The 144,179-nt window shown below is 41.4% G+C and overlaps 3 protein-coding genes across 7 annotated transcripts; all 3 read right to left on the bottom strand.

Moving 5' to 3' along the window:
* Nucleotides 1-7,935: 7,935 nt before the first annotated feature.
* LOC143846273 (uncharacterized) lies at nt 7,936-8,904 on the bottom strand. Its single transcript, XM_077354710.1, has 3 exons — nt 8,788-8,904; nt 8,614-8,706; nt 7,936-8,187 (listed from the first exon to the last, which is right to left on the bottom strand). Exons 1-3 carry the CDS (start codon nt 8,902-8,904, stop codon nt 7,936-7,938), a joined length of 462 nt encoding a protein of 153 aa, XP_077210825.1.
* Nucleotides 8,905-52,823: 43,919 nt separating this feature from the next.
* On the bottom strand, nt 52,824-74,712 carry LOC143892355 (DEAD-box ATP-dependent RNA helicase 37-like). Of its 4 annotated transcripts, XM_077396908.1 has the most exons (7): nt 73,812-74,711; nt 73,624-73,707; nt 60,471-60,713; nt 59,782-59,970; nt 59,581-59,694; nt 53,291-53,802; nt 52,824-53,176 (listed from the first exon to the last, which is right to left on the bottom strand). In XM_077396908.1, exons 1-6 carry the CDS (start codon nt 74,478-74,480, stop codon nt 53,296-53,298), a joined length of 1,806 nt encoding a protein of 601 aa, XP_077253023.1. In that variant the 5' UTR covers nt 74,481-74,711; the 3' UTR covers nt 52,824-53,176; nt 53,291-53,295. The 4 variants fall into 4 exon arrangements, with proteins under 4 accessions (XP_077253023.1, XP_077253022.1, XP_077253024.1 ...); XM_077396907.1 differs by having other exon boundaries at nt 52,824-53,802; nt 73,812-74,710; XM_077396909.1 differs by having other exon boundaries at nt 52,824-53,802; nt 59,803-59,970; nt 73,812-74,705.
* A 5,348-nt stretch (nt 74,713-80,060) lies between these two features.
* LOC143845365 (adenine nucleotide transporter BT1, chloroplastic/mitochondrial-like) lies at nt 80,061-123,318 on the bottom strand. 2 transcript variants are annotated; one of them, XM_077353677.1, is made up of 4 exons: nt 122,410-123,318; nt 80,974-81,135; nt 80,403-80,870; nt 80,061-80,260 (listed from the first exon to the last, which is right to left on the bottom strand). In XM_077353677.1, the coding sequence occupies exons 1-4, from the start codon at nt 123,016-123,018 to the stop codon at nt 80,243-80,245; spliced, it is 1,257 nt and encodes a 418-aa protein (XP_077209792.1). In that variant the 5' UTR covers nt 123,019-123,318; the 3' UTR covers nt 80,061-80,242. The 2 variants fall into 2 exon arrangements, with proteins under 2 accessions (XP_077209792.1, XP_077209791.1); XM_077353676.1 differs by having other exon boundaries at nt 80,061-80,870; nt 122,410-123,317.
* Between the last annotated feature and the right edge of the window lie 20,861 nt (nt 123,319-144,179).

Genomic DNA, 144,179 nt, shown 5'->3' with positions numbered 1-144,179 from the left:
ATTCTTGAGCTGACAAATGTTTTAAATGGTGAAGGTTAACCACCCTTAGAGTGACTTGAATACCATGCTTAAAAGTGATTCATTCCCTGTTCGGTATTACCGTCATGGTCATTAAACCCTTTAGATTGCTTAGTCTTGAATGCTCCTAGTTTAAAGGAAGGTCAAAGCAAGTCATGCTGGCACTATTCAGACTTTGACGATGCCATTACTGGGTTACAAGTTTTGTCTGCCTCCAGCTGTTCAGCTTCATTAGAAATCACTACCACTGACCAAATCGTCCTTTCATGTTTTCAATCTGGCGGACCGTGTGGACCCCGATCCGAAAGAACTAGTGCTGAGGGACACGAGATCCCCTGCAATCCTCAAAGATCTCCACATGTGAAGGAGAGCCCTACCAAGGAACTCCCAATATAAGTGTCACCCTCACAGCATAGCACGAGTGGCAATACATAACAAATGAGATACATTTTGATCCGGAGCCAGGGCTCGAAACCAAGATGTACCTAAAAATAACCCAGAGTCGCCATCCTGTGGACCCTGATCCCGAGGACGGTGAGCAAGGGATACGAGATCCCACGTCGGTCCTCTAAGATCTCCACAATGTGAAGGAAAACTCTACCAAGGAACTCTCGAAATGGTGCCCCTCAAAGCATGGGTGGCGATATAAATGAGATACCTCTTGATTCAAGAACTAGCCCGTAACCAAGATGTACCTATAACAAAGAAGAGTCAACATCCAAGGAAGTAGGCCCTGGATCCCATGAAATACTCTGTTGCAACGGATAACCAGAGATATAAAAGTCCGTGCCTGATGACGAATGGGGAAGGTGTTAAGCACCCCCAATTCGCCTAAGTGCAAGCACCTGGTCTCTTATGACATTTTTAATTAATTTTGAAGAGTTTTGGGCTAAAATCATGTGAAATGGTAACGAGTATCCCCGAAAAAATGTCTATCTAAGCATGCATGACCCGGGGATGGGCAAAAGAAAATAAACATCCAAATCCTAACTCACTGCATCTAATCCTAACCCATCACATCTAGGAAAGCAGTAACATCCACACGCACAGCTACAGCAAGCAGATAATCAAGATAAGATGAATAAATGCTACAAATAAGCAGGTGAGAGGACAAATAAGCACAGCAGTAAACTACCAAAGCAATAGAATAAACACACTAGCATGCGAGCCTATGTAAGAGATAATGCTAAGAAAATAATAATCAATCTCATGCTAGGAAAGTAAGCAAGCTAACAGTAGCACATAAGAAGTCAAAGATAAACACACAATGAGCTAAAAGATACAGGGAAAGAAATGAATCGGAAAATCAACGGTACATGAGGACCGAGAATGCCAGGGAAAAGAAAAGGGAGCGTACGATAGGCCCAGGGAGCGATTCTAATGAATCAAGCTCAGCGATCCTGATCCGCTAAAGATCACATAAGTCTCACGATCGTCATAGCCTATCGTTGGGCTCAGCGAAGATAATTCCTGTGAAGGGGCCACGCTACGTCGTCGCCCGTCCCAAAACCCGATAAAACGTCAAAAAACCGATAAAACCGGAAAACCATGATCAAAATCGGAAATGAAATGAAGGGAAGGCTCCGAGTGACCTGGCAATCATCATCCTTGCCCATTTTGATTTTTGTTGTGAAAGGTTTGAAAGATTTTTTGGATGTTTGAATGATTTTTTGAATGGTTTAAATGATTTTATTGGAAAGTTTGACTAAACTTGGGACGAGAATCCCAAGCTGCCTACGTACCCTGTGGAAAGGGATCAAGCCAACGTAGTTCGAAACAGCTTTTCGAAAAACGCTTTTGTTGTTTCTGAATTTTTGCTGTTTTTGTTGTTTTTATGTGTTTTTATCCCTTTTGATTGAAAGGGGGTTTTGGCTCAAGAGGTTGCCGTCCGTCATCGCCAAAACCCGGCGAAGATGTGTTCCCATAATCAATGGAATCCCGAAAGTCGAAAAGGATCCCGAGGAACGTGCAAACAGTAATCCCGAATAAATGAAGTAGATCATGAATGATAGAGATGATTCAGAAAGTCCTAATGGACGACGAGTAAATTAAGATCACGAAAACCCTACAATGATCCCAAATGTCGAAGCAAAATCAATAGGAGAAACAAAAGAGAAGAGAATGAGGGGTTTGCCCTTTCGACCAACTTTTCCCTACGAAACGAGTCTGGGCTTGACCAAGATATATCAATCACTTCGACCGACTTGTTTCACGAGAGACTAAATTGATTTTGCCTTGGTAAAAGAGGTCAAGTTGTTCCATCTCAAACGAGGCCAACTCAATCAGCAAGCACAATCATTTCAACCTACTTGCCCCATGTGAAGCGAAGTCAGTTCGACCAAGGGAGAATGGAGGAGACCCCTTTTTTATCATGAAAAGGACAAGGATACATGACAGATGGAGATTCGAGCATTCATGAATGGACTTAACTTCAAATGAACACAAGACCATTTAGCCTATAGGAACAGATGAAGAATCAATTCTATGAATGGGGTAGAATATTAAATGCTCTCTAGAAAGGTCCCATCTAAAATCCTCTACCTTCACTTCGTCAAACGGTGGGCAAATGCCATGAGGGTCTAATTAAGGTACTAAATAGGTGCCGTAAAAGCCAAACATTCTTTTCCTTGTCTCATTTACAATCAAATGCTCATCGAAAACTCATGGACAATCAAAATAAAAATCTGATACGAATTCAAGCCCATTATCCAGAAAACACCCATTTTACTCATTTAAAATTGAAACCCACAACCGCCAACAATTAAACAAAGTCCAATTTAGAGGGATCTACTTGCTTCTGTCAGGTTTCTTCCAATACAAATCGAATGAAGACTGAAAGCAATAAGAAAATGCGAATCAACTCTTGCTATCAAAAGGCTCGAAACCATTGGAAATACATGAATCACTTAGGAAAATAGTAGATTAAGCAAGCATTTCATTCCTGAATTATAACTAAGGCATCTAGGATAAGAGTTGCACACTAAAAAGAAAGAAATGAATAAAAAATCACTCATAGAGAAGACGGACAAAGACCTGTGAAGCCCAACCCGAATTCTCAGCCACAACTGCTCGTTCAACTTGCGAAGTAAAGCTGCCCCTCTATCTCCTCTGTCCCATGGAGTAATGGAGGCGGAAAATGATAGAAGCAGAAGGGACTGATGGAGATGGGTTAATGGTGGAGATGAACTGGGAAGATGATGGAGGTGAGGTGATCAGAATCGGCGAGATGACCTGAGAAGGAGACCGGCGTATATGGGGGGATGTGATGGTCGAGCCCTCTCCTCTCTCTCTCTCTCTCTGCAAATTGCAACCCCACTCTCCCTTTGCCCCTTTATTCCCTTCTCTGAATGTAGCTAGGGTTTTCGAACAAAGATTAAAGGGAAATAGTGGTGGTGGCTGAAATAAGTTGGTGATGGGAGCTCCGAACCTCCTCTTTCTCAAACCCTCTTCTGATCTCTATTTGCTCCACCGAGACCCTAGCTTTTCCTTCTTACCAGCTTTCTCTCTCTAACCCTCTCTATTCTCTCTGCAATTTCTGCAAAGAAACCCCAAAATTAGAGACTCCCTTTTCCTCACATATCTGAAATTAATTGTGTGATGGGATATGATTAGGATTTGGTTACGGAGGTTAGTTTGAAAGCAATGGAGGAGAAGAAGGTAGGGATGATGGGGGAGATGGTGGCTGATGGAGGTGCAGAGTGGTGGTGGCGGTGGCGGTTTGGAAGGATTCGGCGTTTTTGAGAAGTGGGTTTAGGGTTATAAGAAAAAGCTGAAGATGGAGATGGTGGTAAAGACGATGGGGGGATGTGGGTGTGGTCGGTGGGGAAGTGGTGGCCGAGGGAGTGGTGGAGGTGGAGATCCTGGAGGTGGGACGAATTTACAGAGGTGGCTGAGGGTTGGAATGGGTTTATGAAGAAGAAGATGGGTTTGGATTTAGATGATGGTGGTTGTGAAGAAGTGGGAGTGGTGGAAATGGGTTTCGGTTTTGGAGGTGGTGGTTGGAGGCGGTGGGATTCCAGGCCGGAATCTCCCAATTTTTGCAGGTAGAAAAGGTGTTGGGGTTGAAGGAGATGAAGGTGGTGGAGATGGTGCTGGCCAAATTCCGGCCGGAGATGGGTATGGGTCGGAGAGGGGTATGGTGGAGGTAGTTGGTGGCCGTGGAATGGGTGGAGAAGGAGGTTGGAGTGAGGCCGGACAAGATGGCAGTTTGGATGAGCGGATGGGGCGAAGGTGGAGGGTGATGGCTGCCCAGCTCTCTGCTTTTCTCCCTCTCTCTTCTCTGCTACTCCTTTCTAGAAAAGGAAAAACCCTAATTCCTCTCCCTCCTGCCTAGAGCTCTCTTCCCTCTTTGCTTTTATAGCCCAAACATTTTCATCAGTATGATCTAAACCCTTCATTGCAAAACTCATTTACCTTGCCTAATCTCCACCCTTGATCTCTTCCATTTGGTTAGCTTAAAGGGAAGTGATATATTCATGCCCCCTCCTTGTTCCCTGGACAGCCCTTGATAGTGTATTTGTGACCACTCTTTTACACAACCAGGGGGTGGCTTAGGGTAGAGAAAATGATTTCTTCTTTTTTTTTCTTTGCAAATGAGCACTGTTACTAGCACTCCCTTTCAAGCTAATTCACCCCCTTTTTCTTGCCTAACTAGGGAAATGATATTGACACATCCATGCTTAATATTTGCTCAAACTCGACTTGTCTTTTCTTCATGATATCCTCTTACAGGGTACCTTGGGAACGGTGATGACCATTGACGATTTTTTTAAACACCGAGACGAGAAACAAGATGGGCTAGCGAAAATGCTATTTGGAGCTTAGTGGTACAAATGGGAGAGTGTTAATACCAAAACTCATGGGTAAGTTGTAACTCTTTCAAATTTTTGCGAAAATGAGATAGAGGATCAGGGCAATTGAACGGAGGATGCCAATGAGGTTCAGAGATCACCCATGCTTTCAAACGATTTCCAAAATATATGGAAATGGGCATTTTTAGGGTTTTCGGGTTTGATTTTTAGAAAATTTTGAGATTCGGTTCAGGGATTTTATTCGACTTCAAGGCTTTATTCGATTTTGAGGGCTCTAGGGTCCGGTCAAAATGGGGTGTCTACAGATTCCCCTCTGTGGCAGAGGGCGCTTGTCGCATGAATGCCAGAGCTGAAGAGACAACACATTTTGATCGGCCCGAAATTTCAAATGAAAAGATACACAAGGGATTGGATTTTTATTGAATGGCAATTTGGACTTTGAACAATCAAGCGGAACCCACACGCACTGAAAAAAGAATTTTTAGTTAGGCGGGACCTTCGCGCACTAACAAACGGGAGGTTTGGTTAGGTGGAACCTTCACACGCTAACCACAGGGAAGCTTTGTTATGCGGAACCTTCATGCAGTAACAAGAAGGGGAAATTTATTACGCGGAACTCTCATACAGTAACAGAAGGAGGAATTTTAATTAGGCGGAACCCTCACGCATTAATCGAAAGGAAAAGCTTAGTTATGTGGAACCCTCATACAGTAACAAAAAGGGGGAATTTTAATTAGGCAGAACCCTCACGCACTAATCAAAAGGGAAAGCTTTGTTATGCGGAACCTTCACGCAGTAACAAGCAATATAAATTTGTTATGTGGAACCCTCACACAGTAACAAAAGGTGGAATTTTAATTAGGCGGAACCCTCACGCACTAATCAAAAGGGAAAGCTTTGTTATGCGGAACCCTCACGCAGTAACAAGCAATGAAAATTTGTTATGTGGAACCCTCACACAGTAACAAAAGGTGGAATTTAATTAGGCGGAACCCTCAGCACTAATCAAAAGGGAAAGCTTTGTTATGCGGAACCCTCACGCAGTAACAAGCAATGGAAATTCGTTATGTGGAACCCTCACACAGTAACAAAAGGTGGAATTTAATTAGGCGGAACCCTCACGCACTAATCAAAAGGGAAAGCTTTGTTATGCGGAACCCTCACGCAGTAACAAGCAATGGAAATTTGTTGTGTGGAACCCTCACACAGTAACAAAAGGTGGAATTTAATTAGGCGAAACCCTCATGCACTAATCAAAAGGGAAAGCTTTGTTATGCGAAACCCTCACGCTGTAACAAGCAATGGAAATTTGATCGAGGAGTGAAACTCTTATGAAAAGATTGATACTCTCCCGCTTTTGATTGATTGATTGATTTGAATTGATTGATTTGGATTGATTTCTTTGGAGATTACTTTGTCTCTCCAAAGAAGCGGGAACTTTTTTTTTTTTTGATACGCTTGCTGGATTGATTGATTGATTTGGATCGATTGATTGATTCAGATTGATCCCCTTGAGAATTGCTTTGTCTCTTGCCGAGAAAATGGGAGTGCGAGTTCCTTGCTGAGGACCGGACTCTCATGATTTGCTGGGATTTTGGATATTGACCCTTTTTTAAAGAATTGGATTTTGCTGGGGATTGAATGCTTTGAGCAGTTGACAGCGGACTCTCTGGGAGGTAGATGTTAGACTCCCTTGGGGACTAGTTTTGCTGATGAGCTAACTATAGAGTAGCCTTAGCTGGGGAATTTGGAGGTTTGACTCGAGATGTGCTCGAGCTTCACTCATCCCAACTTGCTGGAGACATTGGTTTATTCTGATTGTCCTTGTGGATTTGACAGCTTTTATGACTTGGCGTGATTTGCCAAGTCATAAAAGATGCCCCTAGTGTATTTCATACTTCCATGACTAGAGTCTTAATAGAGCAATACAAATGCAGGGAAACAAATATTTCATTTCATGAATATTGGATTTACAAAGCTTTGCGTGTAGAGGAAACATGAGAACCATAAGATCAATTCTGCCTGAAAGGTCTCTTTCAAATCTGCCAGCTGACAAAATTTCAATAGGCCTGATAGCCTGCCACTCTTCTGAACCTTGTTCTGATTTATTCCGTCTTCCGGAGAAGCAACTTCTTGCTTTGGTGCCTGTCACCCCAGCTCTGGGAAAGGTACAGACCATACAAGACGTTCGAGATTTTGACTTGACACGCGATAGACTTCGACAAGTGACAAGTAAAAGACATTGACAAACACAGGACTTGGATTTCAAGAAATACTCAACTTGCTTCTTGACCTGACAAATATTTTAAATGGTGAAGGGTAACCACTCTTAGAGTGACCTGAATACCATGCTTAAAAGTGATTCATTCCCTGTTCGGAATTACCATCATGGTCATTAAACCCCTTCGATTGCTTAGTCTTAAATGACCCTAATTTAGAGGAAGATCAAAGCAAGTCATGCTGGCACTACTCAGACTTTGATGATGCCATTACTGGGTTACAAGCCTTGTCTGCCTCAGTTGTTCAACTTCTTTAGAAATCACTGCCATTGACCAGATTGCTTTTTCAGGATTTCAATTTAGCGGACCGCTTGCCTTAATTTTTGCCTGAATTGCCCTTGCGAGTTTTCAATCCAGCAGGCTCACACCTTGATTTTTTTGCCTAAGCCGCCCTTTCGGGTTTTCAGCTTAGCAGGTGAATGACCCTAACTTTTGCTTAGATCGCCCTTGCGGGTTTTCAATCTAATGGGTTTCCAGACTCCATATTTTTTTTATTTTTTTTAGCCACAAATCTTCGCCTATTGCACCAAAAGGACTTTTTAGGTAGGTTAGGGTTTGAAAGAACAGAGTTTTGATAAGTTTTCTAAGGTTTCGACCGAATCCGGACTAGCCAGACTGCCTACGTACCCCCAAAGGATGAGGATCAGGTCGTGCGTAGGTCAAGGCACAAATGCCCCTAGTTTATGGGTTTTGAAAATAGAATGGTTTTGATTTTGTGTAAGCTCAAAAGGGTTTTGCAAAGGATTCTTTTGATACGTTTTTTTTTTTTTTTAAGAAAGGATTTTTAGTTTGAAGCTCTGGTCGGCCAAGGAAGGCCTTCTGGTGCTTTAAGCATAGTATTTCTTGAGTTGGTCAAGGTTTGTTGGCTCTGTTAGCTTTTCTCCATTTTCATCGAGGAGTCTGACGGCTTTTTCAGGCAGGACTTCGTCAACAATGTATGGACCTGACCATTTCGGCTTGAATTTACCCCTGGGATCATATACCGGTGCCCGGAAGGATTTCAGAACAAGATCTCCTTTCTTGAGGTCTCGAACTCGAACTTTCTTGTTGAAGGCTCTCTCGACGCGGCGTTGATACCCCTGAACATGGTACAATGCTTTCAGCCTCTTTTCGTCAATCATTTGTAACTCCTAATATCTGGCTTGAGCCCAAACAGATTCTGGCAACCCAGCTTCCATCATCACTCTCAAGGAGGGAATTCGCAGTTCAACAGGCAAGACAGCTTCCATTCCGTACACCAGAGAATACGGAGTTGCACCTGTAGAGGATCTGATAGACATCCTATAGGCCCACAAAGCATACGGGAGCTTGTTCGACCAATCTTTGTAAGTATCGGTCATCTTGCTGATGATCACCTTGATGTTTTTGTTAGCGGCCTCAACAGCTCCGTTTGTTTGGGGTCTATAGGGTGACGACTTATGGTGCTTGATCTTAAACTCCTCACACAGGCGCACCACCTCCTTCTTGAAATGGGACCCATTGTCTGAAATTAGTTCATGTGGTACTCCATATCTGCAAATAATATTCGCTTTGATGAACCTTGCAACAGAAGCCGAGGTCAATGACGCATACGAAGCAGCTTCTATCCACTTTGTGACCTAATCAATGGCAACCAAGATATACTCATGCCCACTAGAAGACTTCGGACTTATCTTCCCGATGATATCTATTCCCCATACTGAGAATGGCCACGGTGAAGTAAGAGAATGTAACTGAGAAGGCGGCACATGGATGAGATTGGCATAGACCTGACATTTGTGACATTTCTTCACATAGGCGTAGCAATCTGCTTCCATTGTCGGCTAGTAATAACCAAGTCTGAGAATCTTCCTTAACAGCATCTTTCCGTTCATGTGAGGTCCACAGACTCCTTCGTATGTCTGCTCTATGAGTTCAGCGGCTTGATCCTCATCTATACACAAAAGTTGGATTCCATCAAACGACCTTCTGTACAACTCCTCACCACATATGATAAAGTTAGAGGCCAATTTCTGAAGAGACCTTCACTCTTTTCCTGAAGCTTCAGGCGGATGTCCTTTGCCTGAGATGAAGTTTTTGATATCTGTGTACCAAGGCTTGCAATCTGAACACCTCGCTGCTATTTCAATAGCGTTAACATATGATGGGGCCCATTGAAGCCGTACTTCTAATGGTTGAACCTCAATTGTTGCAGAAATATCAAGCATTGAAGCCAGAGTAGCTAATACATCAGCAAAATGATTCTTTGTTCTAGATAGGTGAGTGAAAGTGATATTTCTGACTTTCCTGACCAGAGACACTAGGTATGTATTGTAAGGAATCAACTTATCTTCTCTTGTTTTCCAGTTTCCGTTGATTTGACAGATGATTAGAATTGAATCTCCGAATACGTATAGGTCCTGAATGTGCAAGGCTATGGCTGCTTCCAAACCTGCGATACACGCCTCGTATTCTGCCATATTGTTTGTGCACTTAAATTGAAGCTTGATGGATATAGGGATATACTCTTTTCTTGGTGAAACCAACAGCGCCCCTACACCTTGGCCTCGATTGTTGATTGCTCCATCAAAGTACATCAACCACTTTGTGTCTGGAACTTCATCTTCCACAATCATTATCTCCTCATCTGGAAACTCTGCTTTCAAAAATTCATTATTTTCTGCTGGTGAATCGGCTAACTGTTCAGCTATCACGCGCCCCTTAATTGACTTCTGAGTGACATAAGTGATATCGAACTCAGACAATAACAACAACCACCTGGCGGTTCTTCCGGTGAGAGCTAGCTTCTCGAACAAATATTTCAATGGGTCCATCCGTGAGAGTAGAAGAACCCTATTCGAGAACAAATAATGCCTCAGCTTCTGAGTAGCCCAAACCAGTGCTAGACAAGTCTTCTCAAGAATGGTATGTTTCTGCTCGTACTCCAACATTTTCTTGCTGATGTAGTAAATGGCTCTTTCTCTCTTTGACTCCGGGTCTTGCTGCGCTAACATACACCCCATCGATGTGTCAGTAACAGACGAGTACAGCAACATCGGTTGTCTTGGTATGATTGGTGACAAAACTGGTGGTAAAGCCAAACACTGCTTGATTTTCTCGAAAGCTTCTTGAAACTCTTCGTTCCATTTCTTTGAAGCATTCTTCTTTAAGAGCTTGAAAACCGGTTCACAAGTCGTTGTCAATTGTGCAATGAACCTTCTCAAGTACTGGACCTTTCCTAAGAACTCACGAATCTGTTTCTCAGTCTTTGGCGGAGCCATTTCTTGGATAGCTTTGATCTTCTATGGATCTACTTCAATCCCTCTCTGGCTGACCAAGAATCCCAGCAGTTTTCCTGATGTAACCCCAAATACACACTTATTCGGGTTGAGACGGAGCTTGAACTTTTGGATTCGCTGGAAGAACTTTCTCAATGCCCCTGCATGCTCTTCCCTGCTTGTCGCTTTAACGATCATGTCATCAACATATACTTCGACCTCTTTGTGTATCATGTCATGCAGTAAAGTGGTGGCAGCCCTCTGATATGTTGCTCCAGCATTTTTGAGTCCAAATGGCATAACTCTGTAACAATATGTCCCCCATTGAGTGATGAAGGCCATCTTGGTCATGTCTTCAGGAGCCATCTTGATCTGGTTGTATCCTGAGAATCCATCCATAAATGAAAGGAGAGCATGGCCTGCTGTGTTGTCCACCAAGATGTCAATGTGTGGCAAAAGGAAAATCATCTTTCAGACTTGCTTTGTTCAGATCTCTGAAATCCACACACATTCTGACTTTTCCGTCCTTTTTGGGCACCGGTACTATGTTGGCTAGCCATTCAGGGTATTCAACAACTTGTATGAAGCCAACATCCAATTGTTTCTGAACTTCATCTCTGACTAGCAAGTCTCACTCTGGTTTCATTTTCGGAGTGTTTGCTTTTTCGGCCTGGCACCCGGGATTAGGGGAAGTCTATGTTGAACAATGTCTTCACTTAATCCCAGCATGTCATCATAGGACCAAGCGAAAACTTCTTTGAATTCCTTTAATAGGGCAATTAATTCCGCACGCTCTTCAGGAGTTAATTTTTGCTAATTTGAATTTCCTGAATTAGGGTTTCATCACCAATATTGATGGTCTCGATTTCCTCTTCGAATGGTTTTGCTCGACACTGCTCCTCCTGCCTAATCATGTGTTTGATTTCAGGGGGAGTTTCGTCGGCATCCTCATTAGAGGGGGAGTCTAGATTATTATTATTATCAATTTGATCAGATAAAGAAGCAGAAATTGAAGTAGAGACAGGCAAATAAAAAGAAAAGTCTTTTATTTCATTCAAAGAAATTGAAGTTACATCTGTTGACGTGCCCTCAATGGGCTCAGTATTGAAATCTTTAGAAATCTTTACAGACTCATCATCAGACTAGACTATCGTATGAACGGACTTGACAGACTCGGTAGACTCAACGGAAGATGCAATGGATTCTGCATCGGACTGAACAACAGCATCAGGAAACTCCACATCAACGGGCTCGATCACAACTGTACATGCATCAAAAGAAACATCAGATATAGCAAACTCTATTTTGGACTCTGAAATGGACATATAGCTAGAGACCACGAACTCTTTGATAGAAACAGGGCTGTACTGGATGACGACTTGGGGTATGACCTGGGAACTCCAGTTCGTGAGAGGTCCCTCGGCTGGGGTGATAAGGCTTTCAGGATCAAGGATCAGCGCATCTCCTCCAATCATGGCTACAATCGGTAACTCAACCTGGAACAGGGAATTCAGAAGACACGGCTCAAGGATATCAGCCCAATCAACCTCTGGTTCGATCTCATGAATCTGCAAACTCGTGTACTCATCTGGCAGCTCCATATCGAAAAATGTCTCAAACCCTGGCAGCTCTTGCCCTGTTAACTCATCAACCCACGGCTCTACGAACCCACAGAATGCAAAGTCATCTCCCTCTCTGCGGTACTTACCATTTCTGATCAGACTAAATGATTTCATCGGCAGCTCTAGACCCTGGCGACGGAGCTCGGACCATTTCCGCATGTAATTTCTCATTTCTCTAATCTCATCACGAGAAGGTTCATATCTGAGTCCAAACAACCCTTCATTCTTTCTCATGTCAGGCCATTCGACTATCCCCTGATGATTGCGACCCAGACCTGCACCGGGAATGTACCCCTGTCTACGCATCATTTTTACAACCTGGGGATTAGTGCTGGTGAGGAACAAAATCTCTTCATTCTTTGCTTTTTCAAATGATATGGCGGTGACTTCTACAGAGAACCCGGTCAGACTAACATCACCTTTCTTTTCTGAGGTACCCTCTTCTGAAATTTGGCCTATGAAATAGTCAAGAGGGGGGGTGAATTGAATTTAACTCAAAATTAGGCCTTTTGAAAATTACCTATGAACCCTAATTGGAATTTTCTTCACTTAATTAAATATTTGGTTAGTGCAAATATAATTGAAAAACAAAATGAAATGCCAAACCAAACAATAATGGAAATGCAAGAGTAAGAAATGACACACCGATATATAGTGGTTCGGCCAACGGCCTACTCCACTCTACTCAAGGTCGCATTTGAGGGATTCCACTATTGGAGACCTCCACGATGCCCGGCTCCGAGGCGGTTACAATTCCAAGGGATATTAAACAAGGATGCCCTTACACCTTTACAAAGACTCTCCTTCTCCGCCGAGTTCTAAGCGGTTGCTCTCTAGGGAATTAAAAACGGAATGCCCTAGCCACCTATACAAGATATGAAAGATTGATAGCTTGGCTTCTTCTTGAAAGCTTGATGCCCTTTGTAGTTCCTTGATTGATCTTCAACAAAGATTTGCAAGTGATAGCTCTAAAATATCCAAACTCAATAGATTCACAAGTGAAAGGCAAGTTTGGGAAAAACCAAAAATCTTAAGCTTGAAAGGGTTGCAAGTTAGCTTGAGTGCTTAAGAGGGTTTTTCAAAAATCAAGAGAGAAGAAATGAATCCTCTAGATATTGTATATATAGCCTCTCCAAAGAATATGACCGTTTGGGGGTGTAGATATCAATTTTCACAAATTAATTCAAATCCCAACGGCTATATTTTGAGCTGTCGCAAGGTTCTCGGAGTTCCGAGAACCATTCTCGGAGTTCCGAGAAATCTCGGAGTTCCGAGAAATATTCTCGGAGTTCCGAGAGAACGGCCAGAAAATGGAATTTTTCTACTGGACCATTTCTCGGAGTTCCGAGAAAATTTCTCGGAGTTCCGAGAAAATTTCTCGGAGTTCCGAGAAAATGTCCAGACGCTACTGGACCTTTTCTCGGAGTTCCGAGGGAACTCTCGGAGTTCCGAGCTCCGAGCTCCGAGAAAAATCTCGGAGTTCCGAGAAGCCTAAAAATCTGCAGTTTTTTATTTTTATTGCTTGTTTGATTTTTAGCTTTTGGAACTCAACTCCTATGATTATTTTGGAATGTTTATGAGGGTCCCAACATGTTGGTCCACCACATAACCATTCACTAATCCATTTTAAGTTCTTAAGTGTTCTTTGAAAAACAATTTGAAAACACTTTGAAAACGTTTTGCCTTGACTTGAAAATCTAAAGAGAAGGGATGTACAATTATACCTATGCAACCTTCAATTCCTCTTTAGCTTTGGTCTTCAATTGATCTTCCATCTTTGGATGCTTGCTTGAGTGATGATGTGAGCTCCACTTAGCTCCTTTGACTCTTGTTTGGTACATCTTCAAGCATGACAAAGTTGAGTGTTGGTTTATTCAATGATCAATCCTATCTTAAACACAACACTTCAAAGCAAATTGATTAGTATTCAAAAACACAATCAATTACGTTTAGAATCATCAAAACAAGATTGGAGAATAGACCCTTGGGCTTACAATCTCCCCCTTTTTGATGATGACAAACAAAATTGATTATGAGGTGTGTGGAGTGACATAATAGGCAAGTGAATGCTGGAACTCCCCCTCAATATATGCACATAGATAAATGATACAAATTATTTACATGTGGTGCATATGGTGAATTGAATAGATAATCAATTTAAAACCTTCTCCCCCTTTTGTCATCGACAGAAAAGGGTGTAAAAAAAATTTTAGGAGTAGATAACTCCCCCTAAATTAATGCCTATGGTATAGAAATATATAGCCAAGTAATGTACATATACCTATTCATGATCAAGATGTTGACAAATGTCAAATTGTTAGGTATTTTTAATTAAAGTGAAGATACCTCTCCAACTTAGAAAACTAAGAAGGCTAAGAGTATCAATTGAGTGATTTTTAAGATTAATATTTGACATCTCATTCATGCAGATACTACCAAACAGAGATGATATGTATAAATACTATATAGATAAGCTGGTGAAAGGCACAAAGTATTTATTTGGCAATTTCTTTGACTTGATCCGCACTCCAAATGTTTAAGGCACTTCGGATATAACAAATTCTATCATCACTAAGGGGTTTTGTAAAGATATCCGCTAATTGATCTTCAGTGTTGATATATTTTAAGCAAATATCCCCTTTTTGTGAGTGATCTCTGATGAAGTGGTGCCTAATCTCAATGTGTTTTTTTCTTGAGTGTTGTATGGGGTTCTTTGTTAAGCTTATAGCACTAGTATTGTCACATTGGATGAGAATATTTTCCATTTTGATTGCATAGTCCATCAATGTGCTTTTCATCCATAGGACTTGAGCACAGCAGGCTCCAGCTGCCACATATTCTGCTTCTGTTGTGGACAGAGCTACTGAATTTTGCTTCTTGCTAAACCAAGAAACAAGTGATTTACCCAAGAATTGGCAAGTCCCACTAGTGCTTTTCCTATCTACTCTACATCCAGCAAAGTCTGCATCTGAATATCCAATGAGAGTGAAGGAAGATGATCTTTCATACCACAGTCCTAGACTTTGGGTTCCTCTTAAGTACTTGAAGATCTTCTTAACTGCTGATAGGTGAGATTCTTTAGGATCCGATTGAAATCGAGCACAGAGACAGACAGTAAACATAATGTCTGGTCTGCTGGCTGTCATCATACCCCTATACAATTTCTGATCCACAGATTTGCCAAATTCATCTTTTTCTAGCTTAGCAGTAGTACTCATGGGAATTCTTGATGTCTTACTGTTATCCATGCCATACTTCTTTAATAACTCCTTTGTATATTTTTCTTGATTTAAAAATATTCCATTTTTGTATTGTTTAATTTGGAGTCCTAAGAAGTAGGTTAACTCTCCCATCATGCTCATTTCAAATTCATTTTTCATTAAGGTTGCAAATTCATCACACAATTTTTGATTAGTTGAGCCACAGATGGTATCATCCACATAGATTTGGACAAGGAGGAGATCATGATTTTCTCTTTTGATAAACAAGGTTTTATCCACCTTTCCCATCTCGAATCCTTTTTCAACTAAGAAAGTGCAAAGCCTCTCATACTAAGCTCTAGGAGCTTGCTTTAATCCATATAAGGCTTTATCAAGTCTGAAGACATGATTTGGATGTTTGAAGTCTTCAAAACCTGGAGGTTGCTCAACATACACTTCCTCTTGGATATAGCCATTTAGGAAGGCACTTTTGACATCCATTTGATATAGTTTAAATCCTTTATGAGATGCATATGCCAAAAGTATCCTAATAGCCTCCATACGGGCAACAGGAGCAAATGTCTCATCATAATCTATCCCTTCCTCCTGATTGTACCCTTGGGCTACAAGCCTAGCTTTATTCTTATTGATAATTCCATTTTCATCCAATTTATTTCTATACACCCATCTCGTGCCAATGACTGGATGATCACTAGGTCTAGGCACTAGCCTCCACACTTTGTTCCTTTCGAATTGACTTAGCTCTTCTTGCATGGCCATCAACCAATATTCATCCTTTTCAGCTTCCTTGATGGATTTTGGTTCTAATTCGGATAGGAACGCCAAATTGTTACTCACACTACGATAGTATGATCTAGTTCTTACTGGCAATGTGGCATCACCTAAAATTTGGGATTCAGGATGATCTACCAATGTTCTCCTATCCCTAGGCAATGAGTCATCATTTTCATTTTCTACTTCCTCACTAGGTAATGTATGACTTGTTGATGCATGAGGAGGAGCACTCAATTTTGGAAAAAGATGTTCAATGGGTTCATCCTCATCATGTGGCATTTCTTGAGGTGTTGGCTCTCTTTCATCAAATGTCACATGCATGGATTCTTCTACAACTAGGGTTCTTCGATTAAATACTCTATATGCCTTGCTATGTGATGAATACCCTAAGAATACTCCATCATCCGACTTCTTATCAAATTTGTGTAAATTTTCTTTAATGTTTAAAATGAAGCATTTACATCCAAACACTCTAAAATAGCTTATATTTGGTTTCAAGTTTTTCCAAAGCTCATAAGGTGTTTTCTTAGAAATTGGCCTTAAATATACCCTGTTTATAATATAGCAAGCGGTGCTAACCGCTTCCGCCCAAAAATATCTAGGGAGATCATTTTCATGCAACATAGTTCTAGCCATTTCTTGGAGAGTTCGATTCTTTCTTTCTACTACTCCATTTTGTTGAGGTGTTCTAGGTGCGGAAAAATTATGTTTTATGCCATGTTCATTACAATAAGTGTCAAAATGTACATTTTCAAATTCCGTTCCATGATCACTTCTAATGTGGGAGATGGCAATACCTTTTTCATTTTGAATTTGATTGCACAATGTAAGAAAGTTTTCATAAGTTTCATCTTTATGTCCTAGAAATATGACCCATGTGAATCGTGAGTAGTCATCCACAACTACAAACACGTACCTCTTTCCACCTAGGCTACTAGTCTTCATTGGTCCAAAAAGATCCATATGAAGTAGCTCCAAGGGGTAGGAAGTTGAAATCATATTTTTAGGTGCAAATGAGCTTTTCAATTATTTTCCTAATTGACAAGTTCTACAAATGTGATCTTTGATGAATTTTAACTTAGGCAAACCTCTAACACTTTCTTTTGAGGAGAGGGTCGAAATGAGATCCATTCCGGCATGACCCAACCTCCTATGCCATAGCCAAGAATCCTCACTAATGGCATTAAGACAAGTCACATTTTGAAGTCTAAGATCATCCAGTCCAATTGTGTAAATGTTATTGTCTCTAGAACCTGTGAATTTTACTTCTCCATTTATCTTATTTTTAACAATGCATTTATCAGGATTGAAGACAACTTCAAAACCATTATCACATAGTTGACTAATGCTAATAAGATTATGGGACAAGCCATCAACAAAGAGTACATCATGTATGGGAGAGGTAGAGTTACCTATGGTGCCTTCACCTTTGACTTTTCCTTTCTTATCATCTCCAAAGGTAACGTCTCCACCATCCTTGAGTAATAGGGATGCGAATTGAGTAAGGTCTCCGGTCATATGTCTAGAGCATCCACTATCAAGGTACCATGTGTTCTTCTTGTTATGGCTTTTAAGGCATACCTACATATGAATAGGCAAGTGAGATTCCTTAGGTACCCAAATCCCCCTAATCTTGCTATGTTCATTTGTTTTTACTTTAGAGTTCAATTTGATTTTATCTTGTTTAGCATGTAAGCAAGCAACCTTGTAATGACCTTCTAGACCACAATAAAAACAAATTTTGGTACCACTAGAAGAAGCCTTTTCAAGTTTGTTTTTATAGTTAGATATGCTAGTATTCCATTTGTGTCCAAGTCCACTTTTATCACTTGACATTCTTTGAATATTAACAAGCCTATCCAATTTTAATGAACTATTTTCAAATTTTTCAAAGAGTTTCTTGAGTTCATCATATTCAAAAGATAGTTTACCGTTTTCAGGCTTTAGTTTGTTATTTTCAACAGAAAGATTTTGTCGATTTTCATTCAAAGTCTTAATGGTAGCATTTAGCTCATGAATTTTTACTTTGCATTTTTCATTTTCATCATCTAAAAATTCATGATCTTTTTTAACCAACCAAATTCTTTTGTCATGTTAGCAAGAGAATTTTCAAGTGATGCAATTTTATCAAATTGAATTTCAAGTTCATCATTTGCATTTTGTAAGGAATCTAGAACTTCTTTTAAGACAATAACATCATTTAAAGTGTTTACCTCATTGTTGTCGTTTGTTGAGGCCATGAAGCATACGTTCCTTGCTATCAAGCAATCTTCGCCATCATTTTGTTCGCCTTCGCTATCAATTTCCTCATCCCATGTGGCGGTCATTCCTTTCTTGCCATCTCTTCTCTTGAAGCGGTTGTTTGAAGTTGGTTCATTGTTGAGTGGACAATCCGGGCGAATGTGTCCAAGCTTCTTGCAACCGTAACATCGTGGTTGAGAAGATCCATCACCGAGTTCTTCTTTCTTCTTGAATGGAGGGTTTGTCCTTCTATTTTTCATCCCTCCCATGTTCCTTTGCAAGAATTTGATCATTCTTGTTAGGAGGGCAACTTCATCTTCCATGTCTTCTTTTGCATCTTCATTTTCACCTACATTACAAGCAAAAGCAATTCCTTTTCCTTTTTCGATTTTAGTTTCGATTTCGGGTGCTTTTGTTTTGAAAATCATTTCATGGGTGATCAAGGACCCTATTAGTTCATCTAGGTTCAATGTGTTCATGTCCTTGGCTTCGGTGATTGCGGAGGTTTTGGATTCCCAAGACAAAGGTAGGGACCTAAGGATTTTAGTCACTAAATCTCTATTGGAAAATTATTTTCCAAGACCCCTTAATCCATTTACAAGATTGGTGAATCTAGTGTACATGTCGGCAATTGTTTCATCGGGTGTCATTTGAAAGAGTTCGTATTGCCGAAAAAGATGGTTCATTTTAGATTCTTTTACTTGATTGGTTCCCTCATGGGTGACTTCTAAAGTCTCACAAATTTCCTTAGCCGAATTCAAATTTGATACTCTATTGAATTCTCCGAGAGATAGAGCACAAATAAGAGAATTCATGGCTTTGGCATTATAATTCGAAGCTTGTTGTTCGGCTTCGGTCCAATCATTTAAATTTCTTGTGGGTAAGATGTATTCATTATTAATTGCTCTCCACATTTGATAGTCTTGGGTTAAAAAGATTTTCATTTTGGTTTTCCAAAAACCATAGTTTGTTCCATCAAAATAGGGTGGCCTAGTGTTTGAATAACCTTCATGGTGTTGAGGGTAGTTTGCCATTTTAGAATCTTTACTCTAGACCGGTTAGGGTTTTCTAAAAATTAGAGACGAGGCTCTGATACCAATTGAAATAGTCAAGAGGGGGGGTGAATTGAATTTAACTCAAAATTAGGCCTTTTGAAAATTACCTATGAACCCTAATTGGAATTTTCTTCACTTAATTAAATATTTGGTTAGTGCAAATATAATTGAAAAACAAAATGAAATGCCAAACCAAACAATAATGGAAATGCAAGAGTGAGAAATGACACACCGATATATAGTGGTTCGGCCAACGGCCTACTCCACTCTACTCAAGGTCGCACTTGAGGGATTCCACTATTGGAGACCTCCACGATGCCCAGCTCCGAGGCGGTTACAATTCCAAGGGATATTAAACAAGGATGCCCTTACACCTTTACAAAGACTCTCCTTCTCCGCCGAGTTCTAAGCGGTTGCTCTCTAGGGAATTAAAAACGGAATGCCCTAGCCACCTATACAAGATATGAAAGATTGATAGCTTGGCTTCTTCTTGAAAGCTTGATGCCCTTTGTAGTTCCTTGATTGCTCTTCAACAAAGATTTGCAAGTGATAGCTCTAAAATATCCAAACTCAATAGATTCACAAGTGAAAGGCAAGTTTGGGAAAAACCAAAAATCTTAAGCTTGAAAGGGTTGCAAGTTAGCTTGAGTGCTTAAGAGGGTTTTTCAAAAATCAAGAGAGAAGAAATGAATCCTCTAGATATTGTATATATAGCCTCTCCAAAGAATATGACCGTTTGGGGGTATAGATATCAATTTTCACAAATTAATTCAAATCCCAACGGCTATATTTTGAGCTGTCGCAAGGTTCTCGGAGTTCCGAGAACCATTCTCGGAGTTCCGAGAAATCTCGGAGTTCCGAGAGAACGGCCAGAAAATGGAATTTTTCTACTGGACCATTTCTCGGAGTTCCGAGAAAATGTCCAGACGCTACTGGACCTTTTCTCGGAGTTCCGAGGGAACTCTCGGAGTTCCGAGCTCGGAGCTCCGAGAAAAATCTCGGAGTTCCGAGAAGCCTAAAAATCTGCAGTTTTTTATTTTTATTGCTTGTTTGATTTTTAGCTTTTGGAACTCAACTCCTATGATTATTTTGGAATGTTTATGAGGGTCCCAACATGTTGGTCCACCACATAACCATTCACTAATCCATTTTAAGTTCTTAAGTGTTCTTTGAAAAATAATTTGAAAACACTTTGAAAACGTTTTGCCTTGACTTGAAAATCTAAAGAGAAGGGATGTACAATTATACCTATGCAACCTTCAATTCCTCTTTAGCTTTGGTCTTCAATTGATCTTCCATCTTTGGATGCTTGCTTGAGTGATGATGTGAGCTTCACTTAGCTACTTTGACTCTTGTTTGGTACATCTTCAAGCATGACCAAGTTGAGTGTTGGTTTCTTCAATGATCAATCCTATCTTAAACACAACACTTCAAAGCAAATTGATTAGTATTCAAAAACACAATCAATTACGTTTAGAATCATCAAAACAAGATTGGAGAATAGACCCTTGGGCTTACAGCCTACCTCTAAATCAGGATCACCCTTGACTGTTATCACCCTGTTGTTTCTGATGAACTTAAGTTTCTGGTGCAGTGAAGAAGGGATAACTCCAACCTTATGGTGCCAAGGTCGGCCAATCAAGAGAAGGAAAGACGCTTTGATATCGAGCACCTGGAACTCTACTTCAAAGATTTCTCCTCCTATCAGAATTTCGGTTGCTAGTGTTCCAATAACATCGCGTCTGGTACCGTCATACGCCAAAATTCCTTGTTCAGAAGGGATGAAGTCATTCGGCGCAAATCCCAGGACAGTAGCAGTGGCTAACGGACATACGTTCAGCGCGGACCCATTGTCAACTAATACATCTGGGACCTTCTTCTCATTACAGATAACTGTGATTTTCAGCGGACGTGTATGATTGCGACCTTCAGATATCAGATCTTCATCGGTGAAAGAAAGTGTCTCGGACACCCTAGCCATCACTACTAGACCAACGAGTTTATCGGGTGTAATATCTACAGATACCTGTGCAGCATTCAACTCTCTTAGTATAACTTGACGGTGCTTTGGGGAAGCCATAAGCAAACCCCAAATTAAAATATTAGCCTGGGTCTTTTTTAGTTGACGCAAAAGATTCTCATCTTCTTCTTCGCAACTCAGCTTGCTTTGTTTCTACGCTTCTGCTGCCCTTACAACTTCAGCTGGTTCTCGGCTCTCAACTCAACAGGCTTGAAGATTCGCCCATCACGAGTAACATGGCGGACTTCGTCACATTGATCATTCAAAAAATCAAAGTCATCATCATCAAAGCTAAGAACATATGGAGCAACATCTTGAACTTCCTCTTCATCACATTGAAGAATATAAGGACCGACAGAAGACTCGACATAGTCATCTTCATCTTCGCCCAGCACATAAGGTTTCTCTTCCTCTACTTCTTCAACTTCCTCGCCAAATGCCAAGACAGTCGGTGAATCGGAAGTGATAGCACAGATCAAGGAAGCGGGATCAAGAATAGGCTCTTCAGCAAAAACCGCCCCAATTGTAGGTGGAGGTCGCGCAGCATGAGCTGGTAATGGATTCCGGGTAGTGTTTGGCATAAATACAGCAATTTTTTTCGCTTCTATTATATCCTGAATTTTATGCCTCAAGGCCATACAGTTATCTGTTAGGTGCCCTGTTCCTTGATGATATGCACAATGCTGATCTTCACGCCAATATCTGGGGAGAATAGGTGGTGGAAGTCTCGGTTCTAAGAGAGTGATCTTTTTGTCTCTTAGTAACTTCTTGAGAGCGACAGATAAAGGGTAAGGTAGCGGATCAAAATGCCTTGGCACTTTCCTCGCTGGCTGCTCTGTCTCTGCTACAATTCTTCTCATAGGGCGTGAAGCAATCACATTGTTAACTTCGAGCTTTGAAGCTACCATTGGTTTCTTTCCATTCCTTGGATCAAAAGATGACTTCGCCAGAGAACCCTTCAGCAACGCATCTTCAGTTATGGTTCCTGTCTTGATCAAGTGATTGAAATCGGAATAATACTGCGTCGCCATGAAGTGGTAATACTGCGGAGACAAGTTCTTGACCACAATTTTGATCTTCTTCCAGAGGGCGATTAGTCATCTGGGCAGCTTTTCTTCTCCATCTTCTTACAAAAGAGGTAAACGTTTCCTAGGGTCCTTGCTTTATTGTTTTCAGATCCCTCTTCGTAACTTCTATTCCTTCTTCCATTGAAAATTGCTCAACAAACTTGTTAGCAATTTTGTCTAAAGTTCTGAGTTCTTCGGGTTTCAGATGAAGGAACCACTTCTTAGCTACTCCTGTTAGAGACATCGGAAACACCTTGGCGATCTGCTCTGGAGACAGCCCATACCCTTCTAAATTTGAAATGAACGACCTTAGATGACTCCACGGGCACCCCGTCCCATCATATTTATCAAAATCTGGCATTCTGAATTTTGGAGGAAGAGTGACACCAGGGAAGAGGGAAAAGTCAGACATATTGCTCTTCTTTGGGCCCTTAACTTGCATGCTTTCAACTTGCTGGATCAATTTTTTAACTTTATCGACCAATTCTTTCTCTTTGCTTGGCTTGACTGATTGCAGGAGACAGTTCTCCTCTACATACTGCTCGTCATAGAAATCATCTTCGCGAGAGATGACAGACCGAACAAAGCCTGGAATCACATTGGGAGGATTTTGGACAACAAGTTGTTTCGATGTAGTGGCTTTCTCACTTTTCAACTGAGTAACCTCTTCCTTTAGGGTAGATACCTCTCTTGTAAGGTTCCTCATCATGTCCCTCATTTCAGCTAACATCTCATTTAACTCGGCCATTTGGTTAAGACGAGGGGAGACAAGTGGAAATAAAGCTGGTGAGATAGGTGAAGAAGATCTACGACTTAGTCTCGACGTAGAAGATTGTCGGGACCAAGTAGGCTGCGAAATGGTAACTTTTTTCGGAGCAATGGCTTTTGCTTAACTCAGACTCCTGAAATGGAAGTAAAAACACTAATTTAAATTAAGATAATCAGAAAGAATGTTATGCACAAATTGAAACAAGAGATAATACAAACACTTCTCTCCTCTGGGTAAGAACCAGCAGTACAACAATTGTAAGAAGGGTCATGACGGCCCATCAAACCTAAAACACTCAGGGTGTTTCAGATAAAAATCCGACAACATAACGGCCTTACAAAAGGATCATGGCATGGTAAACTCATGGTTTATCACTAACAGTAAAGCATAGGGCCATACTCAGAAGGTTTTAAATAAAATCCGGCAGCATGACGGCCCCATAAAAGGATCATGGTAAGGTAAGTTCATGGTTCATCAATAGCCCTAAAGAATAGCGGTCACACTCAATATATTCTGGGTAATATCCGGCAGCATAACGACTGTACAAAGAGATGTGGTAAGGTAAGTACATGGTTTAGCAACAAGCCTAAAAAGATGATGACCACACTCAGGACATTTAGAGAAAATCCGGCAGCATGACAGCTGTACTAGGAGATATGGTACGGTAAGCACATGGTTTATCAATAACCCTAAAGGATAATGGTTACGCTTAAGGTTTTTGGAGAAAATCCGGCAGCATAACTACTGTACAAGGAGGGTCTCGGCAACCAAGCATAAAGAATATGCCGACAAGGTCAAGATGAAACAGGGCTCTCAGCAAGAACACACTCTGGTAGTGATAATGGCAAAGTAGACTCATAATTGGCATGCGGAGCGATCTGATCAAGATCGATCAAAGGATCAAGCTCAGGGAAGATAGATCATGGCTATAAAGATAATGATGTGAAACCAATGATCTGATCATAATCCAAAAGACGGATGGATGGGAAAAATGGATTAGATTAGGAAAGAAAACCTAACTATGAAGCAGGCCCTAATCTAATAATAAATATATATACATATATATATATATATATATACATATCCTAACCTGGGGCACCAACCCTAGTCTAATCTAGCAGAGCCAAGGAAGTCTTAACTCACGACAGACTGATGAGTGTACTAGGACCGCATTTGTAGCCATACGAGGTGAACTACCCTAGTCTGTAAATGGGTCAAGGCTCCTAACTCTAGGTTCCACATGTGTAAGCAACACATGTTCATCCCCATATGAATGCAATATATATATATATATAAACACGGGCACTTCCTAGTTGGATTTCACTAAGTCGATAAGTATATACATAATATATAAAACAAAGTAGGGTTCCGGACTCAATCTATCGGGTACCATGAGTATGAACCTTACTTAATATGTAAAACAAAAGTACGCCCAATGTTATACATAGTATGCTTCATTGCTCATCGGCTGCTGTAAACACAAAGTACGCCTAGTGTTTACGGCTGCAGCACTGGCGCATAGCTTGGAAATAGATTCAACGGCCCATAGGGTAATGACATCCCATCTGGTACGCGCCAAATCTATTCCGTGGAGCCAACAATAAAAAACAATGAAAGAAATAAAGAATATGATAATGCATGTTGTCCAGTGTGTGAATCCCTTGTTTTAATTTACGCACCTATTTGGTGCCCCTGGCTTCTAGCGAAAAAGGTTCTCATTTATAATGATTTTACCCCAAAATTTCTTCAAAATTAATAAAAATGGCATTTTTACAGAGTTATGCAATGTTCTAAGAAATTCCCTAGCAGAGTCGCCAGTCTGTGGACCCCAATCCCGAGGACGGTGAGCGAGGGATACGAGATCCCACGTCAGTCCTCTAAGATCTCCACAATGTAAAGGAGAGCTCTACCAAGGAACTCTCGAAATTGTGCCACTCAAAGCATGGGTGGCGATATAAATGAGATACCTCTCGATTCAAGGACTAGCCCGGAACCAAGATGTACCTATAACAAAGAAGAGTCGTCATCCAAGGAAGTAGGCCCTGGATCCCATGAAATACTCTGTTGCAACGGATAACCAGAGATACAAAAGTCCGTACCTGATGACGAATGGGGAAGCTGTTAAGCACCCCCAATTTGCCCAAGTGCAAGCACCTGGTCTCTTATGCCATTTTTAATTAATTTTGAAGATTTTTGGGCTAAAATCATGTGAAATGGGAACGAGTATCCCCGAGAAAACGTCTATCTAAGCATGCATGACCCGGGAATGGGCAAAAGAAAATAAACATCCAAATCCTAACTCACCGCATCTAATCCTAACCCATCACATCTAGGAAAGCAGTAACGTCAACACGCACAGCTACAGCTAAGCAGATAATCAAGATAAGCTGAATAAATGCTACAACTAAGCAAGTGAGAGGACAGATAAGCACAGCAGTAAACTACCAAAGCAATAGAATAAACACACTAGCATGCGAGCCTATGTAAGAGATAATGCTAAGAAAATAATAATCAATCTCATGCTAGGAAAGTAAGCAAGCTAACAGTAGCACATAAGAAGTCAAAGATAAACACACAATGAGCTAAAAGATACAGGGAAAGAAATGAATCGGAAAATCAACGGTACATGAGGACCAAGAATGACAGGGAAAAGAAAAGGGACCGTACGATAGCCTCAGGGAGCGACTCTAATGAATCAAGCTCAGCGATCCTGATCCGCTAAAGATCGGATAAGTCTCACGATCGTCAGAGCCTATCGTTGGGCTCAGCGAGGACAATCCCTGTGAAGGGGCCACGCTACGTCGTCGCCCGTCCCAAAACCCGATAAAACGTCGGAAAACCGATAAAACCGGAAAACCAGGATCAAAATCGGAAATGAAATGAAAGGAAGGCTCCAGTGACCTGGCAATCATCATCCTTGCCCATTTTGATTTTTGTTGTGAAAGGTTTGAAAGATTTTTTGGATGTTTGAATGATTTTTTATTGAAAAGTTTGACTGAACTTGGGACGAGAATCCTAAGCTGCCTATGTACCCTGTGGAAAGGGATCAAGCCAACGTAGTTCGAAACAGCTTTTCAAAAAACACTTTCGTTGTTTTTGAATTTTTGTTGTTTTTGTTGTTTTTATGTGTTTTTATCCCTTTTGATTGAAAGGGGGTTTTGGCTCAAGAGGTTGCCGTCCGTCATCGCCAAAACTCGATGAAGATGTGTTCCCATAATCAATGGAATCCCGAAAGTCGAAAAGAATCCCGAGGAACGTGCAAACAGTAATCCCGAATAAATGAAGTAGATCATGAATGATAGAGATGATTCAGAAAGTCCTAATGGACGACGAGTAAATTAAGATCACGAAAGCCTACAATGATCCCAAATGTCGAAGCAAAATCAATAGGAGAAACAAAAGAGAAGAGAATGAGGGGTTTGCCCTTTCGACCAACTTTTCCCTACGAAACGACACTGGGCTTGACCAAGATATATCAATCACTTCGACCGACTTGTTTCACAAGAGACTAAATTGATTCTGCCTTGGTAAAAGATGTCAAGTTGTTCCATCTCAAACGAGGCCAACTCAATCAGCAAGCACAATCATTTCAACCTACTTGTCCCATGTGAAGCGAAGTCAGTTCGACCAAGGGAGAAGGAGGAGACCCCTTTTTTATCATGAAAAGGACAAGGATACATGACAGATGGAGATTCGAGCCTTCATGAATGGACTTAACTTCAAATGAACACAAGACCATTTAGCCTATAGGAACAGATGAAGAATCAATTCTGCGAATAGGGTAGAATATTAAATGCTCTCTAGACATCCAAAATCCTCTACATTCACTTCGTCAAACGGTGGGTAAATGCCATGAGGATCTAATTAAGGTACTAAACAGGTGCCGTAAAAGCCAAACATTCTTTTCCTTGTCTCATTTACAATCAAATGCTCATCGAAAACTCAAGGACAATCAAAATAAAAATCTGATACGGATTCAAGCCCATTATCTAGATTACACCCATTTTACTCATTTAAAATTGAAACCCACAACCGCCAACAATTAAACAAAGCCCAATTTAGAGGGATCTACTGTCAGGTTTCTTCCAATACAAATCGAATGAAGACTGAAAGCAATAAGAAAATGCGAATCAACTCATGCGATCAAAACCCCTAGACATCGGCTCGAAACCATTGGAAATACATGAATCACTTAGGAAAAGAGTAGATTAAGCAAGCATTTCATTCCCGAATTATAACTAAGGCATCTAGGATAAGAGTTGCACACCAAAAAGAAAGAAATGAATAAAAAATCACTCACAGAGAAGACGGACAAAGACCTGTGAAGCCCAACCCGAATTCTCAGCCACAACTGCTCGTTCAACTTGCGAAGTAAAGCTGCCCCTCTATCTCCTCTGTCCCATGGAGTAATGGAGGCGGAAAATGATAGAAGCAGAAGGGACTGATGGAGATGGGTTAATGGTGGAGATGAACTGGGAAGATGATGGAGGTGAGGTGATCAGAATCGGCGAGATGACCGGAGAAGGAGACCGGCGTATATGGGGGGATGTGATGGTCGAGCCCTCTCCTCTCTCTCTCTCTCTCTCTCTCTCTCTCTCTCTCTCTCTCTCTCTCTCTCTCTCTCTCTCTCTCTCTCTCTCTCTCTCTCTCTCTCTCTCTCTCTCTCTGCAAATTGCAACCCCACTCTCCCTTTGCCCCTTTATTCCCTTCTCTTATTGTAGCTAGGGTTTTCGAACAAAGATTAAAGGGAAATAGTGGTGGTGGCTGAAAGAAGTCGGTGATGGGAGCTCTGAACCTCCTCTTTCTCAAACCCTCGTTATATCTCTATTTGGTCGACCGAGACCCTAGCTTTTCCTTCTTACCAGCTTTCTCTCTCTAACCCTCTCTATTCTCTCTGCAATTTCTGCAAAGAAACCCCAAAATTAGAGACTCCCTTTTCCTCACATATCTGAAATTAATTGTGTGGTGGGATATGATTAGGATTTGGTTACGGAGGTTAGTTTGAAAGCAATGGAGGAGAAGAAGGTAGAGATGATGGGGGAGATGGTGGCTGATGGAGGTGCAGAGTGGTGGCGGCGGTTTTGATAGATTCAGGGTTTTTGAGAAGTGGGTTTAGGGTTATAAGAAAAAGCTGAAGATGGAGATGGTGGTAGAGACGATGGGGGGATGTGGGTGTGGTCGGTGGGGAAGTGGTGGCCGAGGGAGTGGTGGAGGTGGAGATCCTGGAGGTGGGTCGAATTTACAGAGGTGGCTGAGGGTTGGAATGGGTTTATGAAGAAGAAGATGGGTTTGGATTTAGATGATGGTGGCTGTGAAGAAGAGGGAGTGGTGGAAATGGGTTTCGATTTTGGAGGTGGTGGTTGGAGGCGGTGGGATTCCAAGCCGGAATCTACCAATTTTTGCAGGTAGAAAAGGTGTTGGGGTTGAAGGAGATGAAGGTGGTGGAGATGGTCCTGGCCAAATTCCGACCGGAGATGGGTATGCGTCGGAGAGGGGTATGGTGGAGGTAGTTGGTGGCCGTGGAATGGGTGGAGAAGGAGGTTGGAGTGAGGCCGGAGAAGATGGCCGTTTGGATGAGAGGATGGGGCGAAGGTGGAGGGTGATGGCTACCCAACTCTCTGCTTTTCTCCCTCTCTCTTCTCTGCTACTCTTTTCTAGAAAAGGAAAAAAACCCTAATTCCTCTCCCTCCTGCCTCGAGCTCTCTTCCCTCTTTGCTTTTATAGCCCAAACATTTTCATCAGTATGATCTAAACCCTTCATTGCAAAACCCATTTACCTTGCCTAATCTCCACCCTTGATCTCTTCCATTTGGTTAGCTTAAAGGGAAGTGATATATTCATGCCCCCTCCTTGTTCCCTGGATAGCCCTTGATAGTGTATTTGTGACCACTCTTTTACACAACCAGGGGGTGGCTTAGGGTAGAGAAAATGATTTCTTCTTTTTTTTTCTTTGCAAATGAGAACTGTTACTAGCACTCCCTTTCTTGCTAATTCACCCCCTTTTTCTTGCCTAACTAGGGAAATGATATTGACACATCCATGCTTAATTTTTGCGCAAACTCAACTTGTCTTTTCTTCATGATATCCTCTTACAGGGCACCTTGGGAACGGTGATGACCATTGACGATTTTTTAAAATACCGAGACGAGAAACAAGATGGGCTAGCGAAAATGCTATTTGGAGCTTAGTGGTACAAATGGGAGAGTGTTAATATCAAAACTCACGGATATTTTGTAACTCTTTCAAATTTTTGCGAAAATGAGATAGAGGATCAGGGCAATTGAACGGAGGATGCCAATGGATTTCCAAAATATATGGAAATGGGCATTTTCAGGGTTTTCGGGTTTGATTTTTCAAAAATTTTGAGATTCGGTTCCGGGATTTTATTCGACTTCAAGGCTTTATTTGATTTTGAGGGCTCTATGGTCCGGTCAAAATGGGGTGTCTACACATCCATGGATACGCCATGTAACCAAAATAAATGCTCTGCCTGCAACGGATAAACAGAGATACAAAAGATCCGTGCTTGATTACGAATGAAGAAGGTCTGAAGAATACCCCAAATTCGTCCGAGTGCAAGCACTTGGTCTCTTATGCCATTTATTATTAACCTCGAAGAGTTTATGGCGAAAATCATGTAAAATAGGAACAAAATATTCCCGAGAAGACGTCTATCTAATCATGCATGACTCAGGGATGAAATAATAAGCACACATGAAAATAAATGAAAGAAGTGTACCTAAGCATTGCTAGGTTATGAGTGACATGCCTAATGGGTGTCTAAGTTTCGGTGGACAGACACATGCATACTACAGCTATAGGTACAAGGTCCACATAAGATGTATCAATTACAATAAACAAGATAAATGAGATACAACTAAAACATATGATCGAGGTAAACAACAGCTAATATTACAGCTAAACATGTAAGTAATCAAATAAATGAGCGTTCACTATCAAGATCTTATGCAAAAATCATCATCAAAATACAAACACAAACCCTAAAGTGCTAACAACAGATCCTAAGACTCTACTGCTTAAGCCCGAGACTTTAGATGATCTGATGTTCATCCAAAGAAGCCTACGTATCCCCGCCTCCACCAGAATCAAGGCAACGTAGTTCTTCGCACCTATTTTAAGCTATGATGCCTAAAACATCTAGACCTCTATCCTAGAGTCGACCTAAAAGACCGGACTAGTTATTAAAGCTTCTTGTGCGATTATTTAAATTCCAGTAGATCGTGAATTTTAGGACACCCTATACCTTAACTAAATGCAGGTTAGCCCTAAGCTAATGCAGGAGGTTCCTATAACCTATGTGTAACTAGGTTGTGCGTCATAAAGAAAATAATGGGATCACTAACGCATCTTAGACCTAGTCATCCGTCGGCGATATGAATCGCCCACTGACCGGACAGAGGCGTAACAAACTCCTAACTCTGACACAAACACAAACAAAACACACAGCACATCAAAGACAAACACCTAACTCTAAAACTCTCTAACTAGGACAAACTCCTAACTCTAGAGCAAGATCTTGTTGAAAACAAGTTATAAAAGATTTTTGTGCTTTTTAAAGAGCTCAAATGATTTATTTACAAAGCTTGGCTGGACCTGGGTTAATGATCCCAAGCTGCATTACGTACCTCGTGAAAGAGGATCAAGCCAATGTAGTTCGAAGAAACTTCCTAACTACGCTCATAAAAACTATAACTCTTTTATTTTTCCAAGCTCTTAACAAATTTCCAAATATTTTTTGTTGTTTTAAATTTCTGATGTTTTTGAGCTTTCAAATATTCCAATGCTTTTGGACCTTAAAATGCTCTCACTATTAAAGAGAACATGCAACCATAACCACAAACTAGGGCAAAGCCCTAAAGCTAAAAGGGGAAACCCCGAACAAGCAACTAGCGTCTCAAAGAGACAATCCACAACAAGCAAACAAGCGCCCCAAGACAATGAAAATGAGCTAAGATCCCAAGCAGGTAAGCTCTAATAAGACTGAGTTAGTCTCTAATGGAAAAACTCCTAACCAATAACACTAGAGAGGGAGCACAAATGAGTCAGAGACTCTCTAATAACAATACCAAAATGAGAGGAGTAAATAAGTTTAAAGACTTGCTAATAGAAGGAGAGAAGATAAAAGAGGGTGCTAATGAGACTTAGCAAGTCTACTAGACACATAGGCGGGCTCCAAGTAAAATTATCATCGTCCAGACCCAAAGAAAATGTTCCCATGATCGACGAAATCCTGAGGCTCGAAGAGGATCCCCAGGAACGCGAAGAGTGAACTCGAAAGAAGAAGAAACCCCTAATCCCGTACGAACCCTAAGACACAGAATGACACAAAGAAGGGCAAGGGTTACGCGAGGTATAATGTAAATAGGGGGGCAAGGGTTACGCGAGGTATGATGCAAATAGGGGGTTGCCAAAGATGACAAAAGCTCCCCATCTTAAACTTGTATCATTTGGAGTGACAAAAGCTGAACCAAGCTGAAGACGATGACTACACCTTATCAATTTTCCTAAGTGCACGGCAAGGGTCATGGATCAAGATAGAAATAGGACTTAGAAGAAATTCTGAATTAACCTTGCAAGGTCCAAGTGCCCACATTAAAGTTTTTTCGAGGCACACACTTGAGTAGGGTCCAGACCATACCTATATCTCCTCATCAATGCAGCTAATGAAAATGTTGACTCCTTTTAGGACAATTAAAACATGAAAGACTAATTGAATGATGAGGATGAGATAGGTTACTACAATTTTCGGAATCTGATAGTATTGATACCAAGAACCTAATAAGAGACACTCACATGAACACCACTTGATACTGATGACTACAGATGACCCATTTCATTTCTTATTATTCACACAACAGGTTTAGGACAATCATTAGAACATTATAGTATTGATATCAAGGACATGGTTAAAGACACTCATATGAACACCACTTTGTCTTGAAATCAAATGAGAACATATTCCGAAACAAAGAAAAAACTGACTCATTTCTAACCTTTGTGCGACACATACATCAAGTGCGAAGCATCAAATCAAATCCAAATGAGGCGATTAAACCCAATTTTTGTTCCCTTTGAAATAAATTAAAAAAATGACAAATCGTAAGCTGAAGAAACAAAGAAAACCGACATCTATCCTCTTCTTCAACAAACCTATCAATGACCTGAAATCAAAGCTAAAATAAATTTGGAAATCCAACGCTATTCCAATTTCTTTTTGGGTGCTAAAATAGAAGATCATGGTATGAAATATTTAACTAAGGCTTCGGATCTTATTTAAATCCAAATACTAAAATTAACACTTACCAAAATTATGGGAAACTCAGAGATGAAAACAGGAAAAGTACTAAAGGTTGTCACATATTAGGACCCTAAAATGCAGGCCAAAAGCCTCAGGAAAGAAAGTCTTCTTTGAACCAAGCATTGAGTAATTAACCTATCACATATTCTTGCTGGCTCTTTTTGAAATATCAACCAAAAAAATAAAGATCTTAAAGAAGCGGAACACAATAATTGGAGAAGAGAACATAAGATTCCAACAACTCATGCATGATATGAAATTTAAGGCATCATTATAAAAAGGAAATGAGCAGAGTATTACCTGAGGTTAGCAATTAAGCTAATGAGACCTTGCTCCTCTTTTCCCTTTTCTCCTACTTCAACACCTCCCTGGAGAAGTCTCAATTTCTTCTGACTTTCGCTCTCCGGATCCAAATGAAGCAAGGGTTTGTTTGAGAAATAGGATAGTAGGTCTGAGAAGAGGGTTTTGAGGGTGATGGTTGAGATGCTATGGAGATGAAATATGGCAGCTATGGAGATGATGGTGAGGGCAGAAATGGAGGTGGCTGAGATAGGGGTGAGGTTTAGATGGGATTACAAGGAAAATAGGCTAGGAAAATGGGATTTGTTGAGGGTTTATTGTGAAATGGAATAAAGCAAGTGGAGATAGAGATGGATCTGTTGGAGGTAGGTTCTAATGGCTGCTAATAGGAGAGAAATGAAATGAGTTTGGAATAGAGGTAAAAGGGGAAAGAAGATGATGGTGGTAGCGGCGGTGGGTGGAGCTCGGGGTCGATGGTAGGTGAAGAAAATGATGGTAGCTGGGGGTTGTGGTGGAAATGGAAGTGCAGAGATGGGATTTTGAAGATTATCTAATGGTGGATGAGGGAGGTGGGTTAGGGCATTTACAGAAGGTAGTTGAGAGAATAAGAAGAGGGTTTGGGTTTAATGGTTGTAGGGGATCGGATTCGATGGAGCTTCGCCGGATTCCGGCGGGTTTGCCGGAGAAGATGAGTAATTGGGGTTACAAAAAAAATGAAAATGGAGGTGGAGTTTGGCCTGATTCTATGGTGGTGGTGGTCGAGGAAGAGGGGATGGGGTTTAGGATAGTGAAAAGGGATTGAAGAGGGGGCGGTAAAGAGGTGGAAATGGGCAGTGATAACCGGAATCAATGGAAATCCGGCAAGATGGAGGTGGTTATGGTGGGTTCTGAAGGGAATAAAAAAAGGTTAGAGATGAGATTTGAGAAGATGGGGGTTGGGAGTGGAGGTGGTCGGTTGGAGCCGATTTGTCAGAGAAGATGATAATGGAAATGGGTTTGAGCATGGGGATGGAGGTAGAGGAAGGTGGTGGTGGTGGTGGGGATGACCGGCGAATAGGCTAGGGTGGCCGGATTCTCCCTTCTTCTTCTTCTCTCTCTCTCTCTCTCTCTCTCTCTCTCTCTGTGTTCTGCAAATGAGGTTTTTTTTTTTTCAAAACCCTAGTTCGTCGGGTATTTAAAAGGGAAATGACATATTCGGCCTCCCCCTACTTCTTCTTTGGACAGCCCTATAGTTTTATATTTTACCCCCCTTAGCCCTTAAAGATAAAAAGCATATAATTCACTTTCTTTTCCCAGGACCACTCTGTTTCGGGATAATTCACACCTCTTATTCACCTTTGGTCTATGTATATACATAAGAATGATAATCATGACCCCCTCATCTCGAATGGATAGCCCACTTCCAGTGCACTCATAGCTACTCTTTATACTACCAGGGGGTGCCCAAGTAATAGCAAAAGAAAAAAATTATGAAAAATATCTTCTCTTTCTTTGATCTTAACCCTTGAAATCACATTTTTTATTCAAGGGTTAAGATCAAAGAAATCTAAACCACCTAGGAAGCTTCCCAATAATTCCCTTCAACTAATCCTAGCTCCTAAACTTTCATTAATCCATATTATGTCTTAAACTTAACTTGAAAAGGAAGAAAAGAATCTTCCCTATTTACCAAATTGCCCTGTTCCCGGATAATACACCCCCTGATTATGCTACACATTAATCTGCACACCCGTATATCTCCTGGGATAGCCCCAACGCAGTAAATTTGAACTGGCTTTCCAGGCTCTAGCACACCTCCTTTTCTAGCTAAAACGCCACCCTTATTCCTACACTACACTACACTACAAACTTCGCTCGTTTGGTAGGCAAACCGCGACGGATTCGAATGAAAATTTACGGGAACCTAAATGAGACCCTAACTTATTCTAGGAACAAATTGGTGACACTAAAATACTAGTTTGATAGGGTTTCTATCCTAACGACACTATTAGGGTTCGGTCAAAATGGGGTGTCTACAGATGCCCCTCTTTGGCAGAGCGCGTGCAACTTGCGAATGCCGAAGCTGAACAGACAACACATTTTGGCTGCCCCGAAAGCAAAGCAAATTTTTAGGGGTTTGGGTTCTAAAATGGTATTCACAAAGGTAGAATAACAAAATAACACTACGAGACTGAAAGACCGCAAGCAAAAGAGAGATAACCTCTCACTGACCCCTAACTCGACAATCATGACATCTCAATGAGAGAGCCTCTCTCTAATACTCAGGACTTAACTATCTAAACCCATACGCAAAGACTCTATTAAAGTAAGCAGACACAAAACACAAACATACTCTTTTATCTCTAAAACAAAGCTTTATAAAAATGAACGCAATGAAATTACTCAAAGAATGTAAACCATGATTCACGCAAATATAAATCAATCACTCAAACAAATGTGAATCAACCACTCAAGGAGTCTGCAACACTCAAAGAGTCTCGAACCAATCACTCAAAGAGTCTGTAATACTCAGAGAGTCCAAAATAATCACTCAAAGAGTCTACAACACTCAGAGAGTCCAAAACAATAACTCAAAGAGTCTGTAACACTCAGAGCGTCCAAAATAATCACTCAAAGAGTCTGTAACACTCAGAGAGTTCAAAACAATCACTCAAGGAATCTGTAACACTCAGAGAGTCCAAAACGATCACTCAAAGAGTCTGTAACACTCGGAGAGTTCAAAATAATTACTCAAAGAGTCTGTAACACTCAGAGAGTTTTAAAATAATCACTCAAAAAGTCTGTAACACTCAGAGAGTCCAAAACAATCACTCAAAGAGTCTGTAACACTCAGAGAGTTCAAAACAATCACTCAAGGAGTCTGTAACACTCAGAGAGTCCAAAACGATCACTCAAAGAGTCTGTAACACTCAGAGAGTCCAAAACAATCACTCAAAGAGTCTGTAACACTCAGAGAGTTCAAAACAATCACTCAAAGAGTCTGTAACACTCAGAGAGTCCAAAATAATCACTCAAAGAGTCTGTAACACTCTGAGAGTCCAAAATAAGCACTCAAAGAGTCTAAAATAATCACTCAAAGAGTCTATAACACTCAGAGAGTCCAAAATAATCACTCAAGGAGTCTGTAACACTCAGAGAGTCTAAAATAATCTCTCAAAGAGTCTGTAACACTCAGAGAGTCCAAAACAATCACTCAAAGAGTCTGTAACACTAAGAGAGTCTCAAAACAATCACTCAAAAAATCTGTAACACTCAATGAGTCTCCAGCACTCCATGAGTCTGCAACACTTAAAGAGTTTCCTCTCTTCTTTTCTTTTAGAAATTGAAGCTTTACCAAAGCAACACTAACCAAATACTCAAAGAGTAAGAATCAAACAAGTACACTAATCAATCAAAACAAACTCCTCTCTTTTTTTCTTTTTTTTAGGGCAGAAGAAAGGGCTAGGCCATGAATCATGGAATCTAGCAAATTCTTCCTTTAATAAAAACAAATCAAAATGATTGACTGTAGACACCCCCATTTTGCTCCGCTTTAATCAACAAAGAAGTTAGTGTTTTGCTATCGGTTTTCTACCGTTTTCCATTTTCGTGCCTGTCTCTTACCTTTTCTCAATCTTTTCAATCATTTCTGCCGTGTTTCGTATTTTCCCGATAAATGTTGAGAGGGGTTGTTCGTAAGAATCTGAGCAAGGGAGAATTTGGACCCGTTTGGAGGGCCCACATTGAGCCTTTGTTTAGATTTGGATCAACGGGGGACCCGCATATTGTTTTAATGAAAAATGAGTTTTGAGCCTACTTCGATCTAATGCATAAAGATGTCCATCAAGGGAGCGGTCAAGATCTCAGAGAAGTCATTTTAACAACCAATTTACATGGTGGCCCACTAATTGGAAGGTTTGGATCATTCTATGAAAATGGTTTTGGGACGCTATCATATTACATTGTCGCTCATCAAATGAATGGTTAGGGTCATCCTATAAAGATGACTTATGGGAAACGATTAATTTGAGAAGTGACCTAATAAATGGACAGTTTTGGATCGTCTTTCAGCGGACAAGGGGGCCCACCATTTTCTTGATGATTTCCGTGCATTTTTGGCCAAGTTTGAAAGTGGGGCCCGTAAAATATTCAATATGCAATCACCCAGTGTTAGGAATGTATCCAAGTTGATGGGATTCGCCGAGGTTTAAAAGATCAAATTTCTTTAAGGAATATTTTCGGCCAAATATTGGGTCCCACTCATAAAAGATCAAATTGGTAGTGCAAGTTGGCAAGTTTGTTTTTAGCTTGTAAGGCGCAATCAAAGATGGAGAGGTTGAATCCCAGGACTAAAATCATCCACCTTGGTGGGACCCAGTTGCACTTATTTTTTGACATGGCATAAACATGCTATTTAATTATTATCCTCTTGCCATTGTTGCCTGCTCATTGTGGCTTATTTACTAGCTATAAAAGAGAATTGCAATAAAGGTCAATTGTATGAGCTAACAAAGAAAAGAAAGCACAGATCTATTATTGGCTGAAATTAGAAGCTCCAAGGCATGAGCCGAGCAACCTTCTCCCTCTTTCTTAAACGGCAAACAGCTTGTATGGAAAGAAAGGACTCTCTTTCTATTATTTCAAAAAACAAAAAAAGGCAATCGGAGGGCATTAGATATATATAGATTTTTTTTGCTCTCGGAAGAGGGAGGAAGGAGAGGAAGAGAAACAGAAAAGCTCTCGAGCTCTCGATCGCTCATTCTCTGCAACTTTCAACTTTTCTCCCTCTCCATCTCTCAAAGTTCTTCCTCACTCTAAACCTCTCTCTGCCTCAGCCCTTTCAACCCCTCCCTCTGTCAACATCCATCTCATCCCCTCTACACTTTCAAAACCAGAGATCTCTCTATGAAAAGAAAGGGACGAAAAAAAGAAAACAACAGGAGACAGAGTAGTGGAGCTTTTGGATTTTTTTTGGTGTGCAGAAGCTCCCTCGGATCTGCATCTCTGGGAGGTTTTTTTTTTTTTATCAACTCCCTCGTCTCTAGACCTCTCTGAAGGATCCCATAATCCTAAGTATTCATCTCTCAGAATAGAAGCCAGAGAGCGAGATTTCAAGAAAAGAAAAAAACAGAGTATTCCCATTTTATCGCTGTCCCGCACTCTCTATCACTCTCACACGCTCATCCATCCCTGTTTCTGTTTCCCATACTCCCTGTTTCTCGCTCATCGCCTCCCATCCCCTCTGCACCTTCCCAAATAAGAGCTCTGTATTAAAAAAAAAGAAAAAAAAAACATAAAAAAGAGTATCGTTTTTCACCTTCTCCCTCTCACCAGCCGAGTCTCTCCCTCTGTTTTTTTTTTATCATTCTCAACCTCACTTTCTCCATCACTCCCCCTCTCTGCTTATCTCCCCTTCTCCTCCTCTGTTACTCCCCCCCCTTCTTCCTCTCTGTTACCCACGTTTTCCATCTCCTCTCACTCTCTGCTTTTTTAACTCCCCTCTCACTCTCTGTTTTTTTTAACTCCCCTCTCACCCTCTGTTTTCACTCTCCCCCTCATCTCTCTATCTCTCTCTCTCAATCACTTTCACTCTCACACTCTCCCTCCCTATCTCTCTCTCCACAGTGAGAAAAACAAGAAAAAAAGAAAGAGAGAAAGCGGACATCGGATCGAGCATCGGCGAGATTTTTCGGATTTTTCGGCTCTTGGATTCGGCGAGGATCTCTATCACAGGTAGGTGCACAATTCTCAGATTTTTCCGGGATTATTTGGTATTTTTATATATATATTTTTGCATGATTTTTAACATTTAATTGAATTTAATTCAATATTATATGTGTGTGCACAAAATCATGATCTACGTGAGTGTTTCAATTCTGATTCGTCTCGAAATTTAATACACTGATCTATTTAAATAGACTAAAATAACCATCAGATCGGATCGGACATTGGATCAAAGGATTTCAAAATTTTGAGTGAAGAATGGAATTTCATTTAAACTAATGACTGAGAAATTACAAAATTTGAAAAAATAGCTATCTCAGGATGATCTATTTTTCGGAATTTCAAAATATTTTTGTGTTCATCACATCAGAACAAGGTTAAAGGACATTTTCCGAAGTCGTAATTTTCTCAAAAATCATGTTTTAAAAAATAGAAAACTCTTCAAAAATATCTTTTTGACAAACAAAAATAAAATATATACTAAATAGATTCCAAAATTAATGAAATTTTGTGCAAAAATAATATGGTGATGATACATTCTACCATGAATTTTTAAGGATTTTTGGAGTTTGTTTGGTATATTATTTGATGCTTTCTTTGAAAACAATCAGATTTTGTGAGATTTTTTACTGACATCAAATCACAATTAAAATTCTCAAAATTTTTACAGTAGTCTTATATTCCATATTTCATACTGCTGTAAAATTTTCAATTGATTTGGATCATGTTTCCTAAGGGATGTAGTATAAATTCATAATCTGGTCTTAAAATTCAAAAATCCGAGAAAAATACCTTCATCGGATTTAGCATCAAATTTGTGAAGATTGTCTTTAATGTTCAAGACATAACACTTACACTCAAACACCTTAAAGTATTTAATATTTGGTTTTCTAACATTCCAAAGCTCATAAGGTGTTTTGTGAGTGTGAGCTCTATTAATGACATAGCAAGCCCTGTTAACGGCTTCCGCCCAAAAGATTCTAAGCACATTCTTGTCATGAAGCATAGACCTAGCCATTTTTTGAATAACTCTATTTTTCCTTTCTACACCATTTTGTTGTGGGGCTCTAGGTGTTGAGAAGTTGTGATCAATTTATTTTCTTTACAGTATGAACTAAAGTGAATGTTTTCAAATTCAGTTTCATGATCACTCCTAATTTTTGAAATCTTGCAACCTTTTTGAACTTGCAATTTATTACATAAGGTACAAAATTTTTTAAAAGTTACATCTTTGGATGCAAGAAAAGAAATATCTTCTACCATTAAGACTACATATTTTCATGTGACCAAACAAATTTATATGCAACAATTGTAATGGTCCAGAGGTAGATATGATATGCTTGGGTTTAAAAGAATCTTTATGTTGTTTACCAAGTTAGCAACCTCTACAAACAAGATCATTTTTATATTTCAACTTGGGTAAACCTTTTACAATCCCCTTTGAAGCAAGCGTCGACATTAGATCCATATTCGCATGGCCTAGCTTTTTGTACCAAATCCATTAATTGTCTTCCACAAAGGAAAGACATTTCACGTCTTTGTCATCTAGCTCTTCTAGGACCAATGAATATAGACTTCCGTCTCTAGCCGCTACAAATTTGATTTTACTTTCATTTTCTTTCTTAACTATGCATTTATTATTTTTAAATAGAATTTCGCAATCCACATCGCATAGTTGGCTAATACTTAACAAGTATTGATGTAGGCCTTCAACAAGAAAAACATTCTTTATACTAAGGCCTTTAAATTTAATAGTACATTCCCCGATGATCTTCCCTTTGCCATTGTCTCCAAATGTGACATGTCCCTTGTCTCCATGACAATGCTTGAGAATGTGGTGGGGTCTCCCGTCATTGCCTTGAGCATCCGCTATCCAAGTACCATCTATCCGTTGTGGCTCTTAAGCTCAAGCATCCCTACAAAAAAAGGTTTAAGTCTTGGTCTTAAGTACCCAAGCTATGTTGGGTCCTCCGATGTTAGTATCAATAGACTTATCCTTTCTTACTCAAACAAGATTAGATAATTTTCTTAATCTACATGCACAATTATAATGTCCAAGTTTTTCACAATAATAACATATAGGAGAATAAGTATTAAAATTCTTGTAAGGGGTTTTGGACTTGACAAACTTGGTTTTGTAAGCAGCTTTCTTTTGGCGATCTTGGTAACCAAGATCATGTTTTCCAATAGAAACCTTGCTTGCCAAAATCTCATTAAGCTTGTCCTTTCCACATGCATGTCTAAGAACAAGTTTATCATTTTCACTAGTAAGTCTTTTGTTCTCATCATACAATTTTTCAATATCAACATATAATTTTTCATTTTCTTCTTTTAAATAATCAAACTTACACCTTAAATTTTCATATTTCCCTTTAAGCAAGGTGTTTTCCATGAAAAGTTTATCATTTAGAGAAGATTTTTTTATCAATCTCATTCTTCAAGTTTCCAAAATCCTTGGTTATCATTTCAAGGGATTTCTTCAATTTTTGACTTTTAGAAACTTTAAAAAGCAATGCTTTCTTGACTTCGTGACATGTGTCAATTAGTTCATTCATGGTAGGTTATTCATTTTCATTATCACTTTCACTACCACTACTACTATCACTATCAGTTTTATGAAGAAAAGAGTCTAGAATTTGACTTACATTGAGGTGAGATGGATCGCTTGCCATGTAGCATACAAAATTAGATTTCTCATCTCCACTTGAGTTGCTTGGCGATGTGCCACTCAACCCATCCCAATAAGCACTGAAGCTCTTCTTCTTCTTGTCATCTTTTCCTTTTCTTCAATCCGAGTCCTTCTTTGAGTAATGGGTACTTAGGACGGATGTGTCCCTCTTTGCCGCATTCATAATATCGGACCGGATCATCATCTTCTCTTCTTCTTCTATCTTTGTCTCTCTTTGGGGATTTGGTCCTTCTTGTGGATCTATTCTTCTGATTGAATCTCACAAATCGAGATATCCTTTTAGTGAGGAGAGCCATTTTCGAAGTTAAGTTCTTGATATGTAACTCTCTCTCACTATCTTCTTCCTCATTGCCAGCTTTGGCTTTGAAAGCCATATCCCTCTTCTTTGATTCTTCCTTCTTTCCTTTCCTTTTGCCTTCCCTCTTCTTCATCTTCATCTCATGGGTGATTAGATTCCCCATGAGATCATCAAGTCTTACAGTGTCCAAGTCTTTAGATTGCACTATAGTCGTGACCATTGGATCCCATGAATTCGGAAAGCATCTCAGGAGTCTTTGGACCAATTCATAATTTGTATAGGTCTTTCCTAAGGCATTCAACTCATTCACAATATTAGTAAACCTTGTGAACATGTTGGAGATAGACTCTCCTTCATGCATCTTAAAGGCCTCAAAATCACTAATAAGCATATTAACCTTAGATTTCTTCACTTGAGTCGTCCCTTCATGGGTTGTCTCAAGTGTGGTCCAAATTTCCCTAGCCGTCTTACAAGTTGAGACCCTATTGAATTTCTCAGGAGAAAGAGAGCACAGAATAGTAGTGTCACTCATTTGGCATCCAATGTAGCCTTTTTCTTGTCGGTGGCACTTCATTCCTTCTTATTCATTGTGGGTTCAATGTACCCATCTTGGACTAGCTCCCAAATTTCAAAGTCTACTGATTTTAAATAAATAGCCACTCTAATTTTCCAATATCCATAGTTTAGTCCATTGAAATATGGAGGTCTATTTGAGGCATGACTCTTAATGTACCCGGAGGGAGCTAGCGAAAGAGGATTGGATGAGGATGGAGGAGGATCAGTTGCCATGGATCTTTCTCTTGTAGATTTTTGGATCAAAAATCTCTATAAGAGCCTTAAGCTCTGATACCAAGTGAAATCCCAAAAGGCAACACACAAGAGGGGGTGAATTGGGTGTTTTAAAAATTTTCTAATCAAAAGTTAGGGCTTATGAAATTAACCTAGTTAGTTCTAACCCTTGTTCAAGATTATATTCAAATAGAAAATGGAAAGAGATTACCAATCACACCGCAAGAGATAGGAAAGTGAGCAAGGAGACTACACGGCGATTTTATAGTGGTTCGGTCACAACTTGACGTACTCCACTATCTAAATACTTGGTATATCCTTAGGATTTTCTCCACTACGGTGAGACTCCTCAACACCGCCTCACAAAAACGTTTACAAACGATCACCTCCTCCACAAGGGGACACAACACCGCTTTGAAGAAAGAAACTCCTTTTTGCAACTCCAATTACAATAAAGTACAGAAAATAGGGAATGAAAAGCTCTCAAGCCTCTTTAAGGCATATACAACTCTCAAGCTCACAATATTCTCCTAATGATTGAAACTAAATGCTTGGGGAGATCCTTTTGATTTCAAAGATTGAAGCTCTAGGGTTTGAAAGATAAATGCTCAAAAGGTGTAAAAGAAGGCCTTTGATGGGGTTTAAATAGCCCTAGTTCATTTGGGAACATTTAAGGGCAAAACTGTAATAAAACTGGGTAGTTGCACCCATGGTTTAAATTTCGACCGAAATCTGAAATTTCGGACCGAATTTCGAGTACTGGTAGGGACCGAAACTGGAATTTTTCGAAATTCCTGTTTTCGCCCTTTACCAAATTTCTGACCGAAATTTCGGATTTCGGTCCAAAATTTCGATCCGGAATTTGGAACCAAATTACCAAATTTCGAACCGAAATTTCGGTTTTTGATGGGTTCCGAAACGGTTACCGAAACCGAAATTTTAAACCTTGGAACTGCAGGCCCCAACGGCTCTTTCGAAAGACCGGCGCGGTCGACCGCCCTTATCGGGCGCCCTTTTTATTTTCAAAATTCAAACCGCCGCATTCGACTGGGGTCACCGCGGTCACCCGCTGAGGGCTACCTGTTTGATAAAAAATTTGGTTCAAAAACCTTCCACAGTCGACCAGCCCATGGTGGTCGTCCACCAAGACAAACCTGGATGTTTTCTGGATTTCTAGAAAACCAATCCGCGGTCGACAGGATTGTCTCGGTCGACCGGCCCGATAAATTTCTAGCTGTCCTGGAATTCTAGGTACCATCCCGCGGTCGCCCGGCCTAGCCCAGTCGACCGGCCCTGCTTTAAAAAACCCGTTTTAAAATAGTTTGTGCAAGGGTGTTTGGGCCATAGTCTTTGGGCTTTAAACATGTGTTTTCAAATACATTAGTGCACTTAGAAAAATAGTTTTAAATATGATTTAAAAACATCTAAACATGCAAACACTAAATGCCAAGAGGACTCCAATGCATTCTAAAAGTATTAACGTTGAGTCTTCTTGATCTTCAATCTTCTTGGGTGCTTGCATGAGCTTCTCCTTGTCTAGAGATAATCTTCAAATACATTCTTGCGCATGTGGATCCCTTGATTCTTCGATACACAATACGGCTTGAAGGATGACCACCAAGACTTGACTTTCTTCGTGACTAGCCCTTGTTCTTCTTGCTTCAAGTGTTGATATGAATATAACCTGTCTAAATCACAACACTAGAGAAGCCATTAGCAAACTACCATCAATTTGGGTTTATTAATCATCAAAACAAGAGAGGGATGTACCCTTGGGCTTACATCTGGCAAGTTCCATTTCTCTTTCCATAGAGAATGATTCTTCATTATTAACATATTTGTCTGCGACCGCCATTTCGGCCCTGAATTTCCCTATGAAAGAGCTTAAAGTTTCATCTTTTCCCTGTCGAAGGGAGAGGAGCGCGTCGATGAGTTTTCTCTGTGGTCAGCTATTGGAAAAATACGTAATGAATTCTCGACCGAGTTCACGAAATGATGATATGGAATTCGGCTTGAGACGACTATACCAGCTATTCGCGCCTCTCTTTAAGTAAGAGGAAAAATCTCTGCACATTATAGCATCATTGGCTCCTTTGAACTTCACCTCCCTCCAATAGTCCTGGAGGTACTCTAGAGGGTCGGGAGTTCCATCGTAGAGCTCCAACCGAGGTAAATCAAAGTTCGGGATGAGAGAGGCCTTTGCTATAGCCTCAACGAATGGAGATTGTATTTCATTCTTCCACTCAGTCAAGAGTTCGGGCTCTTACGTCTTTTAATGGGCCGCTGCATTTCTTTCACCTGGCATTGGAGCTCGGCAAAGACACTAGGATCTGGGGCGTTCATCTCGTCTCTGTGCAGAGTCTGATTGTGTGGGTGATGAAGCCCTTGATCCTGGTTTCCCACCTTGTTTGCTTCTTGAGGAACGTTGTCGTTTTGAACTACTGGCGGAGCGAACATTAGTTCTGGAGCGCGCCTATTAACCATCACATTGCCAGCACTGTGGTTAAGATTCGGTACTAGACTTGTGATTGAGGATGGTCGGGGGTCCGTTGGCCTTTTGTTGCGGAGGTTCCTCCCCTCAGGAGAATCGTCCTGATCTTCCACCAACGACGAGTTTCTGGCATCTGCAATCATTGGAGGAACGTTTGTGTTCTTAATTACTAGTGGGGGCGTCAGGCATTCCAACACCCTTGGAGTGCATTAGAAACACTTCCAACTTGGGTCACCAATTGATTAAACATGGTCATGGTGACCGGGCTTGTATCATCATTGGAGGGCACTTCCTCAGGGATGGAAGCACCTGTATTTGTAGTCTGCGCCTGACTTCTAGTCATCACTCCTTCACCTTGTCGATTAGGGACGACGGATTTCGAAGCTTTAGACCTCGAATTCGTCATTGTCCCACGGATGGCGCCAATCTGATGATGTCAAAATCTGTTCACACGATCTAGCGGTGGTAAAGATGGTCCTGTGAGAATACTGCACTCACTAAAAAAGCGTTAGTGGGCCCGGAGTTGTGGCTCTGGGCAGCCACTTCGACACTCAAGTCAGAAATCGGTAACACGGTAAAGGTGAAAGGAAAGAGATGAAACTAAGATGCGATACCAATGAGTGTGAATACCCTTGTTACGAGTATGGAGGTCCTTTTTATAGAGAGGAGTCCACAACTTGCTAGGAAACATACTGTTTTGGGAGTCTTACCTAATTGGTCGACTTTCCCGGGAGATAAGTTTCTATCATTTTCTTGATAGATATTGTATTTCCCTTAATAAGTAGGTTTCCTTTAATGAAGATCTGTTCCAGGGGAAAGTTGCCACCTCTCTCAAGGATTCTTCCTTAGGGATGGTTTCCCTTGTGGAGGTGATGCTATTTTTAAGGAATAGAGAAGGATCGCTCGAGATCTTTCCTCTTACCACAACTGAGTCGGTTTCTAATCATATGGAACACCATGTGTCACTCATCAATAGATGGTGCCGATTTTACCCCTAACACCCGATGCGCGTGATTTATGGGTGATTGAGGGCATCTGTAGGGAATAGTTGCGCCCTAGAAATTGGGGTGTGGGGATACCCTATGTCATAAAAAAAAGGTCTTCATACACTTGAAACCTTAGGTTTTAGGGCATTCTGAGTGACAGGATCACCTAGTGCAGAAAAATGGTGGCTCTAGAGTTTATCTCTTTAATAGGTAGTTTGTGATCATAGACAAATCCTAATTTAGGAATGGTAAATGGCTCACGCATGGGATTTACTATGAAACGGCCATTTTTGGTTTTTGAGTTGTTTGAAAGTGGATTCTGATTGATTATGCTATGGATTGCATTCAAGTTGCATTTCCAGATTGACCCAAGTTCCTTCACATGACTCCAACACTTCCACAAAGGGGCGGAGCCAGGAATCTGCAAGGGGGGGGCAAAAAAATTTTAACTAAAAAAAATACAATTACCCAAAACCTCGTGTATGCGATAAAATCCATTGAGCTGAACAAGAATCACAACTCTTGCCAAATTCTACTAACTATTAAGAACACGTTGATCGGATGATGCCCTTGATGCACCAAATCTCATTTAGGCTTATACAAAAGCTAAAACGTTAATTTTTATTTAGTCATTTATCTTATGCATAGGACTTACGTTCTGGATGGGACCAACACCATGTGGCTCACCTCATGATGTTCTACATTATCAACGGTCTTGATTTCACCTACATGTTCCTCAAAGGGACTTAAATTATCTTACCAATGATTGTAATAGTAACTTTCTTAATCAACCTATTTTGAAGAAAGTGGGGACTGCTAATATCAATACTAAGGAGTGCAAAAATCATTTTTCACAGGAAGAATTTTGTTGGCATATCCGTTTCATGAAAGGTATTTTTGTGATTTAGAGGCATCTCTGTCTAGTTTTTCAATTCAATTGAAATGGTGTGTAAAAAGGAAAATGAAGATAAAAAGAGAATCAAGGACACAAACAGTTCTAAAAATCCAAAACGACTGGAAAACTTTCTAGTTTGCTACTCCCAACTCCCAAGCAGTTTTCGAAATCTGAAAACAAACAAAGTTATACTCCCAAGTCCCAATCAGATTTTAAAATTAAAAAAAAAACAGGGTGAGGGATGATAAGAGATTGAGAGAGAGAGAGAGAGTACCTTTGTGCCTTTCCAAAATCGCAACTTCCGTTAAAGGGAGGAGGATGCTGAGATGGGGATTCAAAGACGTAGAGTCTAGAGAGGGAGGGAGAGCGGAACAGATGGAGATGGAGATGGAATACAAGAGAGAACCCTAAATCTTAAAACATGTTGGAGATTGAGAGAAATTCCTAAATTGTTGCTATTTACCCTAAAATGTTGCTATTTAGGAATTTAGGAAATACTTAGTCGGGATTTGGAGTAAAAGGGTAAAGATATTGACGGTAAAGGACTTTTGCCCCGTTTACATTTTTTGTGAAATAGAAGATGGGCAAAGGGTACTTTAGGAAAAATTTTGGCATACGAAAAAAAAAATTTCAGAATTTTCGCCCCCCCCCCCAACAAAATCCACCCTTGCTTACACAGGGTCATATCAATGCTATATATGCTGTTAGTTTTTTTCCATAGTCAAGACTCAATATGCTGTTGATTTTTTGTTTAATTTTAAAATGAAAGTCATCTAGAAATTCAAAATTTGAGTATTTATCTTAGGAAAAATGACAAAAAAAAGCTGTTTTTTGGACTATTCACAAAAAAACAGTGGGAAGTTCAAAAGGACCAAAAAGCAGTGCTTTTCACTGGTCATGTTTTTTTAGGACCCTTTTACCCTTCACCCTATTGAATAAAGAAATAGCTTTCTTTACTTCTACATTTAGTTTTGAAAGTGACGTTTCTCTCTCCCTTTGAAAGTGACGTTTCTCTCTCCTTTCATATTTTTTTATAAAGAAATAGTGGTTGAAACTCTACTTATTTTTTGAAATTATGTAAATAGTGGTTGAAATTATCAAAATAGTGGTCGAGCTCTGTACTTATTGTTTGAAATGGGCTTGAAATCTATAAAATTTTGGTTGAAATAGTGGTTGGAATCAGTTTATGTGGTTGAAATTGGTGGAAATAGTGGTTCAAATCTGTGAGTAGTGGTTGAAATTGGTAAAGATAGTGGTTGAACTTTGTTTTAACTGTTGAAATTGGTTAAAATAGTGGTTGAACTATGTACTTATTGTTTGAAATTATGTAAATAGTGGAGTGGTTGAACTCTGTACTTATTGAACCTACTCATCGGCCCATTCAAAATGTAGATATAACTGCATTTGAAGTGGTTGAACCTACTCATCGGCCCATTTTAAAAAACGGGTGATGTAACCAAATTTGAACTTGTCACTATAACTATGAAATTTAGTTAGTTCTAACTTCGTCTTATCTTACCTTCTTGTAGGTTTGAGTGTAGGCTATTTGTTATTAAGGAAATAGATTGCCTCAGCAGAGATGGAGCTTTGGACTTGGTGATATTACTGCTATGAGAAGAACTCTATTCAATGAATTCTTAGAGGATGTGTATGGGCATGTGAATGTATAAGACTTTGCCAACCTTGGGCTATTTGTTATTAAAGAACATGTGGTTCCATCTAGTCGAGAGTTTCTGTCATTGGATTGGATTTCATCTAATTTAATAGTGGTTTATGATTGTTGGAATAGTGGTTAAAACTGTGTAATTAGTGGTTGAAAGGGTATCAATAGTGGTTGCAACACTGACAATAGTGGTTAATATGCGTAAGGAGTTGTTCAAACTCTTCCTAAATTGGTTCATGGTTGTTCATATGTTGTTCATTGGATTGGATTTCATCTAGTCGAGGGTTTTTGTCATTAGATTGGATTTCATCTAATTTAATAGTGGTTTATGATTGTTGGAATAATGGTTAAAACTGTGTAATTAATGGTGGAAAGGGTATTAATAGTGGTTGCAACACTGTCAATAGTGGTTAATGTGTGTAAGGAGTTGTTCAAACTCTTCTCATACTGGTTCATGTTTGTTCAAAGGAACAACATTTCAAGGGGAACAAATTCTACTTCAAATTCTGTTCGGATTACATTACAACAAAGTGATTCGTTTACAATGTCAGTTACATTTCCTAATTATGATGCACTTGATATATATGAGAAGAAAACAGTGAACTTTACATTAAAAAACATAGATTAGTAGTTTAATTACATAAAAAATGAACAACATTTGAACAACCATGAACTAGTTTAAGAAGAGTTTGAACAACTCCTTACACACATTAACCACCATTGACAGTGTTCCAACTATTATTGATACCCTTTCAACCACTACTTACACAATTTTAACCACTATTCCAACACTCATCAACCACTATTAAAGTAGATGAAATCAAATCCAATGACACAAACACTTAACTAGATGGAATCCAATCCAATGAACAACATTTGAACAACAATAAACCAGTTTAGGAAGAGTTTGAACAACTCCTTACACACATTAACCACTATTGACAGTGCTACAACTACTATTGATACCTTTTTAACGACTACTTATATAGGTTTAAGCACTATTCTAATAATCATCAACCACTATTAAAGTAGATGAAATCCAATCCAATGAAAGAAACCCTTAATTAGATGAAATCCAATCTAATGAATGAACAATATTTGAACAACCATGAACCAGTTTGGGAAGAGTTTGAACAACTCCTTACACACATTAACCACTATTGACAGTGTTGCAACTACTATTTATACCCTTTCAACCACTACTTACACAGTTTTAACCACTATTCCAACAATCATCAACCACTATTAAAGTGGATGAAATCCAATCCAATGACACAAACACTTAACTAGATGGAATCCAATCCAATGAACAACATTTGAACAACCATAGGCCAGTTTAGGAAGAGTTTGAATAACTCCTTACACACATTAACCACTATTAACAGTGCTACAACTACTATTTATACCTTTTCAACCCCTACTTGCACAGTTTTAAGCACTATTCCAATAATCATCAACCATTATTAAAGTAGATGAACTCCAATCCAATGACACAAACCCTCAATTAAATGGAATCAAATCTAATGAACAACATTTGAAAAATCATGAACCAGTTTGAGAAGAGTTTGAACAACTTCTTACACCCATTAACCAATATTGACAGTGTTGCAACTACTATTGATACCCTTTCAACCACTAATTACATTGTTTTAACCACTATTCCAACAATCATAAACCACTATTAAATTAGATGAAATCAAATCAAATGACACAAACCCTCAACTAGATGGAATCCAATCCAATGAACAACATTTGAACAACCATGAACCAGTTTAGGAAGAGTTTGAACAACTCCTTACACACATTAACCAGTATTGACAGAGTTGCAACCATTATTGATACCCTTTCAACTACTAATTACACAGTTTTAACCATTATTCCAACAATCATCAACTACTATTAAAGTAGATGAAATCCAATCCAATGATAGAAACCCTCAACTAGATGGAATCCAATCCAATTAACAACATTTGAACAACCCTGAACCAGTGTTAGAAGAGTTTCAACAACTACTTACACACATTATTCACTATTGACAACTACATAGTGTCTGAACAACTTTTGACAACTACATAGAGTTTGAACAACTACATTGTGTTTCAGAACCACTAAACAAGGGTTTACCTCAACCAACCGGATTAAGCTCAACCACTATACAACAAAAACTGAAAAATTGAGCATGAGACAGAGATATATAGAGAAAGAGAGAGGGTACCCACCGTCAAGGTTTTAAATTTCGGCCAAAATCCAAAATTTCGGATTTCGCCCAAGACCAAAATCGAAATGGGCGAAATCCGAAATCGGTGAAATGTAACTTATTTCGGTCAAAATTCAAAACATTCGGCCGAAATTTAGGAAATTTCGGTAATTTCGTCGAAATTTTAATTTATTTATTTATTTCAATTAATTTAGTAAAGGATTTACAAATTAATTTTCAAAGGAGAGAGAAACGTCACTTTCGAAGGGAGAGAGAAACGTCACTTTCAAAACTAAAGGTAAAAATAAAAAAAAACTATTTCTTTATTCAATAGGGTGAATGGTAATAGGGTCCTCAAAAAACATGAACAGTGCTTTGCACTACTTTTTTGTCCTTTTGAACATCCCACTGCTTTTTCGTGAATAATCCTAAAAATAGCTTTTTTGTCATTTTCCCTTTATTTTATACAAAAGATCACATTTATTTTAAAAGGGAAGAGTTCTTCACATATGTTTTAAAAAGGAAGAGATGTGTCTCTTCATGTGTCTCTTCAAAATTCCTCTTCAATTCCTATAAATAAATTTACATGTCCTCTCCTTCCCTCTGATAAAGGTTGCATAAAGCGTGTTCGCTAGGCATCCGGGTAGCGTGAGTGCATACCTTCTGGAGCGGAATTGTTGTATCCTGAAGACTTATCCCGAAGTTCCCATATTGCACCACGATTCGTCATATGAGGGTGTGATACTTGTCTCATGGACAACGGATTTAGATCCGTGCCTCGACTCAAAAGATAAGTTCCTTCCTCCTTTCTTTTTATAGGTTGATTCCCTTTGCAGATTGGATTTCTTTTTACTTGCAGCAATTCAATTGGTATGATCTGATTACTTGCAATTTTTATATTCTCTACTGTTATTTTATAATCCAAAATTAGTTGAATCCTTTTTATCGGCCACTCTGGTTTTGAAATTCACAAGATACCTCGATTGAGGATCCATCCAAATCTCGACAGTGGAAAATGTGATCCAAATTATTTGTTTAGTGGCCCCATAGTGGGGTTAGCTATGCTCCAACAAAAGTACTTTGAGACGATTCTAACAATCGTACAAGCCTATGACTGAGTAAGAGTTTTGTCCTACCAAGAAATCAAACTCCTTTAACTCACCTGGGTTAATGAAAATTTGACTAGCCTGTTACTTTTTACTTTTTTTTACTTTGGTCGAGTTCTAAACCTAGTACTAGTTTTGAAACACCGCTGTTTGAGGTGTCAATTGACCCAAAATGTTAGATGGGTCTAAAGGGTCCGAACTTAACTAGACAAGATGGGCGCAACGGCTAGATCCGTAGATCAATATCTCATGGCCTGAAACCGTGGTAGATCGTGCCCAAACATAGCCACAGAATTCGTTGGAGCATCACAGATTCGAATAGAGGCTGTTAATGTACAAAAATACCATTCATGTTGTAAAAGTTTATGTACAAAAATACCATTCACATTGTAAAAGAGTATTTATGATGATCATTTGGGAAGTGATATTTACGCCCCTTTTCATTACCAGGGACACCTGGTGCCAGTATACCAATGACTAAAGGGAGCCTAATGTACTTGATGTCAGAAGAATCTAGTGGCCTTGATTGCCACGTACACTGGCGCTGGTGTCCCTGGTGATGAAAAGGGGCGAAAATATCACTTCCCTGGTCCATTTTCCCTCATTTCAAATGAACAAAGCCTCAAGTCGATTCTCTCTATCTCTCTACTATTCCCAAATAATAAGTCCTAACCAAATAAGCATTAACCTAACTCTGAAGCCTAGACGCTTCCATATAATTTAGATTAATTCTTTTTGTTTACATGCATTGTTTTACATATTTAAAAATTAATAGTTACATATAAGAGACTAATTCGACCCAATAAACTGTGTAAAAACACACTAATAACGTGGAGAAAACAGTAGCCTTTCCAAAATTCTGTGTACAACAAAAGTAAAGGACCTTGGCCACTCCATGGACAATCAGGTTCAAAATGGGTCTTGACCCAAACGCTGAAAGTCAGGATCCAGACAACACTTGGAATAGGATCCAACCGATAATGGATGCAAACAAACGGATTGTAACCCAGAGAGTCGGATCCGATTACAATAAGATCTGTTGAAATTCAACAATTAAAAGGAAAATGGCTAATTGCTATTTTAATAAAAGGCATGGACCTACCACATGAGCAGTTTAGCTCACCGTACATAATAGACTCCGAGCTTTAGCTGCAGTAACATATATCAATCCACACTTGAAGTTTGATGGTTTTAAGTATAGCAATCCACACTTGAAGTTTAATGGTTTTAAGTAGAGCAACCCTCGTACTTGAAGTCAGATGGTTTTAAGTATATATGCAAAGCCTTAACAAATTAGTGCTCACTATAAAGAACACTTCCTTACATTCCATAGAGTTTATAGGCCAATGTAAAACTGCAAATCCAGGGACTACGTAGAGATTTTGTACCAAGAGCTTTACAAATATTAAGACATTAAAAATAGCATTCCAAATGGAAATGAACAGAACTGCTGCATTGCCGAATCAAAAGGATTCAAAGTCCTTCGAATCTGTAAGTTGTGTACAACAGTTAGTATGTAAGGTATGGACAAAATGTGTCGCCTTCGATCAGGAGTCAAGTGTGGGGATTGGTAACTACTACTGCTATTGCTATTGAAGCCAATCCCCCAACATAAGATTGCAAAGCTCTGCAGGTGTAAGAAAATGTCTTATGTGGAAGTTAGTCTAGTAGGTGCTTGCATACTATACAACCTAAGAGTACTAAGAGTAAAAAGAAAAGCAAGTCAAGAGAAAGAGGTTACTTGGTTTAATTCCAGCCGCCGGCAACAATGGACCCACGCCCAAGACCATACCCTGGAGAAGGGTAAAGAACACTACGACCACTGCTGCCGCGGCCCCCACCACTATAAGAATTATAGTAATAGTTTCCTCCCCTCGAAGGGGGATCTCGCCTATAGTCATGGCCTCCGAACCTTCCACGACCAGACCTGTGGTGCCTTCCTCCACTGTAAGAAGAACGCTCAGCATAGAGATTAAGCCAGGGGGGAACCTCTTGGTTTGCTTCCCGCATGAGCTCAGACAATGGCTTTGCCAAAGGTTGGTTTCCTTCATTGAAGAACGCCGTAGCTAAGCCGGACTTGCCCGCTCGCCCTGTACGTCCTATACGGTGAACATAGTCATTGATGTCCTTGGGCAGGTCAAAATTGATAACGTGAGAAACATGCGGGATGTCCAGACCACGTGCAGCTACGTCTGTTGCCACCATGATTGGAGTTGTGCCACTCTTGAAGGATCTCAATGCTTGTTCTCGTTCCTTCAAATTAGACCGAGCAACTATCAATGGCAGTTCATGAAAAAGCATGAAAGAAATAATAACATTGCAAACAAGAGCCTACATAAATAGCAAAAGCACTCATCAAAAAAAAAAAAAAAAAACCAAAAGCATCTGACAAACAAATGCCTGATAATCAGATATTGACATGGTTGATGCTCAGAATGAAAAAAAAATCAAATATTGCAAACATATGCAACTCACTTTATCATAATGGTGAGGATTTGCTGCCAAGGGAATATTTTAGGTTGGATATGTATTTTGTGACACTAAAAAATTTCTAATCTTTTAAATCATGCTTGAGGCTTAAAAGAGAATTTCTGTGAAGGTAGAACTCTCAAGTGCTTCTCCGTTTCATGTGGAACAACAGATTCAAACAAGGCAAAAGTTAGAGTGTTGCTTGTTGGTTTAATTATATTCGTGACTGCGATAGTTGTAGCTGCATTTTCAAAGGGGATTCCAAGATGGTCATCACCTATTCGTGACTGCGATAGTTGTAGCTGCATTTTTAAAGGGGATTCAAAGATGGTTATCACCTATTTGTGACTGCGATAGTTGTAGCTGCATTTTTAAGGGGACTCCAAGATAGTTATCACCTATGATTTGTGGACACTGACACAAGTGTCGACACGTGTCGCGTGTCGACACGGACATGGGAGTTTCGGACACGACAAACCCCCAAATTTTAGAAACGGGGACACGGTTAAAATAGAAAGTATATATAATCATAATTTGTGGACACGGATTCGTGTGTCAAGTTTTGACACCGATAAGAGGTATCTGACATGGCAACCTCTAAAAATTTAGAAATGAAGACACACACATACATATAAACGAATATAAAATTATTGATTAACATCATAATTTGCAAGAAAATAAATACAGTAATCATTTAACAAGGTAATAAACCTTAGGATTAATTAACTATACTCTAAAACAAACATGAGATAATCAAATAACAACGCATTCATCAATTTAATCAAGTTATCTTCAATCTCCAATGTTAGAAATGGGGCTAGGGTTAGAAGAGAGGAAGGAAAGAAGTAGAGAGATGGAGAGTCCCCACTAGGGAGCCCCTCATGTAAATGATGTATATATAGGCCCAAATTGGGCAACCATAGTACAACGACTACAATACCCACTAAGATAGAGGTAATGCCTAAACTAGCCTTACATTTTATTCAACAGTCCCCCTCAAGCGGGAGTTTATATACTATAGAACCCCAGCTTGCTACAAAGAAACTATAAAAAACACCTAAAAATAACCATACAACAAAAAGTATAATTATCTCATACACACATCCAGCTTGGTACAACACTCCTCAAGCTAGTGTGGTGAATACATAATGAAAAGCAAAATAAAAAAAGACAACGACCACCATGAGAGTACAATCGTAGAGATCAGCGACAATAAAAAAGGAACAGCTCCCCCTGAAGCAGAATTACGACAAGAGCGATGAGAACATAGTCTCCCCTTGAATGAGAACCCAGCGAATAAATCTGCAAACCACGAAGGATCGAACGGAGGCACATCGGCAGGGAAATAGCAACGATCCATCAAGCAAAAAGGGAACATCAAAGGTGCGCACATGAGCAAAGGCGAAGCACCACGAGCGGGAACACCAACTAAGCAGCACAACGCCAATAGAAGATAACTAACGATGAAGAAACCATCGGAGACAAAGTCGACGGGAAAATCGTCGCCTAGAGATAACCAACCAACGATGGGGAAACCATCGTCTGGAGACAAGGTCGACCGCATGAACATCATCGCCTGAAGATAACCAACCAACGATGAGGAAACCATCGTCTGGAGACAAGGTCGACGGAAAAACCGTCACCTGGAGAGAACCAACAAACGATGGGGAAACCTTTGTCTTGTGACAAGGTCGACGATATGAACATCGTCGCATGAAGATAAGAAGAAGATAATCAACCAACGATGGGGAAACCATCGTCTGGTGACAAGGTCGACGGCATAAACATCGTCACCTGAAGAGAACACCGACTAACGACGGTGGAAAGCACGCCGTCTGGGCAGATAAGGCATATAGCCAGACAGTAAGATGAATGCGTAAAACTATGCAAGTAACAATACGAAACACGCAAAGAAGAAACAATGAACAATATGAAGGACTGACACTGAGAGGAGGAAACAAGACATAGAAGGGTAAAAAACATCAAACAACATCAACAGAATCACACCAAGAATCACCAAGAGTGGATGGGAACGACAAGCAAGACTCCCCCTCGGGCGAGACTACATGATCCCGAAGACAACAAGAAAAGAAAACAAGACAACAAAGAGGACAAAACCAAGAAAAAAGAGACAACTCAAGAACTACAGGACAACAACACTCCCCTCAAGTTGAAGGTCGAAAACCGCAACTTGCAAAAAACAAAGACTTTCAAGGCACCAAATCCCTCCTAGACACTTGGGGTGGAGAACAAGATAAATGTCATAGAGGCCAAAAAATATTGAAAAGAGAAAATAAAGAGATTTGAGAGATTTGAGATTTGAGATTTGGAAATGGAAAAGGATTTTGAAGAGTAGATCTACACAAACACAAAGGCCATAGAAGCCAAAACAAATATAGAAAAGAGAAAATAAGAGATTTGGAGTTGAGTTTGGGATGCCAAAAGAGAAGGAAAGGGAGGAAGATAGGGTTTTAGAGTGTTACAGCAACCCAATAGGGCTTGGGGGACTTACGGCATAGCCGTATGAGGAGCAGTTTCACGGCAAAAAAGAATGGTTTTTTTTTTGTATTTCTTGATTTACGGCAAAATACGACAACCCAGAAGGGTTTTGGTTGCCGTAGATAGAAAGAGAGGTAGATCTGCGAGAATCTAGGAAGAGATTTTCAAGAGTGGAAATATTAGGATTTGGAAAAAAAAGGGTTAGGAGTAAATGCAAAGAGAGAGAGAGATACGTGCGATTAAGCTAATGGAGATGGCATTATTTGATCTGATAATGCAGAGATTAAGAGAGAAATACGTGCGATTAAGCAAAGCGGAGTAATCGCAAGACTAAATCGCAGAAAGAAGTAGTCACACAAGTAATCGCAAGATTTGGAGTTGAACACAAGTATTAAGTAATCGCACACGAGAGGAGTATGAAATCATCGCAACTTGAGAATGTTAATGTTAATCGCAACATGCAGTTAACAAATGTTAATCGCAAGACAGAATGATTAATCGCAAGATATGTACCAACGATTAAGCAATCACAAGAAATGAAATGAAATAATCGCATGACCCAGTAATCGCAGGATGGATAATCGTATTAAGCTGGAAGAGAAAAGGGTGCGATTAAATAATCGCAAGAAACAAAGAGTATGCGATTAGGGTTTGCGATAATAATAAGAACATAAATGGGGTTTGCGCTATGCGATAACGAGAGAGAGAGAGAGAGAGAGAGAGAGAGAGACAGAGAGAGACAGAGAGACAGAGAGAGAGAGAGAGAGGGGTTTGCAATAACTCCAAAATGCGCAAATGAGATAACGAAAGAGAAAGATCGAGTGCGAGAGAGAGTTTTCCAGAAGGTGCTGAGAGAGAGAGACAATAGGAGATAGACTTGTGAGAGGGAAAAACGAGAGAATGAGAAGGAGATAGTGGCGCGAAGATGTAAGGATAGACTCTTCTTCTTCTTTCACTGACTGAGGATCAGCCCTTTGGCTCTGATACCATACCATGTTAGAAACGGAGCTAGGGTTAGAAGAGAGGAAGGAGAAGAGAAGTAGAGAGATGGAGAGTCTCCACTAGGGAGCTCCTCATGTACATGATGTATATATAGGCCCAAATAGGCCAATCCATGGTACAATGAGTCAATGAGTACAATACCCTCTAATATAGAGGTAATGCCTAAACTACCCTTACATGTTATTCAACATCCAATATGCATCGAGAAATGGAAACCAATAGGATTAATATAAATGTCACACTTAACATGGTACAAAAATGTGTCAACACTCCCACATTAAGTCTGACACTTAGTACATATAAAAGTGTCAAAAGCAGTGTCAACACATGTGAACACACACAATGCGACACGTGTGTCAGCAATAAATTCAAAGTTCAGGCTAAATCATAGCCGATTATAAATTCAAAAAAAAATGATGAGGGTATTTATCATCTTCATTTTCTACTTGAACTTTGTTGCATTTAAGGAACTTTTTTTTCTTGAAAGAAAAGTTGGAATCTATTGAAAAACCAAGAAAATCCAAGGAGCCAAGATGGTCCATCAGAGAACAGAGAACAAAGAACAAAGAAGGAAAAAACAAACACCAGCAACCAACACAATATTACAAAAAAGGAAGGCCCTACAATCACCACCTCCCTATCAACACCCTCTCTAGCCAGTCCATCTCCAATCTAATTTTGCACTCCGTAGGATATGTGAAAAGGACCGGTAAGTTTCTATAAAGGTCTCTAATCTACGGCAATAAATTTGGCAAGGAATCATGGATCCATGCATCTGTTGGCAGCTCAAGGAATGATAGTTGAAAGCCGACCCCCCGGCCCCGCACGGACAACCCATGTAAATCGATCCAAGTGGGACTTAAAACACCTTCAGTCCTTCAAGACAGCCCTGTCCATACCTTCATTTGAATCTGCCACATACATATGACCGAAGAAGGCCTTAATAATAAAGCTATTCTCGCCTCTGAAAATTCCTTAATTCTAGAGGGACAAGGACTAGGTGTTAATAACAGGCCGAAGAAGGCCTTAATTAAATAGAGCTATTCTTGGTATGAAAATTCCCCTAATTCCAGCTGGGCAAGGATTATCTTTATAACTACCATAAGAAATAAATTGAATAACATCAGCACCAAGGAAGCATTTGTATAAAATAATAGTTTATTTCTATGATTTAATCAACACTTTGAATTTATTGTTGACACACGTGTCCTGCCATGTCCGACACGACACACGTGTCCACCTGTGTTGACACTCCTTTGGACACTTTTAAATGTATTGCTAGGAGTGCTAGAGTTAACGTGGGCGTGTGGACACTTATTTGTGTAATAATCAATAATTTTATGTGTATGTACGTGTCACCATTTCTAGATGTTTAGATGTTGCCATGTCAAACAACTCATATCCATGTCGAAACTCGACACACGAATCCGTATCGACAAATTATGATTATATATACTTTCTATTTTAGCTATGTCCCCGTTTCTAAATTTTGGGGGTTTGCCGTGTCCGACACTTCATGTCAGCGTCGACACGCGACACTCTATGTCCGTGTCCACAAATCGTAGCTTTATTTAGTGATTATGCTTATAGAAATTCTAACTATCTAGATTTAAGATGTGAAGAAGTGCAAATTGTAAAAACTTGATCAAATAAAAGGTGGAAAGAACCGAACTACTGACAATTCATGAAAATGGAAAGAGGAGATATAGAGGTAGGATTTGAAGTGGCACTATAGTTAGAAGATTACTGATACTAACTACTTCACAGGTATCAGTGAGGGATGAGAATGAGGTATAGCCCCTGTAAAATACTTTTGATATGAAGAAATCGGCTGTTTTAAGTTCCTCCAATTAATAAAAGCTGCATGGCCTAGAGGAACTTCCATGTCCTAATTTAATCTGTGTGTCTATATAACTCATCTGATCCGTCAACCAGAAATATAGTGGGGGCCCACATTGTTTTGGTGAACCAAAGTTACCAAACCATTCATTATATATATATATATATATATATGTGAGGACATAAAGGAAAATTTAAAAAGGAAGGGAAAAGTGAACAAACCGGTTGTGTTCTGTCACCATGGATAGCTGTAGCAGGAAACCCATTCTTACACAACCAGTGCTCCAAGGAATCAGCACCTCTCTTTGTTTCCACAAAAACTAATGTTAAAGCTTGCTGTAGCAAAAACAAAAACAAGTTCTATAAATCAATATATAGTGAAACGAAGTACAATATTCATATCTTCAGAGAAAAAAGACTAACAGCTATAGCAAATGCCAGTACCTTGCCAGGGGCTCCATTTTCTCTTTGGGCAAGAAGAAGATCCATCAGGTAACTTCTTTTATCCATCTCTTGAACAAATTCAACTCTCTGGGCGATCAAGTCTGTACTCGAACCAACCCTTCCAACGGCCAGAAAAATGTAGTTCGAAAGAAAATCAGAAGCTAATCTCTGCACAAAAATCCATCAGCCAAAAAAGAAGTCATGTTAAAATATTCAGTTGATTACACTAATATACTCCAATATCATAATATCTTCAAACCACACAACATGCAATTGCTATGCTAATATTAGTTCAATATCTTGCAAACCATAACACATCTTTTGCTGACACCAAATTAACACAACTGTTTAAATCTCTATGAATTGTCTCATATTTAGCCCAACCAATTTAATAAAAAAAACTCCTCTAACCCACCCGAGACACTATAAAGCTTGCAGTGTAAATCCACTTGCCTGAGTCGACTCGGTTTTACCTTGTATGAGTTGTCCTAATGTGAGTTTTTAAACTCTGCTCAACAGAGCCAACAAGAAGTCGGAGCAAGTGTGGAAGCAAAGTAGACCATAAGTTATTTTATAGGAAAGAGATATTGTAAAGAGGATGAAGCGTCTTAAATAGAAATTTTGTGCAACGATCGATAGTGCAGTTTTAAGGGATGTAATAAACGAACCTGTATCTCGCTAGGGAAAGTAGCACTGAAAAGCATTGTCTGCCTTATACCTGGCTGAGGCATGTCCATTTTCTCAACAATCCTTCGAATCTGTGGCTCAAAGCCCATATCCAACATCCGATCAGCCTCATCCAAGGCCAAATACTTTATCATTTGAAGTGAAACCCTTGCTCTCTCAATCAAGTCCACTAAACGCCCAGGAGTGGCAACTAGGATGTCAACACCCCTTTCCAGTTCACGCAACTATGGCAGCACAGTGTTTGGTCAACATAAGAAAGCAGAGTGTTTGACCAACATTAGAAAGCACAGAGAGTTCAGGCAACATAAGCTAGGAGTTTAATTACCAAAAAAGGGGAGTGTGAACATCATTTTCCACCTTTTAATATAAAGAAATATTTAAAAAGAAATGGAAAAATGTAGAGTAAGAATAACAAGATATGGCCAAATTGATCATGTTCTAAATGTACTACATTATTTAAAGAAGACACTTTTTAGCAAGTCAATCTTATAACAGTTGATCCAACCAAGAAACAAGAAAAGCAATAAGAATAATGAAACCCTATGCTATTCTCTATTTCTTTGGTACATCATACCATTCAGGAATAATTATTTCAATAAGAAAGTTGATTTTTTAATTTTTTTGGTGGATCATACTATTTAGGACTAATTATTTCGATAAGTTGATTTTAAACAATTTTCCATAGGATTTAAATCAAACAACCAAACCTTGTAAACATAACCTTATGTCTAACTCTGCAATATACTCTGTGCTTAAAAAAACTGTTCTAAACAATCATTAACATTATAAAAAGGATTGAACTAGAAAAACAAGCAAAATCACGTTAACGTACACGCCCAAAATGTCTTACATGGATTAGGGTGTACATGTGTGCATATTTTAAAATGACTGAAGAAATACAATAATATGAGGAATCTCTGCCAGGATTTTCCATAAGCATTGTAACTTTACGACAGGGGACAGTGCCCGGGAAGAAAATTGGGAATTCACAGGCCTGAATGCCCAAGAAACGATCAATTTCTAAAGCTTAATCATGTCTTTGATCACGATAGGGAGAATGAGAATGCAAAAAAAATAGAGAGAAGGGAAAGATGAGGGTGTCAGAGAAAAACTTCGAAAACCAAATACAAAAGAAAACCCTAATGTAGAATATTTGGTTGAGAAGTGAAATCGAATTTGTGTTGCAAGGGAGCGCAAGAGAGAATACTTGGAAACTGAGATTTTGGGGTTGGAACTACATGGAAAAGTTTGATTTGGGAGTCTATATTCAGGAATAATTAGAATCTTTTAATTCAGTTACTAAAATTCTAAATATTGATTTCTTGCAAAGTGTATTATCCAGGAAATTCTGTATTAGTATGACTGTGCATTGTTTAAGGTTCTCCAAAAAAATGAAATGATGAAAACTTGATGCGCACTATCCTGGAAATTGATCGCATGATTGTGTTCATCCTGTTTTGACCTTCGAGCATGTTGTCTTAGTCTTATTTTCTTGCTTCTTTGTATATTCAATGACCATCATGCACTGACATGCCTGCAATATATGAGATCTTATTAATTCATCATGCTTGTGTTATTTTAGTTCCTGTTGCGACACCATTATTCCTCACTCTTACATGACCTTTGAACTTACAATCTTAATAATAAGAAGAAAGTGATACAATTGATTTGGTCTTGTTCTTTGATCCCCGGAATCTTTTGACCTTGATCGTGGAGATTATAGCTGCTCCGTTTGGTTGCCGGGTTTTTTTCTTTTCCTGGGATTTATGTGGGTAAAGGTAGGAGACAAAAGAGGGGACAAGCATTAATTAGAGAAAGATATTATGATGAGTGGAGAGAGAGGGTAGAGAGAGAAAGAGAGACCACCATTTTCAAGACAAGATTTTGCTGATGTCAGCAAGAAAAAGCTGATGTGACCACTAAATATTCTCCCACATAAATCCTAGGAAAAAAAAAAAACCCAGCAACCAAACGGAGTAGAGGTTTTGGCCTTCACTGTATGTGTCCACTTTAGCGGGGGTGTGATACCGTTCTTCCTCGGCCATGAGAGTCTTTTAACCTCGATCGTGGGGGTCATGGCTAAGTATTCTCCTCCTTGACTCTAGGAGTCTTTTGACCTCAATCATAGAGATCCTAGTTGAGAAATCTTACTTGTATGGACTGCAGTTGGTGCTCATGATTCAAGCACCGCCTAATTAAAACACGTTAAACTTAAAACAACTCAACTCACAATTTAAAGGGTTTTATTCTATTGAGCAAGGAATTCACATTGTGACTCTCCACTTTACACTAAAACTTGTACTAACACTAGATCTGTGATTGTGTGCCTGTCTTAAATAAAACCTGTGCGACTTGACTAAAATTAAGCATTTAAATATTAGAAAGAAAAAAAAATTTAAGTGACAATTCATTAAATATTAGAAATAATTTAAATACATGAAATACACAAATGTAAGGCACATTTGACTATGATTTGATTTTTGGAACACTAATGATGCAGACAAAATTGTGATATGCTTCATGAAATGCTTGTTGAATGTGATAATACTTGCCCTCCCTGTACAATTTCCTTCCGTCAGGCTAATGGTTGTTCCACATGTACGATTTCCTTCCATAAAGAAAATACTTATTTTACCTGTACGTTTTTCTTCCGTAAGGCTAATGCTTGTCCTGCCCATATAGTTGCCTTCCGTAAGACTAATTATTTATACTCACTCATTACTAGATCCTGTTTGAACCATGATACACGAATCTAGCATGAAGTCCCGCCTATTATTAATTCTTGGAACCGTGGAGTAATCAACTCGTCACAATGGAGAATCTTGCATGTTAACTCACCCCAAGCCTTTTGAGTTATAGTATATGATTACTTACTGAGTTGTCAAGCTTACATTATTCCTTTACTTGTTTTTGTAGATGTTTGAAACCCCAGGAGTAAGCACTGAAGATTATTTTTAAGACTTGAAGAGAGACAGAGAGAGAGAGAGAGAGAGAGAACAATTATACTCGTTTTTACATGAAGCGATAAAAAAAATACAACGATTTAAGATAACTATAAAAAGCACCATTAGACATTTCTAGTGGCGGACCCATTTAGCCGAGACTGGTCCAAAGAGCTGATTCATATAGGAGTAAGGCCACCCTGCCTGCAGATGTAGGGATTAGATGTGCACCATAAGTCCTAAGATGACGGTTACGCGGTATAGAGCAGAAATGACATCACATATAGTGGAGTAAAGCATATCTTTATACTCTACCTATGCGGTGGAAGGAGAAGGTCAAACCCCTCCTAATTTAGGAAAGGAGGTAGCGAGTGCAGAAATGATTCAAACAAGGGTGAGGCCAAATCAGATCTTTGGATGGGAAAACTTGTTTAATGGATCTTTGATGTTTTTCACAAAAACTAGAAGTGGAAAATATGAACTAGAAGAGAGAGAGAGAGAGGAGTTTTTGGGCGTTTTTGGAGACCTCCATCTCCAAAAACGTGAATTCCATAACTTAGGCAACCCCAATTTCTCCACTCCTGTGATTTAAATAATATTGTGTATTGCTTTTTACAATTCCCAAAAGTTGCATTCAATAGTACCCAAAGATTGGAAACTAGTCAATGTTAGAAAAGTCAACGATGGAAACATAATAAGCTAAATATATGGCTTCCAAAAAGAACGTGGCTTATTTTCCAACTCTCTTGGCTTTCCATTTTATATTAATTTTGTTTCCAAAACTTTTGCTCAAAGAGTCTATTTCTCTCTCTTTCCATTCATACAAGCTTTTTCTTTCCTTTTTTTCATCTAACACTTTAGAAATAAGATAACGTTCATAACATTAAATCTACAATTAATATGGACACTCCATATGGGGCGCATACTTATGGTCCCATCCAAATTCGTCCCATGTGGGTTTCCACAATTCAATTTAAAATCCTTTGTAATTTCTAATTCAATTCCCAACTAAATCAAATTACAAATCCGTCCTATCAATAGTGAAATCCAATGTGACAACCCAAGAGGGGGGAGTGAATTGATCAATTAGAAATTTTAGGCTTAATTAAGAAAAGATTAAAAATTAATCATTTAATTAAGCACAAATTAGTCTAACCCTTGTTCAAATAGGCATATTAATGAAATCTAGGGTTTAGACATTCTAATCATGCACATTTGCTAACCCTTGTTCAAATATTTATTATAATCCAATTAGGGTTTAAACATTTCAATCAAGTACATTTACAAACCCTTGTTCCATTAAAAGCGTCAACAAGCTAGGGTTAGAGATTACCAATCACCACATGTGCAAGAGAGAGAGAGAGAGAGAGAGAGAGAGAGAGAGAGGAGCAAGCATCCACAAGGCACAGGATTTATAGTGGTTAGGTCTATCACAAGACCTACTCCACTCTTCCAAGTTTACCCCCTTGGGATCTCCACTAAAAATGATGAAGCCGTACACCCGACTCCTCCATCTCCAAAGGGAACAAACCCTTTCTGCACGAAGCCTTGAGAGGGGACACATCATCTTATCATGATGAAAGATGTTCTTAGCTTTAAAAGCACATGATAAGAGACTACTTCATAGGCAAGCATTGCCCCATGAAGGAGAGTTCTAGAGATTTTTTAAACTCTAGAACAAGATACTTATCATTGGAAATGATGATATCATATGAGTCCATCCAAGATAAGTATAAAGCCTAAGATGATATGTCATTAAGTTACAGGCTAAGGGATTTTATCACAAAAGAGAGATGATCTCAAAAATGTAAGCATAAGACAAAAACCCAACTACCACACAAATGAAGCAATAAAGCTCCATATGGGTGATCTCATCACATGTAGTGTAATCCCATATCTAACTACATATGATAAGATGGAAAGAACAGATATAAATGTAAAGCCCCTCCTTTGTTAGAGACACATACATGGTATGAATCCAAAGGGCCGTCCTAACACAATAGCACCAAGGGATTTAAAGGTGAATGATTTACAAACCACCCTTAGGCTACAAAAGCATGATTAATATAGGTAGTCATATGATATCCAAAGAGATGACAACCTAGCAAACCATGCTCCCCCTAAATATGTGCATATAATATATAAGTATAACACACAAGGCACATATGGCTTATCATGATTAAGATGTTGGCTAGCAGCCAAAGTAATTATATGTTTTAATTAAGATGAAGGTACAATCTCCCTCTTACCTAGTAAGAAGGCTAAAAGCACCAATTGAGTAGCTTTTAACTTTAAGGTTTATCATCTCTACCATGGGCTAATACCATACAAAGGGAAATAACTATAGATTATATATAAATATGTCAATCTAGTACAAATCTATAGAACTCGGACAACATATGAATAGTCTATAGAGAACATGTCTGAGAGAGACATCCATGGCTTATGCAAGTGAGTCTATCACTTATGGGTAAACATGAGTAAGATATGATTTTTTTAATCCTCCATGGATAGTCTACAATGATTGGACACAAGGGTGTATGGTCCAACCAACCACCATCCACAAATCATTAGATACAAGTTTATTCTACGTCAAGCAAAGTTTGACACATTTAAACTTTTCTAATTGTGGATGCTAAGTGCACAAGTAATGTGATTTTGCACTTTAGGGGATTTTTACAAGGAAAAGAATATCATCATTAAAGCATACTATGAATATAGATACATTCCAGATAGAGATTTCACCCTTATGAGTATCTACATTCATGATAACAAGATATATCAATTAAGCTCATATATTCTATATACAAAGAATAAATCAATGAATTGAGGTATCTAGAATGAATGTGAATGATATAACAATTTAGCATAGCCTCTAAACTAACTCATTCACTAATTAGTTTAGAGAGATTCTTTTAGAACCCAAATCCCTTTGGTTCCATCCAAGTTTGTTTGTGCAAATGTACCTTTTCTTATCCCAACAAACTTGTTAGATTTCACAATTCTAAGCTTACACTCAGAATTGTGATGTCCATATTTACCACAATTGGCAGATATGAAACAATTATAATCACAAGACTTAAAAGTGTATTTATCTTTTTCTTCTTGAAGTCTTTGATTCTCAATATAGAGTATTTCTTTTCCTAATTTAATCTCATTAAATTGATTTTTATTTTGATGAGATAAATTAGCTATCAATTGTTCTTCATTTTCACAAACATGTTTATATTTTTTAATTAATTCCATGTTTGTGATTTCAAGGCTTTTAATTTCTTTCTCAAAGGCATTGCATCTTTGAAATAAGTCAACATTTTTATTTATCAAAAATATTCTCAATTAACTTATTTTCTCATTTCTTTTCAAACTTTCATTTATTTTCAATTTCAGATTTTCAATTTGAATTTTCAAATCGGAAATAGAATGTTTAAACGAATTTTCATATGCAAAAGATTTTTGTAAAGTCTCTTTTTGACAAGAAATTTTATCATTTGAAAAGAGACAAATATTTTTCTCAAATGTGTTTTCTAATGAAATCCAAATATCTTTTGCATTGATGCAATTTGAAATATTGTCAAAAATGTTTGGAGTTAAAACACAACACAATAAAATCATAGCCTTTGAGTTCAAGGAAAATAATTGCATATCACCTTAAGTGCATTTCCTTGAGAAAGAAATTTCATCTTCAATGACATCTAAAATGCCATGATCTATGGATTTGAGATAGGCTTGCATTTGTGCTTTCCAAGCTCCATAATTCGTTCCATCAAATAATGGAAGAATTATGGTGGATCGGCCTTTTTCAAAATCCATTTGGATTGTCACAGATCCTTTCTCTTTCTTTAAGAGGCTGAGCTCTGATACCAAATGAAATCCAAGTGTGACAACCCAAGAGGGAGGTGAATTGGTCAATTAGAAATTTTAGGCTTAATTAAGGGAAGATTAAAAATTAATCATTTAATTAAGTACTAATTAGTCTAACCCTTGTTCAAATAGGCATATTAATGAAATCTAGGGTTTAGACATTCTAATCATGCACATTTGCTAACCCTTGTTCAAATATACATTATAATGCAATTAGGGTTTAAACATTTCAATCAAGTGCATTTACTAACCCTTGTTCCATTAAAAGCGTAAACAAGTTAGGGTTAGAAATTACCAATCACCACATGTGCAAGAGAGAGAGAGAGAAGAGCAAGCATCCACAAGGCACAGGATTTATAGTGGTTAGGTCTATCACAAGACCTACTCCACTCTTCCAAGTTTACCCCCTTGGGATCTCCACTAAAAATGATGAAGCCGTACACCCGACTCCTCCATCTCCAAAGGGAACAAACCCTTTCTGCATGAAGCCTTGAGAGGGGACACATCATCTTATCATGATGAAAGATGTTCTTAGCTTTAAAAGCACATGATAAGAGACTACTTCGTAGGCAATGAGATAATCATCTCAAGCATTGCCCTATGAAGGAGAGTTCTAGAGATTTTTTAAACTCTAGAACAAGATACTTATAATTTGGAAATGATGATATCATATGAGTCCATCCAAGATAAGTATAAAGCTTAAGATGATATGTCATTAAGGCACAGGCTAAGGGATTTTATCACAAAAGAGAGATGATCTCAAAAATGTAAGCATAAGACAAAAACCCAACTACCACACAAATGAAGCAATAAAGCTCCATATGGGTGATCTCATCACATGTAGTGTAATACCCATATCTAACTACATATGATAAGATGGAAAGGACAGATATAAATGTAAAGCTCCCTCCTTGTGAGAGAGTCATACATGGTATGAATCCAAAGGGCTGCCCTAACACAAAAACAACGAGGGATTTAAAGGTGAATGATTTACAAACCACCCTTGGGTTACAAAAGCATGATTGATATAGGTAGTCATATGATATCCAAAGTGATGACAACCTAGCAAACCATGCTCCCCCTAAATATGTGCATATAATATATAAGTATAACACACAAGGCAAATATGCCTTATCATGATTAAGATGTTGCCTAGAAGCCAAAGTAATTAGATGTTTTAATTAAGATGAAGGTACAATCTCCCTCTTACCTAATAAGAAGGCTAAAAGCACCAATTGAGTAGGTTTTAACTTTAAGGTTTACCATCTTTACCATGGGCTAATACCATACAAGGGGAAATAACTATAGATTATATATAAATATGTCAATCTAGTAAAAATCTATAGAACTCATACAACATATGAATAGTCTATAGAGAACATGTCTGAGAGAGACATCCATGGCTCATGCAAGTGATGGTCTATCACTTATGGGTAAACATGAGTAAGATATGATATTTTTAATCCTCCATGGATAGTCTATAATGATTGGACACAAGGGTGTATGTTCCAACCAACCACCATCCACAAATCATTAGATACAAGTTTATTCTACTTCAAGCAAATTTTGACACATTTAAACTTGTCTAATTGTGGATGCTAAGTGCACAAGTAATGTGATTTTGCACTTAGGTGGATTTTTGCAAGAAAAAGAATATCATCAGTAAAGCACACTACGAATATAGATACATTCCAGATAAAGATTTCACCCTTACGGGTATCTACATTCATGATAACAAGATATATCAATTAAGCTCACATATTTTAGATACAAAGAATAAATCAATGAATTGAGGTATCTAGAATAAATGTGAATGATATAACAAATTACCATAGCCCCTAAACTAACTCATTCACTAATTAGTTTAGAGGGATTCTTTTGGAACCCAAATCCCTTTGGTTCCATCCAAGTTTGTTTGTGGGAGTGTACATTTTCTTATCCAAACAAACTTGTTAGATTTCACAATTCTAAGCTTACACTCAGAATTGTGATGTCCAGATCTACCACAATTGGCAGATGTGGAACAATTAAAATCACAAGACTTAGAAGTGTATTTATCTTTTTCTTCTTGAAGTCTTTGATTCTCAATAGAGAGTATTTCTTTTCCTAATTTAATCTCATTAAATTGATTTTCATTTTGATGAGATAAATTAGTTTTCAATTGTTCTTCATTTTCACAAACATGTTTATATTTTTTAATTAATTCCATGTTTGTGATTTCAAGGCTTTTAATTTCTTTCTCAAAGGCATTGCATCTTTGAAATAAGTCAACATTTTTATTTATCAAAAATATTCTCAATTAACTTATTTTCTCATTTCTTTTCAAACTTTCATTTATTTTCAATTTCAGATTTTCAATTTGAATTTTCAAATCGGAAATAAAATGTTTGAAAGAATTTTCATATGCAAAAGATTTTTGTAAAGTCTCTTTTTGACAAGAAATTTTATCATTTGAAAAGAGACAAACATTTTTCTCAAACATGTTTTCTAATGAAGTCCAAATATCTTTTGCATTGATGCAATTTGAAATATTGTCAAAAATGTTTGGAGTTAAACCACAACACAATAAAATCATAGCCTTTGAATTCAAAAAAAATAATCACCTTCAGTGTATTTCCTTGAGAAAGAAATTCCCTCTTTAATGACATCTAAAATGCCATGATCTATGGACTTGAGATAAGCTTGCATTTGTGTTTTCCAAGCTCCATAATTCATTCCATCAAAGAATGGGGGAACTAGGGTGGATCGGCCTTTCTCAAAATCCATTTAGATTGTCACAGATCTTTTCTCTTATAGATTTTTTAAATTAAAAATCTCTTTAAGAGCCCGAGCTCTGATACCAAATGAAATCCAAGTGTGACAACCCAAGAGGGGGGGTGAATTGGTCAATTAGAAATTTTAGGCTTAATTAAGGGAAGATTAAAAATTAATCCTTTAATTAAGCACTAATTAGTCTAACCCTTGTTTAAATAGGCATATTAATGAAATTTAGGGTTTAGACATAGTAATAATGCACATATATAACCCTTGTTCAAATATACATTATAATGCAATTAGTGTTTAAACATTTCAATCAAGTGCATTTACTAACCCTTGTTCCATTAAAAGCGTAAACAAGTTAAGGTTAGAGATTACCAATCACCACACGTGCAAAAGAGAGAGAGAAGAGCAAGCATCCCCAAGGCACAGGATTTATAGTGGTTCGGTCTATCACAAGACCTATTCCACTCTTCCAAGTTTACCTCCTTGGGATCTCCACTAAAAATGATGAGGCCGTACACCTGACTCCTCCATCTCCAAAGGAAACCAACCCGAAGCCTTGAGAGGGGACACACCCTCTTACAATGTCTTCACAATTCTTAACGGGCCAAAGAGAAGAACCTTCATCTTCACAATTCTTATCGGGCCGAAGAGAAGACCCTCAATGAAGAACAAAGAAAAAAGAAAAACTCTCAATGCCTCTTAATAGGCGAATTACAAAGTTGTAAGCTCACATTCACTCCCAAGAAATATGTAAAGAAAAGCCCTATGGAGTGCCTCTTGATAGAATGTGGAAATACAAGTTCAAAGAGGTTTTTCGCTTTTGATTTCAAAGTTGAAGCTTAAAGAGAAATGGGATTTGATCTTTCTCAAATGTTCAAAAGCATGTAGAGATAGGTTTTAATCATGTATATATAGTGTATTTGAAAATATGACTGTTTGGGGATAAAACTGTAAATAACTAGGTTGAAAAAGTCAACCTGAAAAATCCTCAACGGCTAGTTTGCCCGACTGTCTCGGTCGACCGAGCCACCGCGGTCGTCCGCCCCTATCGGGCGCCCTTTTATATTTTCAAACGTCTACCGTCGCGGTCGATCGGCCCCATGACAGTTGCCCGGCGAGGGCTCCCTGTCCGCTCGAAAATTCAGCTCAAAAACCTATCCCGATCGACCGACCCACGGCGATCGCCCGCCCAAACCATACGAATTGTTTATGTTTCAAAACAGAAACATATCCGCGGTCGCCCGCCCAAACCCGGTCGACCGGCCCGATAAAATTCAGGATGCCCTGGATATCCAGGTGCTATCCCGCAGTCGCCCGACCTAGCCCGGTCAACCGGCCCTGGTGAAAATTCCATTTTAACATTAAAAGTTCAGGGGCTTTTGGGCCATGGTCTAGGGCTTAAGTTCAAGGTTTTCAAACACATTTTTGGGGTGTTAATGGTTTTCAAAGATGTAAAATGTTAAGTATAAAAACCATTTGAAAATATTTTGAAAATGCATTTAAACATAAAATCAAGAGGACTCCAAATACAATATAAAAGATGTAAACATTGAGTCTTCTTGGAATGTGTAGGCTCCTTTGCATTTTCTTAGACTTCTTCAGCTTGTGACTGAACTTCTTGACCTTGTTTGGCTCTTGTGACTTTTCCTCCAATCTTCAATGCATGTTGAGGTACATGAGGTGTCACCAATGGCTAGTTCAACTCCAAGCTACTTCTTGACACTTTGTTAGGAACTTGTGGACTCTTCATCTTTGAGCTTCTTTGACTTGAACATCTTCAAATGATGATGTCTGCAATGTAGGTAGAAGCTCTTGGTTCCTTTGATCCTTGATCCACAAGTCATGTGTTGAAATGAATTGTGTAATGGCCATTATGACATGAAAATCCTGTATATAACACAACACCTCAAAGCAACACATAGTCCATAAATGATAATCAATTTAGTTTGCTAGCATCAAAACAATAGGGTAAGGTGAATGTTTGAACCCATGGAAACCCTTGGGCCTACAAATAGGATCAAAGCTCCATGATATATTTATGTCATTCCCAAAATACCCCTATGGTTAATTCTTAACCAATTTGGTATTCCCAATGCATCTCATACTGCATATACACCATTCGCATTGTGTAAATCCTCCCTTTGCATCAAATGCCACGACACTAGTCCGTGTGTGCAACCAAATAAATGTGAAACCTATATCAAATAGATTTAAATGGGTCAGTCAAGTTGTGAGTGGGATCGTTGTATGGACTTAACGGTCGATCCTGCAGAACCCAATGGTGGGCCCCACTACGATCTTGCTCCGTAGTCAAAACTACAATCGCATTGGATCAGTGGCCTCCATCGAGAGGTAATTCTGAAGATAACCATCGAGTCATCATACCCCTAATCACATCAGATATGTGCAAGTCCCTTCTCCATTTCCACATCTACCAAGTTGGGTCCAACGGAGGGTGGATACACACTACCTCCTGGGCCCGCTCATGGTATACCTTTTAATCAAGCATTTTTTGGCCTGCAAATGCATTAGCTAAAAATCATTTCAAAATTTATTTTGGAAAACATTTGACAAACCTTTTACCAAATCCACCTAGCCAGGTAATTTTGTAGGCCTACTGCTCTAACTAAAACTATAGATGATTCCTAATAATTTGGGCGGAGAATTCCATGCCGGGTATCCCTATTACTCTCGTAGGTTTGTCCAACATTCCAGTACTACCCTTAGGTGATTCTTAAAAGAACCGCTATTAGATAGACCAAGAAAGAAGGACAGGCCCACATATCAATATGATCCCTCAGGTCGACTGACATGTAAAAGGTCATATCTGGTAGAATAGCCTTACTATCTCCTGTCCAAAGGCTATCCTAATATGATCATGTTCAGTGCGCGATCCCATCGTCGCACCCACTCTTCTTGCTTAGGGTCCACTACCCAAGTGGCTGAGATAAGCCACTCTATGACACGTGCATGTAGGCAAGACCAGTGCTAGTTGTGTACAGGAAGAGATATTCAATCTCGACCCCAACTAAGAACCTTTAAGGTCTACAAAGAACCGGAATTCCACATTTCCTTGCTCCCTAAGATCTGTGAATCCTTGAGCATGGAATTCCTACTTACTCCCTAAGGACAAATATGTGAAAACAATTAAGCACATCTCACATATTAATTAAATAACACCCACAAATGTCATGAAATGAAACCTTTTATTTAACTAATTAGCAAATTACACTAGTTTTTAGGGCACTAACTCTACAGTGCATGCATTATTTATAAATATTTATATGAATTACATGTGAAACTTGGCAGGTACTAAATTGTTTGGCATGCGCGACACCGCCTATCATTAGGTGTATGATGTTTTTAAACCATTATGGATGGTTTGATTGCTTATATGTATGATGATTTTTAATGATGTATTTGTGCTTATTCTAGCCTTTCCTAAAGTTTCATCTTTAAATTCTATCATTTGCATATGTTTCATAGGTTTCCTTCATTTTACAGATTATACACAAATGACAAGTTGGATGAAAGAAGGCAGTGAAAAAGTAGACAAAAAACAGCACACCTGTTGATGAATAGGCGCTCCTCCATATGCAACAACTACCTTCACACCCGTTTGATACGAGAATTTCTTAGCCTCCTCATGTATCTACATAATCAAAAGCCACAAAAAAAAAAAAAACATACAAATCATCAAGACAAAATGATCAAATCACATAACCAAGAACCAAATTTAGATCTCCGTAAACTCACCTGGCACGACAGTTCTCTTGTCGGGGAGAGAATAAGAGCAAGAGGATATGCGGTCCGGGTCCCACGGGGTGGCAGTTGTGGGGGCCAGATGTTCATGATCCCACTAATAATAGGAAAACAGAATGCAGCAGTCTTTCCTGACCCTGTCTGCGCGCAAGCCATGAGATCTCGACCCGCGAGCGATATAGGGATAGCATAGCGTTGGACCGGGGTGGGCTTAACATATTTACACCTCTGTATGTTGTGGTTAAGAGCATCCCCCAAATCGATCTCTGCGAAGGTGTTAACAGGTGGAGGAACCTCCGCCCCGCTCGTCTCCACAGGTATATCTTCATAGGCATCAAAATTGATACCTCCACCACCAACCTCCTGCTCTGATGATACCTCCAATTCCGCAAATTTATCAGCAATTTCAAAAGGGTTAGGCTCCCTATTTCTACCCCGATCCCCTCGCCCACGACCTGGTCTGCTAAATACTCCTCTGCCTGAACCGAATTCTCTACTGTTTGAACGGTTGGGCCAAGGAGCATTGTGAGATGTATCTATGGGGGAAAGATTTTTGTTTCTGAGGTGAGGGGGAATGTAAGAAGAAGAACGATTTGGGCGTGTAGGAGTTGCGAATTCAGATTCTTCAGCTTCCATTACTGAATCAGCCCAAGACGATGGCATTGTAACTGATTTCTCTAAACCCTAACCTGCTCCAGAATAACCCAAAATGCTTAGAAAACTTTTTGTACACAGGGAGATGACTCAAGAAATCCTTCTTCGTGGATACTTTTTTATATGGAAAGAATGCTTAAACCCTAAGAAAAGAAACCTTGCTTGGGATTCCTGCAAAAGAAGAGTTCGGTTTCTTGGAGGATTTAGAAAAAAAGATGTGGGTATTTCCGTAATAAAGTTCTTTCCACTTTTTGAATAACAGTACAAAAGTTTCCTTTCGAATAAAAAAGTAACGGCCGTTAAATTGGCGTCAAAAAATTTGGACATCTTGTTCAGAAGTTAGACTGGATGACGATGTTCGCTTTGATATTGGCAGCCCTTTTTAAATATTATTTTTCTTTTTTGAATGATCCAAGTAGTACTAAACTACTAACCTCTTATTTAGATTTTGGATGAACGAAAAAGACCATATCATATTCTAACGGGCACTTGGCATATATGCTCGAGTCATGGAAGCCATTGATCTTATGGGCTGTCGTTGACTATAAGGTTATGTTAATTCAGTGGATGCAATTTTCTCATTAAATACAGTTAGTTGCCTTTTCTATTTGCAAATTTTTCAGGCCATTGCTTTTTATTGAGGGATTTTTGCCCATTAGCCACTTGTGAAATACTATCAAAATATGCCTCCAACTTGGGTTGGGTTGGATCGGGTAACCCAACCTGAGATAGCATTCCCTCAACCCTAACCCAACCCGAGCCTCGGGTTGGGGATAGTCAACCCTAACTCAATCCGTCTCTAAATTTCTCGAAAAATAATTTTCACAGCCTTCCTTTCTTTGATTGCACAAAGAAAGAAAGGCCTTTTAGGTTGGAAAGACCTTTCCATTTGGAAAAGAACATACGCAAATTTTGCCCTAAATTTTCCAACTTAAAGCCTGTTCAGCTTTTCCTTTTTCATCCAGAAAGAAAGTTAGCCAGCATCCAAACATCTGGGAGCCATTGATCTTTTTGCCATTAGTATAAACTTATTACAGTGAAGGTTCGCCCCTTTGATTTTTTGGCCGTTAGACCCTCGATCTTAGCCCCATATATTCTTAATTTATTTACTTTTTTTTTTTTGCTATTGGCCCTGCTAATCTGCTATATAAGCCCACCAATATATAATCTATTATATTATAAGCGTCCCATTGGTCTTTGGTCATTGGACCCTCCACACCCCACTACACTGCAGGCTTTGTTCACTTGTTTTCGCCGATGCTGTTTTCGCTGGAAAACAGCCTTTTTTTTCCCTGACAAGACCTTGACAAGACAGAATTTCTGTGTTCACTCCTTTTCCAGGGAAAAATATTATCAGATGTGGAATTTCTTATTTAAAAGCTGAAAATGAAGTGGAAATTGACTTTTTCCCTATTACTCGAGATTTGGTTTTCGATTAAATCTATCGGAAAGAGGCTTTCCAAGGAAAACGAAACCTTTTCCTTGAGGCTCTGTTCACTTCTTTTCCCCGAAAAGATTTCATTTTCCTTTACTTTCCATGTGACATGGCAAAAGGAAAAGGAATCCAGGGAAACTGTCAAAGAAAAGGTTTCGTTTTCCTTGGAAAGCCTCTTTCCGATATATTTAATCAGAAACCAAATCTCGAGTAACAGGGAAAAAGTCAATTTCCACTTCATTTCAGCTTTTAAATAAGAAATTCCACATCTGATAATATTTTTCCATGGAAAAGAAGTGAACACAGAAATTCTGTCTTGTCAAGGTCTTGTTAGGGAAAAAAAAGGCTGTTTTCCAGGGAAAACAGCAGCAGAGAAAAGAAGTGAACAGAGCCCGGAAAGGAAAGGAAAGGATTTTGTTTTCCTTTCCCTTCCAGGTGACATGGTAGAAGGAAAAGGAATCCAGGAAAACTGTCGTGGAAAATGTTTCGTTCTCCTTGGAAAGCCTCTTTCCGATATATTTAATCGGAAACCAAATCTCGAGTAACAGGGAAAAAGTCAATTTCCACGTCATTTCAGCTTTTAAATAAGAAATTCCACATCTGATAATATTTTTCCATGGAAAAGAAGTGAACACAGAAATTCTGTCTTGTGAAGGTCTTGTCAGGGAAAAAAAAGGCTGTTTTCCAAGGAAAACAACACCAGGGAAAAGAAGTGAACAGAGCCCGGAAAGGAAAGGAAAGGATTTCGTTTTCCTTTCCCTTCCAGGTGACGTGGTAGAAGGAAAAGGAATCTAGGGAAAATGTCATGGAAAGTGTTTCGTTTTCCTTGGAAAGCCTCTTTCCGATATATTTAATCGGAAACCAAATCTCGAGTAACAAGGAAAAAGTCAGTTTCCACGTCATTTTCAGCTTTTAAATAAGAAATTCCACATCTGATAATATTTTTCCCTGAAAATGAAGTGAACACAAAAATTCTGTCTTGTCAAGGTCTTGTCAGGGAAAAAAAGGTTGTTTTCCAGGGAAAACAGCACCAGGGAAAAGAAGTGAACAGAGCCATAACAAAAACAGCCTATTGCGATGGAAAAAATCCATCACCCAAAATTATTTTAGTTTTTTAAAAGGAAAAAAATAAAATTCATGATATTTGACTCTCACAAAGTCGGTTGCTATTACCCATTAGCAACATTGAGATTGATGCTGCTTAAATCTGTAACTGGGTGTGAACGGCTTGGATTGAGGGTCATGCCTCTTGTTAGGTTCTACTCAGCGGGTTGATTCAGCCTACGACCTACGTCCACAGACAAAAGGCTAAGGATCACCCAAAGTTGGAATTCTGTGGGAACCCTTCGACACTCAAGTCAGACCGAGATACCGGGAGAAAGGAGAACTGAAGGAAGCTGACGCGAGGAGATTGCTAGTATTCTGAGCGGGTATGCGCACCTGAGGGAGTTATGTTACCCAAGTGGAGGAATGCCAAAGGTCTGTTCTCCGGTCACTTTCTTTGAGTGGGGGGTTCCTCTTTTATAGGCAGGAGTTCCGGTATCTTGGGTGCGATGAGGCGGTGACGTGGACTCCATATGTCGCTCGAGATGTCGGCGTAGCAGTGCATTAGCATACGATCCTAGAAGGTGAGTCAACATGTTTGGAGATCTGGTTGTGATAGGTTGGCGGCTGACTGGAGCCGTCCTTGTACGGCGGAGATGGGATTTGGAGGAGATTCTGACGGTGTGAGCTCATGATGGCAATGGGATGTCAAGGAACTTCCTTTTGGAAGACCTCAAGTAGCTTGAAAGGCTCCCTGGGAAAGGAGGCCGGGATGAGATCACATGAGCCGGGCTTGTCCGCGGGTACAACCGAGCAGTTTTGTTAAGGTGGGAGCACCATGTGTAATCATCGCAACGGGGTTTGCCCTTTTCATCCCCAACAGTGATATATTGATTTATGTGGCTAAAAATATATAGCGATTGATTTGCCTATTCTGGTGACGAATTTAGTCTGAGGACAGTGAGAGTATTTCTTGTAGTGCTAGCAAATCAATGATTAGTATACATGTGAAGTTCATTATTTTAGCCATATAGCCATCCATATTAGGGTAGTATGCCCTCAAAAAGCAATATTTTAATTTTATCTATGTAAACATTCTTATATGAGTTATATTAGTCATTATTGTATGATTTATTCATTTCACTATCATGAATATTATGGTTATATTTAATTAGATGTCTAACAACAGATGCTGACATAAATTCCACAGCTGACATAAATTCCACAGCTAACATTAAATAAAAATCATGCTTAGGACAAGAGACAGTGTTTCAGTTCTAGACCTAAAATAGTTCTTAGTTGAAACTGTATGACTAGGAATCAATTTTTTATGTAGTTGATATAGGGAAATGATATCTGCGCCAAGTGTTTTGATAAACATGTGCTCCACTTGTTTGTCGTCTACCATTTAAAGGGTTTTAAGCGCTTTTTGAGAACCATAATATCCTCTCACATCCCTTTAAATACTACACGACAAACAAGTGGAGCGCATGTTTATCAAAACACTTGGCGCAGCTAGATATCATTTCCCTTGATATATTGTGTTGCTGTGATAGATGGACTTATCCCATTCACCGGGGTAGAGACCTCAAGCAGACTTGAGGTTATAAAAAGTATTTTTATCAACATACAATGTATATTATCATTATCTGATGATTTCGTTGTTCTATCTTTAAGATATGGTTAATCCTATACTTGGGTCCATATCTGTTCCGTCTAAAGTTGCATGGGGCGGCCGATCAGTGCCCCAAGCAGTGTGACGTGTGTTGTGAAGGCGTAGGTCAGCGTGCCACCCAGTCTGACGTGTGTGGTGAATGTGTAGGCATGCCAGTCTCTCGGGAGGCAAAATGAAAACTCAATTCGAGGAGTCGATGACCGAAACATTTCCTTTCCCTAGGATTAGATTTCGACGATTGAGAAGAAGAGGAGAACACACTTGCTCCTCTGCCTTTACAGATGGAATGAACATTTGAAAGTACTACGTGATGCTAAATGTGGGGGTGCAACACTCGCAGAATTTAAACGTCTTGTTGACACACGCAGAATGTGAATGACTCACAAGGTAAACACCGATGCACGCAGAAGGCAAACGACGCCATCAATGCACGCAGAATGCAAACGACGCCATCAATGCACGCAGAAGGCAAACGACGCCATCAAACAACTCTCAGGATTGACAGACAGCTCGGTTAACTAACCAATAAGAACAACAAAAGCACATGTCAATGCGACAGATAGGGAATTGGATAGGGAATTAAAGAGAAAGACTCATCTGCAAAGATAATTTGAATGCTTCCTTAATTCGATCAGAATAGTTACACCTAGGAAAAGTAAATGACAGGAAAAGTAAACGAAAAGATTAATACGAAGGGACGATGTGTTGTAATATCTATGCTTTGGTAATCAAACCAAGTTAGGTTTCTCAAAGGCACAAGTGTGTTCTAGGAAGTAGAAAACCACGCTCGTTTGCAGAGAAATGGGAATCGAAGTCGAAATCATTTTCAAAAGTAAGGAAAATTTGTACAGTTTGAAGGGACAGTTTGAAGGATCACACATATGGATCCAAAGTTTCACAAAGCATAGGGACCATATGTAAGTACGCACTCAGAGATGAAAAACCAGTTATTTGAGAACAAAATTTAGAGCAAATAAAAAAAAACTAACTCATGGGGCTAAACAACCATAAGGCCCCGTTTGGATGCCGAGAAGATTTTGATTTGGATTTTCTCACATTTGCAGCCCTTTTTGCACTGTATTTTGGATTGGATCAAATTCTTGGATTTCTAATTCAGCAGCTGACAGTGAAAAAAAATCAGATTTTTAAGTTTGCTGTGTAAATAAGAAATTAGAAATCCACAGATCTGGGAGTTTCCTTCACCCTCTTTGCTCCTCAACCTCTCCCCTCCACTAGGAAGTACCCCTTCCCTCTGTCTCCCTCTACATGAGCTGCCAGCTGCCGGATCTATTCAGTTTGTATTCAAAACTCAATTCCAAATCCAAATACAAAATGGGAGGTATCCAAACGGGCCCTAAAAGAACAAATGAAGAAAATGCAGAACACAAAAGGATTGGACAGAACTGTGCAAAATCCAACATCATCGGAGGCCATGAAATGGAACCCAAAAGCGGTATTGGGAGAAATAAAATTTCCTTGGTGCTGTCATATAAAATTTTTAAAGTCGAACCCATCTCAATGGATCTCAAATTGAAGAGAAAGAGATTATAATCCACCTCTACTGAAACCAAAAGGCATGCCATGTAAAAAGGCTTTAGAAACCCACCTTTGCCCAGCTCACAATGGATTCTGGACCTGAAAAATAAATAAAAAAGATAAAAAAAAATGAAACTGATCGTCATCTTTCTTCATCCTACCCAATGGTGTAAATATGAAAAATTTATCTCACTTATTTCTTTGAAATCCATTACCGACTGCTCCTCTGCTCAAAGATTACCTCATCCTCTTTTCCAACCAATATCCTCTTGCAAGCCTCATAGCACATGAATGAAATCCCAGCGGCAGGGACCAATTTCATACAGCTTGGCCCCAACCCTCTATAGAGACCCGCGGGCCCTTCCTCTTTGAGTATGCTCGTAAGTGCATGGAGCATGTTTTTGTAGACCTGTCTCCCACTGAGCGCCCCAACTTGCATGTGCTTTCGGGCTACCTCGAGAGGGAACGTCGCACTACTTGCAATGGCACCCGCTGTGGACCCTATCAGAAGGGTTGCGACATTGCCAATTTCCTCCTCCTTGAAGGCTTTCCTATAAGCCTTTCGTAGTGTGTCGTACGCAAAGTAGTTGGTGGCAGCATACGGCACCACTCCTATTAGACTTGGGGTGAGACCTCTGTACAACTCTGCAGGGCCTTCCTCTCGCAAGATTTTGAGGAATGCATGCAGAAAGTTGTCGTATACGCCTCTCTGCGAAAGCCAAATTGTAATAACAGTGGTAACACAAGACAGTCAAAGATGTGAAATCTAACCTGTAAGGAGAAAGATACTATTATTGGTTAGTTGGATTTACCTGTATAGTTAGGCGGGTTTTGAGTACCTCAAGAGGATAGGTTAACAAGGTCGAACTGACTCCAGCACAAGCTCCCGCAACCAGGGACGGTGGGATAGGTACTTTGGGATGTTCACCAAGTTTACGTGTCAAGGACTTCTTCACTGTATCATAGGCAAATAACTGCAGAGAAGTACCATTAGAAACCGAATATACTACTATCACACCTAGAGTTCCTAAATTTCAAACTGACTCATAAATCATGAAGGACTGAATCAAATTGAATGTAACAGTTTAATAGCAAGTGTTAGAAGATGAATTATTCAGACAATAGCAAGAAGTTAATATATTACCAGCATTTCCAATTAGCCATTAATTTTATTTTTTTTTGAGAGAGAATCAATTATTTCTTTTTCAATCTCTCTCAAATATGATTCAACCTCAATTGTGAATTCTTTTGGTATGAGATTTGAATTGAACTGTAGTACTTGACACTGAACACTCTTAAGCCAATGAAAAACACTGATTAAATGGCGAGTCAAATTGATGTAAAAGGGCGGCCTAGTGCATGAGGCTCCCGCCATTGCGGGGTCTAAGGAGGGCTAGATGTACGCAGCCTCACTCCTGCTTTGCAGACAGGCTGTTTCCATGATTCGAACCCGTGACCACCAGGTCACCATGGAGCAACCTTACCGTTGCGCCAAGGCTCGCCCTCTGAGTCAAATTGATGTATTTTATAAAAATCATTGATTGAACTTGACACTGGGCTCTGATTGAACCAAGTCAAATTGGCAAAACATAAACATAAGGATCTGTATTAACAACGAATCTTTCTATTGGAAGGAATAAGTGACTGCAGAGTGAAGACACAATAGCCACTTAAAATTTTTTGATCGATGATAAGACATTTATATAGAAGAAAAGAAAATTTGAGTTACAAGAAGGACAGAGCTTGTCCACAACCAACGCCAGTCTTGAAACAACCTTTCAAATCGGCGAGTTGGTCATGTCATTGGGATCTCTCAGAATAAGCAAAAGAAATACATCAAAACAATAGCCACTTCTTTTTATGTACTAAAAAAGTAGAGGGTACATGAACATTTTTTTGACATAGTACAGTATGCATGTAAACCTCCTCAATGAATGACATCTTTTTATAGAACTATCTTTCAGAGTGCCCACCAAGTGTATTTCCAGAACCTTGTAGCTAAGAGATGGAATTTTCAAACAGAATCATATTAGAAGCAAAAAAAATGTAGACAGTTCTGTATGTTTTTTGAATGATAGGCAGCTCTATACTTCTAAGTTCTAACGGTGGCATTTTTATTGGTCTGCAATAAGGAAATTCTCAGATAATCACAACACTAGAAACCAAGGCTTCAGATTACATACCTTAAAGACATGTATGTGAAAATCCGAAGGGAATCAAGTTTCTTTCTCTGTAACTAGTTTTCCCTAAATAGTGGTCGCATGCACAAGGATCTGACCAAAAGTTCAGGTGTACAGCCATGCCATATTAGGCAAAGTACCAAGTCCTTTAGATACCTTGTTCTTGCAATTCACACGAAGAAATTGACAAGTCATTTCTAGTCAATACCAAAATTCAAGATCCCTACTGAGCTCAACTTGCAAAGTCATCTCCACCATTCTCGATAGTGATTCTCTCTCATCATTGTCAACAATGAAGGCAATTGAGATTCAAGTATGCAATCTCCACATCATTGTTGAGAACCTGGAACTAGGGTTATCAAGAAACACTATTGCATCTTATTAGTTCTAGAACGGAGTTTCAATTTAATGACATTTTTTTTTGACAGATAACTATTTTATTAATATGGTTGCAACCGAATTACATCAATGGGTGCAAGGCATCCCGCTACTGCAAATAGCAATAAGACCATTCCATCATATGTGTACATCAACTACACAAATTCCCCAGATTCTCCACCCTTGAATCTCAATACTTTTGCCATTTTCCTTTGATCATGGTTTTAAATTTCGACCGATGTACCGAAATTTCAACCAAAAATTCAGATTTTGGCCGGGACCGAAATTATAAGATTTTCACCGAAATGTTCACTGAAACAGAAATTGCCACCAAAATTTCCACTGAAATTTCATTTTCGGCTGGGGCCAAAACCGAAACCAAAAGTACAATCCTTGCCTTTGATATACCCTGTTTACTTAAGATAGGTACAAAAAGTTGATGAAGGAATTGGTTCCAGTTTCTGCAGTGTCCAGAAACTTGCAATCATGTTATAACTCAACTGAGGCACTTGCAGTCCAGAAACCTACAAGCATGTTATACCTCAACTGAGACTAGATGAACCCATTCAGTTCCTTCCAGTCCCGGTAGGCATGCATATCGGATGGTCTATCCCTCTCAGTAACACTAGTCAAGGGACAAGGGATTTGCTAATTATGATGTTGATGCAGGGTAGGGAGAGAAAAATAGAGGACAAGGATAGAAGAAGAAAAATGAGAAGAGGAAAATTAGGAGCAGGAGAAATCTCAGAAGCAGTAATAATCTCAGTAAATCATCAAAAGTGATAATAAAGTCTACAACAGGCCTATATATAGGCAAACAACAAATAAGAAAAGACCAACAAGTCTCTGAAATCAGTAAAAGACCAAAATAACCCTGATAAAGCCAAAAATCTCCAAAATATCCCTAGGAACAACAAATAATCCCCAAAATATCCCTACGAAGAATAAAAGATACCTACGGGGCCCTCTGAGTGCGGGTGTGGCTCTGCCTAGAATAAACCTGTAAGGGACGTCTACGATCCCCATCAACTCCCCCCTGCTGAAAAGAACTCTCTTCCGGAGAGTGAAGAGTGTGGTATTGCTCCAGGATGTCAGGGTCCAAACGGCGAAGCTCCTCCTCTGTAAGCTAAGTAGCGTCGGAATCTGGTCGACGACGCCACTTGACAAGATAGCGCTGAAATCCACCCTGACGTGATGTAACGATCTCATCAGCAAGTATGGCATCAATATGGTCAAAAGGAAGCGGTGGAGCTGGAGGAACCACGAGCACTGGGGCTGGAACATAGGAGCGGGCAGTCTGACCTGTAGAATCATATGTTGGTATAGTAGGAGGCTCGAAGGTACCTCGATATGGAATAAGATCTTCGATATTGAATACAAGACTAATATTCATATCAGCAGGTAAGTCTATTAAGTATGCCTTAGGCCGTACTTACGAAGGATATGAAAATGTCCAATGGCTCTAGCATGTAACTTCTTGAATGAGTGACGAGGATAACGTTCAGGACGTAACGAACCATAACATAATAACCTTCATTAAATTCAAGGTTCCGACGATGTACATCAGCAGTTAGTTTATAATTAGCATTACTCATAGCAATCCTACGACGAATATCAGCATGTAGGTAACAGATGTGCTGGACAGAAGAATCAGCTGACTCAGATAGACGGGCATCAGGGGGTAACGGTATGAGATCAATGGGCTGACGAGGGTTGATGCCATGAACACTCTCGAAGGGACTCTTTCCAGTAGTCCGATTAACAGAGCTATTGTACACGAATTCGGCAGTCAGTAATAAAAGATCCCACGTACAAGGTCGATCACCTACCAGACAACTCAACAGATCACCTAGGCTACGGTTAACGACCTCAGTTTGACCATCGGTTTGTGGATAAAATGCCGAAGAAAACTTCAATCGAGTCCCGAAGAGCTTCCAAAGTGTCCTCCAAAAGTAACTGACGAATTTGACATCCCTGTCAGACACAATGGAAATAGGTAATCCATGAAGTTTGACGATCTCCCTAAAGAACAACTTAGTAACCTGCACGGCGTCAGCTGTCTTGCTACACGGAATAAAATTAGTCATCCGTGAGAATCGATCTACAACCACCAAGATAGAGTTGTGTCCTCTAGCCGTCCTAGGCAGTCCAAGGACAAACTCCATGCTCACATCTTGCCATGGAGAGTGGGGAATAGGTAAGGGCGTATATAATCCAGTGTTTTGCTTCTTAGCCTTTCCCAATTGGCAGGTGCGACATTGTGACACAATGAGCGCTACGTCTTTCTTTAAAGCTGGCCAATAAAATCGATCCTCGACTAACGCAATTGTCTTATCGCTGCCAAAGTGCCCTACTAGCAATGAAGCACGGATACTTCAAATCACTTGTCGTACCCGTGTCGGGTGCGTATTCGTTACGGGTACGCTCGGGTACGTCCCGGGTATGCACCCTAGAGATTATTTTTTAAAAATGATGTTTTGTGAATCGGGTGCGTGTCGGGTGCGTTTGGGGTGCGCACCCGACACGTTTAACTTTTTTTTAAAAAAAAACTTAAGTTAGGGGGGTGTGGGGGGTAAAAGTCGGGGTTTAAACATAATGGGGTGGGGGGGTGTGGTTTAAAACGATGTTTTGTGAATCGGGTGCGTTTGGGGTGCGCACCCGACGCACCCGACACGTTTAACTTTTTTTTTTAAAAAAAACTTAAGTTAGGGGGGTGTGGGGGGTAAAAGTCGGGGTTTAAACATAATGGGGTGGGGGGTGTGTGGAGTAAAAGGTGGGGGGTGTTTAAAAAATTCCTTAAAACTTGCGCGATTTGGGTTTTTTTCAAACCCTAAGTCCCTAACTCATATCTCTCTCTCTCTCTCTCTCTCTCTCTCTCTCTCTCTCTCTCTCTCTCTCCGGCTCCCTCCTCTGATGGAATCTCGCTTCGGCTCTCCCTCCTCCGACGGAACCTCCGGCTCTCCCTTCCACTCTCTTAAAGGTATCTCTCTCTCTCTCTACTGCTCTCTCTCTCTGTATACAACTCTCTCTCTCTCTATTCCTCCCTTTTTTTTTCTTTTTCCTCAGATTATGGCAACTGATTGTGTTCCCCAAACCTATTTCCTCATATTAATAGGTTTAGGGCTGACAATCAGTTGTCATAATCTCCAAGTAGGTTTTGGGCCTTTTGCCTTTTGGGAGCACAATCGGTTGTCAAAATCTGAAACGAACAGGGCCTTAAATCTGAAAACTGTTTTATATGGAATTTGGCAATTTGCTATGGAATTTTGGGATTTGCTAGTATTTTGGGATTTGCTAGTATATGGGATTTGCTAATTGCTAATTTGCTAGTATATGGAATTTTGGTATTTGCTTGTATATGGGATTTGTATATGGGATTTTCTAGAGAATAGGCTTTACTGCTGCCCCTATTTTTTTTCTAGTCCACTACTAATTATTGGACTGAAAATGACATTGGGCCCTGTTTGTTTTTTTATTTTGAGAACAGATTGTGAGTCAAAAGCTGTTGAGAAGAATTTTGAGTCCAAGAATCAGCTTCGGACTCACAATCTGTTCTCAAAATCCAAAACAAAGAGGGCTTGCTTAAATGCAAATGTTTGTGCAATAATCTGTTTGAATTCTGCAATAATTCTGCAAAACTGATTATTGGATTCAAAATTTTGTTTAATTTTGAGTCCAATAATCTGTTTGTGGCTCATTACATTTAGTGATTTTGCCCTGTTCAGTTTAGGCCCTATTCACTTGTTCGGTTTAGGCCCTGTTCTGTTTAATTTTGAGTCCAAAAATCTATTTGGGGCTCATTACATTTTTGGGTACAAATGAACAATAACTGACTAACTGTTGAGTGTTGAGAGTCCTCAATTGCATTGCATTACAAATTTACAATTGTTGTTGTTTGTTGCCTTGTAACCTTGTTTTGTTGGGTTGCAACGTTGCGTGCTAAAATTGTTTTTGTTGTTTAATAGATTTTAGAATGTCTTCATCCGGTGCTAGTAGTGCCGCCCAAGCCGCACATACGTCTTCTACTGATGAAGATTTGTCGAAGGGTTATGGAAGCATGTCTCCAGATTTGATAAAGATCCTAAGGGTGGAGGGAATGTGAGGTGGCAATGCAATTTTTGTAGAAAGAGTTTCAGTAGCTCCTACACAAGGGTTAGGGCGCACTTGTTGAAGATATCGGGACAAGGAATCGGACAATGTCCTAAAGTGAAAGCAAGTGATCTACAAGTGATCTACTTGCAATGCAAAGGTTTGAGGAAGAATGCAAAGAGCGTATAAAGCAAAATGCTCCCAAGAGAGTGCCATTGCCGCCATCATCAAGTAGTGGATCATTGAGTTGCCCAAGTAATATGTCTGTCCCTCCAAGTTTTGATCTAAAGAGGAGGAAGACAAGTGGTCCAAGTGGAAGTGTGAGTGCTATTGAAAACGCATTCAACATGGCGGCCCGTGATCACCTACATGGCAAGATTGCTCGGATGTTTTACTCCAGTGGCTTGCCATTTCACCTAGCAAGGAACCCACACTATGCGAGTTCATACTCTTATGCGGCCAACAATCCAATTTCTGGTTATTTGCCTCCGGGGTACAACTTGCTAAGGACGACTCTACTACAAAAAGAGAGGGCAAATGTTGATAGATTGTTGCAATCCCTCAAAGATATATGAAAGGATAAAGGGGTGAGCATTGTTAGTGATGGATGGAGTGACTCACAAAGGCGGCCTCTCATTAATTTCATGGCGGTAACCGAGGGTAGCCCTATGTTTCTCAAGGCGGTAGATTGTTCGGGGGAGACAAAGGACAAACATTTCATTGCCAACTTGTTGAATGAGGTAATTATGGAAGTTGGGCATGAATATGTTGTCCAAGTAATTACCGACAACGCCGCAAATTGTAAGGCGGCCGGGCAACTTATTGAGGCACAATTTTCTTCCATCTTTTGGACCCCATGTGTGGTGCACACCCTCAACCTTGCTTTGAAGAACATATGTGCGGCCAAGAATGTGGAAGCAAATCAAGTTACATATGACGAATGTAGTTGGATAACGGATGTTTCGGGAGATGCTAACATCATTAAGAATTTCATAATGAATCATTCCATGAGACTAGCCATATTCAACGAGTTCAACACTTTAAAGTTGCTTTCCGTGGCGGAGACTCGATTCACGAGTGTTATTGTTATGCTTAAGAGATTGAAACTCTTAAAGCAAGGTCTTCAAGCAATGGTTATTAGCGACAAATGGACTTGTTATAAGGATGATGACATGGGGAAAGCGAGGTTTGTAAAAGAGAAGGTGTTAGATGACGTATGGTGGGATTCTATTGACTACATACTCGCATTTACATCCCCCATCTATGACATGCTTAGAGAGTGTGACACAGATACGCCTTGCCTTCACTTGGTTTATGATTTGTGGGATACCATGATAGAGAAAGTAAGGACGGCGATATATAGGAAGGAAGGAAAGAGGAAAGAAGAGGAATCCAATTTTTTTTACGTGGTGCACGAGATTCTTGTTGCTCGTTGGAACAAGAGCAACACTCCACTTCATTGCTTGGCTCATTCATTGAATCCAAGGTTAGGTGACTTTAAATTTATTTGGATTATTAGCTATTTATGTTTATTTCTAATTTCTAACTTTTGACTTGAAATTTGAAGCTAAATTGGTTTTTTCTTTCTTAAAAGTATTATAGTGAGCAATGGCTCAGTGAAGATTCAAGTCGGGTGCCTCCACATAAGGATGCGAAAATTTATACCGAGAGGATAAAGTGCTTCAAGAGGTACTTCACTAATTCTGAGGACCGCACAAGAGCTAATGTGAAGTTCGCCAAATTCTCCATTAAGTCCGGATTATTTAATGATGTTGATTCTATCAATGAACGGTTCACTATCAAGCCTCATGAGTGGTGGGCCATCCATGGTACATGTGCCCCTATGCTTCAAAGCATAGCTTTGAAGATTCTTATGCAACCTTCATCGTCATCTTGTGCCGAGAGGAATTGGAGCACTTACTCTTTGTGCATTCTCTCAAGAGGAACAAGATAACTCCACAACGAGCTCAAGATTTAGTTTTCATTCATAGCAATCTTCAGCTTCTCTCGAGACAAACTCCACAATATAAGCAAGGAGAGACAAAGATGTGGGACATAGGTGGAGATACATTTGATTCCTTCGAGGATGTAGGGGTACTTGAAGTTGCTAGTTTTTCTTTGGATGAGCCGGAGTTAGAGTCCTTTGTTTTTACCGACGACGTAGAGGACGATGTTGTCGATATTGGAGATAAGGCGACGGACTTAAGGATTGATGATGCATTGATGCTTTATGTTATTTTGGTGCTTTATGTTATTTTTGTACTTTAATGATGAACTTAATCACGTATGAAATGAAGAGTAATATTAGAATTTTTCATTTTGGTGATGTTATTGTTATTTGATTGCTCTCCTCTTTTTTTAAATTTTTATAAATATATAATAAAATAATAAAAATATTATTATATTCAACGCACCCGAACGCACCCGCACCCGAGTTTTTTGGAAAATCAAGTACCCGCGTACCCGTGTCGTGTCGCACCCGTGCTTCATAGCCTGCTAGACCTCCGGCATGCAATTCCCAAACTAAGAAATCCTGAAGCGAAGTACGGGGAATGCATAGCCTAGATCCGCGAATAGATAACCGTCTCGTACTAAGAAATCAATGTGATCTCGACGGTGAGCATCATGGACATCCTGGAAGATGACACCAAAATCAGGACATGTGGCATACTCGTCCTTCAGCCTATCATATCCTATGACGTTGACACTCAGACTATAAGACCATAACCACACGACTAAGGGCATCAGCTACTTTATTCTCAACTCCTGCCCGATGATTGAGGACAAACGTGTATTCTTGGAGGAATTCTATCCAATTAGTGTGCGTTTGACTTAATTTTTTCTATGAATGAAGGTATTTCAGCGCGTCGTGGTCAGAATATAGGACAAACTCGTGAGGTAATAAGTAGTGCCTCCAATGAAACAATGCCGGTATAACAACGTATAACTCTTTATCATATGTAGAATAGCTTTGTTTAGCCTCATTAAGTTTTTTGCTGAAATAGGCTACAAGGTCTCCTTAACTCAATACACCTCCTATCCCTACTCCTAACGCATCACATGAAACCTCAAAGACTTTAGAAAAGTCAGGGTGAGCTAAGACAGGAGCCTCAATCATTTTCTGGTTGATATTCTGGAAAGTACGAGTGGCAGCAGGGGTCCAACGGAACTCGCCCTTTTTCATGCATTCTGTGATTGGAGCCATAAGGGTACTGAAACCCTTAACAAACCTGCGATAGAAGGTGACCAATCCATGAAAACTTCGAACCTCTAAAAGTGTTTTAGGGATCGGACACTCATTAATCGCTCTTACCTTCTCAGGATCTGCAGAAACACCCTGTGCCGAGACAATAAAGCCGAGAAATATCACCTGAGTTTGCACAAATGAGCATTTCTTGAGATTTGCATAAAATTTTGTTGTTCGAAGAACCTCAAGAACTTGCCTAATGTGATCCAGATGTATGTATTTCGATTGAATAAAGATCAAGATATCGTCAAAGTAGACCACCACAAATTTGCCTAAAAACGGGCGTAATATTTGAGTCATTACCCTCATGAATGTACTCGGAGCATTAGATAAACCGAAGGGCATGACTAACCATTCGTACAGTCTGTCTAGAGTTTTAAAGGCAGTTTTCCATTCATCACCTGGACGAATCCCTATCTGTTGTTACCCACTTCGTAAGTCGATCTTACTATACCAGCAAGACCCTGCTAAGAGATCTAACATATCCTCAAGATGGGGTATCGGAAACCTATACTTGACTGTGATCTTCTTTATGGCACGACTTTAAACGCACATTCTCCATGACCCATTTTTCTTAGGTGTTAGCAGCACAGGTACAGAACAAGGGCTAAAGCTGTCTCGGATCACACCCCGCTCTAATAATTACTGGACCTGGCGGCGCAACTTGGTCCGCTCAAGAGGATTCATGAGGTAGTGTGAAAGATGAGGCAATTGGGATCCTGGGATCAAGTCAATCGCATGCTGAACATCCCTCATGGGTGGTAATTCTGCAGGGAGCTCATCAGGTCACATCGTTAGATTCTTGTAATAACTGAGTGACCTCAGGTGGGAGGTCAATTGTCTGCTTCAATGAGACTTGAAGAGCTCATTCATTCACTAATGCCAACATATGTCCTGTCTCTTTACTGGCTCCTTCAAAGTCTTTGCAATTCAGAATATGGAGATTCTTTTGCTTAGTTGGCTTTGACGATGAACTGGGCTTGGAACCCTTATCTTTATCTGTAGGACGTGCCAGTTTCAGCCGAATTGTTTTACCACCATGCTTAAAGACATGTATTTTCTCGCCCGTAATGAACAACATCCAGATCATAAATCCACGGGCGGCCAAGTAAGATGCGGGCAACATCCATGGGTAGGACATCACACGATATCCTATCGGAATAATCGCCCATTTGGATGGGGCCAAGATACCTCTGTGAGATAGGGAGGGATGTCTTGTTGACCCATGCGACCTTATACGGGTGAGGGTGCGAGTGTGGTTCAAGTTTGAATTTCATTCTGGCTACACCTGCTTGGGAGACAACATTCATTGAACTCCCACCGTCAATGACAATCTTACACACTTTGCCTCCGCATTCAAGATAAGTGTGAAAGATATTAGTGCGCTGCCAATTCTCTTCTTCTGCAAGCGTGGATAAAACGCATCGCACTACACTAACGCGCAGGCCATTATGTGTTCCGTCTAAGTCATCCTCCTCTGCGGAATCTACAGGATCACACGGCTCGATGTCTTGCTCGTCATCTTGACCCTCAGACTGACCATCTTGTTCCTCACCAAAGGCCATGGTGCGGTGTGGACAACGGGACACTATGTGACCCTTACCATGGCAGTTGAAGCACTCAAGACCCGGCTGGGATTGACGTGAATTAGTAGGCATGGGTACCCTATTCCTATTAGTGCTAACTGCTTGACTAGGGTTGTTACTATCTCTAGAGACACTGTTGTTACTCCTAGAGGCAGCTGGACCCGACTGATTAAACCCACTAGGCCTTTGAGACGAATTGAATCTAGAGGGCTGCGTCTCTCTAACCTGAGAAGTGACTCCCCTTAGGTTGTGGAATCTAAGATATCTCTCGATTTCTAGTGCCTTATGAAAGGCATCTTCTACGGTTTCAGGGGAGTGGAGCTTAACCTCTTTATGAATGTGAGATCTCAACCCATTTATGAATCTCCCGACGGTGACATGAGACTCTACGGGGATGTCACATTTCATAGCGATCTCATCAAATCGAGCTTGGTGGTCGCTAACTGTAGATGTCCCCTGTCTCACGTTAAGCCACTGGTCCAACAATTGTGCTTAAAGTAGGGAGAAACATATTTCTCTTTCAGCTAAAGTTTCATCACATCCCATGAGACAATCTGTGATACCCCTAAACATTGTAGGTTCCTCTGGACGCTTTGCCAATACAGCTTAGAAGATCCCACTAATTTCATCTTAGTAAACTGCACATGATAGTGATCAGGCAAGTTAAACCATTTAAAGTAATCTTCCAACTCAAATAACCAGTCTAGGAAGACACTGGGGTCCAGTCTACCATCAAAACTAGGGACATCGACCTTGACTTTGTCTGTAATATCTGCGTGCTCGTTGGGGTCGGTGTGCGGGACGCCTATCCGGATACCTAGCTTGAGGAGGCAGCTGGATATAATCCTCTAGATCACCTTCATGGAAAGGTTCCTCACTGAAATCGTCCTGATAGGGTCGACCAACATGGTGAGGTCTCCTATCATGACCCTGTACAACATGACTTTCCCTGGGAGGGACTTCCCTAGCAATGGGACGAGGTCCCTCAGGGGTAGGGAGAATACCAACTTGACCGGCTGGAGGTCTGAAAGCAAGACCGGATTGGTCCTCTTGGGGCCCAGGTCCATCTACGTGAAGGGTAGACCTATCACCCAACTGACTCTCTATAGGGCGCTTGCCCATCGATATGGTCCACTGCATAAGGATTTCTTTGATCTGCTCTAATTTTCCTTCGATTCGCTCTACTTTTCCTTTGAACCGTTCTACTGTTCTCCTAAGAGTGTTCATGTCATCTTCCAAGGTTTTAACCCGGTCTTCCATCTTTGCTTGGGAACGGGTTATTATGCTCATGAACTACAGGTAAAGGAGGGGGTTCTGCTGATATACGGCGCAAACTACTATGAAAAAGTACTTAAACTATGCTAATGCAATGTGAGGAAACAAGTAAGTAATAAAGGTAACTATCTAGGGTTGGTGTGAAAGAAAGGGTTTGCAAAATCAGGAAAAAGGGGGTTACCAATGGAAAGAAAACAAGGGTTTTATGAAAACAGGTTCGATATGGGCCCTTTTGAAATTTAACAGCCTATCTACTGATTTAAATATTAAAGCAGGAATTCAATAAGGAAGATGCGTACCTTGGCAGCCTGCTAATTGCCTAAGAAGTACTGATGGTCTTCTTGACAACTGTTCTACGCCAGAAGTGGCAGAAATGATGCATGTGCACTGATCAGTGTCGCTAACGGGGCTATAAATATCTCACCTATGCTCCTCTGTGAACGGACTTGAAAAGAAATGAGGTAACCGTCTGATATACTGCTGATGACGATAGAAAGTGGTTGCTGAGAGAGAGAGAGAGAGAGAGAGAGAGGAAAAGAATTTCCTTCTTTTTTCAATTTTTTTTTTTTTCAATTTTTTTTCTTTTCTTTTTTTTTTTCTTTTTTTTCTTTTCCTTTCTCTCTCCTGCTTCCTCTTAAGTGGTCACGTGACACCTAAAGGGCGGTGTCCACTAAAAAAGGGGGGTGGTTTTTTTTGCTTTTTTTTATACGACAGAACCCATTTGGGTTTCTTCCTCTCGAAGACACAGAATAGAAACCCAAATGGGTTTCTCTTCTCCACCTAGGCAGCAAGGCGGTGCGGGATGGCGGCGACGGCACGGCTCGGGCTACGCTACGGGTGGCTCGGCACCGCAAATCTGCCGGGCAACTTCTTTCTCTTCTCTTTGTTTTCTAGTTTTAGAGTATAGATCTTCTTCCATTTCAAAAAAAGAAAGAGTATAGATCTTCTCTTGATTTAAGGTTTGGGGTTTTGGTGGATGAAGAAGGTGTTGAAGAGGGTTGGTGGGGTTAGTGTTCGGTGGAGAAAGAGGGAGATGAGGGTTCTATTGCCCAAGTGAGAAAAGAGATGGAGGTGGTACTAAGGGTTTTAGGGCTAAGGTTTAGGGTAAGAGGGCTCTTGTATGTGAAAAGCTGGGAGGTGGAGATGGGATTTGGAGTTTAGATGAAGGAAAGGAAAGGTGGCTCATAGGGAAGGTTTGGATGAGTCGAAGGAGATGGCGGGGTCTTGGAGGTTGAAGACAACCGAGTCGACTGACCAGTCAACTCGGTACTGAGAGAAAAAAATCTATGAAGCCTTTGTGCTTGGATCCTTCGCTCTGATTTTTTTTTTCGCGGTAGATGCTTGGACTTTTGGAAACTTACATCTTTAGCTCTGATACCAAATTTGATGCAGGGTAGGGAGAGAAAAATAGAAAAGGATAGAAGAAGAAAAATGAGGAGGAAAATCAGGAAGAGGAGAAATCTCAGAAGCAGTAATAATCTCAGTAAATCATCAAAGTGATAATAAAGTCTACAACAGACCTATATATAGGCAAACAACAAAAAGAAAAGACCAACATGTCCCTGAAATCAGTAAAAGACCAAAATAACCCTAATAAAGCCAAAAATCTCCAAAATATCCCTACGAACAACAAATAATCCCCAAAATATCCCTACGAATAATAAAAGATACCTACGGGGCCCTTTGAGTGGGGGTGCGGCCCCGCCTAGAATAAACCCGTTAGGGACGTCTACGATCCCCATCAGATGTTCCCTGCAAAGACTCGGTTTCCCCTCGTTCTTCTTGTTGTGTCAAGCTGATAATCTCCATGACTTCCTTTTCGACCCTGTCTTTCAACAACTTCTCATATTTCACATTCTGATAAAACAACAAATGCTGAAATAATCCCGAGAATTTAAAAAATAGCGATATTTTCATTTACGGCGATAATATCGCGATAATAGCACGATATTTTTAGGGAAATGATTTCAGCTAGGCGTGGTTATTCGGTTATAACCGAACCGAATAAACCGAAATTTGAAAACCGAAATAATTTCGGTTATCAAATTTCGGTAACCGAAACCGAACTGAAATTCCTAAAAACTGAACTGATTAACAATTCGGTTATTCGGTTATAACCGAATTGTGGGAGAAAAAGAGGGAAAAAAGGAAAATCTCGGTTTGGATCGGAGGGCCAGGATCATCCGATCGAAATGATTTTTTGAGCACAACGTAATTAAGTTGTGATCATGGTTTAAAATTTCGGTTTCGGTACCGGCTTCGGACCCATGAAATTTCGAAATTTCGGTCGAAATCTGGTACAAAAACGAAATGAATATTTTATTCACTATTAAATTTAGGCCGAAATTTCAGTGAAATATTAAATTAATTTAAAAAAACCTGATTTTTTGGGTCAAATTTTGGAAAAATCGAATTTTCCGTTTCGGTTTTTCAGGATTTCGGTGTCGGTCTCCACCGAAATTTCGGTCGAAATTTGAAACCATGGTTGTGATCAATCAAATCGACGGTTTTGATCATCCTATGGAGTGCACATATAGCACTTTCTTTTGGAAAAAATGGTTTCATCCATAAATTCGGTTATTCAGTTAACCGATTTTTTTTTGAGATAACCGAAACCGAATAACTGAATTTCCAAAAAAAAAAAAAAACCCGAAACCGAACCGAACCAATTCGGTTCGGTTCGGTTATTCGGTTATAACCGAATAATGAACACCCCTAATTTCAGCACAACAATGTTTTGTTATAGACGCTCACGTTTCTTGTCTTTTATTATTTAAAGAGTTGTCAAAAGGTCATTACAATTCCCAAAAAGCTCTTACAAGCCATTTAAATACAAAAAGACAATATACATGAGCGTCTTTAACAAAACATAATTGTGCTGATATCATTTCCCTGTTTTTATGGTATTTGTACTATATATTTTTCTAAATTTTTAAATAATTTTGTTTTTATCATTTTCCCGATATAAACCCGAAAAAATAAAACAAATTTAATATATCCCGAGATTTTTCCCTTGCCGAGAATGATTAATGGTCCAAGCCTTGCCTTAGTGTACCACCTTAACCCGTGGAGAAAGTGCCTATGCTTCTGCTGGTTGGAGTCACAAAAGCCCCTTGATCCCGAGTACGAAATTATTGATCTACTGTTCAAATCACAAAGTATACCACCAAATCCAGCTCGAACCAGATTGCCTTTAGAGCTCCCATCCAAATTTAATTTAATCCATCCTGCTAGCTAAGCTGCCCATTTTTTTAAATGGTAGCAGAGGCGCTCATTTTGGTGCAGTAGTGGTCATCATTTTCTTCTCTCTCATTACCGTTTTCCATGACCTAAGAACTTTTCCCTCTTTGAAACTGGGAGAGCTCTTGCCATTTCTTACCCACAAGATAAGATCAATTTTAACATCTGAAAGGATTTTCCCCAAGTCTTCTTTTTTTCTTTGAAAATATGACTATTTCTTTCCTTCCAAATGTGCCAAACTAAGGCAAAAGGAACAAACCTCCAAATAGCCTTCCCCATTTCTCCAAACGATTCACAATCCAACCTCGCAAGACATTCTTTATAGTTCTTTGGAGCACCCACACTAGGCCAAAGCTTTTGATGGTTGCATGTCATAGCAAACAAACAGGAATTGCACCGTCAAATGATCCAACGACCTATTTTTCTTTGGAGCACCCACACTAGGCCAAAGCTTTCGATGATTACCTTCCATAGCCTAAAAACCAACTGGCATTGCACCATCAAATGATCCGACTCCTTTTTCTTTGGAGAAGCCCAAACTAGGACAAAGCTTTCAATGACATTTTCTTTGTTCACTAATTCATATGCTACCACGCAAGAAATCATATTAATTTGAGAGCTTCCTTAGACCAAACTAGAAACATTGGTTTGACTTCTCCAATTGTCTCTAAATATGCTTTAATGCCTGAACCTGGATTGCCCATTCATCTTCCATCAAAGTAAAGCTTAAGAGGGGCTTTCTAGCGTGAGATCACTTGCCTCTTCCTAGGCCGCTTTCAGCCACATCCTTCAATTTGTGGTTCAAACTTTTCATTCTTCAATATTATTTATTAGAAATAACAAGATCCATAGAGTATAGTAAATACACGTGAGATACAGTATGTTTCCTTACTGTTGGAGAAGAACCAAAATGAGAGAATAGAATGAGTTAAGGGCTTCTCCCTTCACTCAAGTATTTATATTAAGAGAGAAAAAGGCAAAAGACAACTATGCCCTTATGGCATAACATACACACAAACACACACATCCATAGATGTCCAACACTCCCCCTCAAGCTGGAATGTATATATTACACATTCCCAGCTTGTTACAAATATCAATAAACTTAGCTTTGCTCAATGGTTTGGTGAAGGTGTCGGCTAACTGATCGGCAGATCGAGTGAATGTAGTGCGCAACATGCCCTGCTGGATCCTGTGTCTAATAAAGTGGCAGTCTACCTCAATATGTTTGGTACGCTCATGAAACACTGGATTGTTTGCAATATAGATAGCTGCCTTGTTATCACAATACAACTCTGCAGGAGAAGATGGAGGAAACCCAATCTCAGATAGAAGAGAACGTAGCCAAATGAGCTCACTACAAGTGTGAGACATGGCCCTGTACTCGGCTTCTGCACTTGACTAGGACACAACATTTTGCTTCTTAGCGCCAAGACACAAGATTTCCCCCAACATATGTGCAATATCCAATAGTGGATCGTCGGTCTGCAGGAGATCCAGCCCAATCAGCATCACAAAAGGCCTCTAATCTCATGTGACTATGTTTCTTGAAAAGTAGCCCTTTGCCTGGGGTACTTTTCAAGTAGCGAAGGAGATGCACCACAGCAGCCCAGTGAGAAGTGCGAGGCTCACTCATAAATTGGTTAATTATTCCCACAACATAGGAAATATCAGGATGGGTGACAGTGAGATATATGAGCTTTCCAACAAGTCTCCTATATCGGCCAGGATCCTCTAATAAGTCCCCCTCTTCTGGGACAAGTTTAGTATTTAGTTCCATGGGGGTACTAGCAGGTTTGATCCCCAAGGATCTAGTCTCATCCAAAAGATCCAACACATATTTCCGTTGAGATAGGGAAACATTTGTACCTGAATAGGATACCTCAATCCCTAAGAAGTATCGAAGACGACCAAGATCCTTTGTAGAGAATTGTGTCTGAAGGAACGTCTTCAATCGTTGAATGCCACAAGAGCCACTCCCTGTAATGATAATGTCATCTACATAGACTATGAGAATGACATATCCAGCATCAGACTTGAGGCTAAACACAGAGTGGTCTCCCTCACATTGTTTCATACCATAGCCCATGAGAAAATCACTGAACTTGCCAAACCATGCACGAGGAGATTGTTTGAGGCCATATAATGACTTGCGAAGACAACAAACAGAGGAAGTGAACTCCCCCCGAGCAACATACACTGGAGGTTGCTCCATATACACCTCCTCAACTAAATCACCATGGAGGAAGGAATTCTTAACATCAAGCTGATGAAGATGCCATCCATGATTGAATCTCAAAGATTTAAGGGCACAAACCGAGGGAATTTAGGCAACAGGGGAGAAGGTCATGGTATAATCAATCCCATATGTCTGAGTGAATCCTTTGCCGACCAACCGCGCCTTAAGGCTCTTAACAGAGCCAACGGGAAGGTACTTGATGGCATAAACCCAGCAGCATCCAACAGGATGGATGCCAGAAGGAGAAGGAACAAGAGCCCAAGTGTGATTCGCCTGAAGGGCGCTTATCTCAGCATCCATAGCAGCACGCACTCAGGGTGGGTAAGAGCTTCCTGTAAGGACCTAGGCAAGGAAACAGAGGACAAGGAAGACACAAAGCTGCAAAAAGTAGGGGAAAACTGATCATAAGATACATAAGAAGATATAGGATGAGCCGTAGTACGAGAGCGCATACGAGATGCAATGGGAGAGTCTAAATGAGGTGCAGAAGGAGGAGGTAATACCTGAGAAATGGACGGCGGAGTCTCTGGCTGGGACGAGAGGGGCGCTGGTGGAGCTGGAGGTGATTTAGGGCGGGCACGACGCTGATATACCTGCATAGGGCCAGATGTGGGAGGAGGAGCCGACAGTGAAACGAACGGAGAGGGCGCCGAGGTAGGGGTAGGAGGAACTCGATCAGAGAGAACCGGAAGCGGAAGAGGAAGTGGGTCCAGAGACATTGGAGGAGGAGAGGTAGGACTAGGAAAATAAGGAACTGACTCAAAGAAGGTAACGTCAGCAGAGACAAAGCACCAACGAAGATGAGAACTATAACACCGATAGCCTTTCTGGGTACGAGAGTATCCCAGAAAAACACACCTCTCAGCTCGAGCAACTAGTTTGTCCACACCAGGACTCAACTTGTGGACAAAGCACACACATCCAAAGACACAAGGAGTAAGAGGGAAGTGGTCACCGTGAAGGTGAAGAACCGAGAAGGGAGAGCGAGTATCTAACACTGATGAGGGAAGACGGTTAGCAAGAAAACATGAAGTAAGAATGGCATCACTCCAATACGTTTTAGGAACATGCATTTGAAAGAGTAGAGTACGTGCCATGTCAAGAAGATATCGCAACTTCCTCTCAGCAACACCATTTTGCTGAGAGGTGTGTGCACACGAAGACTAATGAAGAATACCACGACTTGCTAAGAACTCCTCAAAACCACTCGAAGAGGAAAAATATTCTCATGCATTATCCGTGCGTAAACACTTAAGAGGAGAAACATATTGAGTAGTAATTTCAGCATAGAAGGTGCGAAAAGCATGAAAAACTTAGAAACGATGTTTAAGTAAATAAACCCATGTCATCCGACTAAAATCATCCACAAATACAATAAAGTATGTAAATCCAAAAAGAGACTGGTCCTCGAGGGACCCCATACATCGGAATGGACCAACTCAAAAGCTTTCAAAGCTCTAGACACAATCTTAGAAGGGAACGACACACGATGATGTTTCCCAAGTTCACATAACTCGCACTGAAATGGCTGAATGCTAGAAGATACAATAGAGGTCTGCCGAAGGCGCTGAAGAGATGGATGACCAAGACGGCAATGCCACTAATAGGCATCCACAGAGCTACTCAAAATGGTGGGAGAGGGGTGGTACTGAAGGTGGTATAGGCCGTCCAGCTCACGACCCGTTCCAATCGTCGCCCCAGTCAAGAAATCCTGAAAAACACAATATGAGGGAATGAATGAGACAGAGCATTTCAAATTTTTTGTAAGTTGACTTGCTGATAATAAGTTAAATTGAGAGGTAGGAACACACAAGACAGAAGAGAGGTTAAGGCCCTCCTGAGGGGAAATAGAACCCATACAAGAAATAGGGGCTCTATTGCCATCGGCAAGAGTGATAGAACGAGACTGAGAAGGGAAGGACTGAAATGAGGAAAGAGATTGGGAATTACCCGTCACATGATTGGAGGCCCCACAATCAATGATCCAAGAGCTGGAGCTGACTGGGCAACGGCTGCAGAAGGTTGGCGGCTGCTAAGGCGGAGACGCTGAAGCTCCTCATAATCAGCTCTGGAAAACTCAAAAGACTCGTCTGGGAGATCTGAAGCATAAGACTTGAATGTGCCATCAATAGGGGACGCAGCAGAGAGGTGGGCAACTCGGGAATGGCAGAGCTCAGGATGGAGCACGAAGCAAGTATCAACACGGTGGCCATCCCGCTGACACTGAGTGCAATAGGGTCGACCACGACCGCCAGGACCACGACCACGTCTACGGCCAAAGGAGCCGCGACCACGGCCAAAGGAGCCAGTGCCACGATCGAAAGAACCAGTGCCTCGGCCGAAAGAAGTCTGAGTATCATACGAAGCAAGAGCGGAACCTTCAGAAGGAAGCATAGTGGAGGACCCACCCGGGGCACACTGCTGAGCACGGGAGTAAATCTCTGGAAGGGAGGGTATGGCCCCTGATCCAATAAGCTGTTGGCGGAATGGTAAGAAGTCCGGGCCCAAAGAATCAACGTAGTGTATAGCCCGAAGCTGATCTCACTGACGAGTAAGAACCGTCAGATCTAAAGTGAGGGGGATAAACACATCTAGCTGCTGACATAGAGCGATAAACCGGCTGTAATGGTTGGAGAGGGATAAATCGCGGCACTCAAGCCGAATCCACTCAGAGTAAGTCGCACAAATGTGAGTGAGGTTGTCAACCCCAGAAAACATGAGAGCAACATGCTGCCAAATGTCCTTGGCAGTCGCCAAGTCCATCATCGGCCGAGAAATATGAGAAGCCATGCTCTGCCATAGCAACGTGCATACCATCGCATCAACCTGACGCCACCGGTCATAGGATGGATCTGAGGAGGGTGGAGGAGCCCACTCAATGAGAGAGACGCTGCCGCGAGCAAGAAGATATGTCTCAACCGCTCTCCGCCAGCTAAGATAATTGGGGCCGTCAAGGCGCTCCAAGGTCATCTGAGGAAAGGACTGCTCAACAGATGGAGAGTATGCGGGAGGATGGTAGCTCGAAGAAGGAGCCACGGGAGAGGCTGTCGCAGTATCAGTAGTAGAGGTGGCGGCAGGAAGCTCGGAAGTAGTCGAGGTGTCCATCAGGAGAGAAGGGGCTCACAAAGATCCGAAATAAAAACAAAGAAGGAAAGAAGAGGACACCGAAAAGGGATAACGAGGAGTCACAAAATCGACTCCATCAGACGAGCGCGGCTCCGAGGGCAAAGAAGAAGGAGAAGAGGCACAGAGAGACAAGATACATAAAGCCTCACAGATAAATGGCAATAACGAGTGTCAATCGGAGCCACGAAGAAAAGGGATAGATATATAGAAGAGATTTAGACCATAAAGAGGGAGAAAAGGAAAGAGATTAGGGTTTTAGGGTTTGAAGAAGGGATTTAGGAGGGAAAAGGGGAGGCCATGAGCGAGAGAGATGGGAGGGGAGGTAAAGAGGGATATGGTGGCGAGGGAGAGAGAGCAGTAGGGTGGCGTGAGAGGAGCAGCAGGGGGAGACCAGGGGGGCGCAGGGGGGAGACCAGGGGGCACTCAGGGGCAACCAGGGGGGCGCGCAGGGGGGCAACCAAGGGAAGAAGAAGAAGAAAAGAAAAAAAAAAGAAGAGGGAAGAAGAGGGAAGAGAAGAAGAAGAAGAATGGGAAATGGGAAATGGGTTTTGGTCATAGGGTTGGGTGGAGAGAGAGGAGGGGAAGAAGCAGGAGAAGAATCTCCAATTTGGTCCCTAGGGCACAAAAATCCTAAGGCTCTGATACCATGTTGGAGAAGAACCAAAATGAGAGAATAGAATGAGTTAAAGGCTTCTCCCTTCGCTCAAGTATTTACATTAAGAGAGGAAAGGCAAAAGACAACTATGCCCTTATGGCATAACATACACACCAACACACGCATACATAGCTATCCAACACTAACTAATGGCAATTTGTTAACTATCATAATGTTTCTCTTATATATACTAGTGATTAGGGTGGTATCTTTATTCAATGAGAAATAAATCACACTAAACCCCATGAATTGCTTCGGGCTCTCTCTCCTCTTCATTCCATGTTCTCTTACTTTCTTTATACATTAGATTGTGGAAACTTTTACATGGTATCAGAGTAAGGCCATCAAGGATCAAGTGGAGCCCTTCTAATTCCCTCCTCCTGGCACACTCTCATGCTGTCAGATATGAGGCTTTAGACTCAACATTTCTTGTCTTTAGGCACTCCTCTCTGCCATCAAATATGTGGCCTTACACTCATCTTTTCTTCTCTTCTTGTCTTGTATTTAGTCAGTCGGCCTTGACTAATTGGCTTCAGTATACAGGTACGAAAGTGTATGTGACGCTTCACTATTTTATAGACATACTAAGTGATGCGGCACCGTGAAGAAAAATTGAGGAAAGGGGAGAGAAATAGACAAAAGGGGATACAATTAGAAGAATAAGTGATGCAGCACCGTGAAGGGAAATTGAGCAAAAGGAAGAGAAATAGACGAAAGGGGATAGAATTAGACGAATAGGAGAAGAAGAGACGAAAATAACCTGAAGAGGAGACGAAATTAAAAGTAGAAGAGACGAAATTAGGGAGAAGTAGAAGAGAAATAGGAGAAGAATTGGGGAAGAAGAAGAATATGGGGGAGCTCTCAATCAATTCAATTAATCATCCAAGTTAACAATAGAGCTGTAAATTGGCCTATAAATAAGCTTTTAAGAATCCCTAAAAAACTAAACTTTCTAATTCTAAATAACATGAAAAATAAAATCCTGAAAACTAAAATAACATGGAAATAAATATCCTAGAAATCCTAATGGGCAAATATCCCACTTATTGGCCTATTATCTGCATCACTCTCCCCCGCTTGAAAAGAACTCGCCCTCAAGTTCTAATCCGCCTGGATCAAATACGTAGACAACCCACTCAAGTAGCAAGAGTCGCAATCCTCCGACCTCTAGAATGCTGGACAACGCTCGTAATGACTGGGAAAGTGGCATGGAGCGCGAGCGTAGTAATACAGAAGAAATCATCCATGCAGAATCATAAAGACGCGAACCTCTCTTGACAATCAAATAAGCTGGGAAGATGGCAACATACTCCTCCTGGATCGGCATGATAACAGTAGGTAGCATCAAGCTATGACCATCCTCCAAAAGATCAACACCCGCTGGTATTTCATCAGGCTCAATGACATCAACAACAAAACCATCTGCTAAAGCTGTATTGGGCTCAGTGCTGTCATCCGGTGTGCTAAAATCCTCTATCTGAATATCCACGACTGACTCAATACCGTTACCATGCTCCTCTGTTGCAACACAAATCTCGACAATCTGCTCAATCGGCTCAAAGATATACTCTCGATCATCTGTCTCAGGTAATGACTCAAAAGTCAGGTCACTCGGCTTTAACTAAGGAGGATGCACAATTGACTCAGTCAGTGGAGCAGCCTCACATGGCTCGGTCACAATATCTGCCTCTACTGCGGAAGTGTCAAGACCTCTATCTAGATGCTCGGCAATTGGTGCTGGGGAAACCTCTGAATCCTCATGCTCAATGATGTCGACCTCAGAAATCAACGGAGTCTCTGGCTCTGGATCGTCCATCGCAGATTCTAAATCTGAATCTGATGGAATCAAAGGCTCAACATCGATGATCTCATCAATACTAGCATCGGGCTCCGTAAGAATATCATCAAGTGGTACGGGGGAAGAAGTAGTGAAGTGGCTCTGCAAATCTGACTCACGCATACGACACTCTAAATTCTCAGCGTCAATTTTAGCTTCGCGTGCACAACAGGCTGCTGCTTCTTGTTCACGTCGAGCTGCTTCTTCTCGTCGAGCAGCTTCTTCATGCTTCAATCTCCGTAGATAGCGGCGCGTATAAAGATCCATAAAAAATCCACGAACATCCTTCCAATGACAGATTGAAGGCTCGCTTCTTATACGACGGTACGTTTCCATGTGGTCCCATGAGCATCGGGCTTGTCGTCGCACAGTTTCTTTAGCTCAGTAGATAGTCGCTTGGTGATCATGGCCATTGTACTCATGATATACGTCTAGAGCATCAATCCAACTTAAACATGCATCATCATAATAGCGAAAGTGAGTGCGGCCATTCTAATAGCTTTCGTCGTACCCATCAAAAAACGGAATAAATGAAGGAGTTATAGAGATTGATGATGAAAACTGAAATCAACCGTGTCTGATCTGTATGGCATGTCGAAAAAAAAAGACTGTCTGTCGCGGATCTGAAATTGGACTCCTGGATAGCTCGGATCAACAGTCGGATCAAATCGGATGGGTGGCCAAAGTTGCACAAAGTAGTGCTTACACTCGCTACTGATTGTTGAAAGTGTGCTAGATATGCACTAAAAGTTGTTACGAACAACTATCGTGTTGATGGCGAAGCCCAATTTTAAGCAGAAATAGCCCAAGTGAAGAGAGGCAAAACGAGATGGGGAGAGGAGAGAGAAAGTGGAGAGAGAAAGAAAAGAAAAGATTCTCTTTTTCTCTTTTTCTTTTCCCAAGTTAGTATTTTTTTCTGCTGAAAACTCAATTCCAGCTTAGTACTTTTTTAGATTTGGGGTTGCTGAGAAGACATCTCAAAATCGAGAAGAGTTTTGACGATCAATCGACTAGGGTTGGTGAAGAAGTTTAAATGGATTTATGGTTTTGATTTAGGGTCTCGTTTTGATTTTTTTTTGTTTCTCATTTAGGAAATCTGTTAGGGTAATTTATTTGAAATCGATTAGGGTTCCTATTGCTTGCATGTATTTTTTTACTGATCTAAGTCATTCATCTCAAATACCTTGTTTTCTTTAGGCCCCGTTTGTTTTTTTATTTTGAGAACTGTCACAGACCCTTGCTTTTTTTAGGCCGTGTTCTCTACTGACAGAGAGATGTGTACAAACTAGAACCTACAAACTCTAACCAACTTTTTCTATGAACCCTGCTTATTTGTTGTTTTTTCTTCCACTAAAGCAAAATTAACTCGTTCTAAGATCACAGAACCTCATTTTGAAGGATTTCTTATTTGTTGTGTTTTAAGGGATGAAAGAAGGATTTCTATAATTTGATTGGAGAAAAAAATTACCATAATTTTTGCCCCCCTTGTGCAAAATTTCCGGCATCGCCCCTGCTCATGATATGCGTCTAGAGCATCAATCCACTGTAAACATGCATCCTCATAATGGCTAAAGGGAGTGCGTCCATTCCAATAGCTTTTGTCGTACCCATCAAAATATGGAATAAATGGTAGAGGCATAGGGATCGATGTCAAAAATTGAAATCAACTGTCTAATCTGTCTGGCATGTTGAAAGAAACACAACGCCCGTCTCGGATCTCAAATCGGACTGTCGGATGGCTCGGATCAGTGGTCGGACCAAAACGGATGGACAGCCAAAGTTGGTCGTTGTAGTGCTTGCACTCACTGTTAACTGCTGAAAGTGGGCTCGATATACTCGAAAAGTTGTCAAGAACAACTTTCTTGTTGATGGCAAAACCCAATTTTGAGCGGAAAATGCTCGAATGAAGAAGGAGAAACTTGATGGAGAGAGGAGAGAGAAAGTAGAGAGAGAGAAAAAAACTCCTTTTTTGTATTTTTTTTTTGTTTGGGTGCCTAGAGGTAACAATTGTGGGGGGGAGGGGGTAAACTGGTTAAAGATAAAAGAGGGTGTGGTCCGCGGAAAGAAAAGGGGTGAAAAATTATCTTATTGTATAAGGATCTGATGATTTTCCTACAGGGGGTTGTCCAATGATAAAAGGGTGGTGAATATTGCCTAAAGTGGGGTGTCCACGGAAGAATGGAGGATGTGAACAAGAATTCTCTCTCTTGTTTTTTCTGAGTTAAAGTGGTTTGGTGTCCAGCTAAGTAAAAGGAAAGAGGGGGAGGGGGGTGGGGGCGCAAGTTGATGGTTACTCAACTGAGAAGAAAAATCTTCTCGGATTCTCCTTTTTTATGGCTAATAAGCGGTCGTATGACCCAGTCAAGCTACTTCTAATACTTGCTAACCTCCACTAGCAGGTAAGTTAGAATAAAAAGAAAATGTTGAATACCGGTCGTGCAGGTTACAGGTAAAAAGCATTAAGTTGCTTTAATGTAACCTGTCATTACAAGTTACCTAATATTGTAGGTTACCTGTTGCTTAAAAAAAGAATCGACCTTTGCTCTCTGTCTTTCCTGCAGGTAATGAAATAAAAGTTGAAACTTGCCTTTTTTTTTGTAAAAGTTACCAAAACTGCTATTCCAGGGAGAGAAAGGGGGATCGGATAAATCCAAACAAGACAAAAAAAAAATCTCGTGTGGGTTTCCTTCAAATTAGAAACTCCTGCAAGTTTCCTCCTTTCTCGGATATTGTCCTCGGGCAGCTAGATGAGAATTCCGACGAGGGAGGTGGTTTCTCCGCCGATGATGATAATAGCGATAGCGGCAACCGGCAAAGTTGGTGGTCCAAGGGAAAAAAGGTGTGGTGATGGGTACCTTTTACAAAGACTTAAACAAAGTGGGTTTCAGGCCTGTTTTATAAAGAACTCAAGCTTGTTGAAATTATGGGTTTGGGAACACGGTAGGAATAAAAAGAAGGCTTTGGGTGTTGGATGGCTGAGAATTAGGGGTTTGAGAGTTGGGTTTAATGGCAAACTGCGCTGATTTAGGAAGGATGGGATTTTTGAAAAGGGTTTCAGTAGGGTATGAGTTGAAATGAGATGGGGTTAAGGGCTGATTATGATGGGTTTGTGATGCAGGGCTATTTTGAATGGTGTACCTGATTACTTCTTGCGTGAAACTGCCGAGGCTGAACTTGGAGTTTTAAAGATCAATCAATTCACGGCTCGATTGGAAGTTGCTCTTTGATCTTTCGAGGCTTGTATCTTTCGAATCTTGGATCTTTAGCTCTAATACCAAATTGATGCAGCACCGTGAAGAAAAATTGAGGAAAGGGGAGAGAAATACACGAAAGGGGATAGAATTAGAAGAATAGGGGAAGAAGAGACGAAAATAACCTGAAGAAGAGACGAAAATAACAAGAAGAATAGACGAATTTAGGGAGAGAAGAGAAGAAATCAGACGAGAGAAGAAGTAAACCAGAATTAGAGGGAGAAGAATCTTTATTCAATATCAATAATCATCAAAAGTTACAAAATAAGCTGTAAAGAGGCCTATATATAGGCAAATAAACAATCTAAGAACTAGAATCCAACTAAAACATGAACTCTTAAAAAAACCTACTAAAATAAGAACTCTAAACAGAATAAACTGCCTAAAATGGAAACTAAAATCCTAAAAACTAAATAAAATGGAAAATAAATTCCTAGAAAATCTAAGGGGAAATATGCCTCTTATTTAGGCCTAAAATCTGCATCACTAAGTTAGGTGTGGTTCTTATATTTGGTCTATGTTGATGATATCATTATTGCTAGAGTAGATAAAGCTGTCTGCTCTTTCCATGTATTTAACAACAAACAATTTTCAAAAACAAAGAGTAGATAAAGCAGAAAAGAACAGGTTGAAAAGTAAACATAAGGAATGTTTTGAAAGGATCAATCAAAACCCTTCTGAAGGGTAGAGTGTATGTGAGACTTCATTGTTTATAGAAGCAGTAATTCAGGTACAATTCTCATAATGATCTAAATCGATTCAAACAAGGCTGAAGCAAAAGCACTTTTATGGGGATTAAGACGGTATGCAAATGCTAGACTCGGTCCCTTAATTATTGAATGGGATTCAGCACATGTGTTAAGCCTGGGCCAGCAATAAAGCAAATGGGCCATGGTAGCCAATTACCATTATTTCAGAAACCAGGGATGTTGTTTGGGAAATCGGGCTACAACTCCACACACGAAAAGATCAGCAAACGAGCTCGCTGATAAACTGGCAAAAGATGGGGAGGATAAGAAAGGCGTGAAGAATCAACTCTCCCCTTCTTGAGAAAGAGCTTGTCCTCCAAGCTCAGGCCTTGCTCAGCACAAAGGGGCATTTCAAGTCTGTCCAAGTCTCTAAAAAATGATAGGGACACAGGAAGGTATGCTCGTGGGGAAAAAAGGCAAATGGGTAAGATCGGGGAGGTGGCCTAGGGATTGGCCCTGCTTATCTTGTGATTATCTAAATTTTAGATGGCGAAAACGATGCTGGTGGTGTCACCTGAATAAAAAGAAGATTGCTCCTTCACATGCCTTCTCTCCTAGCTCTTGCCGCCCTCAGAAGTCACCGATGAGGGCTGGTGATGAGGGCAGATGATGGCCGGATTCTGGGGTGATCTCGGCATCCTTTAAAAGAAGGTTTTCCGAATTTATCTATATTGGGAAAGGAAACGGAAACACGAACTGATATTTTAAAAGGGTGTCTGATCGGTAAGAGATGCGATAACAATGAAACTTTAGACGAACTTTGGCAATGGGCTAGAAGCTTTTGGGACATTCCCTCCCTCACAAGACCTTGCGTCTTAGCAAAGGATGAAATTTTGTTCATGTTAGACTCAATGGATTTGGCTGCTAGGGTCTTGGCAAAGGGGAATGAGTCCTGCGGGAACTGGCTACTCTCACTCTTTGCCTAGCACAAGGATTTCGTCCAGATTTCGGTTAATTTTTACGGAATTCTGCTTCACACCTAGGCTACTTCTATTGTTGAAGCCTTAGGAAAAATCTTTGGCCCGGTTTTGAAAGTAAAGATGAAAGGCAATCATGATCATTGCATGAGCTTCGCATCGGCTAAAATTCTAACTTCTCCATGGAAGCTATCTCGCCCTTTTGTTCAGATTCAGATATTGGTGATTACTTCACCATTGGAATTGAAGTTCACAAAGACAGCAGTGAGCCCCAATAGGTTTCACCCAGTATTGATTCCCTTAGAGTTGCACGTGTTTCTCTGGCGAGTCTGGTGAACCAACTGGACTTGGCTCAAGTGACTGACTTGCTCGTGGACAAAAAAATTTATTATAGAAAGCTGCCGGAGATCTCTGTGGTAAACCATGGGTCGCCTGACCAGAGGAATTCCGATAGAATGACCGTTGAGCCTTTGGGCCTCACTATTTCAAATTCAAAATTCAAATCCCCGGATAAAATAAAGTAGAAAAATGTGGGCATTGTTCCCAAGGATCCCATGTCCTTGGATGTGCTTATCGATGGAAAGACCTCGGGATTGGTGTCGTCATCAAAAGGGTCTTCTAGGCATTGTGGACTTTCGATTGATCAAAGACTGAAACAGATTACATCATATAAATTCAAAGGCCATACTGGTTAGAAATCGAAATCAAAGAAAAGTTTGGGCATCCTAAAAAAAGGGAGCTCTGGGAAACGCTATTCTGGAATGATTCTCAAGAGTCGAGCATCTAACCATGGTTTTAAATTTCGGCCGAAACGAACGTTTCGGCCGAAATATTCGGTTTCGGTGGAAAACGAAACGAAATTCACAGTGAGTCGGAAAAGTACCAAACTTCGCTGAAACGTTTCAGAAATTTTGGCCGAAACGTTTCGTTTCGGTAAAATTTCGGTGAAACGTTTCGGAAATTTAGGTGAAATTTTTACAAGATTTCGTCCGAAATTTCGTACCGAAACCGAGATTTAAAACCTTGCATCTAACTATTGCCCTTTGTCAAAGCAGAGAGCTGGTCAAAATTCTTCAGAGAAGCAGCTTGGGAGGAGAACCTCTGAATTTATAAACCCTCATTCAGATAGCCATCTGAGAAAGATCGACTGACTGGATTTCAAGTAAACCGTTTCCCTCCCAATCTTTACCCAGGGCATGTGTCGCCCTTGGGTGACTAGATGTCGCGTAGGTTTTCCTATCTTCTGTCCCCTTAAGAAGCTGGATGAATGGGCCTTGGGGGTTTCCTACAATAAGGACAATACCCAAAATAGGGAAAATCCTACACTCCTAATGAGATTAAGACTTTAGGACAATTTAGGGCTTACGTGGAAAATTAAAAGAACACTTAACAACTTACCTAGGGCCAAATTAGCGCCTAATTAATCTATGGGCAGCAACAATAATAAGACTTAAATAGCATAAATAATTATAAAGATCGTAATTAAGCATGAACTAAACCTTATACAACTCAATCAAAGCGATAAGGATTCGTAAGATGAATTGATAATAGAAAGATTATTCTGAAACTAGGCCTAAGCATGCAACCAATTAAAAGAACTAAAAGCTAATGTAAGTACCAATGAAACAGATGTCACACAAGCATGAAAATAATAATATCCAATGAAGAAAAAAAACAAAAAATGTTCCGCAACCAAAACGGTTCAGTTTTGGGTTGTAGGGGTATTTTGGTAATTTGACAGATCTGGGATTCTGGTTTAATATTGCTGTCCAAATCTTGGGTTAAGGTTTAGAAGGTAAAGAAAAGTTAATATAGGGTTTAGGCTCTGATTTGATCGTAGGTTTAGGCTATGGATCTTAAAAAAAGGGTTTCTGGGCTTGAAAATGGTACAAATTTTCAATAAGGCTCAAAATGGGTTTAAAGTTAGGGTTCTTGGGTGTTTAGGCTGAGGTTTAATCATAAAAACAATTCCTCAAAATCTCATAACAAGATCTTGGAGAACAAGAGAGACCTATGTATTTTGGGTTTTTATATTTTAGGATTCAAAAACAAAGAAAAAAAGAAAATTTGATTTACTAACCTTCTTTGTGCTTATTTAATTGAAGAAATAGAAGATAATAGATGAGATGAGAAAATAATGGCTTCAAGCCACCAAGAGGAGAAGAGAAGAAGAAGTCCAAGCCACAATAGCTCTCACAAAAAATTCTCAATTATATTCAATATTCCAAAAGTCTCTTACATTGCTTTCATAAGGTGTATTTATAAGAAAAAGAAACCCTAGAAGATAACCAAAAGTTAAGAACTAATCACAATCATTCATCTAATCTAAAGCAAAGCTAAATAAAGATAAAGACTTACCAAAAGTAGTAATCCCGTAATTAACCTACACCCCTTCCTAAAAACACTCATAACTTGCTCAAATCTAGGGCTGCAACTCGGGTCGGGCGGGTCGGGTTTTGGAGAACCCAACCCTACCCGAGAAATATCTCGGGTCGGGTCGGGTCGGGTTTTTTTTTCGGAAAACCCACGATTCCCAAACCCGGCCCTACCCATGATAAATCTCGGGTCGGTTCGGGTCGGGTCAGGTTTTTTCACGTTGACGCAAATTTTTAAGGAAAATTCTTGTTTGGCAAGGCAACTCAACTCATAGAAGCAGAAATTACACTCACATTACACTTGAATCAAACAGATGTAATTACACTCACATCATACTTGAATCAAACAATGCTGTAATCAAACAATGTTGTAATTATGATCAAACAATGCTGAATCAAACACTTGAATCAACTCAACTCATAGAAGCAGAAAATTACACTCACATACAGTAACAGTGGGTGCGTGGGTTTTCACTTTTAACTTTGGGATAATTACATTTACACCCCCTCTAGTTTCTGACACATCTACTTCCACCCGTATAGTTTAAAACGTGACAAATACACCCCTGTAGTTTCAATTTGTTTAAGGTTTGCCCCCTCAGCTGAAGGTTCGTCCATAGATTGAAGGGTTAGGATGATCCGATGGAGCTGATTTTTTGGGCACACCATATCTATGTCAGGACCCATCAAATGAACGCTTTGGATCATCCAAATAATGTGGGCCCCTACCCGAATCCAAACACTACCAAAAAATCATCCAAATAATGGGGGCCCACATTGTTTGGATGATCCAAAGCGTTCATTTGATGGGTCCTGACATAGTTAGGGTGTGCCAAAAAAATCAGCTCCATCGGATCATCCTAACCCTTCAATCTATGGACGAACCTTCAGCTGAGGGGGCCTACCTTAAACAAATTGAAACTACAAGGGTGTATTTGTCACGTTTTAAACTATAGGGGTGGAAGTGGATGTGTCAGAAACTAGAGGGGGTGTAAATGTAATTATCCCTTTAACTTTTAACTAACAATAGAAAAAAATGTACACACTATAACTTATGTAACTCGAGTCGGGTCGGGTTGGGCCCCTTCAAACCCGGCTCGACCCGAGATTCATGCGGGCTTTTGAATGCTGAACCCGGCTCGACCCGAAACCCATGAAACCTGAACCCGACCCAGGCTATTTTCGGGTCGGGTCGATGCGGGTCGGGTTTTACCCGGCTCGAGTTGCAGCCCTACTCAAATCACAACAAAATCATCTGATCTTGGGCCCATTAGATAGATAATTGAAAAACCTTTCTAATAATACCAAAAACACACCAAACGGGTGAGATTTGATGCCTAAAAAGTAGGCTACAAATAAAATGATAAAAATAGAAAGTAAATAATAAAAAAAAGACGGCAATATTCGTGGCCCATGCTATAGTCCACGCCATCATTCTCGTCCACGTCTGCGCTTGTAAACCTTGAATCCACGCCCGTTGTTGATGTTCCCATCACTTAAGGAGAAAAGGCATCCTTGGAAAAGCAAAGCCTCTTGAAGTGACTTTTTCTGATGGGTGACCCCGGATGGAAAAAGACTGAAACGTGGCTTTTACTGTATTAATGAAAATCATATCGTGAAGTCGGTGGCTTCCTCAATGGGTCGTTTTTTCATGACCAAATGTCTTGAACATTAAAAGCGATATGGGGAGTTGTAGTTTTCTCTTAGGAAATCTGTCAGAGATAATTAAAATAAATCTTATATCATAAATGTTGTATTGCTTTGTATGCTTCCCTGGTGAAGCGGGGTCTCGTTATTGGACATCATTGGCGGTTGCTCTCCTTAACAAGGTGCTGCTTGGGGTTTTCTACGATTTAAAAGAAGAGAAGGTGCCGCTTGGGTTTTTTCTAAGATTTAAAAGAAGAGAAGCTCTTGTCCACCCTATCACCTCAAAAAATGGAGCAGAACAATATATCTTCTCCCTCCTCCAGCTCTTTGAGTCGGAAGAGGTTTCGATACTAGGAACCCATGGATCTGAAGGATGTCCTTCGTAGGGAGAAGATGATGACTTATGATGGAGAGAGGGCTTCGAGGAATGATCCAACCCCCAGGGAGATCATCAAGGGTTTTCTTAAGAGACAATAGAAACTGTTAAGGAAGCGGCCGAGCTAAATGCTGATGAGTTCTTCTGTCTAACAGGGACACACAATGTAAAGGAGACTCACACACCTATGCACAAACACCCTTTCTTCAACAAAACATTGGTTGATGAGAGGAGGCTTCGAAATATTCATTGGGAGGCTGCAAAGGCAGCGGGGATACAAAGGTTGGAAGAATGGATTGCTTGGAAAAAGAGGCGCGGAAACTTGGAATTGGGCCCTGTTGATCCTTCCCCCTTCATTTCAGAAGATGACAGAATGGAACTTGAGATTGAGTCGATCTTGAAGAACTTCAAAAAGTGATCCTCCTGAAAGGGAGTTTCTAGGGGGGTACTATACAGGGCTTCTTTCATTAAGGTATTTTTTTTGGCAGGTTTTTATCAAGGTCTTCAAGGAAGACGAAGACCTATTGCGGTGGGGGAAGGTTTCACTATATTTTCAAGATCTTAGGGGAAGATCACACAGATTTTTGGTAGATTATTTTTGTTTGGGTAGGATCTTTTGGGAAGATTGAAAAGGTGGAAATTCAGCTCGGAGGTGATGAAGCTAAAGGGCATGGATATGTAGAATAGTTTTTGAACTTTTATCAGGGCTTAGAGCTTTCTCCTAGGCCATCATACGATGTAATTATATGGGGACTCCTGGTCCCTCTATTATGTAACTTTCGTATGAATATAAATACATCTTTGTCGCTTTTCAAAAAAAAAAAAGTAGTGAAAGTTGTTAATTCAGTATTAGCCAAAGAGAGGATGGACATTAAAGGAAGACTAAATGGAGGGGATGTTTTTTCTGTTTTTGTCTGTTTTATTGTTGTAAATGCATGGGGGACATCTTGTCCCTACTCTCTGGATTGCTGCTTTGATTTGATAACAATTGAAATAGTTATCTTTAAAAAAATGTTTCAAAATTGACAATATGAAAAATGGACTTAAACAAACTTTGACAAGAAGAATTTGAGAGAACTTCACTACTTTCTGGGTATTGAAGTGAAAAGAATAAAGGGATGGTTTTGACACAAAAAAGTATGCTACGAATCTTCTTAGTAGGTTCCGTAAGACAGATTGCAAACCTAGTGCAATGCCTACAGTTTATAATAAGAAGGCTAGCAGATTAGATGAAAAAGGCGGTAGATCAACAGATGTACAAGAGTATGCTTAATGCACTTCAATACTCGACTTTCACATCGTCTGGCATCACATATGAAGGAAATCAAGTGTGTCAGTTTATGCATGATTCAAGGCAAGAACATTTAGAAGCCACTGAAAGAATCATGAGGTATCGCAAAGGAACCTTGACTCGTCATCTATTATATGGTCCTAATAAAAAAAGAAGTAACATTGGCTGGAATTTTATATGTTGATTGGGCCGCAGAAGATCCTATTCCAGAGCAGTGTATTGTAATGAATAAATGAATGACTACTTTCATGGAGCAACAAAAGTTACATACACTTGCAAGGTCCAGTGCAAAAGCAAAATATTGACCCGCGACCTTTACTACTTCAGAGATGATCTGGTTAATGCGATTACTTCAGGAAAAAGATATGTTCTCAAGAGAACATGAAAAGCTATATCGTGACCATCAAAGTTCAATTAAAGTAATCACAAAACCCAGTGTTTCATCTCAGACCAAAACACATCGAAGTTGATTTTCACTTTTTCAGAAGAGTAAAAAGTGTTCAGATAGCTCCACTCTGTAATACTAATAAAGACTAGGTAGCAGAAATTTTTGACTACAGATTTCGTGTGATCATCATATTCATCTATCAGACAAGCTGAACATGTTTAGCGAGGAAAGGCGGTTGCTTTAAAATTAACAACATAACAAATAAGATACATGATTAGAGTATGGTACATACACACATGTGATATGGTGTGTTTGCTGACTAATATCAATCTTGTATGATACTAACAAATAAGATACATGATTAGAGTATGGTACATACACACATGTGATATGGTGTGTTTGCTGACTAATATCAATCTTGTATGATACTAACAAATAAGATACATGTGGTACATACACACATGTGATATGGTGTGTTTGCTGACTAATATCAATCTCGTAAATATTATAATTTATCTCTTATATATACTACTACTGACTAGGTTGTAACTTTATTTAACAAGAAATACATCACACTAAACCTGAAGAATTGCTTGGCCTTCATCTTCTCTAACTTTCTTTAAACATTAGATTGTGAGATCTTTTACGTTATTGATGTAAATATTGTAAAGAGGAAAAACAGGAACTACCCTCAAAATAGAAAGATGACTTTGGAACTTCCTCGTTGGGCAAAAAAGGTAAGTACCCTTTCATTTTTTTATTTATTTTTGAATGATCAAGTACCCTTTCAGTTTTTCTCAAAATATGAAAAAAAAAAAAAAAATGAGATGTGATAAATTAATCAATTATGATAGACCGGATTCATTTACCCATCCACTTAGGCTAGCCACCTAGAGCCTGTAGAAAGAAGGTTCAGTAAGGGACCTGAAAACTCTGTACATCAAAAAAGATCCAAAGAATGCAAACCCAATTACAACAACATTTCATCAAATCCCCCCCAAGATATATTTCATAGAAACTAAATACAAGATATGGGTGGAAAAAGTTCTTTAGAAGGAAAAGAAGATGTGATTTGAAAATTTTAGAACACTAACGATGTATCGCAACGAAACTGCAGTACATGGACATCTTGAAGAGTGAAAAGAGGCATTGAGGAAACCTAAACCCTAGAAATGTAAAAGGTTTTTCTACTGTAGCATACCATAACCACTCTTTTGATGCATTGGAAACAACTCATTCCACCCCACCCACCCACCCACGCGCGCACGCGCACACACACACACACACAGAGAGAGAGAGAGAGAGAGAGAGAGAGAGAGAGAGAGAGAGAGAGAGAGAAACCCAAAAGCGTAGTATATCTGTAAGAAAATGAATCATGTGCGGATCACTAAGCAGACCCATTATCTTTAGCAGGAAAAAAAGAGAGGAAAATAACTAAAAACAATGAACCGGATGACTAATGCAAGCATACTCAGAACAAGATAGACAACATAGAAAGAATCAATCCATCATAACTGTTGAGAGGAGAAGAGATTAGAGAGAAAAGGAAGAAGTGAAGTCCACTCCCCCTTACTTGGTATATATATATATATATAAAGAGAACATACATATGACTACTATGCCCTTAAGGGTACATAATACACCTTCTAACACTCCCCCTCAAGCTGGAATGTATATATATTGTACATTCCAAGCTTGTTACATATGTCACCCAATTTTGTATAGTTTAAGGGCTTAATGAACACATCTGCTAAGTGATTACCAGATCTCGTGAAAGAAACATGAACTTCTCCTCTTTGTATCCTTTGGCGAATGAAGTGGCAGTCAACCTCTATATGCTTGGTAGCTATATGAATAGCAGCTTTATTGTCACAATAAAGCTGAGCTGGAGCAGATGGAGAGAAACGAATCTCAGAAAGGAGAGAACGTAACCAAATAAGTTCCCCACTGGTATGAGACATAGCACGATACTCTGATTCGGCACTCGACTTGGAGACTATGTCCTGCTTCTTGCTTTTCCACGACACTAGATTGCCACCAACAAAGGTGCAATATCCAGTGGTGGATCTCCTATCTGCTGGAGATCCTGCCCAGTCTGCATCACAGAAGCCTTCTACCCTGATGTGACCATGCTTCTTGAATATGAGGCCTTTCCTTGGCGCTCCTTTCAAGTAGCGAAGAATCTGAATCACTGCTGCCCAGTGAGAAGTACGGGGTGAGCTCATATGTTGGCTTACTGCCAACAGCAAATGATATATCTGGACGAGTGATTGTAAGATATATGAGCTTACCCACCAGCCATCTGTATCTGCCAGGGTCATCTAATAAATCTCCTTCTTCTGGAAGAAGTTTCCCATTTGGATCCATGGGAGCAGATGCAGGTTTCACCCCAAGGTGACCTCTCTCCTCAAGAAGATCTAGAACATATTTCCACTGTGAGAGGGAGAGACCTCTAGTAGAATGTGCAACCTCAATGCCAAGAAAGTATCTGAGGCGACCCAAATTTTTGGTTGAAAACTCTTTCTGCAAAAAGATTTTCAGCCTATGTATCCCCTCTTAATCACTTCCTATAATGACAATGTCATCGACATATACTATCAATAGAACACAACCAGCAGTGGAATGAGAACTGAAGCACATTGCTTCATGCCATATCGCATGATAGCATCACTGAATCGTCCAAACCAGGCTCTAGGGGACTGCTTGAGACCGTATATAGACCTCCGTAACCAACATACTGAGGAGGACATCTCCCCCTGAGCAACATATCCAGGAGGTTGCTCCATATACATCTCCTCAGTAAGCTCACCATGTAAAAAGGCGTTCTTGACATCTAACTGATGTAGAGGCCAATCATGTCTAACCGCAAGAGATAGAAGCACTCGAACAGACGGAATCTTGGCGACCGGCGAGAAAGTCTCTAAATAATCAACACCAAATGTTTGAGTATATCCTTTAACAACCAATCGGTCGAGCCCCAGGAGGAAGAGGAACTAACTCCCCTGTCTGATTGGCCTGTAGGACCTCCATCTCAATATCCATGGCCTCACGCCATCCCGGATGATCAAGAGCTGCTGGTAAAGACTGTGGCAAAGAAACAGAGGACAAAGAAGAAACAAAACTCCGAAACATAGGAGTAAGAGAATCATATGAAACAACAAAGGAAATGGGGTGAGCAGTACTGTGAGAGAGAGTACGAGAAGCAATGGGAGAATCGGAAGTGGAATCTGAAATAGGTACCTAAGATGTAGAGGCTGGGAGCTCCGGCTGCAAGGGCGATGGCGCGGGCGGAGGAGGATGAGCTGTAGATCGCGGCCGACGAGGATGAGCTATAGATCTCGGCCGACGAGGATATGCCTGCATAGGAGCGGGATGAGGAACCTCAGTAGCCTCAGGAGCCTGTAGTGAAGAGGAGAGATCACATACAGGAGTTGTTTCAGAAACCAATACATGAGGGGAGAGTAGAGAAGCCGGAAGGACTGGGAGGGGAAGAGAAAGGTCCGAGTCAGGAACTGTGGAAGGAGTCTTATGAGAAGATACAAAGTAGGACTCGGACTCGGAGAATGTGACATCGGCGGACACAAAGGACCGACGCAGGCAAGGACTGTAACAGTGATAACCTTTCTGGGTACGGGAGTACCCAAGAAAGATGCACCGCTCAGCCCGAGGGTCCAGCTTATCAAAGCCAAGACCAAGGTAGTGAACAAACCACACACACCCAAAGACCCTAGAGATGATAGGAAAGGGATCATGACCAGGGTATAACACAGCAAAGGGGGAAGAGCCACCAAGAACCGAGGATGGAAGCCGGTTGGCAAGGTGGCACGCAGTAAGAACGGCATCACCCCAATAGCTCTTGGGAACTCGCATCTGAATAAGAAGAGAGCGAGCCTCATCGAGTAAAGATCGCATTTTCCTTTCAGCCACACTATTCTGCTGAGAGGTGTGAGCACAGGAAGACTGGTGGATAATACCCCGACTGGAAAGAAAATCCTGAAACCCATGGGTAGTGGAGAAATATTCTCTAGCATTATCTGTACGCAAGCATTTGAGGGTACAATCAAACTGATTTGTAACCTCAGAATGAAAAGTACGAAAAGCAGAGAAAACCTCAGAACGATCTTGAAGCAAATACAGCCAAGTCATGCGAGAATAGTCATCAATGAAAACAACAAAATATCTATATCCAAAAGTAGAAGGAGTTCTCATGGGCCCCATACATCAGAGTGCACTAAAGCAAATGGGCGTGAGGCCCGACTAACAAGCCTAGAGGGAAAAGACACACGGTGGTGTTTTCCAAGTTCACAGGCCTCGCACTGAAAAGACTGAATAGGAACAGAAACTATAGAGGTGCGCCGTAAGCGCTCAATGCATGGATGACCAAGGCGGCAGTGCCACTAGTAAGCATCAACAGAGCTGTATAAAATGGTACGGGTGGGAACACCATCCAGACGATACAGCCCATCTACCTCACGTCCTCTACCAAGCGTCCTCCCAATCGCAAGATCTTGAAATAACCAGTAAGATGGATAAAATGAGACATAGGAGTTAAGAGATTTAGTGAGCTGACTGACTGAAAGTAAGTTAAAGGGAGACTGGGGAACACAAAGTACAGAGAAGAGGGTAGACCAGGATAGGGAGAGGTACTCCCAGTACCAGAAATGGGAGTAGTGCGGCCATCAGCGAGGGTCATAGAGTGAGATGAAAGAGGGCTATAAGAACTGAGTGATGAAAAGTACCTGTCACATGATTCGAGGCTTCCGAATCGATGATCCAGGAGCTCGAGCTACTGAGAAGAGAGGCAGGAGTGCTACCTGGCTGTGCAAAGCCAACACTGGGAGAACGAGTGGCCAAGCGAAGTCGTTGAAGCTCATCATAGTCGGCCTGAGTGAAGGATGGTACGCCCGAGCTGGATTCGGAGGAAGACGCTCGAAGGTCAGAGTCGTCTAGAGTAGAGAGATGCGTTGCTCGGACAGCATGAGATGGCTGCTAGGGGCGGCGCTCAGGGTGTAGCACATAACAGGTCTCATCACGGTGGCCCTCGCGACGGCAATGTGAACAATATGGACGAGGGCGGCTACTATACCCCCTACCACCAGAGAAATCTGAACCCGTGGTACGTCCGCCAAGGCTAAAGTCACGGCCGCGGCCAACCATCCCACCACCACAGGCAGGCCGATCACCTGTGGCATAAGCTGCTGTAGCATAGCAGGACGATCAAAAGAAACAGAGTAAGAGAGGTGCCACCTAGGCACTGCTGAGCTCACTGGTAGACCTCCTCGAGGGAAGGCATAGTGCCAGAGCCATAAATCTGCTGGCGAAAAGACCTAAACTCGGGGCCCAAGGTCTCAAGGAATTGGACTACTCGGAGCTGATCCTGCTGTCGAGCGGCGATGGCCAAGTCAGTAGTCAAAGGCATGAAGACGTCGAGCTGCTGACAGTGAGAGACAAACTGGCTGTAGTATGTAGAAAGAGGGGTGTCACCACGCCGAAGATGCATCCACTCAGAATAGGTGGCACAAATGCGGGAGAGGTTACCCACGCCGGAAAACATAACCGACGTATGATCCCAAATCCTCTTTGCAGTCAGAAGCTGCATCATAGTCCCAGAAATATGTGGGATCATACTCTGCCAGAGTAAACTACGGATATGAGCATCATCCGTTTCCCACTGCTCATAGGTGGGATCCGAAGCCGCAGGAGGATCACGGTGTATGGTGTAGACCTTGCGTTTGGCAATAAGATACACTTCCAGGGCCACTTTCAAATTCACGTAATTGGAACCATCAAGCTTGACCGTGGTCATGGAGAGGAAGGTATCACCCAATGAAGAGGAAAGAGGGATAGAAGAAGAAGAGGCCGTGTGTGTGAGAGGGACACCCGTCGAAAGGGGTTTGCCCGAGAGAGAGATTGTCTACAGTAGGAGGATCCATAGAAGGAACGAAGGTGAAATAGATAACACACGACGGCAAAGTAAGGGAGAAGAGAAATGAGAAGGCCTCTAGGGCATAAAGAGACCACTATGTGTGGTGAGAGAATGTGGCGCGACTCCGACGAATGAGAGGAGAAAAAGAAGACATAATAGGGCCACTAGGGCATAAATGGAGAAGATGAACGATCGGAGTCGCGAACAAAGAAGAAAAGATGGGCGGAAGAAATTTAGACCATAGAGAGAAAGAGGGTTAGAAACTTAGGGTGAGAGGGTTAGGGATTTAAGGATTTATAAGGGATAGGAAATGGGATTAGTAGGGAAATTTTAGGGTTTTGATGAGGGAAATGAAGGGGAGGGTGAAAATGGGAAGAAAGAGAAAGAGATTGGGGTGGAAGAGAGAGGCTGGGGCGGGAGAGAGTGGGCGTGGGAGGAGGAGGAGCAGGGGCGGGAAAAAGAGGGCTGGGGCGAGTGGGAAGCGTGGGCGAGAGAGGGGCTGGGGCGAGAGAGGTGGGTGGGGCGAGGGTGGAGAGTCAGGTAGGGTGGCGCGTGGTGGAGGGAGGGAGGAGAGAAGAAGGAGAAGGGGAGCTTCTGCAATGGTCCCTAGGGCACAAAAACCCCTAGGGCTTTGATACCATGTTGAGAGGAGAAGAGATTAGAGAGAAAAAGAAGAAGTGAAGTCCACTCCCCTTACTTGGTATATATATATAAAGAGAACATACATATGACTACTATACCCTTAAGGGAACATAATACACCTTCTAACAATAACAATCATGAAAGAACCTATAACAGATGTAAATCCAAATAAAATAAGTAAAGATCAATCAGTTTATCACCCACGTCTACCTGCTATTAGATCATTAGTAGAGAGAGAGAGAACTAACAACAACAAAACAGTCACACACACACACACAAAGAGAGAGAGAGAGAGAGAGAGAGAGTAGTATATCTGTAAGAAAAGGAATCATGTGTGGATCAGTAAGCCAACCCATTATCTTTAGCAGGAAAAAAAACAAGACAGTCACACACACACACAGATAGAGAGAGAGTAGTATATCTGTAAGAAAAGGAATCCTGTGCGGATCAGTAAGCCAACCCATTATCTTTAGCAGGAAAAAAAGAAGAGAGGAAAATAACTAAAAACAATGAACCGGATAACCAACGCAAGCATACTAAGAACAAGACAGAGAACATAGAAGGAATCAATCCATCATAACAATCATGAAAGAACCAATAACAGATGTAAAACCAAATAAAATAAGTAAAGATGAATCAGTTTACCACCCACCTCTACCTGCTATTAGATCATTAGCAGAGAGAGAGAGAGAGAGAGCGAGAGAGGAAAATAACTAACAACAACAAACCAGATAACTAAACCGAGAATACTCAGAACAAGATAGTCAGCACAGAAGGAATCAATTAACCGAACCAAATAAAAGAAATAAGATGAAAATGTTTACCACCACCCACCTCTATGGCCTTGCTCGGCGCAACACGAATAACATTAACTAAATTACCCCTAAACAATCCAGGCCATCCATCAGTCTTCATAATACTCTGAAACACTTCCACTGTTGAGTGCCCACTACTCCCAACCATCAAATGCGTCCTTATTGTCTCCAACGGAGCCACCGCGGTGCGCGAAAATGCCCCAGCAATTGCGCCGCTGATCAACCTCCTCAATGAAGGATTTTTAACCTTTAACCTAATCTTTGAAACACAAATCTTCCCCTTCTTCAACCCTAAGTCCTCGGCAATCTTTCCAATCTCTGAAGGAATCCCCACAATCCTGACACCAAATTCGGGCGCCGATATATATTTCAGATAGAAATCGGAGCCTTGAAGCTTCCCTCCTTCGTCTCTCGGATTCGAAGAGTTGGGCGAAATGCCGCCTAACCCGACACCCATCTGTCCAACGCTCGCGAACAGGCCACCGGGGGAAAAACAATCTTGTTGGAGATTATTCCATTGAAAATCTATATTGGAAGAAGGAAATTTTTTATCTTTGTTACCTTCAACAGCTTGGAATCTTCTTCTGTCCATGGGCTCTAAATGGGTGTTTCCTGTTTTAGTTTTCATGGAACCGAGGGTTTAAAGGTTAGAGAGATGACAAGGGATGGGTATTTATAGAGAAAAAATCGATTTTTGGGAGATGGGTGTCCGAAAGATTTGATGTCGAAAAGAGGTGGAAGAGTGGCGGAGGGCTCGAGAGGGATTTTAAGGAGAGGAAGGAGAAGCAGAAGGGGCCCCTATTTTTCTCTGCTTCACGCCTTAAAAAGAATAGGGATGGGTGGGGGGATGTACTCTTTCTACATGGCTCTCTCCCTTTTCTTTTTAGAGAAGCTGCCAAATTGGGCTCAAGGGCAGGTGAGTTCAGTTTATGTATTTTTATGGAAGATAGGAGAAAGGTTTTTCTTGTCATTTTATCTAGCAAGTTGTTTCATGAAGTTTTGGGGTACGTTTCCTAAGAATAGACATATATTTCTAGACTAGTTAGACATAAATCTAGAGTGTATCTTCGTATTATCTACCACGTGTCCTCTTATATGGTTTGGGACATTTACACCAAAAAATCTAGTCCAAGTTCGGCAATCATGGAATATTTGTTTACCACTGGAGGGAGGCATAGAGGTCTGGTGAGAGACATTTGATAGGGAGATAAGTGACAAGAGCATGAGATGTGTTTAGGAATAAGAGGGGAAAAAATCTTTATTTTATGTAGTTATTTATTTTTAAAATTTTTCTTGTTTTCCAGTCCCATCACATGCTCTCCTCACTTACCACCCCTTTAAACCTCTCTTTCTAGCCCACCTCTTTGCCCCTCTCTCACACTTGGTAAATCAGGGTTCCATGAAATTTAGTTACACAGAACAAATTGACATCAGTCTCACGCCTTTAGTTGTAGGATGATAACAACTTTTGGTTATTGTCTATTTCCCCTTTTTGTGTGTGCAGAGGGGGAGACCATAAAAATGTAGTGTATCCTTTAACTATTGAATACCTTACATGTGTTAATTTTTTTATAGTTATCAAATTTCTCTATAAATATTAAATACCTAATAAATTTAAATTACTGGGTAGCTATTAAATATCGTGAGGAATACTTAAGGCACCAATACCATATAGTGGGTGATGGGACACAAATACGGCGTCGCCCCCAGATATTGCCACGTGTCGTTCATGCACAAATAAAGCACAGATCATCATGAAGAAAGGTGGGGAAAATGGCAAAACCATACGGTCACAACACGTGTCGTTTCCCCGCCGTCCAGGCCTCATCATCACAAGTTATGGAAGGAAACACCCGGCAAAGCCATGCGCGCCGGCGAAGCAGGGAACGGCCCAATCTCGCAAAGGATGGTTTCCTTTCCATAATAATAAAAAGGTCCGCCCGCCTCCCTTTAAAAAGGAGGGAAGGAAAGAAGGAAGGGATCCGGACATTCTCGGAAAAGGATTCCCCCATTCTCAGCTCCACAAAAACAACCGGAAAAAGAGGTGAGGCAACGACAGAGGAGATTAGGAACATGATCCTACTCTCCCTGCTAGTCCCCTCCGACCCACTCATTCCCATCCCGAAAAGAACCCGCGTTTTGGTCCTGGTAACCCTGATCAAACCCCTTCCTCTTCTCGATGTCCTTTATATTGATTGGTCGAAGGATCTGACTTGGGTATCGAAGTGGTCGTCCGAGACCCACCTCGGACCCCCTGACCCCCTTTGTTTGTGATTGCAGACCCCGCGGAGGCCCTCTACCAACCGCGCGATCGCAGACCCGGATTCAGACGCCATCATATTGGCGCCATCCGTGGGACTCGTCGAGTACTGAACGCCTTATGGTGATGAGAAACCACACCCAACAGCAAGAAATAGGGGTAATGACTAGGAGCCAAGCTCAACGCGTACAAACCCACACCTCAAGCTCCTGGGAGCCCAACTCACCGCTCTCGGGCAGACACCAGCCCTCCTTCAGCACACCGCAGATGGTCCCCACCATGAAAATGTTCAACGAACTCCGCCGAGAACTACTCCAACGCTTGCCCCCGCCGAACCCTCCGGCTCCGGGGAGGCCCCTGACAACGTGGGACCAGACGGAAGCCTATGCCGAAGGCGACGAGGAACAGCCTGGGGAGCGTCATCCAGGAACCGCCCCCGGCACGGGCGGAAGAAGTAGCAACCTCAGCGCAACCACCCAGCACGGATCCGATAGCCGACCTGCAGAGGCAAATCCGAGAGGTAAAACTGGAAATGAAAAAGCCCTACGCCCACGGCATCCTCGACGAATGGGAGAGGGAAACGGCATCCCCATTCACCTCGGAGGTCTTAAAAACCCCAGCAGAAGCAGGCATAGACCTCTCCCGCTTCGGTCTGTACGATGGAAGCACGGACCCCCTCGAGTTCCTCCAAACCTTCAAAAGGGTAATGACGCTCCGAGGCGCGTCGGACGGATTCATGTGCAGAGCCTTTGCCTCCCTGTTAAGAAAAACCGCTAACGACTGGTACATGAGATTGGAGCCCGACTCCATCGCATCCTTCCACGAATTCGGGAGGAAGTTCAACGCAAGGTTCGCCAACAACCGCCTCCGTCATGATCCAGCGGACGCCCTCTTAGCCCTCCGGAAGGGAAGAAACGAGACCCTAAGAGACTTCATGTTAAAATTCAACGCCGAATTGGCCCAACTTTCTAACATGAACGTCCAAATAGCGGTCGCCACACTAAAGCATGCCACCACCGATCCGAATCTCAAGCTGCATCTCACCCTCAAGCCGCCACGGGACCTACAGGAACTTGAATCCAAGGCTGACAAGTTCGTACGGGCAGAAGAAGCCTGCGCCCGAGAGCGGAACCAGCCCGGCCCCGATGAAAGAAAAAACAACGACGGCCGAAGGATCCTGAGGCCGAGGGCCGAGGAGAAACAGGCGAGCCGGAACCCCATCCCCGTCTTCGAAAGACTGGGAAGCGCCCCACTAAAGGTTCCCCTCTCCCATGTCCTACTAGCCATCAGAGATCAGGGTCTCCTGACCCCCCCAAGCGAATGGCCACGGACCCAAAGAAGCGGTCCACCAAAAAGTTCTGCGAATTCCACGGGGACCACGACCACGAAACTTACCATTGCTTCCACCTCCGCCTCCAGCTGGAAAAGCTGGCCGAAGAAGGACACCTAAATCAATATCTCAGGAGCCCTGGCGAAAGTTCGCGTGAGGTCCAGCATCCACCCGACGAGCCCAGAGGCAGGCGTCGGTCACTCGATAGGCGTTGGTCCAGTGGCCGCCGCCGATCCACTAGCCGGCACCGATCCCCGAGCAGGCATCGCTCCCGAAGCAGACGTCGATCCCGCAGCAGGCATGACGCACACCGCCACCAGCGCCCCCGGAAAGACGAGCCCCCCGAACAACCGTAGGCCCGCGAACAGCCGCCTACCATCATAGGAAAAATCAATATCATCGCGGGAGGACCGGCAGCGGGAGGGCCGACAACAACTGGTCGGCGAGCATACGCAGAGCGGGTGTTCTCCATGGATATGCCTTCCAAAAAGGCCCGAGCAAATCCACCCCGACAAGACCAGATCATCACTTTTTCCAACGAAGACCTCGACGGGCTACAGGTCCCGCACGACGATGCACTGGTCGTCAAGCTAGTCGTCGCCAACTTCGACATAGGAAAGATTTTGGTTGACACGGGAAGCTCCGTCAACGTATTGCACCTCGGAACCTTCGAAGAAATGAAACTGGGCCAAGACAGGCTTGGACCCGCAGAGTATTCCATCTACGGGTCCTCCGGGGCACCCTGCGGGTCAATGGCAAAATTGACTTACCCGTGACTTTCGGGACGTACTTCCTCGAAAAGACCATCCTGACCACCTTCATGGTTGTGGATATACCTTTCACTTACAGCGCTATTATTGGGCGCCCCGCTCTAAGAGATTTGAGAGCAGTAGTCTCCACCCCCCACCTCAAGATGAAATTCCCCACTCCGACCGGAGTAAGGGAGGTCCGGGGACAGCAAATGATAGCACGCCAGTGCTACGCAGCAAGCCTGAGAGGGACCAATGCCCCGGCCGAAAACTTCACGATCGGTAGTGAAGATCCCCGGCAGCGGGCCCGCACAATCAGAGGAGATCCCGCCGAGGAGCTAGACTCGATCCCCATAGCCCAAGATCAGCCGGAGAGACAAGTCCGGATCAGTTCCCTACTGAAAGGCCCCCTGCGAGACCAGATGATCAACTTCCTCAGAACAAACAAAGACATGTTCACATGGTCCGCTAAGGACATGCCCGGGATACCCAAGGAGTTGGCCGTTCACAAGTTAAACGTGAACCCAGCCCTTAAACCCGTCCGACAGAAAAAGAGGAACTTCGCGGTAGAACGTCAAACTCACATAAAGGCCGAAGTGGAGAAGCTGCTACAAGCCGGGTTCATCAGAGAAATTCAGTACCCCGAGTGGCTGTCTAACGTCGTCATGGTCAAAAAAGCTAGTGGAGGCTGGCGGGCCTGTATAGACTTTACAGACCTAAACCGGGCCTGCCCAAAGGACCCCTACCCCCTCCCGCGTATAGACCAACTCATCGACGCCACATCCAGACACGAACTCCTCACCTTCTTGGATGCATTCTCGGGTTACAATCAGGTGAAAATGCACGAGCCAGACATCCCAAAAACAGCGTTCATTACCGATCAGGGCGTCTACTGTTACACCGTTATGCCCTTTGGGTTAAAAAACGCGGGCGCCACCTACCAGCGGCTCGTAAATAAGCTATTCCGGGCACAAATCGGAAGGAACGTAGAAGTGTATGTAGACGACATGCTGGTGAAAAGTCTGGAAGCCTCCAAGCACATCTCCGACCTTCAGGAAACTTTCAACACCCTGCGGCGAGCTCGGATGAAGCTGAACCCCGCCAAATGCGCCTTCGGAGTAACTTCCGGAAAGTTCTTAGGGTTCATGGTTAGCTAGAGAGGGATCGAGGCCAACCCCGAAAAGATCCAGGCCATCCTAGACATGGAGCCCCCTACGAAGGCGGTAGAAGTACAGAGGCTCGCAGGGCGAATCACCGCCCTCAGCCGATTCATGCCCAAGTCGGCAGAAAAATGCCAGCCCTTCTTCAAATAGCTAAAAAATATACGAGAATTCGAATGGACCCCGGCCTGCCAAGAAGCCTTCGACGCCTTGAAGCAATACCTTCAGACACCACCCGTACTCGCCAAACCCGAGCCGGGGGAAGAACTATTTTTGTATCTGGCCATCAGCCCCACGGCGGTGAGTGCGGTGTTGGCCAAGCAAAGCGACAAGAAGGAGCACCCGGTGTACTACGTGAGCAAGACTCTCCACGGCGCGGAGGTCCGGTACCTAAACATAGAGAAATTCGCCCTCGCAGTCGTCAGCACCGCCCGGAAGCTCCGCCCCTACTTCCAGGCTCACCCCATTGTGCTTTTGACCGACCAACCCCTGAGGAAAATTCTCCAAAAACCAGAGACCTCGGGCAGGATGGTAAGTTGGGCCGTCGAGTTGTGAGAATTCGACATAGAGGTCCGACCGAGGCCGGCTATTAAATCCCAAGCCCTTCTTGATGACTTTATAGTGGAATCTACGGCCCCGGCAGCAGAACCAGCAATAATGGAAAATAACGAGCGCCCCACCGAACAGACGGCTCGCGAAGACATGGCGCCAAGCTCAGCGGAACAGAGCCAGGAGATTCACTGGACCCTGCACGTTGACGGCTCAGCAGGCAAAACAGGGCACGGGGCGGGAGTGGTCCTCCGCGGCCCAGAAGGATTCATGCTGGAATACGCCCTCCGGCTAGATTTCAAAGCCTCCAACAACGAGGCCGAATACGAAGCCTTATTGGCAGGGCTAAGTCTAGCCACAGAGCTCGGCGCGGGAAAATTAAAAGTCCATAGCGACTCCCAGCTCGTCGTCAACCAAGTGAACGGAATATACGAAGCCAAGGACTTCAGAATGAAGAGATACCTCCAGAAGGTAAAAGAAAAGCTGCAGGGAATGGGAGAGGTAGAGATCCTCCAGGTACCGCGAGACATGAACAATCGAGCGGATGCATTGTCGAAAATGGCCACCGAAGAGACTCATGACTTCGCCACCGTGCTCACAGAAATACTGCCCCACCCCAGCATCGACGAGGTGCAAGTTTTGGAGATTCCACCTGGACCAAACTGGATGGACCCCATCATGCGATACCTGAAAGACGGGATACTGCCCGCAGATAAGCTGGAAGCCCGACGCCTAACCGCAAGAGCGGCCCACTACGTGGTCCACGGGCCCAGGCTCTACAAACGGTCATACACATGGCTGTATCTCCGATACCTGGTGCCCTTCGAATCAGAGTAAGCGCTACGAGAAGTACATGAAGGAATCTGCGGAGACCACGGAGGCGACAGGACTCTGGCTCAGAAAATCGTGAGGCACGGCTACTTCTAGCCTACGATCCTCAGGGACGCCAAGGAGTTTGTCAAAAACTGCAGCCCATGCCAAAGGTACGCGACCACCCCCCGCCAACCGGCCACACCATACACCGCAATGGCAGGGCCCCTGCCTTTCGTCATGTGGGGCATGGATCTACTCAGACCCTTCCCAAAAGCCCCTGGGGGGCATACAATGTTGTACGTCGCCATCGACTACTTCACCAAATGGGTCGAGGTCAAAGCCGTGGCAAAACCCAATTCGAAAGCGACGGAGAAGTTCTTTTATCACGACGTGGTCTGCCGTTTCGGCATTCCAAAGACACTTGTGACGGACAACGGTCCCCAGTTCGCAAGTGCTGAATTCAGCAGATTCTGCGATAACCTAAGCATCGAACACCGTTTCGCCTCCGTAGCACACCCGCAGGCCAACGGGCAGGTAGAGGTAACTAACAGGATCTTGCTTCAGAGCCTCAAGAAGCGATTGGGAGAAGCAGGGAAAAACTGGGTAGGGGCGCTCCCTAGCGTCCTCTGGGCCTATCGAACAACGCCGCGGACCGCGACTAGAGAATCCCCTTTAGCTTAAACCTTCGGGGCCGAAGCGGTCATTCCGCTAGAAATCGGCCTCTCCAGCTTCCGCACGGAGAATTATGACGAACAGGAAAATTCCGAACTCCTCCGGAACACTCTCGATCTCGTGCTCAAAAAAAGAGAGCAGGCCCTCCTCCGAACCGCCTCCTACCAGCAAAGAGTGGCACGGTACTACAACGCCCGAGTAAAAAAGCGCTCGGTAAAGCCCGGAGACCTAGTACTACGACGGGCGGAGGTATCCGACCCCCGCAACACTGGAAAACTCGCACCTAAATGGGAAGGACCATACAGGGTCGTTCGGGCACTCCGCCCCGGGGCCTACCAACTAGAACGCCTCGACGGGACCCCAGTCCCTCGAAGTTGGAGCATGGACAACCTCTGAGAGTTTTACCAGTCAAAAGATGGGGTAAGTTCCGTGTTTTCCTTTAAAAGTATGACGAGTGTTTTGTTTGTTTCTCTTTTGTGTTTCTAGAAGCAAAGATGTATTTTCCTCCTTAACAAATCAATGGAATAACGTTTCTACCTAAGCCATACGCATCTCCACTTTCCGGCCCATGATAAATAAGGGACCCGAAAGAAGACAGGGAGTGAGACAGAGGTACCATCGGAGCCACCCCCCCAAAGATACCCTAAAACTCTCCCCGTGAAAAAAAGAAAGACAGGGAGTGGGACAGAGGTAGCATCAGGGCCGATCCTCCCGAGAATACCCTAAAATACTCCCCATGAAAAAAAAGACCTCCCCTTTAAGGGCAGGCGGGACCCATTAACCCCGAACTGATCACTCGAGGGGAAGATAGTCCTTCCATATAAAAAAAAAGACGCCCTACGGGGTGCACTAGGAGTACCCTCGCCAACAAAGATCACAACTCAAATAGCCCGAAGAGCAATACCGAAAGCTCAAAGAGCTCGCGGCACATCATATATAAAGGAAAGAAAGATAGTTCAAATGTTATTACAGACCAAATACGTCAATAAGACCCAAAAAGAGAGAGAGCAAACTTCTCGAGGCATCCGAACATTACTGAGCCCCCTCAGAAGTCTCGGCAACTACAGGATCTACCAAGGCAGCCACCTCCTCCTCGGCCGACCCCGGTACTTCCACCGGTACCGGCGAAAGACCCTCCGGAGCGCCTCCCTCAGCCTCATGCATCAGCTTGTCAAGGGGGAAGGAAGGATCGACCTCGCGGACACGCCGCTGGCATTCAGCAAATGCGTCTATCTCAACGTCCACGCTGAACACGACCGCAGCCTTGAGAAACTCCTCAGAGTCGCGCCATTCCTCCTGCGCCTTCGCTAGTTCCCTGGCATGCGTTCGTCGAGCCACCGCCAATTTGTCCGTCGCACGGCTTCTCCCTTCCATGGTTGTCCGGAGGTCTTTCCGGAGTCGAGCAACAGTATCATCAAAGGCCGCTTTCTCCGCCCGGGCTTTGTCCAAGTCCTCACTCAGCTGCCGGACTCGCTCCCCAAAAGCACCTATCTGAGCCTCATCCTCGAGCAGGCACTGCACCATCCTCCTGGCATAGCTTTGGGACTGCAAAAGCAAGCCATCAGAAAATTTCCAACGTACGATCTCAAAAAAAAAAGAGAGAGAAAAGTACAATCAGAAAAACCGGTCACCCGGTACTTACGCAAGATGTTGATTGAAAGTACTGAGCCCCCAGGGCCCTACGATCGAAGCCCTCCAACTTAGCCTCGTCGCCAGGAAGAGCGGTTGTCACCCCTAGCTCCACCCCAACCCGGGGATTCGCGAGAACGCTATCTTCAACGCCAATCTTCCAGTCAGGTTTAAACAGCTCTCCTCGCACCTGGAAGCACTGCAACGGAAGTTCCACCCGCTCCAGAAGAAGCTTGGTCATAACCGCCCCCTCCATCCGACTTGGCACGTCCTCCGAGAAGGCAGGAGGATGCGCCGCACGACTAGTATCTCCCTGTCGAGCGCCTAAAGGGACAACCCTCTTAGCGGAAGGCTCCGACTCCGGAGGAGAATACCTAGCCGCCCCCTTTTCTCCGGCCGCTCGACCAGAGGGGCTGGAAGGCACGGATGCCGGAAGCCTCGCTTGCGACCGGCCAAGCCTGGCCGCGGCCATAAAATCAGAAGGGATCTTCTTGCGGCTCGCCGGACCCTTTATCGCCGCCGCAACCCCCTTCCCCTTACCAGCGCCACCGGAATAAGACATACCTTCTGCCAAAAACAGGAGAACAACAACCGCTCAGAACAAAGGGAAACAACAATAAAAAAAAAAAAGGGGGGGCTCACCGCGATAGCTGGCGGAACTCTCCCCCGTTCCCTCGCCCATACAACGGGCCCTCCTCTCCACAGCTCTCAGCAAACCGAGCCTCTTCAGGCCCCTTTCCCATCTAAACTCGGAAACATCAATAGCCTCCCCAGAGGCGAGCTTCCCCAAGTCAAACTTGCTGTAATCAGACTCGTCGGGGAGGGACTTCCTTCGCCACTCAACGGAGCGCCTCCAAGAGCGAGGAAAGTCCCAATCAACGTCCGATGGAGGAGTGATGAACACATACTCCTCCTTCCACTTTTTGATGGAAGAAGGCAAGTTCGCCGCAATTTTCACCTGAGGACGCTGGGTCAGATATAACCAGTTGTCCTCCCCCTTCACCAATGGGCTAAGGGCAACGCAGGCCCGGAGCAGCGGAAGGGTAGGCTGAACCTTGTAAAGACCCGCCTTGGCCACAAAGGCCAAGAGAGTGCGCCAACTATTAGGCGCCAGTTGGGAGGGGGCCACCCGGTAAAACTCAAGGGCCTCTACTATAATGCCCAAGAGCGGGAACCTAACCCCCGCCCGAAAAGCCTCCACGTAGAAAGCTACATCCTCCTCCGTGGTACCTTCACACACCCCCTCTGCAAAGGATGGAACCCTAATCCCGTAACGATCGAGAATGTGAAACTCCCTCCTAACCTTCTCCGCCCCCCCTTCTCCCAAGGTATTCCTGAAACACGTCACCCGACCGGGACGAATAACGGCACTAGACCGGATGTCCCTAATCTCCGCCTCACGAGCAGAAGAAACTCGAGCAGGAGATTCCAAAGGAGCGGCCCCCACCGATGACCCAGAAGCCCCGGAGCTATCTTTCAACTCTGTAGGCTGCCACACGTCTCGAGAGTCGCCGCCCCCTCCCTCCACAAACAACCGCCTCCTTTTTCTTGGCGGAGCCCTCTCCACTACTTCTACCGACTCAGAAGAGGGACTCTGAGGAACAGTCGCGACAGACATCGTAAACTATTAAATGTCGAATGAAATAAAAGACACAGAACTCACCGGAAGAAGGTTGGTGAAGAGCAATACGCAGAAAAATCGCCGCGGAAGAAAACCCGTTTCACCCGAGGAAGACGAAGAAATAAGACAAAGAATGAAATCCCCAAAAAGGCTTTAAAAAAGGGCTAGGGTTTCGACACGCGTCGATTGATCTCCCTTCCTTTCTAACCCGATGGGACGCGCACACGTGGCGCCGATTGGGAAACTCAAGGGAACCGCCAAAAGTCGAAGCGCCATGCTGAAAAGACATCACTACCCCTACCGCTGAGTGATTCCCCAGCAAGCCATCCCTAAATCCTCCCCACGTACGATGGCAAAGGCTCGGGACCCTTCACAAGGGCCCGGCATACAAATCCACGGGATGGAAAAGGCGACGTGTGATAGCAGAAGATTCAGACCCCGTCACAAGGGGCCGGCATACAAATCCACCAGATGAAAAAGGCCACGTACGATGGCAAAGGGCTCGGGACCCTTCACAAGGGCCCGGTATACAAATCCACAAGATGGAAAAGGCCACGTACGATGGCAAAGGGCTCGGGACCCTTGACAAGGGCCCGGCATACAAATCCATGGGATGGAAAAGGCGACAGGCGATAGCAAAAGATTCAGACCCCGTCACAATAGGCCGGCATACGAATCCGCAAGATAGGAAATACCGCGTACGGCCAAGAAAGGCTCAGAGCAAGTCACTAGGGCCCGACACACAATGCCGCCAGACGAAAAAATGCCAAGCACCGCGGAAAGGGCTCGGATGGCGTGGGAAAGCAAACATAAGAGGCAAGTCGTAAAAAACCGAAAAAAGAACCATTCATAAACTACTTCATTCTGGCCCACGGGCCTACACAGATAAGTGAGCAAAAACAAAAAGGCACGCAGGCCCAGGCCCCAACAACAAAAAAAGAAAAAAAGAAAAAGGGGGAGGCTTCCTCCAAAATCTTGCTCATCCCGCCGCCTCCAGCTCAGAGCGACTGGCCGCTGAAAGAATTTTCCGAATCGGAAAGCTTCTTATCACTCTGCTCCTCCTCCGAAGAGCTCCCCCAACGCCGACTCCTAGCAAATCGGGTCTGGTCATTTAGCCACCGCACCCGATTCCTCAACAAATCATTCTCCGCCCGCAAGGCCGCAATCTCCTGATCCATGTCGATCATCCGGCTACAAACCGTCATTTCCCTACGATGGACATGAGAGAAGAACGACCGGTGGCGATGAGCAAAAGCTTCATGGGACTCCCTCTCATAAAGGGGAAGAAGGGGAGAGCGCGGGGAAAGCCCTGGAGGCGGGTTCCTCTCAAGAATCGTTTGCCGAGGCCCCAACCCGTCGGGATTAATCTCGGGACTGCTGGGAGGACTTCCCTCGGTAGCAACTCTCCCCCCACCACTTATAGAGAGACCCTGGAAAGACGACGACATCTCCTACGAGCCCGAAGAAAGGCCGAAAAAAAGCAAAGAAGGGAAAAGAGACGGAAGGGTAATATGCCTACAAAGCAGAAGAACTCGCTCCTTATAAACCCTATGAAAGACCCATGGGCAGGAATTCGAAGCGACTCGCCTACGCGTGTCGGTTGCCCATTTGATGGCCAACCGGCACCACATAATGTCACCGCAGTTCCTCGGGAAGGAGCCGCTGGACGAAACAGCACGTCCTCTCGCATCCCAAGGCCCCCATAAATGCTTTCGTCACGATATTCCTTAACCTGGTAAACAAGCCTGCTCCCTTGGACCAGTCAAGGGACCAAAGGTAGTATTATGATGAGACATAAAAAACGACGCCGCTCTCAACTTTTGCCGCGTGTCACCCATACACCCATACGGCCAAACCTCACCACCACAAAGCACCTCCGACTCCTCCCCACCAAACGAGAGGGAGGGGCCCAGAGGCGGGAAACCAAGCAGAGGTGCCCGACCTCAGCCCCACTAAAGAAAAACCCGCGCCCAGGCATGTGGCCCTGGCGCGAGGCCACGGCGCGCGAACACAACAGGTGAAGGAAATCAAAAACACCGGGAAAAGGCTCCGAATCCCTCGCAGGTTCGGACAAGAACGTCACAAGTCCTCACAATCAAGATGATTTATATCAAACAGACAGAAAAAGCAATAAAAAGAGACACGGCACAAATTCATAAAGATTGCCCATTCACACCCTCCTGGCCCACAGGCCTACAAAAAGGGAAATCAGGAAACAAAAGCAAGGGCGTGCAGGCCCCCAAAATCCCCGATAGGAAAGGGGCAGAAAGATAAGCACGTAGAAAAAACAGGAAAGGTCAGGAACTAATCCGAAGAGGACTCCTCTCCCGAAGAGTTCCCCTCTTCCTCCCAGGAGCTCTCCAGCAGGGGGTCCACCTCATATTCAAACAACTGCTCAGTGAGAAAGCGAACTTTCTTCTGCAAAGCTTCGTTCTCCCGCTTCAGGTCCTCGATCTCCTTACCCATCTTCGAAACACGGCCGTGCAATTCCATTCCCTGGTGATAGGCTCGAGAGAAAAAAGACCACTCCCTGGCAACGCGGGACCGAGACGACTTGTCTTCCCTAGGCAAAGAGGAAAGGCGAAGGGGGGAAAGCCCGAAGAAGGGCCCAAATTCCTCCTAGCCTTCTTCCGACTAGCCGTGGGGTCCTCCCCCGGATCAGAAGACAAGTCGGGGTCACTCGACGATTCCTGGGGAAGATAGGCCTTGCCCCTGATTCGCGAAGGGGAACCAGACATGTTATTAAAGAAAGCACGAAAGAACGCCTGCTACGAAAAAGGGGGAACGGAGAGCCACAACGAAACGCCAGGATAATTTCCTTTTCTTAAACTCGAAAAAGGAAACCCGGCGCCTCGAAACAAGGCGACCCACCTAACGACGCCACCGCTTCTCGGGGACGGCTGCCGAATAAAACGACACGTCTCCTCGTACTCCGGGGCCTTCATAAATGCCCTCATCATGACGTCGCTCGAACGAAACGTTACTCCCTTGGCCCATTCAATGGACCAAAGGAGTAAGGGGGAGTTATGATGGGACACAAATACGGCGTCGCCCCCAGATATCGCCACGTGTCGTCCATGCACAAATAAAGCACAGATCATCATGAAGAAAGGTGTGGGAAAATGGCAAGACCATACGGTCACAACACGTGTCGTTTCCCCGCCGTCCAGGCCTCATCATCACAAGTTATGGAAGGAAACACCCAGCAAAGCCACGCGCGCCGGCGAAGCCGAGGAACGGTCCAATCTCGCAAAGGATGGTTTTCTTTCCATAATGATAAAAAGGCCCGCCCGCCTCCCTTTAAAAAGGAGGGAAGGAAAGAAGGAAGGGATCCGGACATTCTCGGAAAAGGTTTCCCCCATTCTCAGCTCCACAAAAACAACCGGAAAAAGAGGCGAGGCAACGACAGAGGAGATTAGGAACTTGATCATACTCTCCCTGCTAGTCCCCTCCGACCCACTCATTCCCACCCCGAAAAGAACCCGCGTTTTGGTCCTGGTAACCCTGATCAAACCCCTTCCTCTTCTCGCTGTCCTTTATATTGATTGGTCGAAGGATCTAACTTGGGTGTCGAAGTGGTCGTCCGGGACCCACCCCGGACCCCCTGACCCCCTTTGTTTGTGATTGCAGACCCCGCGGAGGCCCTCTACCAACCGCGCGATCGTAGACCCAGATTCAGACGCCATCAGTGGGTCCCACTTTTTTCTTGGTAGGTAAGCTGGGATTGAACCCCCCGATCTCCAAGTTGGAGAACAAAGCCTTGATGATTGAGCTAGAGGCTCAATCCTTAGTAGGTCCCACTTTTGATTTGATCTGGATTGTTTAACAGATAGACCTTGCTTTGGATCTATTATTGTCCAAAATGCATGCAAATCGGCTATAATCCTCACATCCAAAATGCTTATTTATTTTTATTTTTTTTAAATTAAGTAAAGGCAATTGTTCACATTCAACTACAAAACTGTGCATCAATAATGTTAGAAGGGATTTGCTAGCTTCCATTGCAAAAGGCATTTGTTACCCTCCGGAATGAAGACAAAATTTGCTGAAAAATGAGCCTGTGTGGCTGCTCTGACGTGCGACAGACCATGTGCAAAATGCCTTTTGCGATGGGTGTTAGCAAATCTCATGTTAGAATTAGATGATAGTCTTAATTTATTGGGGTATAATGGATATAAAGCAACGTCTCTCTATCCCACATGCAATGCGCATAGGACAATATCGACATCCTACTAACACTCCATAAAATATAGTAATAAAAAATGCATATTTTTTGCACGAGTAACTTGTGTGTAGCACATGTAGTTTTCTACTTTTCTTGTACTGATTACCCTTAACTTGTTCCCTTTCGAAAGATTTTATGACACACGAGCATATAGATTATTGTGAACAAGAGCAAAGAGCCACCACCTTACTATATGGTCTAATTTATTCATGAGAGTTGCTAGCAAATTGGGATTTCATTTGAAAAATAAAGATATAAACCTATGTTGTGACACATGCGCAAGAAGACAAGAAGTGAGCTCAAATCCTCACAAAATGCAAAGAAACACTGGAAATGAATTTCACTTTCATCTTTAATTTCCAAAAAAAAGGGCAGCGATACCAAATATCTTAAATCGACCTCCTATGTCTCTTTCTGTCACTGACCCCCTATTTCTCTCTCTCTTCTCTTCGACCTCCTATGTCTCTTTCTATCTCCTCTAGGTTAGAGAGAAGACAGAAAGAGAAATAGGGAGTCAGTTTAAGATATTTGGGGGTCGATTTATCACTCCCCTAAAAATATCCTATTTTGGAAGTGTTTTCCTTATTAGTATGTTGATACTCATCGTGGGTAGCCTTAACCCTTCAACACAGATGGTGTAAAATGGACAGCTCAAAAAGTTACGAAAAAAAAAAGTTAAGAATATTCCTCAAATCAAAGGGTTAAGATCATCCTGTGGAAAACGATTTTTTGGGGCATGGCCTATCTTAGAGTAGGAATACCAAATGAATGGTTTCAATCACCCAAATAGGTGGGCCCAATGTACTTCTGAGACACTGTATTTTAGAGGAAATACACGCCCATGTATCATATAAAACCTGCTTAGAAGAAGCCAATCGAGCATTTTGTGGTCAGTTTGGTTTCAAGAATTTGGGTTTAATTTCAAAATACCGTAAGGGCCCATTTGGATACCCCTTGGATTTGGATTTGGAGGTGAATTTGGATTTCTAAAATCCATAGATTTGAAATCAAGAATTTTAAAATTCACAAATTTATAAATAATGCCGTTTGGATGACCACGTATAGATTTGGATTTCAAATCTAATTTTTTTTGTTTGGATGCTCTTTGGATTTGAATTTGAAATCTAACAAAACCAAAAAGCCCTAAAATACTTGATATAGGGGCATTTCAGCCATTTTCCATGATCCAGGTGTATTCTAGTCATTTTACCCTATATGGGGGTATTTTTATCATTTTTATGTCATAAGGGTGTTTTAGTCATTTTCCATGACTCGGGGTATTTGGTCATTTTCACCTGGTATATGTGTATTCCGGTCATTTTGCGTGACCCGGGAGTATTCTAGTCATTTTACCTAATATGACGCATTTTTTATCATTTTTATCTCATGAGAGTATTTTTAGTCATTTTAGTTATTTTAGTCATTTTTCATGAGCCATAGGTCATTTTTACTTGATATAGGAGTATTTCGATATTTTTCATTATCTTGGGGTATTTTAGTCATTTTACCCTATCTGAGGTTATTTTGATCATTTTATGTCATAAGGGTATTTTAGTTATTTTGCACGACTCGGGGGTATTTTGTCATTTTTACCTGATATAGAGGTATTTCTAGTCATTCTACCTAATATGGGGTATTTTTATCATTTTTATCTCATGATGGTATTTTTAGTCATTTTAGTCATTTTTTATGAGTCATGGGTCATTTTTACTTGATCTAGGTGTATTTTAGTAATTTTTCATGATATTGGGGTATTCTAGTCCTTTTACCCTGTATGAGGTTATTTTGATCATTTTTATATCATAAGGGTATTTAGTAATTTTGCACGACTCGGAGTTATTTTGTCATTTTTACCTGGAATAGGGGTATTTCAGTCATTTTGCCTGACTCAGGGATTTTCTAGTCATTTTACCTAATACGGTGTATTTTGATCAGTTTTTATTGTTATGTTGGTACTTAAGTCATTTAATACTTTTTTGGTGTATGGTGGTCATTTTAACCCCTTACGGGTCAAATTTAGATTTATAAATAACCTCTCGCAGAAAGGATTTATAAATCCAAAAAATTACACTAACATTAGGAATTTGTAAATCTTGTGGATTTCACTCAAATCCAAATCCATATGACATAAAGGCTTGTCAAACGCCGAATTTGGATTTAGAAATCCAAATTCACCTCCAAATCCAAATGCAAGGGGTATCCAAACGGGCCCTAAAATTAATCAGTCGCTTTGTTAGGTGAGTTTTAAGAAGTCTTTGTCATTTTCTCTAACAAATTCATATTTTTTATTGTTAAGGAAATTGGCTTTTGGTTGGATATTATTTTTTTAATAATAAATATAGAACACCCCAAAAGTAGGGCATTGATAATTTCACCCTCTCAATGTCTCTCATCTCCCCCTACCAGTTCACGCTGAGGCTCTCTCCCTTCTGTTATCGTGCTCTCCTTTTGACAAATTCCACTCCTCTCACCTTCTTCTTTGTCGCCATTCTTTCTCAATCTCACCTATTATCGGATGTATTGCATAGAGACAAGATTAACAACACTAAAATAGCATGAGGAATCATCCAATAAGGCCGTGGACAGGAGAATTGAACCCCCCAAAACAAATTTCCTTATGACTGACGGTCACTCACAGTGATCATTTATTAAAGAATAACTCTTGTTATCAAATGATTGATCGAACAACCGGGATCAATTTACTTACGATACTTAGTTGGCATTAAGAAAAAGTATCTAATGAATTATGAGTTCAATAGATTCTGTTTAGCAGAAAGACGGATCTTTCTTGCTCATTATCATACAATCACTTGTTCACAAACCTCGTGTGGGGCTAATAGTTCTCCTTAGGAGTGGCCAACCGGTTCGGTTCTCGGTTCTCGGTTCCTTTTTTTTCGGTTCTCGGTTCCATGAACCGTAAGAACCGAACCGAACCGTTGTACACATTAGGACCGAACCGAACCGGACCGAACATAATCGGTTCGGTTCGGTCCGGTTCTTCGGTTCTAATGGCTAATTATTAATTATTAATTATAATTTATAAAAACTTTTAATTAAAGTTATAATATAAGTTACTTTCTTATTATAAGAATAGTATTAACTATTACTTATTAATATTATAAGTAATTTATATTATTAAGTATATGTATAATAGAAATATAAAAATATTATATATATATATATATATTCAAAGTTCGGTTCTTCGGTTCCGGAACCGAACCGAGAACATTAGACGCGGAACCGAACCGAATAATTTCGGTTCTTCATCAGTGGAACCGAACCGGACCAAAAATATTTTTTTACAGTTCGGTTCCGGTTCGGTTCTTCGGTTCTGGCCACCCCTAGTTCTCCTTTCCCATCTTATGGAACCACATTAAGGCCATATTTGTTTAAGATTGTGACAACTGATTGTGTTACCAAAACCAATTATTGGACTCAAAAGTACGCTTAATTTTGAGTCCAATAATTGGTTTTGAGCTTACAATCGGCTGTCATAATCTTAAACGAACATGGCATAAGGGGTCACCACTAGCCTAAAATTAATGAAGAATATGATCTTTATTCGACGGGTAGTTTTATTGGCAGAGTTGAATTCATTAGGGAAATGGTCGGGGATTGGCAATCACCCAAACCCTAGAAACATATCGAGCAAGAGAAACAGGGTCGACAAGTTGGACAATTGTCAAAAAACTACTGAAAATTTGGGATTTTCAAGAGAAGTGGGGAAGGAAAAGCAAGGGTGCTGTCAATTAGATTTGGTCGCTTTACTATCAAGACTAGAAAAGGACACTAATGATGAAATGTACGATCCATAGTGACATCGATTATGACCATGAAGAGACTGAAAGCACAATGTCAAATTTTGAGAATAAATGGGGTTTGAAACACCCCATCAGCATCAGGATCTGAGGTAAGATTTTCCGAAGAAAAGGGAAGCTCTTCAACAGCCAAAAAACAATAGCTAGAAATGTTCGCATGGTAAAAGATTGTTTCCAATGTCGTGAAATAGCCAACATGGAATTTATACAAGCGGGAGAAACTTTTGTTTAGACGAGGAGTAAAGAGCCGGCAACTGGTACAAGGGGAGGATAGGAGGAATTTGTTAACGTATAAAAGATTAAATAACGCCTTCGCCAATAGCTTAAGCTTTCGGAGTAAGTGATAGTTTTCCATGATACCAGCGCAAATGCCCAAGTTCAAACCTCTTCAATAGCAAAATCCACATGAAATGGCAAAACCCAAAAGTGGGGCCACATGTGCCACGTGTAGGCCAACCCAAAGAAAGAGAGGCCACACACGAGGAAGAGAGGGGGAGTGTTAAAGTATAAAAGATTAAATAACGCCTTCTCCAATAGCTTAAGCTTTTGGAGTAACCATAGTTTTACAGAATTTAGGGGGCAAGTTTATTAATTACTAATATCAGTTGGACGTAGGTAATATTGGTAATATAGAAGTAGAAGGAAAGGAATACAAATTCCGATTTCTTTAGTTTCCTCTCTTCATTTGAAAGGAAAGCGAAACATTAAAAAGAGGCTTGCATTTGAAAAATTCACGGCAAGCAACGACTCTCATGGTAATAGTAAATAGCAACCAAATTATACTGGGAAGAAGAAAATAAATGTCCTTCGAGTTTCTTAATTTTTGGTGCAACCTGACTCTAAAGCATACTTAGATTAGGTAGTTTAGGGTATATTTATAATTTGATTACTATAGGTAGGGTATATTTATAATTTGATTACTATAGCTTCTAAATGTTATTTTAATGCCCCTAAAATTATTAGGTTTGTGTTAGTGTAAATTAAAAAATTATGATTGCTTATTAGGTAAGAGTTTTTATAAGGTGTAAGGCCTTACAACAATACGGTAGCTATACCACCCTTGCTATTTGATCCAACAGCGGCTTCTCAAAAGTGAGCTGCTGTTGGATCAAATATCAAGGGAGGTACCTCCACGGTACAAGGGCCTTATTGTTGTAACACCTTACACCATATAATTTCTCATTAATTAATGTATAAAAAGGAATGATAGAATGAAGGGCGCCCTTGCAAAAATCAGCTTCAAGGTCGCCCTTATTGGTTGATTTATCCAAAGTCAACACGGTTTCCACTTTTTTAGGCGCCATCCACCTTTTTTCGGCACCACCCTTTTGCAGAAATTAACCAGCAGGGGCGCCCTTGAAGCTGATTTGCAAGGGCGCCCTTCATTCTATCATTTATCATGTATAAAAGAATCATTTTCCTTCATGCAATAATATTAAAAAAAAAAGAAAAAAAGAGACGCGGTTTTCCTTGGAATCCATACAAATAGACCCATCAAGCAGTGGGCTTTCCTTTGAACGTGATTCCTCCCTCCTTTCTTAGCTTTAACTTAGCTTTATTAACCACCAAAAGTGTTGTTTTAGGTCGAGAAAGATGCATCTTGGAACGGAAGAGTTGTGCATCAGCCACAACGTCATGTGCTCTTTTTCTTTCCAAATTTCCCAGGCTTTCACCAACGCTTTGATCTGTCCCACCTGTTCGCTGTTCAATGAGCATGGCTACAGCTGCCCATAGGCAAATCGAGAGGGCATATATGCGCTGCTTTTTCTTCACTCTGATGCTCCATTTAGTGTTACACGTTGCCAGTTGAAATTTGAACAGAGGATCTTGATCGGGGAGGCCCTCCAATGCCTAAGTCATAGTGGGCAACATGTATGAATTGAGATCTCTACAGGCTAGGTGAAAGCAAGAAAATGGAATGGAATCTGCATCTTTGAGCTTTGGTCCCTTTTTTACAGAGCAAAAGCCCCAAGCCAATTAGAAAAATTGCCTCACTGAGACTCCCTCTTGATTAGTTGGCTTTCTGAAATTTTGGTTTTCAAGGTTATCCTTTGGCGGCTATGACTTTAGGATTTCTAGGGCTGCCAGAAGAGGTGCAAAAATACTCCTTTACCCACTCCAACCTTTAAGCTTGTGGATGCCATGTGTCGGCCTCTAATCGGCCATCAAATTTTACCCCCAACACATGCCCGTCACTTCCTTGGGTTGGCTAGGGCCAAAGAAGTATTTTGGCACCTCGGCCTCCGCAGGTCGTCCGGACGGGTGGCAATCAACTGGTGCAACTACCTCCTAAGTCGCCCATGGCATGTCGGTGCAATGGTTTTCCTTCCTGAAAGATGTTTTACATCGGCCCATCTAGGTTTGTTCGTTGATTCGCTAATGACTAAGGATCATACTTCAAACTCGGCCGATGTAGATCGGTGCTGAAACTGGCACTAGAGAATGACCCTGCCGACCTCACTCTCACTTCGGCTAACATAGATCAACCAAGGCTTCAAGATTATCGGGCTTCGAGAAGCCTTCACCTTGGCCGATACAGCTCTACTGGGACTTTTTATTAATGCAGCTCCGTCTCCGGGGGTATCTTGAAAGAAAGTTATCCCCTTCTGGCAAGATCGCTATGCGCAGCGGAAACAAAAACGCATATAACTTAAAAAATTTCTTTTCGATCTTGCTTTTGCCCAAGATTCTAGAGTCTAGATTAGTTATTATTGTTAATTAAACATAAATAGATACCTCTTTGAAGAAAAAATCAAGGAACCACGTTGCTTGATCTACTCCTCGAATGGTTGCGATCGTTCTGAACGTCGTTAACCCCGCAAGTTGAACCGATGGATTCTTTTCTTTGCACCGTTGATAGTGGATGTGAATAACACTTATTCACTCCAACAAAGTCTGATCTAATAAGTACCTTTGTTGTAAAGATTAGAGAAATTGATTGGAAGTCTTTCTCTTTGAACTTT

Source organism: Tasmannia lanceolata, unplaced genomic scaffold, assembly GCF_043159265.1.
Source record: "Tasmannia lanceolata isolate RefF3 unplaced genomic scaffold, GAP_Taslan_0.1 ptg000015l, whole genome shotgun sequence".
Classification (NCBI taxonomy): Eukaryota; Viridiplantae; Streptophyta; class Magnoliopsida; order Canellales; family Winteraceae; genus Tasmannia; species Tasmannia lanceolata.
Note: the sequence above shows the minus strand (reverse complement) of the source record. Positions and strands in the feature narration are given on the sequence as shown.

Bases quoted from the DNA above. Each gene is read 5' to 3' on its own strand.
- LOC143846273 (XM_077354710.1), bottom strand. From the start codon at position 8,904: ATGGAAGCAGATTGCTACGCCTATGTGAAGAAATGTCACAAATGTCAG. The intron at 8,707-8,787 runs GTATGGGGAATA...GCCATTGATTAG, and splicing joins CTTCACCGTGGCCATTCTCA to GTCACAAAGTGGATAGAAGC. The intron at 8,188-8,613 runs GTACCACATGAA...TACCATGTTCAG, and splicing joins ATATTATTTGCAGATATGGA to GGGTATCAACGCCGCGTCGA.
- LOC143892355 (XM_077396908.1), bottom strand. From the start codon at position 74,480: ATGCCATCGTCTTGGGCTGATTCAGTAATGGAAGCTGAAGAATCTGAA. The intron at 60,714-73,623 runs GTGTGCTGTTTT...GTGCTGCCATAG, and splicing joins GAGCGCCTATTCATCAACAG to TTGCGTGAACTGGAAAGGGG. The intron at 59,971-60,470 runs GTTCGTTTATTA...ATTTTTGTGCAG, and splicing joins CTTTCCCTAGCGAGATACAG to AGATTAGCTTCTGATTTTCT.
- LOC143845365 (XM_077353676.1), bottom strand. From the start codon at position 123,018: ATGAAAACTAAAACAGGAAACACCCATTTAGAGCCCATGGACAGAAGA. The intron at 81,136-122,409 runs GTGGGTGGTGGT...ACTTCTCTGCAG, and splicing joins CGCCGAGCAAGGCCATAGAG to TTATTTGCCTATGATACAGT. The intron at 80,871-80,973 runs GTAAATCCAACT...TGGCTTTCGCAG, and splicing joins AAACCCGCCTAACTATACAG to AGAGGCGTATACGACAACTT.